The sequence below is a fragment of the Rhipicephalus sanguineus genome, chromosome 11, assembly GCF_013339695.2.
Source record: "Rhipicephalus sanguineus isolate Rsan-2018 chromosome 11, BIME_Rsan_1.4, whole genome shotgun sequence".
In the NCBI taxonomy this organism is placed as follows: Eukaryota; Metazoa; Arthropoda; class Arachnida; order Ixodida; family Ixodidae; genus Rhipicephalus; species Rhipicephalus sanguineus.
Window position 1 is genome coordinate 130,302,231 of NC_051186.1, and position 144,179 is coordinate 130,446,409.

At 47.2% G+C, this 144,179-nt stretch overlaps 2 protein-coding genes across 2 annotated transcripts; both read right to left on the bottom strand.

Annotated features, from left to right (window-relative positions):
- Window positions 1–16,298: 16,298 nt before the first annotated feature.
- Window positions 16,299–18,074, bottom strand: LOC125756452 (uncharacterized). Its single transcript, XM_049411258.1, has one exon. The coding sequence runs from the start codon at window positions 18,072–18,074 to the stop codon at window positions 16,299–16,301; it is 1,776 nt and encodes a 591-aa protein (XP_049267215.1).
- Window positions 18,075–18,824: 750 nt separating this feature from the next.
- On the bottom strand, window positions 18,825–106,423 carry LOC119375409 (uncharacterized). Its single transcript, XM_049411259.1, has 14 exons — window positions 106,240–106,423; window positions 73,743–74,001; window positions 64,043–64,282; window positions 63,164–63,271; window positions 58,411–58,609; window positions 57,338–57,471; window positions 56,021–56,184; window positions 48,131–48,267; window positions 44,810–45,144; window positions 37,657–43,138; window positions 35,339–35,529; window positions 29,931–29,989; window positions 23,233–23,350; window positions 18,825–18,853 (listed from the first exon to the last, which is right to left on the bottom strand). Exons 1-14 carry the CDS (start codon window positions 106,384–106,386, stop codon window positions 18,825–18,827), a joined length of 7,602 nt encoding a protein of 2,533 aa, XP_049267216.1. The 5' UTR covers window positions 106,387–106,423.
- Window positions 106,424–144,179: the final 37,756 nt, after the last annotated feature.

The following is a 144,179-nucleotide window of genomic DNA, read 5'->3' on the forward strand; positions in this document are numbered from 1 at the left end:
CCAGTGTGTCTGCCGCGGCTACGACGCCACTCCTCCCGAACGCGCAGACCAGCAGCGGCGAGTCGCGCGTGGCGGTGGCGGAGAGCGCGTGAGATGCCGGCTCCAGTGAGCCAGCTGTGTGACACCACTGATCCTCGCGCATCCACAGCACGGCTGATGAGGATCCACGCGAAATCGGCTCCGGCTAGGCATATGTAGCTAACGCTACAAAACCACTCAATCCTTGGCCAATTCCCCACAGTGGGTGTGAGCTTGATTGAAGGTGAACAGGATCTTCCTTAGAACCAAAAAGGTCATACCTTCACCCATAAACATTGAATCGGTGGTTTTAATGCCAAGTGAATTGTCTAGTTTTCTTGAAAATATTGCTGAAGGACTTCAAAGTTGTTTCACGCCTCCCTACTCATATTACTCACGGTATCCTGAGAAAAGTGACCACTTTGAAGAGAGAACCGCTTCGGAATTAGCACAAGTAGTAAAGACTTTGCCCCATTCTGCGCCAGGTCCTGATGGCATCACTACATCGATGAAAAAAATTATCCATAAGGTTCTACCCCTAGAACTACTGGCAGTCATTAACCATTCTATTAGAAATTCATGGATTCCACCTGATTGGAGAATTGCGAAAATAATTCATTTATTAAAAAAGCAAGGCGCTGGGTTTACGTTAGATAACATAGGGCCTATATCGCTCACATCTAATCTGGCAAAACTAATCGAGAGGATGTTACACAGTCGGATAGATAATTGATTGAATGAAAAAATGATCTTGAGCTCATGCCGAATGGGATTCAGGCGTGGATGCTCCATTTGGTGTGCCCATGTCGACTTTGAAAGTGGAATATAACTTGCTCGTGATAAGCAATTTACCGCTTTAGTAAACCTGGATATTACAAAAGCTTACGACAGCGTGGAACATGTCAAACTAATAATTTCGCTTAAGAACGTAGGCTTACCACATTACTTCGTCACATGGGTATATTCCTTTTTAAACGGCAGAGAATTTTATTGCTCACAATCTGCTTTGTCTTCTTTAAGGCATAAGCAAACTAGATGTCTCCCAAAGAAAAGTGTTGTCACCATTACTATTTAATATTTTAGTATGTACAATTCCTATATAAAAGGGCGTGCAGGTGTATGTATATGCCGACGACATCGCATTCTTTGCTACAGCTGTAGATATACATATGCTGGATCAAATACTACAGGCGTATATGAATACACTGGAAACATGGTTGAAAGATATTAATTTATCGCCGAATATCAGAAAAAGCCAATAGAAGTTTTCCCTCTAAGTGTTCCTGTTCAAATTTCATTGCTTTATCGGCAAGACGTTATTCCGCAGGTAGAATCGGTTAGACATTTAGGGGTCACTTATACCGAAAAACATAATTGGAGTCCGCATATAGAAAATATGGCAGCTGAAGGAGCACGTGCAGTAGGGATGCTTCGTAGAATCAGCAGCAAGCGTTCAGGTTTACATCGTGATGTGCTCATTATGATGTATTGCCTGTATATTCGCCCAATATCAGAGTTCGGCTGAGTCTTGTTCTGTGGTGAACCTGCCTACAAACTTCGACCACTGGTCCTTCTAGAACGCGAATCATTACGTTTATGTCTTGGACTTCCTAAATTTGTCGCAAATAATATTTTATACAAAGAAGCGCGCTTGCCTTCTCTTCTTACACGGTTTCACATCCTAACGGTACGACCTTTCCTAAAGATATATGCATCAGCACTGAGGAGGTCGCTGTATATTTTTATTAATCAACCGACGGTATTTTTTAACCATCAGTGGTGAAGATTACGGTGCCCACAAATCATTTTCGCACAGAAACTATTGGAAACATTACAAGTGCAGGTCTGTGAAGTACTTATCCTAAAGAGATCTGCACAAACAATTAGAATAGAATTTGACTATATATTTCCCAAGAATTGCAAACATTTTCCCAATAGATACTTAAACTGCATTTTGGAAGACCATTTGGCAAATTTAGAAACAACCATCGTGATAGGGACTGATGCTTCAGGTTTTGAAGAAAAGGCATAGGCGTAGGCTTAGGGGGGGGGGCGCAAAGTTTGCTCCATAGATTAACTTAATAGCGAAGAGAGGGCGCTGCGATGAACCTTCACCCACCTTCAACCCCCCTGAAGGGGAACCCTGCTCACGCCTATGAAGGTAGTGGTGGAAATTGCATCGTTATCTCAGGATTGGTCTTTTTCAATTGTTTACCGGACCTTACGCCTATTTATCACGCGAAATTACTTGCAATTGTTTTAGCTTTACGCGAATTACCCTTATCAATATCGGAAGCCATAATTCTGGCATACTCTCTGTTTGCTTCATTAACTGCATCAAAAATTTCTAATACTTTAGAAGTATTCTATTCTCTTATCCCAAGACATTTACGCCTTATTCGCTTGGTTTGGGTACCAGGTCACCATGTATTAAAGGGTACCAGGTCATAAAGGTTTAATTCTCAATGAATATGCGGATGCACTAGCAGCATCACACAATGGTTCTATAATTTCTACATTGCCGACGTTGGCGTTTATCTCTGCGGCGCGATTTGAAAAGTTTGCCACGTCGGATAACTTCGCTAAGTCTGATTTGTCAGCAACTGAGTTTCCTCATCTTAATTATCCTTGGAAAAATCGATGGTGCTCCGCTAGAAGGGCAGAAATATGAATTACAAGAATACGATGCCGAGTCCCCCCACTGAACGTTTACCCACACAGGTCTGGTCTTGTGCAGTCACCTTTATGTCTCCATTGCAATGAGAGTGAGTGTCTGCATCATTTCTTCTGAAGATGCAGATTGTTCACCAATCAAAGGAAAATACTTCTAGACAAACCCCTCCGAAGGATGGGCCTAAACTTATCACTTCCGGTGGTTCTTTCCTTTGGCGCTACTGTACTGGGTTTTAGCCAGAGGAACGTTTGCAATGCCGTATGTGATTTCCTACGTGAGACAAAGCGAATTGAATGTTAAGGTTATCTAAATTCAGTCTTTCCCTTTAATTTTTATGCCTTTTTTATTCTTTTCCTTCCCTTAATTAAGCTAATGAGTTATTTCTAAAGTTTTGTACCTTTAAACAATTTTAGAATATAAACAATCTTATTTATATAACAAGGCACCGCCCGTTTCATGGCCGATCCTTGGTGGGTTGCGCCAAGTAGCTGAGGATCAACCAACGAACCAACCCCGCGGAGGGTTGCGCCAGTTTACAAGAATCAACCAACCAACCAACAAACACCGTGGAACGGGTTTCAGTCGCCCCAGGACGAGAATGGTGATAGCTTTCGGTGCAACCCCCGACAAGCCTATCGTTCAAACTGGCGGCACGGCTTCTCCGCTCAGCATATTTCAGCGGTACAGCCAACAAAGAACGTTGGAACCCGACGTGCGGTCACCGGTAAGCCTTCCAGTCGAGGTGGTCAACCTCGAGGGCCTACAGGTAATCATCGCCGTATTGGACGTCTCCAATATGGGATGAGCCTGCGCCCTGGCCCGCTCGCTCGGCAACTACGGCAAGCTGAAGATGAACGCCGAAGAAGTCTGCAACTACATCGCGCACTGTGGGGACCGAGGCGCCAACCCTGCAGTGCAGACAGTGGCAAGTATTCTCGGCAGGAGCAATGGTTGCGAGGCCAGTCCAGGCGCAACTTTGGATCGTGTAGTCTCTATATGGGACCACGATGGCCACGTGCAGGTCGCTACAATTGGACCTGCTTCGAGTCCTGCTCAAAATGCCCGCCATACGAGTGCAGATGACGTATTCATAGCTTGAACCTGACGCCATGGACGCACAACATGGCTCCAACATGGTGGCTTAGATGACGCCAGGGCAGTAAAATCACGTGACGATTAACCTCCTTCAGCGTGATAACGACGTCACAGGAATGTGATTGGTCTTCTGTGCACGAATAGTGAAAGAACCAGCACGCGATGTACTGATAACACTAACGTGACATCACAAAGTTCGCGTCCCACCATGTCTGTGCTCCAACGTGGCTGATTCAGTAACTTCAGTGCAAGTCATCTATACTGTTCGGCAACGTGATAGGCCCTGCACCGCCTTAGGAACAGTCCGGTGACTGGAATGTTTAGACGTGGATACGACGCGGAACACGGGAGAAACAAACATATGACCCCATATCGACGACAGTGCCGACAACTGCACATTCAATGTGGTGGCTAGGAACTTCCGACATTGTGGTTACACCACTCGCGTTACTACAGTACTCTAGAATGTGCTGTCTCTTCTCCATCGTAGCCATTGTGAGCTGGGAAAGAAGAGAGTGCGGCTGATTTTCTGCTCGGTAAACCCTTCGGCGTTCACGGACCCCCGTCGAGTGTTTCCTTCCAGCGTTCTAATAGAACTTCCTCGCGCGTTCATGTCTTCCCTTTTCTCTCTTGTTGGGGTCATTGACGATTGCGGGGATACGGTCCCGTACGCCTAGCGCTCCCTGTGGTAACCGAAGAATGTTAGCGTCAATTTGTGCTTGCTTTTCTTTGTGTTTTTTGTCGTTCTTAGTGGACTCTGCGTATGGGCTCCCCTCATGCCTCAGCGTGAGCTGCAGCTGTGTTTCATTGGTACCTTAGTAAAAGAGAAATATTTGGCGATTTGTGTGCCGTGTCCACCATCGCGCTGTGCACTTCATTCTAGCAGGGTAGTTGATTCATCTGATGATTGCTTTCTTAGGGTCATCGATTCGTCACATATAGGACAAGTTACTTGAAGCTCCGCTGTGTGAAATGGCGAACGTTGGTTCTGCTCTGCTTTTTCAGCCAGAGGAACGCATTTGATGCACGTGCGTAATTACATTAAGTTTAAAAGGTAGTTACCATGCTAATCACCTACCTTTGCTGCTTACCTTGAGCAAATATTTCAAAATTTGGAGGAGGCCTGAGCTTCGCCTTCAAGAGTAGAACGCGATAGCTTAATCGGGCCCCGTGCGCATCGCCTTCTGAACTGCTAGCCCGGCTTTGGTCCTCTGTGCATGCCTCAACAGTGCCGTAAGGAAACGAACGACTGTGCGCGTAACATTGGCCGTTTCAAAGTATCCTAGAATGCCTACTGCAATTAAAGTTCTTAAATGCCCATTAGGCCATAATTATTCATTTTGCGTATCAGCGAAGGGGCCACTACGCGTCTAAGGCAAGACGCGAACCTACGCAGCTGCTCGCTTTATTGATGCTTTTGCGGCTGATGATGATAAAATATGTCTGAACGATTGGCAATGGGTGGGCCTTTAAAACAGCCGCTTGTTCCGTAATTCACATGTTTTGAAGCCTGGCGACGATATACGCTTCTGCCATTACATGCGTTAAGGAGGCTCCTTCCACTACATGACATTCATGTAGTGTTATTGCCATCGCAATTATATGGACACTCTCGGCGGATTTTTGCGGTCGCTGTCACCGTCATGTCCCGGATACGTATATGTATGTATATATAAATAAAAGCCTCAAATGAAAATAATTCAGAAGAAAAAATTCCGAAGCGCTCGAACGGGGTTTCGAACCTGAGACCCCCTCGCTTTACAGCTCGCTGCCTTAGACAATTACGCCATGCCTCATTCGTTCCCAGGACACTAACGCACAATACAAAAGCACGAGGCGTTGGGCGAAAAGCACGGGACTCCACACGTGGCAAAATTAAAATTATGCGAGATGCGGGTCATGTTGCATCGCTGCCCGCGCTGCGTTTGCGTCGTGTCCTTGGCTAGTTTTCCATTTTGGAGTTGTAGCGCCAGGCCACTCATGGCCAGTTGGCCAGCGAAAAAGAAGTGCGTCCTGTGGCTCGTGATGGCGCGAGCCATATAAACGAATCAAAAAGACTGCCATGCTAATATTTCTAGTACACACCGGTGATTTATTTATTTCATTTATCGTTCATTATTTATTTAATGCTTTTATTTAACTAACTCTTTCTCTTCCATTTTTTTTCTATCTCTTTAGCATTCAATTGGGAAACCGCGAACACAAATAACATTTTCGCTTACCTAAAATTATCTCTTTAGAATTATCCTTTTTTTTTTCTCCCCCCCCCCTTTTTTTTTCACTCACACATCCTACTGCCGCACGATTCGTGGCCGATCCCCCGTGATGGGTTGTGCCATTCCTCTAGGATCAACCAACCAACCAGTGTGAACGGTTTGGCTCTTGTAGACTTATGACACAGGAGGGAACAAACGAGACGGCTGAACCAGAATCACGGTATTATGTTGCACCGCGACCAGAATCCTGAGCCTATAATTACAGCGCAAACGCACAAGACACCCACGAAGAAAAGAAACGTACGACAAAAGCGCTGACTAACAAATGTTTTAAATGAGGAGCATTTCTTAGTCGCACCTACGGCGTCGGCGGCGTCGTCCACGCCACCACTGCGCATGCTCGGCTCGTCTCGTGCCGGAAGCAGGCCTCTCCTCTCCCTCCCTCTCCATCCCCCCTCCCCCCTCTGTGGTAGAACACCTGCTTGCCATGCCGACGGCCTGGGTTCAATTCTCCCACAAACCGAAGTTTTTTAAAATTATTTTTCTTATTTGCATCATTCTCAATTTTTCGGTCCTGGACAAGATGATGATTTTTAGCTCACAACCAATGACGCCGACACCAACGACTACACCAGAATTTCTGCGAAACGAGCTCTTTAACGCTGTCGCGTTAAAATGTTTTAGGGTATATAATGCCTGATATTCGTCGCCATCATCAACTCGTGAATTCCACGAAAAACCGGAATGAACTTGTGGGACGCCACCGTATACATCAGATTTAGTACCACTTTCTTTCATGTTTAGAAGTACAGACTTATTTTGAAGCCACACGTGCAGTTGAGAAGGCGATGCACACGGGGACCGATTACGCTATCGCCTTCTACTCTTGAAGGCGAAGCTCAAGCGTCCTCCAAGTGTTTCCTTTTAAATGCGAAGCATTTCTTAGCGAACTTCTGCGACTTTGAGCGTATCTATCTATCTATCTATCTATCTATCTATCTATCTATCTATCTATCTATCTATCTATCTATCTATCTATCTATCTATCTATCTATCTATCTATCTATCTATCTATCTATCTATCTATCTATCTATCTATCTATCTATCTATCTATCTATCTATCTATCTATCTATCTATCTATCTATCTATCTATCTATCTATCTAGCCGCCTACGACTTTGTGCTCCCCTGGTCGCTTGGTTAATCGAATGTGCACCAAAATTGGTATGGCGTAACATGACTGTATGACGAACATAAATGACAAGTCATAACATAAAAATCATGACACGCATGTCATGTACAGCATGATTTACATGTACGCTCATGGTGCGATGGCGGCCGTTTCGCTAGCTTGATATACACCAAAATTGGTATCTTGTGACGTGACCATGTGACGAACATAAATAACACGAGTTATCATGAAAATCATGACACGCATGTCATGTACAGCATGACTTACGTGCCACGCTCATGTTGCGCTGGCAGCCGTTTCGCTAGCTTGATCTACCCCGGAATTGGTATTGCGCGACGTGACTGTGTGACGAACATAAATAACAGGAGTTAACATGAACAATCATTCTAAAAAGAGACAGGGCGTGCAAACACGGACACAAGAAAGAGATCAGGACACCACAAACGCCGACTAACAACTGAAGAGACGCACAACGGCTGAAAAGAAAGAAGGCACGAAAACTTATCTGCGCATGCCCATGCAACCGGCGAACCTATCAATCCGGCACGCGTGGCGGTCTACGTAGAAGATAACTGTTAAGGCATTTGAGTTCATCTTTATGCAAGTTAATCGACGGTTGGCTCACGCATGCGCTACCACTATTCTCGATATACCACGATACCACTATTCCCGATCTTGTGTCCGTGTTTGCACGCCCTGTCTCTTTTTAGAATGAATACGTACCAACTAGCTCAGCTCTCTGTTATTCTAAGCTTCATTTCTAGTACTCTGAGCCCTTTTCCGTGTTCTCCTACGTATCTGAACAATCCTGCCTCTTTGGCTTCTTTAATTGCTATTTGCTTGGTCCGTGCTAGAACTTTTTCATGGTTTTCAAAGAATAGAGTTTGCCCAGTTGAAGTTCAGCTTTTGTGCGGCTTTCTGCAACCATCTACCGGACATGCCAGGAGGATATGTGCCATATTGACCGCGGAATCGTGGCGTCAAGTGAGATTTTACCAGGAATGCCTCAAGGTCCGTTGCTCGACTTCACGTGACGACCGCCGCCAGAAGCAGATATACGCCGACTGGATGAGGGTAGCTAACCAGCATGCGGAATTCATATGGAGGGTAAAACTTCGAGAACTTCAACCATGTAAGAGGAATATTATTTCTACTGTTTCACCGCAAAATAACTTGCTAGTCCTTGGAGGAGCTGCCTTAGATGATAGTCACTGCAAAACCCTAGCCTTAGGTCCTAAATACTGTTTTAATCCGAACCTAAAACCAATTGACGTTTTAAGGTTGCCGCGTACAATCTCTAGACTTGTTTCTGAAGAAGAGCGTTCCCACTGCATTTCAGACTGCGTTGCTAGCATCAAGGGTTCTAATATGCATCTCAAGTGTTATGATACTATCCGGCCTTTGGTTAATTACTGTGTCGAGAAGAAACTCAGGCCAGTAATTTCAGATAAGGAAGGGTATTTTGTAATTATGCCGGACAGTTTGTTCTCAGAAAAAGCATTAACAGCCATAGAAAAGAATTTTAGGACGGTAAAACTTAAGCCATCGGTAGTTAGGCAACGTGCTGTCGACCTTTTGTTAAGACATAATCTTGAGAGAATAGCTTGTAATGTCAAGAAGGCTAAATCACTTACTTTAGAATTGTTTTTTTCAGCCAAAACACATAAGAACGAGATTCCGTTTCGAGCAATCGTTTCAGAGCAAGGCACCTGGCAAGTCGCTGTATCTAGTTATTTGCAGAACTGCTTAACCTCTTTGAGTTTTTCAGACCCTTTTCGTATGCGTAATTCTCAGGCGCTAGTTCAGTTCCTCTCAGAGGAGAACCCCGGCTGTTGTAAAGCTTTTAGTATGGATATTGAAGACCTATATTATTCTTTGCCGCATAAGGACTTGTTAAAATGTGTTAATGAATGTATTAACGAACAAGGCGACCAGACGGTTTTCACCGATAAATGTGGTGTTTCTACCGGGGCATTTCTAGAAATCCTTTCCCTGTATTTAAAGTCGACGTTGGTAGGTTGGAAGGAAGGCGTTTATGTGCAGAAATCAGGGATATGTATTGGTTCTAAGGTTGCTTCGGTTCTTAGTGATTTATACCTTAGCAAGATTGACAATCTTTTGGAAGGCGCCTTAGGTAATTCGGTTATTAAGGTTTTTCGTTATGTGGACGACTACTTGATTTTTTGTAGTGATGAGGACTTTGAAAAGGTGGTAACTTCCGTAAGCGAAAAATTTGAATTAAATGGAGGAGGGCTGAGCTTTACTAAAGAGGTGCCTCAGAATAATGGAATACAATTTCTAGACATTTCCTTAACGTTCCAGAAGAACCACGTGTGCTGGCAGTATTCTCCTAGATCTTCCAAACCGCTGTTAAATTTTTCGTCGAAGCACTCGAAGGTTGTAAAAAACGGCATCGCCATGTCTTGCCTTAAGTCAGCCCTCACCAAGTCATGTGAGCACAAAATGAGTGACAGCTTTAGCGCACAGGTTACGCGTCTTTTAGATGTAGGGTATCTTCGTGATGCAGTGGCCACGGTCGCTGAGCGTTCAAAGAAGTCTATTGTGTTAAGTCCGAGCATGGTTGCAGAAAGCGATAGGAAGAAACGTGTCGTAGGTATTCCGTACATCCATTGCATATCTCACAGGCTAAAGAAAGTAGGAAGTAGATACGGCGTTAATGTTGTTTTCACGGCTGCCAATAAGCTAGGTAAGATTTGTGCCGCTGTGCAGAGGAAGAATGAGCGAGTAAAAGACAAGAAGCGGACCGATAATTGTTTCGTAAAACACACCAACAAATTCACTGATTGTCGTACGAGTGTGGTGTATAAGGTCCCTTTCAGCTGCGGCCGCTTCTACGTAGGACAGACGGGCAGATGCATTAACCAGAGATTGTTGGAACATAAGAGATCGCTAACAGGAGGCTCACCTTCTAATCTATCTTTACATTGTCGAGATTGTAAGTGCACGCCAAAATTCGATGAATGCGCAGTGTTGTACCGGCATAGAAATGAAGAAACGCGCCTGATGATTGAAGCATGGCATATCGAGAATAGTGGTAGCGCATGCGTGAGCCAACCGTCGATTAACTTGCATAAAGATGAACTCAAATGCCTTAACAGTTATCTTCTACGTAGACCGCCACGCGTGCCGGATTGATAGGTTCGCCGGTTGCATGGGCATGCGCAGATAAGTTTTCGTGCCTTCTTTCTTTTCAGCCGTTGTGCGTCTCTTCAGTTGTTAGTCGGCGTTTGTGGTGTCCTGATCTCTTTCTTGTGTCCGTGTTTGCACGCCCTGTCTCTTTTTAGAATGAATACGTACCAACTAGCTCAGCTCTCTGTTATTCTAAAAATGAACAATCATGACACGCATGTCATGTACAGCATGATTTACGTGCCACGCTCATGTGGCGCTAGCGGCCGTTTCGCTACCTTGATATACACCAAAATTGGTATCTTGTGACGTGACCATGTGACGAACATAAATAACACGAGTTATCATGAAAATCATGACAGGCATGTCATGTACAGCATGACTTACGTGCCACGCTCATGGTGCGCTGGCGGCCGTTTCGCTACCTTGATATACACCAAAATTGGTATCTTGCGACGTAACTCTGTGATGAACATAAATAACAGGAGTTAACATGAACAATCATGGCACGCATGTCATGTACAGCATGATTTACGTGCCACGCTCATGGTGCGCTGGCGGCCGTTTCGCTAGCTTGATATACACCAAAATTGGTATCTTGCGACGTAACTCTGTGATGAACATAAATAACAGGAGTTGACATGAACAATCATGACACGCATGTCATGTACAGCATGACTTACGTGCCACGCTCATGTTGCGCTGGCGGCCGTTTCGCTGCCTTGATATACACCAAAATTGGTATCTTGTGACGTGACCATGTGACGAACATAAATAACACGAGTTAACATGAAAATCATGACACGCATGTCATGTACAGCATGATTTACGTGCCACGCTCATGGTGCGCTGGCGGCCGTTTCGCTAGCTTGATATACACCAAAATTGGTATCTTGTGACGTAACTCTGTGACGAACATAAATAACAGGAGTTAACATGAAAATCATGACACGCATGTCATGTACAGCATGACTTACGTGCCACGCTCATGTTGCGCTGGCGGCCGTTTCGCTACCTTGATATACACCAAAATTGGTATCTTGTGACGTGACCATGTGACGAACATAAATAACACGAGTTATCATGAAAATCATGACAGGCATGTCATGTACAGCATGACTTACGTGCCACGCTCATGGTGCGCTGGCGGCCGTTTCGCTAGCTTGATATACACCAAAATTGGTATCTTGCGACGTAACTCTGTGACGAACATAAATAACAGGAGTTAACATGAAAATCATGACACGCATGTCATGTACAGCATGACTTACGTGCCACGCTCATGTTGCGCTGGCGGCCGTTTCGCTACCTTGATATACACCAAAATTGGTATCTTGTGACGTGACCATGTGACGAACATAAATAACACGAGTTAACATGAATATCATGACACGCATGTCATGTACAGCATGACTTACGTGCCACGCTCATGTTGCGCTGGCGGCCGTTTCGCTAGCTTGATCTACCCCGGAATTGGTATTGCGCGACGTGACTGTGTGACGAACATAAATAACACGAGTTAACATGAAAGTCATGACACACATGTCATGTACAGCATGACAAGTGCCACGCTCATGGTGCGCTGGCGGCCGTTTCTCTAGCTTGATCGACCCCGAAGTTGGTATTGCGCGACGTTGCTGTGTGACGAACATAAATAATAGGAGTTAACATGAAAACCATGACACGCATTTTCCTCAATGACATACAAGACGATGTATGCAGCTCTTTGCTGGCTGCTTCGCATTACATCGATTCCCACAATGCGTGGGATCTGCCGGCTTTTTTTTTTCTGCATTTATTACTATTGCTATTTCTCAAAAAATATCACCCGGTTCCTGGCCGAACCTGCACAGCGGCTTCATACCATTGTAAAAGGTATCATCATCAAGTTGGCGTTCCAAGACAACGTATCCGGCGTTCTGCTTGCAGAAAACTAGTTATCCTTTGATTTTTGTTTATACCCTAGGCGACCGAGTTATTCCTCATCCTTCAACTCAATGAAAAAGAAATTCCTCTTGTATTAACCGCCGAGTTCATGGCCAATCCCCCGTAGTGGGTAGGAGGCAAGAATTAAGGTTCAAGCGAGCAGGCAAGGTCCACTGCGCAGTACTGAGCACCCTCGGACGTTGCAGTTCCTCAAATCGGGAGCTGTCGCTCACAATGTGGCGCGGCGTGCACCGTAGCGGCGAGCCTCGTCTCACAGGCAGCGCCGAAGCCTGCATTCGAACGATCGCTCAGCCCGAGCCCGAAGTGGACGTCACGGTGGTGCTGATTAGCCGCACGGGACTGCACGTCATCGTTGCTGTCCTGGGCGTCACCATCCTGGGTTGCGCATGCGCCCTGGCCTACTCGTTCGGCAACTACAGCAAGCTGAAGAAGAACGTCGAGGACGTACGCAACTACATCGCGTCCCGCAGGGTCTCGCAGGTGGGTGCCGACCGTCTTCTTCCTGGTGAAGTCGGTGTGGACAAGAGTCGCTCGGTCGTGTCGAAGAACCCCGTGACTGCGGTCCCGGGAAACGGGTCCAGGGTCGTTTCAAGAAGAAACCGGGATTGACCACAACGGGGCGGGACTGTCGCATCCTGGTTAGGCCAAGTGGGCTGACAGTGAAGAGCGACACGGAAACACGATAGGCTCATCCGAGTCACGGACAACGATCACCTTTACTTTCACACTAGGACGCACATACCAGTATGCACGATAGGTGGGAGGTTCTTTAGTGTACCTCTACAGGCGCGGGTGTTGTACTCGAGCCACAGAATGGCCAGCAAGCACGGACGGGAGGCGCATGGGACGATTTAGACCCCACGCTGCTCATGGTGACAAGGGCAACAAAGGAAAATCGTCGGCTGCTGTGGTATAACTGGTGCACCAGCAAGAGTAGTGACATGAACTACACAGGGCTGAGTGACGCGTGTGGATGGACCTCAACTACAGAGGACCATCCACACATAAAGAAAAATCATTAATCAGGGCTATAGAACATTGCCCCCCCCCCCCCATGTTGTGGGAAACACGTCCTCGCTCAGCAGCACGAAGGCATGGGTGCTTAGAATCTCGTATCGCGTCCGTCAATTGCGTCAGATTATCAACAAGTGCAACGACGTCTTTCAAAACTATGGTTTAAGTAAACAATATGATTAAAAAAATTCAATAGTGTATTGCAGATATTTTTCCAATTGTGAATTCTCACAACGCGTACCCAATATTGAGCTATCAACTGCTGTCGCAGTAAACATGTTGTTGGGTCAAAAATACACCTGCCATATGGATTTCCAGTTTTCTGAAGGGTTGTTTTTCCCGGCTGTACAAGCTTTGTAAGGATGTATCTCTCTCTCTCTTTCGCTCACGCACGCACGCACGCACGCACGCACGCACACACACACACACACACACACACGCGCGCGCACACACACACACACACACACACACACACACACACACACACACACACACACACACACACACACACACACACACACACACACACACACACACACACACACACACACACACACCAGAATAACAAGAAAACACAAGGAGCCATAGAGAGCAGCCTACGGATGTATTTGTCACAACACGACAGCTCATACAACAGGTCTTCTTAAATCTATTGCTATGTGCGCACACGAAACTGTGTGAGAAGCTTTATATAAACAATGAGAATAATTATATGAACATACAATCCTATGCTAACGTTATTACTTGGCAGTATATCGTATACTAGCTAAGAGAGATACAAGAATGATTGACCTAAATTTACAACAAACAATATTTATTTATCTAACACCGCGACATACGCAGGCACCGAGAAGTTCTTTAGACCGGAAGGACGAGCAGAGAAGCCATAAATAGTATATCAAACACTGCACACAATGTAACAATAGAAAGACAAATTGAAGTTGCTTCCTCACACCTTTATCTCAACAGCCATGCGGCAGCTGTTGGTCCAGGGAAAATGTTGCGGTGGTTTCATTAAGCACATTGGCATGCTGAATATTCGACATTAACTGCAATATACTATTTCATAAGCTTGCAAGCTTAAGTTAGACCGTGGCCTCCGCGATTAGCTCCGGCAGCGCTGCCGCAGCTAATCGCGGAGGCCAAGCTTTGACAATGGCGAACAAATAGAGACGAGGACGTTGTGGAGAAGGGAAGCTCGCCATATGACACTTTGAAAAGTGCGCGACAATAAAGTAATCATTAAGCAATCATGTCTTCACGGGAAGTCTTCTCTATTTAGGTATAAGTTGTTGATTCGGCGTTGCACAGAGACGCAGGGTGCCAAGCGCATATATTCGACACTTGGATGTTGACTGTTAAATGTGGTGACACAGTTTTCATTTAGTGTTCTTGGTTCACTATGGACTAGAATTTAATAAGCATGCCTGCGATCCGCTCGCATACGCATCAGACACTGAACAGGATACACCAATGTGAATGTACTTATAAATGAAACACTCGCTTGTAACAGATCAGTAAAACTTTGGTATGCATAATGTTAGTGGGAGCATCACAGCAGCGGCGATAGGATGTGAACTGTATAAAAACAAAAATGCTCCTTTAGAGATGTGCGCCACGCGTGCACATATGATGATGAATTTCGCCACGGCAAAAGCGCGTCATGTTCCCTTGATAATGATAAATTGCAGCAAGCAAGTTCACAAAAGATGTTTTCAAGAAATTGCGCTACCTGTCAGAGATGCCGGTGAACATATGATGTGAAAGACAACATGTGAAGAGTTTCTCTGTACACCGTCTGAATGACATTATTGTATAGTAATGACCCTGATGATGAAGCCGCCTGTAATCGTAACAAGTCGGACCAACTAATCGCATCGCTCGGTTGCGATGCACTTGTACCCTGGTGGTCGACATTCCTTGGGAAACTGGCAACACTTGTAGCTGTTAATGCTGTGAATAACAAGCTGATGCTAAAATCGAAGAATGCCCAACTGCGCTCGCGTAGTATTTTCGTGACGTACAAGTGACACACCGAAGTTCTCTGCTTCTTCGTATTTTTTTGCAATCTTTTGAAACTGTTGAGCTCAAAAGAAACGGCACAATTACTCATAATCGTTATTCCGCAGGTTTATCAGATTGAGCGCGTTTTGAGAACATCCGCAACGTGATGTACTGTGTCTAAGATGGCTGTGAAGGTTCTCTGTTTGAACACTTGTGAATCAATGCTCGCCGTTGGCGAATATTCAGTAAGTTTATGAGGCGAGCACATAGTTGTTATAGTTGGTAATGCAACTGTATATTATAACACATAGCTACAACCATCACAAGAGTTCCGAAATGAATGGTCGCAATGAACTAGCATTCGATAGTATTCGATAGTTTTGTAGACCGTCGCAGTAAGCGAGTCATATTGCCTGCCACGTTTTTCTAAGTGTATTCGACAATTCACGCTGCCGCTTTTTGATTTATTTTGTTTTCCGGTAGATTATGATGTCTTACTAAGCTTAGTCGATCTGAAATGGCCGGTATTTTGTTCTTTTTCAAACCTTTACAACACCATTGCACTTTTGCACGTTCTTACCAGAAGCTGATATTCAAAAGGTGGTAGGGACGTTTGGGAAAAGCACTAGCAGAGTACAGTGCTGATCCGTGTATGCTGCGGAGATACGGCAAATATTACATAATGGATCTTACGCTGCCGTGACCAGAGCTCTCACACGAATATCAAATAGAGTCGTTCTGGCAATCGTAGTGCAGCGATGCTCTAGACACGAATGCTAATTGGTATGAGTGAATAAAGTCTTCAGACCCCCGGTACCGGCATGTTTACTGTACCAGTCCACCCACACGGCTTCTAGGTAGATCTGCGATGAGCGAAATGGCCTTTATGGCTTAGACCAATCCTGCGCTGTCATTCACTACCTATCACCCCTAGCAAGATTGCGAAGAAAGCAAATTGGTTGCTCAACGTAAGCGGACTGGACACTTCTACTCGGCGTCAGTCCTGGCGACGATGAATGTCACCTGCCACTTCTTGTTGTCCCTGATCTTGTTCGTGGGTAGCCAGAAGACGTTCTTCTCGCGACCGTGGCGTATTTCGAACTCGAGCACCCCATCGTCGTCGTCGACGCCATCGCTCACGCTGCCGCCGTCACCGCTGCTCGCCGCCGGGCTCGGGGCAACTTCTTCCTGCGAGGAAGAGCCCTCGGACACGTTGTCCGGTCTGAGCTGGACGCAGTTGACCACGATGTCCCTCCGGGCGGCCTCAAGGAACTCGCTCATGCGCACGGTGCGAGTGATGGCCTCGATCTGGTCTGCCGTGGCGGCCGCGACGGCAGCGGGCGGCGAGGGCTTGAGTCGCATGGTGACCACATCTTGCGGGAGCACATTCTTCCGTAGGCTCCGGCTCACTCGCTCCAGAAGAACCACCTCGTCAACCCTCCGGTCGTCCGGCAGGATGCCGTCGCCCTCGTGACCCGAGTCCGTCTCGCTCGAGTCGCCCTCGCGTAGCCGCACTTCTCGGGCTAGGGCCTCCGTGGCCGCATCCGCCGTGACGATAGTGCGACGCTCGGCCAACGGCGTGCCGTTGCTTCCCTGTTGGCGAGCCTTGATCCAGTCCTTGAACCGCACGGCCTGTTGCTCGCCCAGCGATTCGCGTACGCTCGAACGGATCTGCTGCTTCTCGTGCTCGTCGATGGCCACCGCGTCGGTGCGCTTCGTGTCGTGAGGCACCCAGAACGGCAACAGCGCCGAGCTTCGCTTGGGTGTCGTGGCCTCCGCGCCTCTCGCCTTCGAGAATGGTTGCCGCCTTGGAGTCATGGGTTCTTCCGGTCTCCTCCCTGCGGGTGAGAAATCCCGTAGTTCTTCCGGTACTTCCGTCGTCTTCTGGCCCACGCGAGGCACGGCTCTCCTTTCTTGCGACCATGTAGCCTGCCGAGCCCTCGTAGGACTGGGCATTTCCGGTTCCTTCGATTCATCCGCTCTACTCACACTGAGGCGCCCTTCGTGTTTCTTCAAGTAAGGAAACACCTGCTTGCCGGCATCGTCGGCTGCTGCTTGAGAAGATTCCCGGGCTTTCGTGTAGGCCTTGCCCACAGAGTCAACTTTCCTTTCCGGAGCTGGACCTCGAACCGCGGGGACTTCTTTAACTGCCCTTGTCGTCGTCTTCCCCGCTCGAACTTCGCGTTCCGTTCGTCTTGTGACTTCCCTCGTGAGAGACGTCGAGCGATACTTCTTCCTAGCGGTGGTTCCTTCCTGCTCCGACAGAGCCCCATCGGTCGCGGCCGCCCTTTCCAGAGATTCTTCTTCCGAGATCCTGCGCAGGTTCTGTACTGAACCGTGATGCCTCGATGTCGCTTCCGTTACCATAACCCTGGACGCGATCTCTTCTCTCCTCCTCCTAAGACGCTCCTCTTCCTCCCTTTGCTTCCGAATCCTTTCCACCCTCAGTCTGGACGCCTGATTGCTCGCCACTTCCGTCGTGTTTGTGGATGCCTCCTTCTTCACCCTGGCGGTCTTCTTCGGCGACCTTTCTGCCGATGGCTCGGAGAGCTGCACCTTCTGGGCGGGCCTCTGAGGGAACACTCTCGACCGGACGTGGCCGTAGCCCGTGCTGCGGGTGGCGGAGGGCAGCGGCGGAGCGCCCCTGACTACGGTGAACACGCTCGTCAGCGGGCTGGGCAAGATGGCCGGCAGTAGGTTCTTACGGCCCACGGGGTGGGAAGGCTGAACGTGCCGGGCTTTCTGGGAGATTGTGGCCTCCATGACAGCGGTACCGGTCCCACCTTCTTCTGTTGCCGTTGCCGTGAGCACGTCTGCCCTCCCGCTGTCTCCGGTTTGGTCGCTGCGTCCACCGACTACCGTTGCGCCGGCTCCTGAAAAGTCATTGAAAAATGATCGAAACACCGGTACAGAACGGCACCTGCAAGCAGACACTGCGCACATATGAAGATAAAGAATGCACTACAGACAGAAACTAATCAAGACAAATATGGGCCCGTATATCCCCACCGACCATCCATAGAGTTCAATGCATTTGCCCCCTCTCAACAGCGAAGAAATTTAAAAGAGCACTCCCGCAATAACGAAAGTTTCAGGTAGTGATCCACAGCATTTATTTTTCAACCCATGAGCTAGTTGGGAAACCAGAAGTCGGGAAATTGCAGCATCGCTCATTCGACAAGTTGGGCACATACGTTTGCGCCAACAAGCATCGGTGCGACCATTGCTGTTTACATTCGGTCGGATGTTGACGATAGCAACAAGACTTTTTTTTTGGTGAGAACAGTTTTTTTGCTAACACCTCTTTTGGCAACTACGTCGGCATATGGTGTTCTAAGTGAGAACACCCATGAAAGTGACGTCATGCCAACAGACATTCTCTAGAGTGCCTAACTGCTTGCTGCCGCACGTCTCTGCTGCCGGCGAGATCTCCCGCGCTTTGCTTACGTGCGGTGTTGTTTGGCCTTTCGGAAGGATGTCGCCTTCTATTAAAAAGCGTTAGTTTTTGACGCTTCAGGAGAAATCTAGTAGCACCGCCGAAGCTGCGAAAGGCAGAAAAAAGGCGAATATAGCAGAGGAGTTCGACACAGCAAGATCAGCGACTTTTTCAAAATAAATTTTGGGTGCGCGATGCCATTGGCGTGCGTATTTTTCTATTTTCGCGACAACAAAATTATCACGATAGCGAACAAAAATTGCTTCCCCGGCGATTTCGGTACTGAGGCGTTCGACTGTATTTCAGCCATCACTATGCGGCACATCTCATTGGCCAAACTGGTTGACCAATGGGAAAGCGCACTTAAAAATGAGGATTTTTGCGTATTCGGCCCCAGCTCGTTAGCGTTATAAATTGGCGAATGCAACACGCCTCCTCAAGTCGGCCCTTTTATAAACACTTAAAAAGTCCGGAGAGGCCCCGCCCAGATGATTGAAGCATGGCAGCCGAACGCCTCTGCAACTAAAGAAGTAGTCCCTTTCCTCCACTGGGCAATGTTCTCTTACGTCACCGGCCGCCCGGCCCATGACGTCAGTCTGGAGTGCGTGCCCATTGGTGCAGGCTTGTGTGCGTCCGCCTTTGAGGAGGAAATTCTGCGAACTTCTAAAGGTTTATCCAACTGTAGTACGATGTCTTCGCTTAACAGCCCCAGCTGAGTTACAACAGTCACAGGGAGAAATGTAAGCGGAAATAAACGGCTTAATTTCTGTCAGAAACACAATATGAAACCGCCATTTCTTAAAGGGGCCCTGCAACACTTTTCGAGCATGCTCAAAAAGCGCTGCCGATCGGTAGTCGAGGCTCCCGAGAACACGCCAGCCAAATATTATAGCGATGCGCACGGGCTGGAATTTACAATAAATTCTCAAAGTCAGCTGAAAATCGCTCCCTCTTCTCTCGACAAATGATGTATTAGTCCGCAAAATATGACGCGATTGTCGGCAGTTCCACCATTGGCTGATGTTATAATCACGATAACACCCTCATTATTACTTTCGTTGTTAATTTTGAGTTCAATAAGTAGATAATATGTACGTTTATATTATGTTATCGCGTTAAAAACACCGAACAAACATTAATATTAGCACTTCCGGTCTCACCGACAGCTCGTCTGCTCGTAGTTGCGTGGTTCCGTTTTCTTCGCCATGCGCAGTGCCGAAAACGTGAATATTTCTGTGCTTTTGACCATCGCCGGTTGCCGTTGAGAGTGGCAGCCGTTCGAGTGTTGCCTCGTCAGCTGAGAACTGCATCGTCGGCACGTTCTCACGACCGACCGAGGCACGGGCGCAGCGTGTCTCCGATAACAATGCTGGCGTCCGGTAATGGCGGCGCTTCGGGGTCGTCTGCCAGTGCCGTCTTACGAGGCGGTGTATCGGAGTATGGGCCGAAACCGATCTCAGCTGTCATTCGTTCCAGACGAGCGCGCACGTTTGCTTCCATGGTTGGCAGAGCGATGAAAACACTACGGCGTTCGAGGTGCACACCCAACATTACCAAACCGACGCGCAGTTTTCAAGCACGCGCGATACACAGCGCGATCGACTCCGCTCGACGAGAACGACGCAAGCCGACCGGAAGTGGCGGCACAGATCACGTGGTTGCGCCGAGACGCCAGAGAGAAAAAAATGAAAAAAATGCCGCCGGCGCTGACGTCGCCTCCTCGCACCTCCGCCCTCCCTCCCTCCCCTCACGCCGCGCGCAGCTTTCCGCGCGCTCGCTGCGTTGAGTTGAGAGAGAAAGCTGCGGAACGTGATCTCTATAATTTGGTAACACCACTTAGACTTGACGGATTCGAAAAATTTTTGCGGCATATGGCTCGTGAAGAGTCATACGTCAATAATGGGACTATTCCAATATAACAAAGAAAGGTGTTGCAGGGCCCCTTTAAAGGGACACTAAAAAAACAGCGGTTTTTCTCGTTTAGTAAATTATGCTTTTTCACAATATCAAAAGCACGGTTCTTGACGCTAGAACGCGCTCATAAGCGAGAAAAAGAGTAAAAAGAAAACGCAGGTGGCGACCTGTCTTGAGCTTTCCGGACCCAATCGCTGTGACGTCACAGATTTTGACGGCATCTACTAGGGCCTACATAATTCTTAATCAGTAAAAAAAGAGAGTACGTTGTCCTATGAGGGGGGCCAGAGACAACGTACCGAGTTCAAGGAAATTTGGTTTAGTGAATGTGACCACAATACGAAAAAAAAAACCACTTTGAAATCTCTGATGTCACGCTGACATTGAGGCGCGGAGATTTAGGCGCAAAATTTTAAAATGAAACTTCGACCGTCATTTAATGTTCTGTTAATAAACCCACGATGGTGCAATTTACGAAAGCAGAGCTTTCAAGGAATAATTTATTAATCCAATTTAGGTCATTGTTTAACTCTAGGGTCACTTTAATGCACGACGTCATGCCGATCACATTTTCTCATATACCAAGGGAACGAAATGACCGCCATGACACGGCACGATGTCATGACATGCGTATCATGTAACTTATGTTAGATGTAATTCATCTTTTCCAATCACCCTTGTCATGCCATGCACAGTCTGATATAAACAAAGTTAATAAAGCGACTAGGACATCACCAAGGCGCAGGAGGTTCCTTTCGTTCGCCAAGAAATGCCTCGCATTTAAAACATTGCCGCGCTGACATATTGGCGATAGTGTTTAGGTGGGGGAAAATGAAATATTGACTTTCGTTTTCTGTTCCAATAATCAAGTTATCGCGTCGAATTGAACTAAACTAAACTATTGAACGAATACTGCATCAGTGTAATGGGATTTAGAGTTTCTCTTTAGTGCTTTTTTATAGGCGTTGCAGTTGTGCGTATGTGAAGGTACAGGAGCAAGAAAAATTAGAACCTCAGGGTAAGCAGCAACAGCGTAAGCCTTCATCGCAAGCACTTTCTCAGTGCCGGCCCTTAGGCAGTCAGGCTCTAACAATATTTACCGTCTGTACAAAACGTAAGCACATTATACACACTGTTTCAGTGTAAGAGCTCAGGCTTCAATATTTCTACCGTCCGCATCATCAGATAGAGGCATCAGCACAGGACATAATGAATTCATTGTTGTATAGCGCTGCTTGTATTTTTTAGGGGCGTGCAAATTTTCGAAACTTTGAACATTCAATTCGAATAATTTGGTATTCGATTCGATTCGCAAGACATTTTTACGATTAAAAATATTCTAACACCACTGAACTTCATAACAAGTATTGAAGTGAGCACAAAGAATTACACACCTGCGCTAAATTTCGCCAAATTTTAGGCACAAATGGACAAACTAGTTTCAGTTACCACATTTCCTTCCGCTCCTTATTGCGCTTTTGCAAATTTTTTACCCCGTGAGGAGTAGCAGGCTAGAAACCCGCTTTCCAGGCCGACCTCTCCTCCTTTCTCTTCATTGAACATCTTCTTCTTCTTGTGCCAGTGTGCAAAGGTTGTGGCCAGAGTATGACATTGTGTACTAGGCCGAGCACGTTGTTGCAATAGAGTGCCTAAATTATACTGAACAAAATCACCGAAACATGCGGGGAGCCATTGCAAAATTAAGAACAAATGTCTAAAAATAAGGAAATCCAGGATTATTCTGTGTTATCTGAAGATGAAGAAACTGCAATGAACATTGTGCCAATCAGTTGTCGTCACTCCTCTCAACTGAGAAAGCATGCTTTGAGGATGAAACTACGACGACAAGATTAGGAAATCGGCACTAATATCTCTAGAGACCGGCTGTTTGCGTTGTCTGGAGCAGTGGTGACATGCACAACAGTGTCGTTGCTTCCATAGTACGCAGCTTGTAATCCTTCATGACAATATATAATAGCTGCATATGTGGTACTGTGAAGCAATAGTGTTCTACAATGCATAAATTTCCAGTATATTATTTGCTGTGCAATAAATTTAACTTTTTCATGTCTGGGAAGTGGTGAAAAAAAAAGGTTTTTTTTTTTTGCAAAAGTCACTAGTTGAAAGCCAGCAGATGAAGAAGCCAAGGAACGTATAGGGGACGTTAATTGTGCAGTTTTTGCTATTAAGTGTATTGTAGTAATTGTGTATATATAATAATTACCGTAATACGCTTAAAAACAGTACAATTAACGTCCCCTATATCTCCCTTGGCTTCATTATCTGCTGGTTTTCAAAAAGGTTGTGCCAGACAAAGAAACGAACCCTCAAAAGTCCTTTATTTACTTGCACTATTCGCAACCGAAAACATTAAAAAAAAAATATTCGATTCGATTCGCCCTTGGTTTTCATTATTCGAATTCGCTTCGAAGTTGAAAACTTGATATTCGCGCACACCTAACATTTTTCTCCGCCTGCCGCAAGTATCCTCAACGCTCTGGTCTCTCTGGTTCCCTAGTAAAAGCTGTGGCGGCGATGCAGTTTTGCGCTCATGTCGGTAGGTGGCGGTACCTGTTCCGATGCCAGGATCCTCCGCGGTCGGCTGGCTGCGCCCGTACGCCCGGCTGACGCATTCCAGCGGGCCATCCGAGACGGCTCCCGACTCGTGGTACTCGTGCTCCTCGTCCTCCTCCCTCTGCGCATGCGTAACAGACAAAGCAAAAGTTCGAGAAAGCCGCTTGGCAAGACGGGTGACGTGATGAACCATCCTCGTCTGCTGCGCTAGGGTCTGGATCAGAGAAAGGAAAATTACTCCGATTAAATTACATTACTAATTACTTTTCAAAATTTCTGAAATGTAATTAAATTACATTACAAACTACTGCTGGCTAAAAGCAATCACATTACATTTATACTTTGTACTATTACTTTTGAAGAGTGACATGGGCGTCGGCAGGATTTTGCCTTGGGGGGTGGAAAACCCGTGTTACATCGCGGCTGGGGGAGGGGGGGGGGGAGAGAGAGAGGGCTGGCATAGTTTAGGTGGGGGGCAAGTGCCGGTGTGGCTTGAGGGGGGCAAGTGCCCCTTTTGCACCCCTCTGCCTACGCCCATGAAGAGTGATGAAATTACCGTGGAATTAGCAAATGTTCATCATTCATACAGTGAAATCTCATAGATATTTGTTCAAATTTTCACGCTTGAGGTGTGCCACTCGGATTAACTTGTCTTCGTTAATTTTTTATACGCGAAGCATTTCTTAGCGAACCCAAGGCACTTTGAGTTTTTCTACTATCTATCTATCTATCTATCTATCTATCTATCTATCTATCTATCTATCTATCTATCTATCTATCTATCTATCTATCTATCTATCTATCTATCTATCTATCTATCTATCTATCTATCTATCTATCTATCTATCTATCTATCTATCTATCTATCTATCTATCTATCTATCTATCTATCTATCTATCTATCTATCTATCTATCTATCTATCTATCTATCTATCTATCTATCTATCTACGTCTGGGTGCTCTCGTAATCAACTTGGTGATGGGAGGGTAAGAGGCTTTGACGATTATGACTCTCTGGTCATGACAAGAATAACGTGAAAATTCTGTCGCGTACGTCGACAAACCTTTTCCTGCAGACACGTGTGGTATATACCCGTTTACCACGGGTCGCCGTATACGGGTATACGCCACAGGTGATTGAAAGTTTATATCTACCCAGGAATGGCCAGAACAGACACTGGTAATTTAGACGAGAGAGCGTTCAAAGAAAGGCCAACATCGGCAGCGTTGACCCAACGAACACAAAGAATAAAAATTAGGATTCTACTACAGAGCCACAACAGGTCTAGAAACTGATTTGGAAAAACACCCTATGCAGCCGTAATATCGGTGCAACGTCAATTGTGGTTGTAGTGCTGGCTATCTAATTTTATAGCAAAGCAATAAACACTATATATATGTACTCCTACGATACAGACGTCATGTCAGGTTAACGTCTGTGGTTCCAGTGTTGGCTCCGCTTTTATAGCCGTCTATATAATAAACATTGCATTTGTATTCCTATGATTCAGCAAGCTATAATCAAGCGTTGCTCGACCCCGAATGCATACCTTAACGAAAGTTACAATGATATTCACACCGTCAGAGCGCAAAATGCACATCGATTCGATAACACTGACGTATGTGCTCTAACGTGATTGCTGACGTTACTTCAGACCATAAGTTACTCTTTGTTTAAACGCTAGTAGTGTCGACGTGCCTGGAAAGCTCACGATTTGCACGCAACTACTACACTTACAAAAAAACACATTGATCCATCTCGTAACGCTTGGCTCAAAGCCAAAAAATGCAGCATAGGACTACTCGCTTACTGCTTCGCATGGAACCGATACGCTCAATGTGTGGGATCTGCCGATTTGCTTTATTACGAAATTCCCAGCCCGAAAAAGTAATTCATTACATTAGTCATTACAACAAAAAGTAATTTAATTACTGTAATTGCATTATTACCAAGTCTGGTTTGGATGTTGCACTTGACACCAAAGGCCATTTCTGAAGCCGACATTCACTTGTCTAGAGCTTACAGGGATAGTTTCTCATTTCTTCGTTGCTTCCAGCGTGCATTTATTAATTCACTCAGGTATAAGTCACACAAATTTCCGCAAGTGTGGTTCTTCATGAAGAAAATATAGCCGTTCAAGACGTTTTGGTATGGAGGTAGGGAAAAAAGAAAATAGCGTAGAATTATTGTCTTAAATTTGAAAACATTATGGTGCGTAGCATGAAAGCAGTGTAGTTTTGGAGTAGTTGCGTGTAATTTACAATAATGTTGTTGAAAACCTGAAGTTTCTCTAATTATTATTTCCACATCGGTCCGTATTTGTCTGCGTAAACATTTCGCCTTCATTGCTAGTAGCAGGTATCGAGGTTAAGAAATTGGAAACTCCGCAGTAGCGGAGTCTGTGGCCAGGAAAAAAATGTAAAAAGAATTCCAAAGACGGTACGAAGGTACATGAGTGGCTTACGAAGGTGTTCGAGCTTTTGTGTATACGCAAAGCTACTTGGAGCAGAGTAAAAACAACGTGGCCGTTGGAAAATCAACAGGTAAGAGAGCAAGCGTACTTTCAATGCAGGTGGGATTACTTTAGGGCTTTGATATCCTGGAACACAGAGATAGAATAAGGAAGCGCGTATTTTTGCCCGTATTAACGTTTTATGTACATGTAAGAGCTAGGTGATGATCAAAAATAATGCATTACTTTATTTGAAAACAGATTCCTGGGGTTCTATACGTGCCAAAACCTCCATCTTATTATAAGACACAGAGTAGGAAGGGATGGTAGATTAATTGGAACATCTTGAGGGGCTATTTGGCGCATTCTTGTAAGCGACTGTGAACCGTTCAACGAAGACGCACAAAACAGATCGAGCGCTAAATTTGTTTAGTTCGTCCGTCTTGCGCGTTGTCCTTTTCCTAATAGTGCGCGATCCACAATCGTTTACTGGAACGGTAGACCAGTTTATCACCAGCTGGAGTATTTTCAACAAAGAACGAAGTAGACGAGCGTTACTGAATTTCAATACCATGAAAATGCAGAGTTCCCAGCCGGGATTGAATCCACGATATCAAGCTTAGCAGGTAAACGCAGTAGCTGCTAGATCAACGTGGCATGACAAGATGAAAAAGATTGTGGTAAAGTACGTAGCCGTAGCCCCTTGAAGATGCACGTGCTGCTTCTACGTTAATGATGATGAGACAGCCCACTGGGCCGCGCATCAATAGATAAAAAACTGGGCGAAAACAACAACAACAACAACAACAACTACGACGATATGGACAGCAACAGACATTTTATGGTCGCCATTTTATATCGGCGGAAAGCAGCGTTATATGTTATCTGCTTTGGAATTTATCCATGCTGACGAAAGAGCGGTCACATCACCTGATGGTTGTAGAAACAAATTGCTTTGTATTTGATGTAGAAATAATGAGAATATGTCTCTTTGCGGCAGGCAATCTCGAAATTCCGAATGTACAACTACGTTATAATAAACAATGAAGAAAACACAAATAGGAAAAATGTATGGACACACACTAAGACACAAGCACAGAGGAAATATTCAAGTGCCACATTAATTTCCAACTCGTATTAGAAAAAAAGAATGCCTAGGCCGTTACCGGTTCAAATATTTTTTTCTGTCTACGTGGCAATCGGTGCCCTTTTCTGTTTCAGAAAGAAGTCGATGAAGAACACAACTTCGCTTTTTGTGCACTGAACCGAGAAAACACGAACCACCTATTTTCGGGTCGTCTCGAATTTAATGTCTTTTAGATGATTTTTTTTTTCGAATCTTTTTACCGTTCCCGCTCGCCTATTTTAATTAGCCGTTGTTATTCTCACCCGTACTTCTTTAAACAATGTTCGCATCATGCTTCTTCACGCACATAAGGACACAAGTTAGTTGATAGTTAACTTGAGTCTAGTGGCGCAAAGGTGACTAAGAATATAAGCTGCGCATGTAACAAGGTAGGAAGATTTCGCTAGCGAACGCATCGTACACTGCAAGTATACTAAATGTTATGTAAAAAGCTAGTCTTGTCTAAAAAGCAGATCACTTCAGCTAGTAGGGCACTGTCAGAAACGAAATATCACCTGTTACGGCTTAAAGTTACAGGTGAACTCCCTTTTGGAGAGTCGCGCATGCTACGACTCTCCGAAGAGAGTACAATGATGTCCAAAAGAGAATTAAGGAGTATCTTCAAATAGAGTTATATAAGTGGCATGCCAGGACTCGCCAAAGAGGTTAACAGGTAATCTTTTTTTCTTCTTCTTAGTGACGTACCAGTGAATCCTCTTCTAACATAAACATTGGGCGAAGTGCTTAAGCAGCACATCAACCATAGCTTGCGTATACAAAACACGGACGATTTGTCTCGCCCACACCGAAAGCCGCGGAGCCATCCCACAAACGAGAACCATTTGACTCCGTGATCAATGACTTTAGCACGCCATTGGCGTAACCGACCCCGCGTGCCACCCTGGACCACGCGGAAACATAATACACCTCCCGGACGACCGCACACCGCGACCCTCCTCCTGTTTACCCTCGACACCGACCGACGACATTACGCGCACTAGCCTCGCGCACACGGTAAATTGTGGTCGGACAACTTATGTAACCGGCGCGTCGGTCAGCTGGCGCTGCACAAGGCGGAAACACATCGAGCATTCGCAATATATCCGCTTCCGCGCTCGCCCTTGACTCGGAAGTGGGTACGGAACTAACGCAAAGGCTTGGACGAAGCCAATGGAAGGGGGGGGGGGGGGTGAGAGATAAAGAGAGAAAAGCCACGTTTACGAACCTGCGACCGCGCACGACTCGGGCCACTCCTATGAGGATGTGCACGCGCTTGCATATAAGTTGCACGGTAGGCGTATGTATATAAGTTCGTTCCGCCGTCCAACGCAATGCCGCCAGTACCACCCTTCTTTCTCGTGAGTGAAGTGCACAGGAAGAAAACGAAGAAAAACATAAGGTCCGCGTCCGGACAACAGCGAGCTAGGTGGGAAGAAATGCGAGTGGGTAAGGGAAGAGGATGAAGAGAGAGCTTCGGTGTGTAAGCGGCGGCGAGATCTGTCTGGGCCACGAACGTACAGACACGTACGTACACACACGTACACACATGCATAGACACGTACGCACATGTACACCTCAATACGCACGTTCATAGACTTACGCTTGCATACGAACAGATACACGCGGCAAAGACGGAGGTGCCGGCGTTCACGCGGAAACCACGAAACTTTGCCCCATGACCCATCTCTCGGGCACGCGCGGTACTGAGCCACCGAGATCCTCGGCAATTTGGCGAAACGCGAAACGCTAGCTTGCGCACCAAAGTGCGAGCGCTGCCACGGCAGTTCTTCTTCGCAAACATCGCGCGCTTTCTTAACGGTCGGTCACCCAGCGCAGCGCAAAGACCTCGTGTCGTAGACGGGTAAAACCCCGGTGTTGCGGTCACACGTTTGTTTTTGCGGGGCGAGCATAAGCAGCGCGGCGGTTCAACGCCGTTGCGCGCGATACAGCGCGGACTTCGTACATTCGAAGAGTCTATGCGGAAGGCTATGTGGAAACGAACGACGGTGTCTCGCAATAGGGGGCCACCTGGCGAGTGTATACATATGTGGCGAACAGAGTATCGTTCGCCTCTGCGATACACCGTACGTTTTACAACCACTGCGTGACGGCCTTCGCCTGCATCGGTGATGGTACAGTGAGTGTTCACGTCTTCGCGGCTGTAGAAGGCGACTTCGCCATAAATCTCTGTGTAGATAGACCACTGGATTATGCTAAAAAGTAAAGAGAAACAATAATACGTATCACGCGAATCGCGCTCGCTGTTTGCGCAGTGTTCGAGACCGGTTTCATCGTTGGACAGATCGTACAGGGACCGGACGAATGGTGGTCAGCCTATTCGCGACTTGTAAGAGCCCTGAACTATGAGCACATATTGCAAAATGCAATCTTAATAGTCTACACCAACACAAGTTTTACGAGGCAACGAGCAGCCAACACCCAGATACTGTTTAGGTGTCGGATTTACGTGTGTAGAGTATGCAAAGCGTGGTCTATGATGCCGCATTACCGAGATATGCATTAGGGATCTTCATTCGTCAACATATGTGATTGGCAGGCTGGAATTGAAAACGTCGTACGCATATATCTGCAAGCACACAGGGAAGCATATCTCAGTCACCATTCCCTCATTTCTGGGACGTTTCGTGAAAATATCGCAGAATTCGTACTCTAAAAGAAGACGAAGACCCGATGTTGTAACACAGCACCATATGTTGACACATCGTTGCCGCCACATAGAGAAAGTTGCTTCAACATTGTGGTAACATTGCGTGCTACTAGGGGTATAGCATGTGCGATGCCGCGAGCACGTTTGGTAACTTTCGGTAAACAAAAGTATGTTTGCACAGCCTGGCTTTTAAAACAAAATATGATGACCACCACGGTATTTGAAAAAAATGAATGCATTTCGATCAGTTAGAAGCGATAACTACAGAGTCTGAAAATGCGCACTGAAGTGGCGATGAAATGCTCAATTATTTGCATATTTAAATAAGTCTGACCGAAGATAATCAGCCAGAAGAAAACTAACACGCCATCTGATCATACAGCTACTGCACGCATTCACCAGAAAAGTGAAGAGACTCTAAAAGTGCACGTGTGAAAAAGAACTGACCCTCCTGTACTTGGGTGGTATCTTGCCGTCGTTCGACATTGACAGGTCCCTCAGTTGTCCTGCAAGAGAAATGGAAAATGACTTGGTATAGTGTTCCGACTCCGAGTATATCAGAGAACATTGCATTGTATTTTTTTATGGTACCATTGCTAGTACAGCGATGACTGGGGCTAGTTGGTTCCTGTCAGAGTTTTGATTGTGCTCTGATTGAAAGAATGACAACGAGGAAGACACTCAGACAGACAGAAGTTAACGGGACAAAGTGCAATTTTCCACAGTTTTAATCTTCCGCAGAAATTAATTTAAACGCAATAGCCTGATGTTGTATAGGCGAGGGTATTGTTTTCTTATCGCTCTGATGTGTACATTGTACTTGATATATATCTGAACAACGAATGTAAATAGAACTCTTGAAAGTTGCGCTTTGTCCCGTTATTTTCCTCTGTTGAGTGTCTCCTTCGTTGTGATTCTTCTAAACAGCACATAATCAAAACTTTGGCAGCATTGTTGTTTGCGGCAGAAGTGTTGCCTTGGAGGGTCACCCAAGTTTATTCGAAATTGTCCACTAAGCAATGCGATATAAGTTTATGCCGCATAAAATATGCCACGCTTATCACACTAAGAATGAAAGGGATAATATCACTAGAGACCGAATTTTAGGCAAATGCCTATTTTGTTCCTTGCGCTCCTATCGCGCTATTTTGATATATGAGCATGAATTAGAGGTTAAGAAGGGATCTTATAGCGTTTTTACAGTGCCTATATATGCCTACTTCTGACGTTCGTGCTTAAATGCTTACAAATGCCTATAAATGCCCATTTTCAAGATTAGTGCTTATAAGAAGGCTATTTAGCCTCAATTTTCGCTCCCAGGGTCATTTTGAGACCGATATTCATGTTACCGCGCAAAATTGACTGTTCGGAACTAAGAAGGTCAGCCTAGTCCTCCAGTTCAACCAACTCCCGGAAACAACCGCTAGCAGCAGTGAAATGGGACATAGCGCGAGCTGTTGGCAAATGCGAAACCGCGGAGAGTCGTCAGCGGGAACGAGAGTGAAGAGCAAAAAAAAGAAAGACAGATGTGATGAGGACGCCGCTTTTGTTTTGTTTGTAATTTACTTTTTAATGTGTTCACTGCAGTAGCGTAGCGAGAACGTTTTTCAAGGGGGGGAGGGGGGGTCAACCATATTTATTTATTTTTATGTATGTTCGTGCGTGTGTTTTTATGTGTTCCTGTATATCTACACATGACAAACTGTAAAGTTTCTGGGGGGGGGGGGGTTGAACCTCCCAAACCCACCCCCGCTCCTCCCAGCTGTCTATGCCAGTGGTTCACTGCTAGGGGAGCAATTGGCTCTACGCGATTCGACCTGGCGAATAGACAGAAGCCCTCCCTTCTGGTCTTTTAGCGAATGGCTATCTGCTCCTGCTCTGCCCTTCTCAGCCATGCCGAAAAGAGACCCAGGAGTGTGTTGATTCGACAGTGGACACTTGACTCACCGTGCAGAACACAGGAGACACCGTGTTCTGCGAACCATGCCGGACAAAGTACAATTGTACGGCTATGTTCAACTTTTGGCGCCTTTGTGCCACCTTAAGCAATAACATGTTTGTTTTCCTGTCGTAGAGGTCGCGCACGACTTCGTTTGAAGTTTTTTGCATTTATGCGAAAATTTATCGTGCCTATATTTACGATATTGGAGGCCTAAAACGTTGTTTTGCCTGCCTATTTTTGGCGCCTAAAACGAGCTTTTTTAATACCTAAAAATCCGGCTTCTAAGTATCACACGCTTTAGGGTAAACGGTTATCGCTCAGCGGGTGGTCCAGCTAGTTTAGAATTTGGAGCAATTTTTCTAGAAGGAAATAGGCTGTTTTTGGAACAGGATTGGAGCAGAAGGAACTGTGTTTTGGCGCAGGTTTGGAGCAGACAAAATTGAGTTTGGGGTTACTTGGAGCACTACAGTGTAACTTTTAGTGCATATTCTTATTAGTATGGAAATTGTGCGTGCTGCTGTGATGTAAACAAGGGCACAAGAGACCAACAATCAGAGAGCCGCCATCAATAAGGCTCTTCACACGAAAGAATGTCATATGCTCGCTTCACCGCAATATACAAGATGTGTATTGCAGGCGAGTGTGGCCCATGTGGTCTGTGCCAGTGATAGAAAACATTATTGCAAATAGAGATGCCAACCTAACAAGAAAATGAGGAGCAGAACCATTTAAACAAGGAAAGAAAATAGTTCATTGCGAACGAAAACTTTCGCTTTCCGATTCCCTGCTTGTACCCCACATTCTATCATCGCACCGACACACTATGGCTGATGCTCCGCCGTACTCAATAATTATTAGCTATCAGAGGCGCAAACGATCGCATAACGCGTATCTCTAGCGCAGTAGCAACTGTACGCGCTAGCACTGATCGCTGACCATGTATCGCGACCCCGCAAGCGCTATCCGAACGCTTCAACCAGGGCCGTACCCAGGAATTTCTTTCGGGGGTGTTTGTGTGTAGAACCGCTAACTTCGGCAACTGGTGGTCGATGTGAAGGCGTGCAAGTATTTTAGTGTCACCGGAAAAGTTAAAGCATGAAAAAAATTGGCGGGGGTTGTCAGAACCCCGTGACCTCCCCCCCCCCCTTTTAGTTGCGGCCCTGGCTTCACCGCAATACATACACTAGCATTAGGGCTTAGCGTTGCAATCGGCATACCGAAGAAAGAATCTTGCGCACTGCATCTGACATGCATAATTTACAAAAACCTTTTTTTAAAATATCAGACGTCTGAATCTTCATTTGCGGGAGGACGTTATTTACAGCGTGTGGAGCCTAAAGCGGCAGCCGTGTGACCGACGTGGCTACATTACGACACGCATAGTGATTAGTGAAATAAAAGCACTTTTCTACGTATTATCGCCAGTTCCTCATTAAGAGACATGAGCTTTCAAAAAAAAAGTGCCGAACTGTCAACATCACAACACGGGTTAAACGAACACGTGGCGGCGCCGATACTTTGGTTAGGCCGAACGTAATAAGAAAAAGTGCGTCGGTGAAAAGAGCGAGAAGGGAGGGCGTCGACGGCAATATGGAAAAACTATTGACATGTTTGGTGCCAGAGCTAGAATATTTTAGACCAGAGACGCTCCACTGCCCTGTAAGTAGGCGGGATAGTGAACATTGGCGCAGTTGACGCAAGCTGCACAGGAATGGGCGCAGAGAAATAGGATTGCAGCATAATGGCGCAAATGGTGCAATTGAACCACCACTGGGTTATTATACACATGAAAGAAACGTCCACCCACTTTCAATGCACCACTTCACAGGACTTTTGTGCAAAGGTGTGCTGAAAAGGCGTTCGTGAAGCCGTCGTAAGAATGGCAGACTGGGCTTGTTGGTTTAACATATTTGAAGTTATCTTCAAATATGTTAATCTTCAATCTTCAAATATGAAGCCGTCGGTAACACGGTATTCGCTATTTGCACTATTTGCTCTAATGTATTCACGAAGTATCACCTGGTCATCCACATCTGCAAACAATTGAAAGGTTAGGCAAGTTGCGCTGAGCATGTTTTTAAATAACGTGAAGTCGCCCTGGTGATCCGATTGTTAAGGAAGATAACTTCGTTCTTTTCGTTAGATCTTTGTAAAACATGCCTTAACAACAAAAGATTTTTCACAGAAATTCACTTGGGTCAATATTTCTTTCTTATAACCACTGCATTTGTGAAATGATCGGTTTATTGCTGTAAGTAGTGCTATACGGGCGTGAAGAAGCAAGGACAGACCCGAAGTCATCACGAACGCGGATAAATAATTCATCAGGTTTCGATGCGTTATCAACGATGCGGGCGTTGAAGCATTCACAATAATATCTGGGGTTTAACGTCCCAAAACCACGATATGATTATGAGAGAGGCCGTAGTGGAGGGCTCCGGAAATATCGACCACCTGGGGTTCTTTAACGTGCACCTAAATCGAAGTACACGGGCCTCTTGATGCATGCATGAACCATAGGGGAGATGAACTCTGAAGTTTATGTACTGGGCGTCCGAAAAGTAACCGTGCTGTGAGAAAAAGAAAAACAGAAATATGATAATAATACGGATTGACGTCGCAGTTTATCGTGTGATATGATATACGATAACACAAGATTCTTATAGTTCGTATGCGAACCTCTGTGGGGCGTTAGCACGGTATACGAGAACAATCCAAGCACACCGGTGGCACTCACGACAGCTTTGCCTATAGCACATGGCACTCCAGTGATCCACCAATGAATGCGTAGCAGTGTGCAGCGTCGTGTCGAGACAAGTCATGAAGCCAGTGATGAGCATTTTTTGGCATCTCCTGTAGTGATTACTTCACCTCCGTCAAGTAAAACATTAATTTATAAACCACCATTTCTCGCGGCGGGAGCATACAGTGGCACCTTTGCTATCTTCCAGACCACCCTGTCTAGCGCCGCTCCGGGTAATCTGAAAACCTTGACAGGAATAAAAACGTATATAAAAGGGGTGGAACGGGTTAATCTAAGTGTTGTATATGATAGAGTTGACATTAAAGGGGCCATGGCACCCAATTTTCGATAACAATATGTGTTTTGTGGGTTAATTCTAGTGCGTTGACAAACAAGCTTGCGAAATTTTCGCGCATTTGGTCGAGCACTCTAATTTATGATCGAATATTTTATAAATAAGCGAGCGGCCCGAGAGCAGGGCAACACTGGCGCACTCACGCGTCGTGGCGTACTAAGGTGCTTGCTGTGCGATTGTCTGCATTCCGACGAGCGATTTTGTTCCGTCGTCGACTGCGTGTGCAATCGAGCCATTTCAGCTTTTGTTCAGCTTGGCACTGTAATTTAACAATTTACAGAGGCTGAAAATTTGGTAGAAGATGAGAGCCCCGCTCCATGCAGCACATGACGTCACACACGACATCGCAAAATGGCGGTCGCCAGCGGTGGGCGGGGTTTATAGCCGGCGACTTCCAGGGCTCAATTTGAACCGGAATATTCTTTTGCAGTCTATGTCTCATATATGTATAGCCACAATAGAACCTCTACTTCTATTTTTCGCTGAAAACCGCAAATTGTTGAGTGACCGTGTCATGGCCCCTTTAAGGCATGTCATATGTTAATGTTGGAGTCATATGATTAGTAGAAATGAGTGTGAACAACAATTACATCTCATAAATATATGGGACGGGGGTTCGTTGCAGCACCCCAAGGATCAGATAACAACCGCGCAAATATTTCTACGTGGCTTCTTCAGCGCGCAAACAAAACGTCAGAAACCTATATGAAAGGAATGAAACCGGTGCGAGTGCCACTCACAGACCCCTAAGCCTTACGTTAAGGTCGCTTTAGGCTTAATCGTTTTCATGTCCACCGCAGCTCGTGCCGCCTTACCATATAGGTACCGCTCGTAGTTGCGAAACGTGTACGGTCCCGTGAAATCACGCATGCCCGGAGCGAGGACCAGCTCCCTGAAGCGGTCCACGAGCCGTTTCACCAGCACGTTCTCGTGCGTGCGGCCGCTGCGGATCTGGTGTCGTTTCAGCTCCTGCAACTCGCTGAACAGTTGTCGTTCCACCCGGTACCTGAGAAGAAAGGAGAGATGACGTACTATGATGCGCCACGAAAGCCAATAGGCATGTAGCTTCGGCAATGATGCATAGGTTACGTGAGCCGATTTCTAGTTGCTTGCTGTAGCTGAAGTGGTTGCTTGGGAGAGTTGGTACGACATATTGGAGGGAAACAGCTCGAAAGACGAAGGACAAGGAGGTTGTTTTTCTGTCAGAATGACTGCATGCGCAATGAGCTTGCTTTTGGTGATGCTTCTGTTAGTTTTTGTATCTCCGACTTGTCATGTTTTGTTTCTTGTTTTCGTTTTCAACTGCGCAGGTATATAATGCGTGGTTTGACGAATAAAATTTTGTTGCAAGTCAGCGCTCTTGTTTGTGTCCTTCTCTGCCTAGTCCTTCGTCTTTCGCGCTCTTTCTCTCCAATATGCTTACTGTAATTTGTGATTGTCTCGTACAGATTGAACTGCAAGTCGAACCGGACACTCACTTCCTGTGAATAGGACCGTACTGTTAAACCTCGATTTAACGAAGGAGTAAAATCGGCGATTTACTTCCTTATATCGAAACTTTGTTAAATTGCAATTCGACGTCTCAAGAAGATAAGAGCTCGTCGCGTTTAGTGTTGCTGCCTCTACGTCTGATCATGCTTGCCTCTTGCGTTCAACTCAACCATTCGACAACTGGCACCAGCAGAAGTTTCGATTTAGCGTCTCCTTCTTCCTCTGTGGCAGCAAAGAAACATCGTTATATTGAAATCGCGGATAACATGCTTCGTCATAGTGAGGTTCAAAATACACAGTGCTCGATGCACATGAAGTTGTGAAAAGTGAAATACTTCGTTGTATCGAGAATTTCATTAAATTGAAGTTCGTTGTATCGAAGTTTAACTATTTTTGTGAGCCCCAAAAATAGACGATTTGAATTACATTTTAGAAGGAGGCGTATGCGTGCGCATATGTGCGTCGAAAACCTCTTCCACGCAGTTTGTTTCCTGAGCTGAGCCCCTTATATAAGGGAGGCATGCCAAAGCCATGACGGCGACTGGTAACGCTGAGCTTGCAACCAGTGCCACTCCTATGTAGAGATTGGGTTTGGATGTTTCAGTTCTGTGAATGATTAGACCAATAGAAAACTTATAAACGTACAGTATGAACCTTGGTCCCGACGAGGAAAAGTCAAGTAAAAAATTCGCATCATTTGATACCTTGAGCTTCATTCGGAGAGCTTGCTAAGAGCACCGTATTCGCAAAATAAGCGACAAACACTCTAGGTGGGACTAGAAAATATACGCCAATATGCTGACTAAGACGTGCTAATGGCTGTCACCACTTGACGATTTAGGCTGCCGGAATTAAAGGGACACTAAAGGCAAATATTAAGTCGACATTGATTGTTGAGATAACGGTCCAGAAACATCGTAGTGCTACTTTTGTGCCAAAGAAGTGCTTATTTTGAAGCAAAATCACGTTTTAGTGGTCCGCATCGCGTTAGCGCACTTCAAATGAGCCTCCTGGAAGTGGTGTTTCTCACGTCACTGCTGCCGTGCCCAACGTTGCCTGCCTTTACTGCGTGGCGACGTGCACTGGCGGCGTGCGCCATTCGGGCATCCGGCAACATCACATTCAGGCGGCATTTTGTCGAACTTTCTGTCAGAGCGACTTTCACGAGCGCGCAAAACACACGCGGCAGTACGCGATACCGAAACTACCACTGAGACGCGACAGCGAGAGCGAAGCAGGGTGCCGGGCGAAGCGCAGTTCGGTGAAAACGAAACCTTTGAACCACGCGCGCCGTTCCCCATGGCAACGCCAAAGAGGTTCTTTTTTCCATGACTCAAACAGAAACGAACAAACAACATTTTATTACTTCTTTTGATGCACGGAAGGTACTTTTTTATTGCACCTAGTTTGATTGCGAGGGATTAATTGCAATCGAACTCTCTCACGCCATTGGGATCATTTCCAAAATGTGCCACTCGTGTCGCTCTTCGTGTGATACATTTAGCTTAATTTATCGGTAAATATGGGACTGCTGTTGATAATATCGCCGTTTTAGACGTTGTCATACATTGAGCTTTCACTCTGACATAAATTGTTAATTGCCTTTAGAGTCCCTTTAAAGTTCGACATGGATCCCACTTACTTTCTCAGACTTTCCTGGACTGTCGTTGTCAGGTCTTCCGGAACTTTCTTGCCCTCCGAGAGAGGTCGCAGTTCGGGCTGGCCGCGTCGCCTACGCTGTCCTTTCCCGCTCTCACTTCGGCCGTTCACCTTCGTTTTCGCCTTCTTTAAAGGACTTCCCGCCCGCCTTTCGGTCGTAGGTCGTCTCTTATCAAGAGCGGGATGTCCTAAGCCCACGCCGTCTTCGGCCGCACTTCCGTCGGTGTCGTCCCGTCCAGGTGAAACATCGGCGTCGTCTTCCCTGTCACCCATCTTGCGCCTGGAGTGCAGAAGTCGCCGCCGCTGCGACTCGAGCTCGTGGGCTGCCGAATCGGACAAGACACCCTGGCGGTCGGTCGGCCTGTCGTCATCCTCAGCGGAAGATCCTCCGGAGACGTGCTTTTCGACGTCGCTGAAGCCCGAGTCCTTGAGAGTGGTAGCCGTGTAGTCGGAGCTTCGCACGCTCGACTCCGGTGATCGGTCGTAATCGGACTGTGTCAAGCTGTGGCGCTTGACACCCAGGGGTTGCAGGGACCGGCTCTTCTTGTCCCTACCCTCGGAGACGCTACTGGGACTCTCGCCATCTCTGACTGAAGGCTGTTGTCCAGCCGCTGCAGTAGCGGCCGTGTCCGGTGGAGTGCTGGCCGTCTTGACGATGGATGGCAGCTTTTGGAGGTGACGACTCGCTTCGTCCCCGCCTCGCTTCTCCAGATTGACGCCGTTCGTAATCGGTGCGGCGAGTCCCGCCACCGCTGGCATTCGTTGTTCGACCCCCGAAGGCAGCCTAATTTCAGGAAACAGCAGCTCTTTGGGTCTGATGTCATCGAAATTTCCGTAACCCATTGTGTCCCACGATTTTGTCTTTCGCAAGGGTCCCGGTTTCTTCAGCAGGAGGACGTCTTTCAGGGTCTTCCTGCCTGCTGCAACTGCGTCGGTGGTCTCAATCGGACTGCATGAGGCGTCTCTTGTGGCTGCCGATCTCGAGAGCGCCAACCTTTCCGAGGGACTGGTGAAACTATCACTCAGACCAGGCTGGGCTTCTCTATCTTCTGTTGACGTGCCCTTTGTTTGTCTCAGCGGTATCAAAGGACTCGTTCCGTTGTCGGTAACAGACGGCTGCGCCTGCACACCGGCAGAATCGCTTTCTGTAGCAGTGCGAGCTTCATTGATCGGACTTGTGCCCGTTTCAACTAGAGCTCGTATAGCCACAATGTCCGTCATAGGAGTCTTGGTGGCTTCCTCTAGCGACGATGACCTTACGGCTATGTCCACTTCTGTAGAATCGCTGCTGCTACGGGACAGACGAGAGTACTCAAAGGCAACAGGGCTACACGCTGCGTCAGCGAATTCAGCCCTGACTCCCTTTTCATCTTCCGGTGAAGTGCCAAGACATACGTCAACTGTTCGGGGCTTTTCGCCGTCGGCATCGGGCACACCTTCGATAAAGGGTCCAGCCGACTCGGGAAAGGGGCTACTAGATGTGTCCTTGGTATATGCCTTGTGAGGACTGCTCGCCTGCTCAATGCCAACAGTCTGAGCGAATGGACTCACCCCAGCGCTCACTGCAGGAAATATTTCTGGTGGGCTTGTAGCTTTGTCGAACGTTCCATCAGTTGTCCTTATAGGGCTAACGGCAACACTAGCCATTTCTCGGTCAGATAACGCGGCACGGCCAAAATCGGGCGGACTACACGAGACGTCCCTGGTCGCCCCTTCTGAGTCAACGGCGATCGGACTGCACTCCTCGTCTCTCATCATTTGGAGGTTCACCGGAGAGGTCGCGGTTTCCTGTTTCGTAACGGCTGCTGATTCTGCCCCAGAAAACATGGGAGTACACGAAGCGTCCGCAGTATGGTCTTCGGGTGACCCAGTCCACGTCTCTTTGTCGCATACTTCTACTATCATCGGACTGATCAACTCATCCTTACGGAACAGACCGATCAGGGGACTCGAGGTGCTGTCCTTCTGGTCGACGGTGATATCCATTGGACTGGACTGTGCGTCCACCGTGGTGTCAGCTGGGCTGGAAGCCGCGTCGGCCTTTTCAGCTTGAACACCTTCTGTGACGGGGCTACACGTCGCGTCCTTCATCTCTGGTACGTCCTCGGAAAGCTCTGGTATCGGGCTACAGGTAGCGTCCGTTTTCTCACGATTCTTCCCAGCATCTATCGGGCTGCACGTGGCGTCTTCCATAGGTTGGTCGATGGACTCTGAAGGGCTGCACGACGCGTCTACTTTCTGCACAGCGGGGCTGCATGCTACGCTTTTTGTGTCCTCCGCAACGGTGCTGCAAGCAGCCTCTGCTGTGTATTCTTCTTCTTCAGGGCTCACAGCTTTTTCAGCTACTTCGATTGAAGACTGCCTAGTACTGCAGGCGGTGTCAACAACACCGACGTCGTCGGGGCCACAGGCTGTTTCTACAGTAGTGGGTCCTAAAACTGGGCTGGTTGCAGAGTCTCGCATTGGTACTGCCTTTCCGTTAGGACTCGTGCCCACTGAAGCAAGTTGCTTTACGTGAGCGTACAGGTCACTCACAGCCTCGGCTACTACTGGCGAGATAGGTGATTTTTTCAGTAGAGACTCGTGTTCGTGATCTGGATCCTTGAGATATGCACTAGCTTCAACAGTATCACCTGAACCCGCGCCTTCTTTCCGAGCGCCTTCTGACAGGACGTGCTCAACACTTTGTTGTGGTTGTTGCTGAGATGCAAGTCGCTGTTTACTGCTGGGAGACATACGCTGAACACGACCGTAGAGGTCCATAACTGCTTCGGCAACGGCATTGGAAACCTCGGTTTTCTCTGCTGCCTTCTCTTGTTCGATCAAGGCAACTTTATCAATCTTTTCTTTCCCAGCAACGCCTGCGGTGGAAATGGGTGACTCAGTCTCTGCAATGGTGGTTTCTGATGCGTGTTCTGCCATTTCCCGTTCAGTGGTTTCTTTGATTATTTCTTGAGAGGTGACAACTTCTTCGAAGTGAACACTCGATTCTTTCGTTATGCTCACCGTCTCTTTAGAAGACTCGAAGCTTTCTTCTGCAACCTCCGGCTCTTCACTGGAGCTAACAGAAGCTCGTGTACTTCTACGCCTATCGGACTTATCCCTACCAATGGTAGGGTGTCCACTATCCGTCTCTTTCTTACCTTTGGCCTTGTCACCGGTGCCACCTGCGCCATCGTGCCCGTCGACTGTTTCGTGCTTGACCTGCCGTTTCTCCTTTTGATGTGTTTTCGAGGAAATTTTAGCTCTTATATCAGCGGGTGTCGTAGCCTCACCAGGAGCCTTTGTTTCTTGAACTTCGACGACGCTAAGTTCCGTCGCGTGCTTCTCAATGATCTCCTCCTCACAAACTTCTGCAGACACTATTTCCTCATCCGAGCCGCTACTTTCTTCGACATGACGTTCTTTAGGAAAGCTTCTCGGCATGGATGTTGATTTCTTCGTAGGAGAAGGCACTTTCTGCCAGGTCTTTCGATCCTCGGTGTCGCGATCGCTTGTGACAGTCGACTTTTTCGACTGGGCTTTCTTTGTTCCCAGCTTCTTCTCAGTTACCGTGCGCTTGGTGACAGATGTATCGTTCCGTTCGATGCGTTCACTCGTACTCTCGGCAACAGACTCACTGGACGACGCTTCTTGCACGACCCTCTCCTCGATCTTAGTGCGCAGTCGCCTGGTTTTGCCGGCTTCCTCCGACGCAGTGGCCCCCTCTTGTACGCCTGTAGCAGTACCGGCTCTCTCACTGGCTTGGCTATCGGAACCCTCTCCGAAATCCGTGTCCTTCTCGCGAGACGTGTCTCTCTTCGCTCCTTTTGCCGTTTTCTGTTCCCGTGACTGCTTCGATGACCTTTCATTGCCTTTGGCTTCGTGCATGCTCCTGCGTCCCTCTGCGTGTCTGACCTTCTGGTCAATTTCCGAAGCGCGCTGTTTTCCGGCTCCCCTCTCCCTCCTCGAGGCTTTCTCTTCCTTGGATGCCTCTTCTGTGGTGCCCTCCTCTTGTCTAACGAGCAGTCTATCAGTGCGTTGCTCCAAAGCGCTATCAGACATGCTAGTCTCGCTGAAAAACTCCGCCATGGTCGCGTGACTTTCGATTTCTTCGTACTCGCGGTGCATTGTGGTACGAGTCGCACCCTCTTGTCGTTCCTCTAAGTTGTCTCGCTTTATCCTGTTGAGATCCATGCTTGCTGCTTCTCGAGCAGTCCTGGCATCGGAGCGTTTCGATTCCCTTTTGCCACCGTCATCTCCGGCGCTGTCGGACCCTTCGGCTGATGATGATCGCTCTTCGCCCCTTGCTTGCTGTCTTCCGTCACGATCCTTAGCCGGCCTACGAAGGTCTTTCGTCGTGGAAACGCTGTCTTTCGGTTGGACATCCTTGCCGCGCTTTATTGATACCGATGCGTCCTTGTGCTTCGCCTTTTTCGGTTTTGAGCTGCCGCTAGACGAGCTGCTCTGGCCTCGATCCGAAGCAGCTTCTGTGGCAGCTTCCGCGCTCCTCCCACTTTTACCAGACCATTGCGGAGTCTTTTCCGGTTTTCGTTTCTTCTGTGCTTCTTCGTCCACTGCTCGTCTTCGCTGTTGGCTTCCAGACGGTTCCCTGGAAAGACTTCGGACGGCTCCCTTAGTCCTGGAACTTTTTTCTTTCTTCGTACTACTTGCAGGCTCGCTTTCGGAACTGCTACGTCCTGACGAGGAACTTCTCCTTTTGGGACTTTGCACAACTTGCTTCACAGTCTGCTTCACTTTGTCTTGGAAGCGCGCAATCTTCTTCTCCTTCTTCAATATCTCATCGATCGTCATTTCTGCCGCTTCCGATTCTTCACGAATCACTGTCTCTCCTATAGTGACAATTTCCCCGGCCTCTTTCAAACGTGCCTCACGAGAAGTCTGTTCCGCTCGAGTCCTCCTCTTCCGGCGCGCTGACAGAAGATCCAGAAACCTTTCCGCCGCCCTGATCACTGCGGGGGATCTCAATGAGTGCTGCTGCGTCGACGTCCTTCTCTCGGGCACGTCTTGGAGCGTGCGACTGGCCTCCCTGCTCAGCAACCTCGCCCTGGCGTCGTCTTCGGACGACGCTCGCCCGCCGGTCTCGCTGCTCTTGTGCTCGCTGAAAGTGACCGACGTGAAACCTTCGGGCGTCGTCTCAACGTTGTCCCGCACTTCGCCGGTGACCCTGACCACCTCGTCACCCCCGCCGCCGGAAGGTCTGCGCGTTATCCTCTTGACGACGTGTCCGTCGGCACCGTCCTGCTTACTGACGATGACCTCTTCGACGACCCGACGCGTCGTCGACGAATCGAGAGCTGTGTGCGTCTTCTTCGATTCTCTCAGTTCAGCGTCGTGTTGCTCCTGATAACCTGTCTTCCGGCGTGAGCTTTCGCGCACACCACCGCTCACCTCTTCGCCCGATGAGGTGTACTCTTCGGTTCCTTCGCTGCCTTCCGCAAAACCATCACCTCTCCCCTTGGAAGCTGCAACGAACAAATCGCAGAAGCACGGTTAAAGGGAGTACTGACACGACCTTGAGACATCGCAAAAGGGGCATTTTTCGTTTCCTTGGTAAGCAGTGTAAACGCTCTCCACACACCGGAGTCGGAGAACACGTATAAAAATTTCAATTTGACTTAGAAGTTCTCGTCGCTGAGCATCTGCAAGCAAGTCCCACTGCAATGGACATTATCCCGACGAGTCAACATAGTTCCCCCTATTTTGCAAGCTCTGCGTCCTGCATGCAGCCTAAATCGCACAAATCACTGTCAGGATCACTGGACGACAATTCACTCATCGTTGTTTACGTGCACCACGAACAGATGACAGCTTTGCCGCTAGTGCTTCGCGAATTTCTGTATCCCCATGACGTCACACTGCTATGAAACGTCACTAGGAAGCCACCCCCTCGATATCGAAACCGAAAGTGTCTATTTAAGGTAGCGGTAATTAAACTATATTCGATGCATTTCCAGACACCTCAATACTCGTTTTATGGTGTATCCAGACGACGGACCGAACCGCGGGCGGCTGAGTCACGTGACAGTAAAAACGCGAGTGGCCCGTCCGCTTGCGCCATACACACGCTCAGTCTGAAACGGGAGGAATAAAGCCCGGACCGATTGCAGTTCCAACTGCAAACGATGCTGCGCGCGCATCTTGAAAGACAGACCGCATGTTCGAAGAGCCGCCGGTGCACTCGGCTACCGAAAAAAAAGGGAAAAAGCCCGTCTTGTTGACACCCCACCCATCCGAGCACGAGGCCCGCAGGCGAGGAGGGGGACGGACGGTTCGTGAAAATGTTTTCGGCATTGTTGGCCCTCCCGATCCGCGGCCCAGCTGCCCAGCTACGGACTCCCTCAGCCGGAAGTGGAGGGTCACGTGACGGCGAGGCCGCGGGCAAAAAGAGCGGTTTGGCCTGTCGTCTGCATGCACCATTATGTTTCTCGATTGATTGACTAGTCTTGTCTTCTTCAAGGCAGCGACTTCCTACTGTTAGGTAGGCGGCTGTTGCCTTGAAGTTGCTAGGTAAGTCCTCCGCATTTGTTTGTGTTTTGTTTCTCCGTTATCATAAAGCAGCGATCGCCATTTGGCAAGCCAACTTATCTCAATAGCCCTTTTCCTCCCCTTTTTCTCCTTTGCGCACGCGCTTTATCTTCTCTTCCTCCACCTATGAGGTTGGGTGAGAGTGAGCAAAGCGTACCTAAACACGCTGCTAAAGAAGGCCGTTGCTACCTTGACGATGACCAGTCAAAACGTTGGCTCCAGCGACATTCCGTGTTCAACAATATTTTCCATCACTATATATAGGATGTTTCACATTGGTGCGAACCTGCTTGACTAAAGGCGTTTCGACATACAGCAACGACCACGACTATAGATAGATAAGATGGCAATTTTTTAATGGTAACCTCGGGAGTTGTTTGCCTAGTCTATCGCCTGGCTTGCTACTCCATTCGACGGGTGATGACTGTTGCATATACAGCCATCACATATACACACAAACAATATCTACAGTCAAAAACACAGACGTATACTATGTAAACACAGAAGAGTCGTTGATTGTGTCTCAATCAAGATCCAACTGAAGAAGAAGCCCACAGGAGACCGCCAGTCGTGAACGCAACGTGAGAGAGAGAGAAAGAAAGACGCACCTCCAGCCCGTTTCCGCTTGGGTTGATGTACCCTCGCACCCCCGGAAGTCCTCACGTACACGTTGGTGATGATGGCCTGCTTGAGCGTGCGTCCACCTTCGATGAAGGTACCCTGTTTGGTCACCGTCTCTTCGACGTCACCGCCCGGCTTCCCGGACGTCCCGTACTGGCGCCGCGACTCGAAGTAGCCGGAGTCGGTCTGCACCGATGACTCCAGCGTCTGCACGTGCTTGGCGTCGAGCAGGTGCATCTCGTCGGGCGCCAATGCCGAGGCCGCCGGCGGTGCCTCGGAGTCGCACAGCTGCTCGGTCTTGTGCAGCTTGTTGATGCTGAAGCTGCACGAATACAACGCATGCAAGGCGTTTGTGTCTCTTTGTGAATAATAATAATAATAATAATAATAATAATAATAATAACAATAATAATAATAATAATAATAATAATAATAATAATAATAATAATAATATAAATTCACTTACAACACGCAAATACATGATGATGGAGGCTTGCAGAAAAAGCTATCCTGACCGTTTGACAAGACCGCAGGCCCCCACACTGACAACCACACAGTGGTCAGCAAACCATAGCCAATTAACAGACGTTCACACACAGTGACTCTTATGCATAAAAAGAAACACTATTATTCTAGGGTATCGCGTTGAGGTGTACAGAAACGCACTGCATACATTCACAATTCAAGATACTATTGGAAAGCTTGAAGTCACAACGCACAAGCGGAAGGTATGTCGCATTAACATTGCTAACATAACATTACCATAATTCACGCAAAGGCTCGACTTTAAATAGAAAGCATACATAGAGCATTATAATGAAAATAATGTGCCATGAATATACCAAGACACCTTTTCTAATAAAGCAGGAGGTGCTAGTAAGGCTACTACGGGGGCTAGTTGGTACCGCTTCATCTGATAAAGCTTTGCCAGGTATTGACACACACACACACACACACACACACACACACACACACACACACACACACACACACACACACACACACACACACACACACACAGCGTGATCTGCGAACCAGGGTCGTAGCCTGAAATTTTTCGTCAGCGGGGGGGGGGGGGGGTGGAGATTGGAGTGTTCAACCACCCTTTATGTATGTTCGTGCGTGCGTTTGTACGTGTGCGTACACACATGGAAAATTAAACAAATTCGGGAGTTTCGACCCCGCCCCCCCTGGCTATGACGGTAGTTGAGCCTGGAATGTTTATGTAGAAGCTTGAGAAAGAAAGAAGAAAGAGGCAAAACGGCGCACAAAAAGGAGAGATAAAAATCAATACAGTAGACAAAATTCGAAGAGGCAATATTAATTACCAAAGCCATTTTATTGCGATAGCAATTATATATAGCAATTATAGTCTCGACGGGTTTCTGCCGTCGCCATCGCCGTCATGTCCTTCCGGTATGAAGTCCAAATTGATAAAAAAACCCCGCACAACGTATGTTCTACCGCGGCTAAAAGCGCGCGAGCGGGGGCGACGAACGCAGCCGAAGCAGAGATCAAACGAGCCGTCCCGTTTCCGCCGCTCAAAGGGTGCATGCGATAACATCACCCCGCTCGAGAGGCCTGCCGTTGAAGCAGACAGGAAACGCCCCACCCATCTTTAACGAGCATGAAAAAAGACTCGAAGACGCGAGCGGGGGGGGGGGGGGGGGTGTGGCGCGAGGAGCAACTTTGAACTTTGAATCTGTCGCGAATTACATGTTAAGCCGTGCACTAGATGCGTGTATGGCATGGCTTGCCGCTCACCGATGGTGGTGTAGATAGCACTCTGAATACTCAACCATTCCATTAAGGCGAAAATCTTAAGTGGCTCTGTGGGCGCTCCCCTCCGCGAGACTTAGCGATGCCGTCACATGTTACCTTTACCACACACACACACACACACACACACACACACACACACACACACACACACACACACACACACACACACACACACACACACACACACACACACACACACACACACACACACACACACACACACACACACACACACACACACACACACACATTCTAGGAAACGAAGGAACACACAAAAACCACATGTTTTTACTCATTGCAACATGCAATTTTCGTAAGTGTGCTCCTTCATTTCTAGACCACATGTGCACCGGACCTTCAGAACTTTGTTTTGAAATATATATATATATATATATATATATATATATATATATATATATATATATGCATGCGGCCGTCGTGCGCCGAAGCTGTTCAACTGTTCCAAACAGTTGCAATAAAGAGGTTTCTTTTGCCTGCTCTAGAGTTAGATTAAACTTTAAAGATAGCGCTCGCTTATTGGAGATAACGTATGATATTTTAACTTGGCCGGTGATAGCGTAGGGTTGGCGCTACGTCATTGTGCCGTGCGAAATGCACCAGACACCGGCGCAGCCAGGGTGTGGGCGTGGCGGTTCAAAACCGCCCCGATATATTTCAACTTTGCAAGTGTGTATATACACGCACACATGCAAACGCACGCACGAACATACATAAAGTACGGTTGAACCCACCTTGAAAAAAAAAAATGTCTGGCTACGCTACTGGTAGCGTTTTAGCGGCGCGAGGCGCTCGATGCACGCGGTAACACGTGACGAGGTGATGAGAGCGGCTAATGCAGGTCTTGCGGAATAAGATAGCTACGTGCCGACCACGACGATGCGGTATTGCCGTACTCCCCTAATCGGCTGCTGACACAAACGCCGCGAATTCCATTCCGGCCGCGGCGGCCACGCTTCGACGGCAGCGAAATGCTAGAGGCCCGTGTACTGCGCGATGTCAGTGTATGTTAAAGAGTACCAGATAGCCAGAATTTTCGGCGCCTCCAGTACAGCGTGCCTCACAATCATGTCGTAGTTTTGACACGTAAGACCCTATATGGTAGTATTATTATCGTTATTAAAACTCCTAATATGGCAATTTCGACGACATTTATTCTATACGGGTTCCTAAACGGGACAATTTCGACAAGACGTTGAGTTCACTTCTCTTTCGAAAGCTTTGCAAAAGATTAAGCTTTTTATTATCTATCAACGAGGCGGAAGGTAACTTTTACAAAAACACCGTAATAGAAACGACCTTGATTAACTGAATTTAAGTGAACTAGGCGAGCTGGTATAGATTCGTGGCGAGGCTTATAGCGTGCAAAACTGGACAGAGAGAAGAGCGCCTGCGCTGTGTTTCTTCTCTGCGTCTAGTTTCCCACGCGCTAAGCCTCGCCGTGACCTTTATTATATTAACACATGCTATAACAACTAGCTCGATTATTATGCCTTTACCAGCCGCACCTGTGCTCCAGCCATCGGTCGATATCGTGCCTGTCGGTCATCTTGCAGAAGGGCAGGGCGCCGTGCAGGCGCAGGTACTTGGCGCAGCCGCGATTGCCACGCTGGAGGGACGCGTCCAACGGCGTCAGCAGCTGGCCCTGAAGTTGAACAAAGAGTTGGAATAAAAAAGAGAGAGGCACGCAGAACGTCAAGCAAATTCGCGATGTCACCTGTGGCGACAAATTACAGATGTCATGTCTTGGACAACTGCGCATGCGTCAGTGTCCCTCCTGTCGAGTAAAAACCCGAGTTCATTGTGTCTTATCACGGAATGAGCCTGGCGTATCAAAAGCGAAGAACGTCGAAGCTAATAAGCGTTTCAATCATCTGTCCACTTTTGTGTCGCGTATGACTGTAAGATCAGCATATCTTGCAAAGGATATAAGCAGACGCAATCGACGTGTTTGAACCCACGCGTCGCAAATGCAAATAGGTATGGTGAAATCGATGAACGATTAGTCGATTAATCTATTAAAGGTCCGCAATTAATCGATTAATCGTCATCGATTTCTGTCGCTCGATTAATCGAGTTAATCGATTAAAACTATACGATTAATCGATTGCAGCACCCCCCCCCCCAATCCCGCCCCCCAACCTCGCCCCTTGGCCGGAGCGCATGACGCAAATGCCGTGCACATCATCTCTCTCTCACTGATTTCACTACAGCGCATATTCCTGCGCTAGCAGAACGAGCCCGGAGACGGCGGCGGCCATACCCCATAGAGAAAGATATGATGTCGCTCTGATCTCCGTCGCGTACGGCGTCCCACTCCAAGCACTCCCCAATACTTCAAGCCCGGGCCATGGGCGTCCGGAGGGGGGTGCAAGGGGGGGCAGCTGCCCCCCCTTGGAATTTCGGATAATAGTTTTCTATGCAGTAGCAGTAAGCTACACAGCTTGATTAGCACGCTCCAGTCCCGCATATCCGCGTGAAACATCACTCAGGATTACCAGCCAACTTTGCACGTTACATACTGCTATGGACTAATCTTGCCGGTCGTGTCACAGCAATGAAACAAAAGCTACGTATGCTGTATGCCCCCCTCCCCCTCCCCCACCCTCTGCTGATGCACCCCCCCTGGAAAAAGTTCTGCGGACGCCCTTGGCCCGGGCAGGAGGCGGCTTCACCCCATCGAGGCAGAAATGAACTTACCCGCCTCTCTCCGGCTCACAGTCTAGTCTACTGCTGCTCGCACTACGCGCACTTCTACGCAACTGCGTTGCACCAGTTGCACTGGAGGACGATCCGATGAACCAAATGCCTTCTCAGTTCAAGACATACTATAGTAACCCTGTAGTCGATCGCCGCACCAATTCACTTGAGACTTGGCACAGCATGCGAACTGGCCTAGATCATGTGTTTGAGGTTGCAATGGAGTATTTGCCAATTCCTGCTACGTCAGTAGCATCCGAGCGCCTTTTTTCGCATGCTGGATGTGTGGCGACCCAAAGGAGGTGTCGGTTGTCGCCCGAGCATCTCGGGCAACTGACATTTCTTCGCTCAGTAGAAAAATGCATGTGGTTCGGAGCAGCAAGACCCATGAAACAAAACAAAAGGGGACTGTTGAGAAAGTTAGCAGCACGGCGATTCGCCAACTTTCAACACAGAAGTTTATTCTTTTCTGTAAATTTCACACGTGCCAGCGCATCGTCTTGTTGCTTATTTTGTTCGTGTTCGTTTTTCGCCGCGCTGTTTCATCGTGTTGCCGCATAAACGCATCTCTCCTTACATTTGATAAACGAGTAGTTTTCGTCGCCTGTAGTGTCAATTGCAACTTTCTTTGTATGTTATTCAACCCTCAGATTTTACTCGTTTCTTGTGTAAGTCCGGCATTGTAATATGCGCTGCTTATTTACTCACTTACTCACTGATTCTTAGTGCCGTTCTGTTTTACTCTTTAGCAAATAAAATATTGTTTACCAATGAAACAGAGAGAGAAAATGTATTATGAGGCAGAGAGGGTGGCCTGCGCTCGTACGCCCCTGCCTGCTACTCTGCACCGGGGAAAGCGCAACGGGGGAAAAAGAGTGATGAAGTACGATGATGGGGAGAGGACTAGGTAATCCGTATATACATATTAAGACACGTTTGCTAGCGTAAAGAAGACAAGGACGCTAGTAACCATCTTTTATTACGCTGTATACCAACTAGCCCAACTGACCGTCTTATAGGGTTTATTCGCAATGCCCACGAACTATAGGTGGCGCGCCGTGCTTTTCAAGATGGCGCCAGGAGGAGGGTCAACCCGTTTGTTAGCATAGGAACAGATAGTACGTGCGGACGTACGCCCGTGCCACTTTCACCGGATGAAGTCATGAGCTGTGCTGAATTGAATATGAGACTAAAATACTTTCCCAAACCATGGAAAGTGCTAAGTACTCGCCACCTAAATATTTGCTGCTGTGTGAAAGGTTATATTTCAGCTCCGTTACCGTGCATAACGATGCTTTGCGAAATCCTGTGCGTGTTACATAAAACTGCATGAACTAAAATTGACGTATGAGCAGAACGGCACTCCGAGGTAGTACGTACCGAGCCAACGTTTATAGATACGTTGTACCGAGCCTGCCTTACGGATTTGCCGCAGTAGTAGGCCGCCAGCGAGTAGCGCCATCGCTGGTGCACGGAACCGCACGTTTAACGTGGTGATGGTTTGCAAACATAATACGCCGTCGTCATTACTTGTGCAGTCGGGAACGCGGAGTTACGTCTTCAACGGAACACAAGCATTTAACTTCCCATTCAGTAGCGCTTGTGTCACAGCCATGCTGAGACTCTAGCCGTGTGCAATTCACTTCACTCGCAGGTTGCAGGCTCGATCAGCACGATCGAAACACAAATATCGAAAAGAATGCACACGTATCCTTTTCGCAACGTCGAAGAAGTTAGCCGAGAGGCGTGGATTGTGGCCGTGACTGCACGTTCCATCGCTCTAACCATTTCGCTTCTCTGGTCGAGCTCGAGCGTGTTGGCGGCATACGGCGCTCCATAATATCCACAATAATTGATACATGCAATGCACAAGAGGAACTATGCTTTTATTTTGATCTCGCTCAAGGATATTATATATTAAATACAATCAAAGTGACTTACGAGCGTGAAAGAACATTAACGAACGAGGGGACGTGAAGTGCAACTCGCTCCTCGTGAGTTAGCAGCTGATCGTTCACCGTCGCTGTCACTCTCGGTGCCTTCACAGTCTTCTACGTCCAGTGAAAAATCCTCGTCGTCAAGATGGTTTCTTTCAACATCACTGCTGAAAGCAATCTGAAGAATTTCCTCCGCCGAACAACTTCGACCAATCCGCGTCACCACGTTACACTGTAACCACGTTTGCAATTACAGAGATGTCTGGGCGCGGACATTCCGCTCTCAGATCGGTCAACGAGCAAATCGCTTACAGTGTGCTGCCACCTATCAACAAACGTACAAAAACAAGCGGCGCAGCGCTGGCTATGGAACCAACACACTGGCGAAGGACGGCGTGGAAAGCGTTCGCTCCACGAAAGTAACGAAAGGCGGGGAGCAGACGCGTCCTCGAATGATTGACACGTCGCTCGCACGATTAGTAACAGCGCTTTGCTGACAAAGGATAGAGGCACATTTTAATGTATCGACAACTTGAGATCGCTCAGTTTTGCAAGAGCACATTGCGAGCCGGCGCGAACTCCCGCGTACAGTGTTATGGGATTCGTGCATTACAAGAAACACTGACCAATGCTATATACAAGTAATACAGGGCGAGCTTCAACTGAATATGTCAGACGATAAAATTTACCTAACCTACGTGGCTACAGAAAGCCTCGCGAAGCTGATAGTATGCGTACGCTAGGGCTAGCATTGAAAGCGCGAGTTGCCACGTATTTTCACGAAAACTTCGCGCCTCGCAAGAACGAATCATATTTCTCGTGTCACGGAGGGCCCAGTTTGTTCACTGATGCAGGGAACATGCCAAGTCGTAGTGTTCCTTCATTGCCAACGCGTTAACACTGAGGTTAGCACAGCCGAACAAGGGAGCGACTGCGTAGTGCTGCCATTTTGTCGTCTACTAACCCTCCTCGAGAGGACGCTCCTGAATTCCGCTTGGCGGCGCGACAGTCTATGGGCATTGCGAATACCATTTTCATAATTATTCAGCTAGCTTTCCTGCGATGCAGTTAGCCCAATTAATGGCAGCTAACCACTTCTTCAGAGTGTTCAAGCGCGGTTTGCTTGCGCAGGGACGCGGAAAGTGTAGACTCGGCTCTCTTGACACGAACACGCAAAATAGACAAACGCCAGCACGTGCAACTATGACCTCGTCTCCACTTGAAGCACGAAAGTTGCTGCCATTAGTTGAAAGAAAATGTAGCGCAGGAATGCGCACTCGCGAAGTGTGAAATGGGGCTTACAGACCCTTTATGTAATCCGCAACTTTACGCGTCGGTTTACCGAACGTCTAGCGTCCAGTGGCTTACTATTGAAGAAGTGACCTTGTAGCACTTAGTAATACTGTATGGTCGCATATTTAGGGAGAAATACAGCTTTCAGCTAGAGGCCCCCTTCTTCTGCTGTGACAAGAAAGGACCGTCGCGAAATTTATGTTGTAATGTCTGAAACATGAGATAGAGCTCACAGTTCAGGCTGTAGGCACGATTGCAAAGGTGCGAGTGGCGCCGTGTTAAAGCAACGATCAGATGAAACCTGTGCAGCATACTGGCGCAGCAGCTGTTTATTCTAGCCAGGAGGCAGAAACTCATGTCACTCTATTTGCCGCAGTTGCCTGTACCGATGGTCTGTTTGAGACCAGTGTGTTTCTGTGTAATCTCTGCATGGGTGACCTCAAGGAAAAGATCACGTCAGTCCGCAATTATAGTATTATGTAGGGCTTTCACAATATCTAACCGACAAACCGAGAAAAGATGCCGTGCTCACGAGAGCGAGCGTCTTATTTAATTCCTGTTCCTCCTCGTCTCTCTTTTACTTTTCTCGGGGTTTCCTCACCCTCCGCCACACTGCATGTTTCAGCTGCGACTTTCCAACCAGTGTGGTCCCCGAACGCGCCTCCGGTTTCGATGAGCTCGAGTAGGCAGGCTTCGAAAAAATACGACCTGCTGGCAAATAGTCCAAGGATGATGGCCACAGATGCTTGAATCCGCGACATCAACCAAAGACGACGGGCCCCTTGTGTCCAGTGTGCGAAAGTGGGAATTTTCGTACACTGTACACAAGGGGCCCGTCGTCGACACTTTCGAAAGTGGGAATTTTCGATCGTCAGCGCGTATGATAAAAAGATTTGGGTCCATATCGAACACGAACGATGCCTTTCAAACAAAGATATATCGGTTTTAAAACACCGATAAAAAATGTCGATTAATCAATTAATCGAATAAAACATTCCACCGAAAGCAATTAATCGATTAAAGGCTAAATCGATTAACGATTAATCGATTAAAAATTTTAATCGACCATCCCTAAATGCAAAGGGACGGGGCTACAGAAATGAAAGATACAAATAAGCTGTGGAAGGTCTCGAGGTTCGCAGGAAAGCGAAAACTTGCAGGGTGCTTCAGCTTCGCCTTCGAGAGTAAAACGCGACAGCTTAATCGGGCCCCGTGTGCATCGCCTTCTGAACTGCTAGCCTGGCTTCCGTTCTCGGTGCACGACTCAACCATGCTGTAAGGAAACGAACGACTGTGTGCGTAACATTGGCCGTTTCAATCTATCATAGAATACCTACTGCAAGTACAGTTCTTAATGTCCACTAGGCCATAATTATTCCTTTTGCGTATCAGCGAAGGCCCACTACGTGTCTAAGGCAACACGCGAACCAACGCAGCTGCTTGCTTTGTCGATGGTTTGCAGCTGATGATGATTAAATATGTCTGAGTGATTGGTAATGCGTGCGCCTTTAAAACAGCCGCTCGTTGCGCTATCCACATGTTTTGACGCCTGCAGGTGCGATTCTACGCTTCTGCCACGCAATATTACATTCGTTAAGGAGACTCCTTCTACTACATGACATTCATATAGTGTTTCTTCCGAAGCAGTTGCAAGCAATAGCATTGCTCTGTGGTAGAACATCTGCTTGTCACGCGGACGGCCTGGGTTCGTTTCTCACGCGAACCTAAGAATTTTTGGTAATTTATTTTACTTGCATCTTTCTGGATTTTAACGTGATAGCGTTAAAGCGCTCGTTTTGCAGAAATTCCGGTGTCGGCGTCCGTGACGGCGTCCTCGGTTATGATCGAAAAATCCTCATCTTGTCCGTGACCGAAAAATCAAGAAAGATGCAAATAGCCCCGCCACGGTGGCCTAGTGGTTATGGCGCTCGACTGCTGACCCGAACGTCGCGGGATCGAATCCCGGCCGCGGCGGCTGCATTTTCGATGGAGGCGAAAATGTTTGAGGCCCGTGTACCCAGTTATATGTGCACGTTAAAGAACCCCAGGTGGTCGAAATTTCCGGAGCCCTCCACTACGGCGTCTCTCATAATCATATCGTGGTTTTGGGACGTTAAGCCCCAGATATTATTATTAAAGGTGCAAATAAAATAAATAATAAAAATACTCAGGTTCGAGTGAAAATTGAACCCAGGCCGCCTGCGTGGGAAGCAATTGTCCTACCACAGAGCCGCGCTAATTCTTCAAAAGCCTCCGGAACAATAACAATATATATAAATGTCATGTAGTGGAAGGAGTCTCCTTAACGCATGTAATATTGCGTGGGAGAAGCGAAAAATCACGGCAGGAGTCAAAACATGTTTATTGCGCGATGACTGGGTGTTTCAGAGGCCCACCCATTACAACGCGCTCAGACATATTTATTCATCATCAGCAGCAAAAGCATCAACAAAGTTAACAGCTGGGTATGTTCGCGTGGTGCCTTACGGACGCGCAGTGGGTCCTTCGCTGATTCGCAAAAGGAACAATTATGGCGTAAGAATACTTTGAAACGGCCAATGTAACGCACACAGTCGGTCGTTGCCTTACGGCGCGGCTGAGGCATGCACCGAGAACCGAAGCTAGGCTAGCAATTGAGAAGGCGATGCTCAAGGGGCGCGATTACGTTGTTGCATTCTACTCTTCAAGGTGAAGCTCAAGCGTCCTCCAAGTTTTTCGGTCACGGACAAGATGATGATTTTTCGCTCACAACCACTGACGCCGGCACCGACGCCGACACCGGAATTTCTGCGAAACGAGTTTTTTAACGGTATCGCTTTAATATCCACTTTACTATCCTGCGCGCTGGCGCCAGAAGGCAATAAAGAAACGAAGCTATAGTGAGTGGAAGACTTTGTCAAAAGTTTAAATAAATGCTGCAAAACACTTTCTTTGCTTGAAGGTTGGGGAAGAGCTGTTTCACATATATGGGATTCTGGCATCACTGCTTGGTCAAAGGTCACATTTTAGGTCGCAACAACAAACCTTTAGTTCTTGAAATAATGCACTTACGGCAGATAATGCACTTACGGTTTACAAGGAATCCAGCTTGCATGACTATCCTACACAGGTGACTGACAAGCGCGCCGCGGTTTTGCGTGCTAAGTTTGTATTTTTTCCATAGGCCCCTTGTTCTACTCAGAAATTAGGGGTGGGGAGGGGGGGGTTGAAATTGGGAACACCGAGGCACACCATTTTAGCAAGCCTGCGAGCATTCCCACCTCATGTGCTGAGTCTTTAAATTTGTTCACGGCGCTTGTGCTCGTAATCACTGCCACCGACAGTGCCCAACTTACGCTTCTCAACGCTTCTCTAAACGACACCGGCCACTGGCTGAAGCCTTCGCGAAGGAAGTGCTCCTACACGATGCACGGTCTCAAGTTCGTGCTATAAAGGGATATAAACGCCTGTATATAGTATACCGCTCACCTTCGAGTTGCGCATGACCGGGTTGACCTCGGCGCCTCGGTCCATGAGCACTTTGCACATCTCGACGCTGTTAGCCATGGCGGCAACGTGCAGAGCGCAGCGGCCATTGTTATTCGGTGAATTGACTGCCGACGGCTGCAGCTCCAGGAGCCACTGTACGAGATCTGCGTTACACCAAAGCCACCAGCCACATCGTCAGGATAATATCTGCTCACTTTTAGAAGATGAACCATACGCTATAATTCTTAAAGTGCGACAATCACTTGAATAAATCATCGAGTTGTTCTTCAAACCACCCCATAACTAGGTTACTTTGTGATGTTCAGTCCGTCAACGCGACGTACTAAGGAGGTTTTTTCCGCACGTCTTGACTTTACATAAACTCTAATATCTCGTAGGTCCGTCGTAGTAGCTCGATAGCTGTACTACTAAAGACAAATCAGTGCAAATGACACCTTATTTGCGTCCCAGGAGAGCATCTATTACCAAGAGGAAAAAAAGTTATCTAGACAATCTGTGGACAGGAAATATATAATATGTACAAAAAATGTGAACGTGGCCAATGTCATAGGCTTGCGCAGGGTTCCCCTTCAGGGGGGGGGGGGTCGAAGGTTCATAGCGGTGCCGCCTCCCTATTAGGTCAATGTATGGGGCAGGCTTTGCGCCCCCTCTTCTTAGGTGACTAGGGGGGGGGGGGGCGGCCCCCACCCCCCCTCTGCGCACGTCTATGGCCAATGTGTATCGGTATCTGTGGAATGTATCAGTGGGATGCGTGCCGACCCTCTGCCTAACAAATGTGGGTTATTGTCCACAGAATTTGGGACAACACGCTCTGAAGTCGATAAAGCACATCACCACAATGGTCATCACCTCTATATTCTATATATTTCCGCCGCTGGACGAAGGCCTCTTCTAATGATCTTTAATTAACACTGTCCTTTGCGAGCTGATTCCATTTTGCGCTTGCAAAGATGTTAATATTGCTCACCCCACCTAACTTCAAAGTCCTAATTGAGACTACTAGCGGCTCTTGTTAAGGTCCGCAGGCTCATGGCAGGCAAAACGAGAAGTGTGTGAGGAGAAGTCTCCATAGAAGGAAAAAGTTGATATTTTACACATATTTATTTGTATAAACCGACTCGTCATTTCCCATCATAGTAATACTTGTTGCCGGGCTAGTTGGTAAATGATTACTGCAATACAAAAAAGACGCGTAACCACCAAAGAAGGAAGAAGATACAGAAAAGTGACAGTTTCCCATCAGTGACGTCGCCTTTTCTTGAACACAAGGTTTTCGTCACATCGGTATTCACGCACCTTTCCGGCCCGACTGCACGGCTTCGTGGAGAGGCAGGTCGCCACGCTGGTTACGCATATACAGGTTGGCACCATGTTGCCAGAGTATCTTGAGCGTCTCCATCTGGCCTTTGGCCGCACCACAGTGCGCGGGTCTGCGAGCAAGACACGGCAGGACACGATGACTTGATATCTGCGAGGCACGCTTTGATGGACACAGTAGCACGGCTAACTATGTTCACTGGCGCGATATCACGCAGCTTTTGCTCAGTATCTTCTTTCCAGGGCACATAGGAAACACGGAACCACCGTACTCTGCGTTTAATGTACACGTCTAGCGAGAGACAAAAATACAATAAAGTGGCGTTGTGGCCTAACATGTTTGATGAGCATCAAAGCCAGGGGCGTAGTCCCAGGATGCCTGTGTTATGCATGTTTCTTGTGCGTGTATAGACATATAAAATCATACTATAGCTTGAAAGTGAAATAAATTGAAGACTTCTGGGCACCAAGGCACGACCACTGCCGCGGCATCCCGCTGGGATCTGAGAGGAAGAGGTTCTGGAGATGATCTTTATCCTTAACTTAAGTGTCTGGTAGTGACATTTGCTCATCGGCGTTCGTGTGCCCCTTGAGCCAAATCTTTATGTGTCGCGCGCTACTGAAGCTGATCTCAGAGGACACGCAAAAAAAAAAAAAAACGTGTAGTTGAGGTCTGTTCCGCCAGGTGCCGCAACAATCCCAGCTGCTTAGTCTCCCCCATTTCCACTCCCATTTGATTTCAATGAAGTTTATTCCACCCGGCCTTTCAATGAACTTAATCAATTATTGTTTATTGATTATCCTGCCAGAAAAATTAGCCTTATCTTAAGTTATGCTCCGACATCACATGTATCCAATATAACTCTTCAAATGAACCAGAACCACCCGTTTCCTTATGTATATTCGGAAACTCGAAGAAAATGCTCGACCGGACATGCTTGGAAGAGAAGGAAGGGCGTCGTTCGTTGCCATTGCCAATAAAAATCCTAGCTAAACTCTGGCTTTGTGCACCATGCTCTGCGCTACGACGTGTGCGCTATATGACAACTCACGTCCTGCCCTTGTGGTCTTGACGATTGGGTGCGGCGCCGTACTTGAGCAGCAACTGCGTGCAGTCGGCGTGGCCCAGAGTGACAGCGTAGAAGAGCGCCGAGCATCCGTTGCTGTCCGCCGCGTCCACGTCGGCGCCACAAAGAGAGACCAGCGTCTCCAGGCAGTCGACATGGCCGCGGCTGGCCGCGCAGTGCAGAGCTGAAATGCGGAAAAGCGCTTGTGTAAAGGCTCCTAATCCGCCTCCGATAATTTTTTAACATTTCAAGTAAACGCGCGCGTCGAGTTCAGACATATAGAGGAGGCTATGGTTCAGAATGCTGTCGCGATTAACCATGCCAGACACTGCAGCTCTACGAGCCGCGCGCGCGCCATGAATTCTAAGAAACAAACCCTTCTGCTCTCCGAGCCTTTCAGTAATTCCCAGCGTTCGCCGTGACGTCACCATTCACGCTTGGTTATGTGATCCACAAATAGAACCTGTTTGTCTGCTCGCAGGTACGCTCGCTTGTCGTTCTTCCTCCTCGCAGGGCGAGGAGGAGCGCTCGGCCAGGAGGAGAGACGAGCCCATGAACGGAGCGTAGCGAAGGAAAGAGCGAAACGAGAGAGGGCCTCTTTGGATCAGCAAATGCGTGTAACTCCGCCATTACGGTACCGTTTCGAAAAATCTCACGGCTACGGGTTTGTTGAAGACTCGAGCTCAACTGCAACACCACAACTAAATACCAACCCCTAGGTGACTTAGGGGCCCCTTAAGCAAAAAAAGAAAAACACTCAACATAAAAACATCGGCCCAAGAAAATAATGACAACGCAATGTGCCCATTTTTCTCGCAGACAGCGAGAGAGAGAGAGAGAGAGAGAGAGACTATTTCTTAGAAAACGCAGATTTTTGCCGCAACGTGTATAACCGCTGGTGTATGATGCTCTGTATAGGGATGGAGAATGGTTTTAAGATTCCAGAAGAGAGAGAAAGGATTTAAAAAAAAAAAGAAAGAACGTAAACAAATATGAAATGCGCAACTGAACCTGATACTAATATTTACAAGTGGGATGTTCGGTAAGTTTAGGCTTTTCTTTATGAAATAGTGAATCACTAAAGCTTTTCGACTGCACCGATTTCCGATAGGTAATTGATTATTAACCATAAAACCCCTCGCTCTAGGTAAATCAAGGTACTAATGCGTCGCCATAATGAAAACGAATTGTGGTTAAATCATACATGAACTAGACGTCAAGCACAGCATCAAATATTGCTAGGCCCTGGTAAAACCCTTTAGTGGTCCAAGGAGTGACTCTCAGGATAGCTTGATAAAGTATTTAACCAATGTAAAGAAGCAATAAGCTATATCACCATTTGCCGATGATAATAATAATAAGTGGGGTTTTACGTGCGAAAACCATGATATGAGTACGAAGCACGGCGCAGTGGAAGACTCCGGAAATTTTGACCATCCGGTGTTCTTTAACGTGCATGTGACGCTATGAATGAGAGACGTGCCGTAGCTCAGACGCCATACTTTTATTCCATCGCACGCGCACTTCTTCATCGTCGACTTCTCCTACCATGGGTTCATGTGTCACACGATTCCCCCTTCCCCCGAAAGAATGCGCGAGTTACAATTAAGAACAAAGAAATGAACGAAGAGAAGCTGTCAAGCGAAGAATCTCAAAGTGTGCAGTTAATTTCATGTCACAAGGGAGTTCCGTAAAACCACTAAAACTTTCAGAGTCCAGCAGTCCGGTGATATTAAACACAGCTCTGTTCCACATTGGATGACATAAGCGTGCCCGGCGCGTGGACACTGATGATGACACGGCTCTTGGGAGGAAAGAATAAGGTTGAGAGCCCTTGCAGTAGATGGCCGGATACCGCACTAGTCGGATTCTGTTTCGTGGCTGGCACAGACACTTTGCTTCCAGTTTGCGTGTGCGATGAGCGAGGCTGATAGGGCGATTTCGGTGTTCTTGCGTTATAGCTTCTGGCCTCCTTCGTGGTTTTCTGTGGTTCTGTCTCAGGTGGTTCATTCGTAGGCACAGTCTTGATACCTGACATTGAAGGCGTCTCTGGCGACGTTCCTTTCGGCGAAGTTGTCTTGAATTTGATGTCCCCTGTGTCTTGAGCGAGGCGTCTCGAATTTGTCTTAACTTCAGTTGACTTGCTATCAAACGCTTTTCTTTAAGCTTCGATGTTTGTAGTTGTCCTTGTCGGAGAACCTTTTGTTGCTAAAGTCGATCGATTTGCTTGTGCTGGCCTTGCTGATGTTTCTGCGGAAATTACTGAGGTGGCAGCACTTTTGGAACATGACACTGATCTTCTTGGCAATTTGATGTGGTGTCCAGGAGGCAGCAGTTGCACTGTGGGCTGCTGTGATGCCTGCCGGGCAGTGAAGATAGGGCCAGAATTGCTGAAACGCTCTTGAAGAGCCTCTGCGATGTCATTTGCGGACGCTTCTGGTACCCGACAACATGCAAGGTTTGTTGCATTGGAAACTTCTATATTAATACGAGGTTCTTGATACCTAGTTTTCTGAAGGGATCTTCTGTCATCAGAAGTAACAGGTGGCCTTTCGTTTTCGTTGTTGGAGTTTGTGCTGAATATTGAGTCTGTAACGCTTCGATATTCAGGTAGTTGAGCACTGGAAATTACCGCAACAGGCATGCCTTGATCAGGTTCCAGCTGCGAATTTCGGCAAGGATGCGGAACTACTGAAATAGAACCTTGCGGTAAAAAGCACCTCTTGGACTCGTCCTGGCGTCGTTGGATATTCTCCCGATGCTTCAGCTCGCTTAACGTTAACGCAGCGACCTTATGAGGCAGGCGGTGAGCATTAGGAACAACTGAAGAGCCGCGTGAAGGAAAACCCGGTGGTGGGCCGCGTACGCTAGGCGAAGAATCAGGTGCATAGGGTGGGTCAGTAACACCTCGAGTCCTACACTGCTTTGAAGAGGTAGAAAATCCCGATTTTTGTGCCGAAGCAAAGCCTGGTGGAAGGTCGGTTGTTGTGGGAAAACGCCTTGGGTGACTTTCACTCCGCTTATGCTTCGCTTTGTCTTGTGGGAATGGCCGATTCATGCTCGGTGTTCGAATGCATGAAGATTGCTTGCGAAAATGACGACTGAGTACAATTGTCCGCAGATGGCTATAAGGAAATCTTCATTGTAGTGTTTAAATTGGGTGACATTTTTTATTTTTGTCCACGACTCATCATTTTCGAAGATGCGCGTGAGATAAAATCGGAAGGCCTCACCGCTGACGTATTCGTTGAAATTGGTGACCATCTCCCTTTCCGACCATGATGCAACAATAGCGTGGAGCTCGAAAAGGTGGAAACAGTCCTGCACGGGTCCATCGTCCGCTGATCCGGTGTACTTGGGGATGTCAAGGCCCACCGATGGTTCTGTCATGATGCTAGTCACAATTGGGTATCCGCTTCTGTAGTCCGCATGCAGTCAAGGTATCTTGCTGAGGGCTTTGTTGATGATGTGCGGCTGATGAAGCGGCTGCCAGGTCTCCATCCTGTCGACTTGTGTGACGCTATGAATGAGAGACGTGCCGTGGCTCAGACGCCATACTTTTATTCCATCGCACGCGCACTTCTTCATCGTCGACTTCTCCTACCGTGGGTTCATGTGTCACATGCACTATAACATCGCACAGTACACCGGCCTCTAGCATTTCAGCTACATCGAACCCGCGACCTTCGGGTCGTCAGCCGAGCACCGAAAGCATTGTATATATGCTACCGCGGCGGACATTTTGTCGAAGAATTCATGCGATATTGTAGAACAGTCCACTGCGATTATTACAGGGCTATGCTAGCTCTCTGAATCCGAGACCGGATACATTTGTTATGGTACAGTCGACTGATTAAACTTTACGTAAGTATATAACCATCTACGACACGCATTATAATAGACTGTCTATGAATGCGTGAAACTTACATAATTTGACGTCAGGGTTATGGACACCAACTTTAAAGCAAGTGGTAGATGTAAAATAAATTCCAGTGTAGTTTAAATCAATTAATTTTATTTATTGTAATTTTTTTCAGTACTGACATTCTTAGCTGACAGCATAGCAGATACATATATAAAACCAAGTGATACAGCATGTTACATGTGTTGCTGGGTCATTTAGCGTTCAAACACAGCCTCCAAGATGTTGTAAATAAACATTAAAACAGGAAGATAACTTGCAAGAAACAAGAAAAGGCGACGTCTTGAATAAAATATTGGCGCCGTAATTGTAATAATTGTAATTACAACGTGAATATTTAGATAATTATCGTACAGTCTGCAGTGCTATATTTCTGCATAAACGAAATTCAACTACCTACTCAAATTACATGCGATAGCTACCGCATTCCTAAAAAGGTATATATATATATATATATATATATATATATATATATATATATATATATATATATATATATATATATATATATATATCTTTTTTTTTTCTTTGAAATGCTTGTCGATACGTGCACGCCGAACGCTTCGTTAAACACGCTGTTACCTTCGCCAAAGCGATCGCCTCAATGAAAACACTTCAGCCAGAAGTGACATAAAGGAAATTTAGGCAACAACAAGGCTTAATTTACCGTGAGGTCGTGGTCTTTTTGCCGATAATGCACAGAAATGACAAAGTCGCGTCTCCACATAAGGACGCCGGGTCGCAAACGCATAAAGCTGGGACCACCAGTGCTGCCCAAGGAAAAGAGTATGGCGAGACCTTCACAGAGACACTAACCTGTGAGACCATCTTTGTCGGTCGCAGCGACGTCTGCTCCCGCGTTGACCAAGGCCAGGATGGCGTCGCTGCTTCCGGACGGGCAGTAAGTTTTGCTGGGACGTGTCTCTGCATACAATGCGAGTAGGTTAAAGGTGTACCAACAACACAGTCTCTTTTTTTTGTTTTTTTTTAATCTCTAGCGCAACGCTGTTCCCCAACTCATCGTTGAAACACACCATCGCCAAGCTCATGACGCACAATTCACACCGTGAGACATCCGCATTCCCAATTCGTGTCGTGAAACTAACTAACTAACTAACTAACTAACTAACTAACTAACTAACTAACTAACTAACTAACTAACTAACTAACTAACTAACTAACTAACTAACTAACTAACTAACTAACTAACTAACTAACTAACTAACTAACTAACTAACTAACTAACTAACTAACTAACTAACTAACTAACTAACTAACTAACTAACTAACTAACTAACTAACTAACTAACTAACTAACTAACTAACTAACTAAATAAATAAATAAATAAATAAATCAGTAAATAAAAACTCATAGGGTCCCTTACGCATTCACCTCAGACGACTCGAATGCGAAATTGCTTCAAAAGTTAGCTAACTAAGGGGGCCTAATTAAGCAAATAATCAGAACACAAAAAGTTATTTGATTTACTCCAGGTAATAGTCAGCAACATGCACTTGGTCGCGTCCTGATAAAGTGCGTTGGCATATTTTTAAACTCTGTCTAAAGATAGCTGGGGAACCCCGTATTTCTCCTCTTCATCCATGTGTAGTGTTGCGCAGTGAATGGTGAACCGGTACCAACTCGCTCGCCTGTCAGTTCTTTTGCCTTGTTAATAGCGTTTTACACACACTCACCGACACTGGCGGCCCACAGGAGCGGCGGCCTCCCGTCCTGGTCCCTGACGCTCACGTCCACGCCCAGCTCGATGAGCCTCCGCAGCGCGGCGAGGCCCACTCGGACGTCGTTGCCCATCTCGCTGTTGGGTCCGCACATCTGGGCGGCGTAGTGGATCGGGTACGCACCGTGGATGTCTGCCGTCGATGGGTTGGCGCCGGCCGACACCAGGATGTCCATGCACTCCAGCTCGCCGCACACTGCGGTGAAATTTAAGGTGTTGGGACTGATTTAAAACAAGTTTCAAAAAGTGTTATGGAGGCGACCACAGTCCTTGACTTGGGTCTCTGTTAGTGGCACTCGCACGTTCCTCGGGTTAACGTTGCGGTTCGTCGCACTGCCGAAGCGGATCTCAGAGGCCACGTAGAAAGAAGCGCGTTGTTCAGATCTGCTCCGCCAGGTGCCGCAACGATCCCAGCTGCTCACAAGAAAACCGTCTGCTCTTTCAATGAACTCATTCAAATATTTTTATTAATTATGCTGACAGTCAATCGACCTTTTTCTTAACAAACACGCTCCTGTATCATATGCATCCAGCATAACTCTTAACTTGAACCAGTACCATCGATTTCATACCAGTTTTATTTTATAAAACAGATTTTATGAATATTCGGCAAACCGGAAGTAAGTTATCGACCCGAAGTGCTTGGAAGAGAAACAAAAGTGTAACTCGTTGCCTGGGCCACTGAAATGTTTGACGATACAGAGCCCTGTGTAATCTACTATGGGAGAGCGGTAAATGGTCTCCAACGAAACTTCAAGGCTCTTGAAGGTTTCGAAGAATAGGCACCGTACTGTCGAGTTTTCCAGTGCGACTGCAGCGCCAGAACGCAAAACCTAGCGGACAAAAAACGCAATAATGAGACGGGGTTGCTCAAAATGGAACGCGATGTGCGCGTCTCCCTCTCTGAATGAGTGGGCGGACTGCGGCCGGGATACACGGGGGACGCGTTCGTGCGTCTGTTTTCTGCGTGCCCCTAACGGCCAATGCCTGCGAACTTGGGACAGGCCAGTGCGACCAACGCAGCTCCCTCTGGTCAGTGTACGGTGCCTATACCAGCCCACTAAGACCTCGTCGCATCCAGGTAATAGGAAGCTCACTTAGAATTCAAGAACCTCACTTGACATCTGCATGGTCTTACGCAGAAGAGCTGGGCCTGATCCAAGAAACATGGCCAATGAGCACGCGCAGTATTCGCTTTGTTAGTGAATTAGTGTTAGTGAATATACCTCATTCATGCCAAATATGGCCACACGGAAGCCCATATGCACTTCCACGGTCACTGTTGGAACCCGCGGACCCTAAACACTCAAAGAAAAGTTATCAAACGCCGTCTCTGTGCACATCAGACAACATGGCACAATGATGCATTGCCGCAAGAGACGCGCTACGAATTTCTGTTCCATACAGGAACGTGACCCGTCCCTAACCGTCATGGTTGATCACGTAGTGAAACAGCCATTGTAAGCTATTAAAGCGAAAGCCTTAGATGCCTCATCGATCGCAAAAATAGACTGTCGGTGTTGACCGTCGTCCGGCGGAGTCGGCGTCAACACGAGTGATGAAAATAATCATCAGCACGTGATGACGTCACTGTATGATTTCACACACCGTTAAAATTTGTGACGTCACATAAGGTGACGTCACATGATGCCGTCATCACAAGACATCTTTACTTATTCAAAGGTGGGCCGATCACGGTGACAGTGGAAAACCATTTGAGCAGCAGAAAGCTTGCAATGCCACCGATCCTGAAGGCAGTGCTTAAACCACGTTACGTAAGAAAGCTTTCGGACGGGGACAGAGGAGAAGACGGGGGAGGGGGGGGGGGGGGGCAAAAAGATGGCTTTCGCATTCGAGTCAACATAGGCGAATGCGTAAGGGACCCTGTGAGTTTTTGCAGCCGAGCAAATGCTAGCGTTTTTACGAGAAAGCTTTGAGTGACGAAGTGCCCGTGTGACATTTGAGGAAGACAAGTTTTGTTGTTCTCTGCAGTGGCATTCTCTCTTTCTAGCTCTCTATTTTGGCACACGTTTTTAAGCGTTTGAGCCGGGGATCTATGTTCCTGAACATGTTGTTTGAAACAATAACAAAAAAGTTGCATGCATTATTAGAAATCTTTTTTTCACATTACGGGAGGAGCCGCTAGGGGGCTGAGCCGATCGGACGCCTCTCGTACGGGCTCTGACAATTTCTCATTCTTGCGGCGGAATAAGGACAATCACAGGATTCAAGACCATCACAGCTGTCGCCAGACGATCACCCGATTCGTCAGACGCCAGGATATACCAGGTGGGCCTAGTTTTTCGAGCCGTGACACTGCTTAAAGTTCTCACAACGACGCCGGCCAAGCTATGCCATCGCTCGGCCATCGACGCGCCGGCAACTAGGCGACAAGTCGGGCCCCCGGCTTGTTCGAAGCCTACGAAATGGAAGTTGTGGAGATTGAGGGGGAGACGCTAACTCCCGAAGAGTACAACAGCACTCAAGGATGGGTTGTGGCCCATGAACGACGCAGAAAGGCGAAATGCAAGGCAAACGCGGAACTTGCCACGAACGCGGGCGAGGCGTCCAAGGAGACGCCTCGGAAGCTCAAGGATTTTCTGCATCGCCGGCCGGTGCCGAAAGAACCGCAATTGCCGGAAGATGATTACAAGGTTGTAATACGTCCAGGAGGTGGCTTGGACTTGACGAGACAGAGTGTAGCGCTCATCAGAGACGGCGTTCTACGAGCGGCAAAAATAGAGCCGGACGTTGCTGGGGAAGATACTCTGAGAATCAACATGCGACAGAATACCATAATCATGAGCACGCCCAGTCTGGCAAATGCGAAGAACTACAGCAACATCAAGGAAATCCAAGTCAATGGAAAGAGCTACGCCACAGCCGCTTATATAACAGCGCCAGAAAATACATCCAAGGGAGTTATACACGGAATATGACAATCAAGAAGACATAAAGAAGAGCTTGGTCAACCAGAGAAACATGACCATTCTACATGCGCGACGTATTGGACTCACGGACTCAGTGGTTATTGTTTTTGAAGGGTATTTTGTGCCGTACTTTGTCTATTACCGTGGTGCCGAATATAGGTGTCTCCTCTAAGAAACAATACGAAACATGCACTACACGCGGAAGAGTTGGACATCGGGCGGATGTTTGCCCACAGCCCGACAGCAAGAAATGTCGTGGTTGTGGAGTACTTGATCCAACCGACGACCACCAGTGTGACCCACAGTGCTACTCTGCGGTAAAGGTCATCTTACAGGTGATAAGAAATGCAAAGAACGGTTCAAGACCCCATATCTTTTGAAGAAGAGAAGGTGGGAGAAACAACAACGACAACGCGACGAACAACAAGAAATGAACGTTTCGACGAACACCAGTACAACACAGAATTGGAAGGAACAACACACAGAAGAAAATCCAGCGGAGGAAAATGGCAATGCCACCCAAGGCAAAGGAGGACGACTCAGGGATCGTTCTAGCTCATTCTCGCGACTCGCCGAAGGGGAAAGAGAAACTACCCAACGCAGACTCAGATCAAGATCCAGATTAAGGTCCGCACCTCAAAGATCCAGGTCACGGGCCAGATCCAAGTCAAGCACAAAGACGTCACCTCAGGCAGAGTCCGGAGTGGGTCCTGATGGCGGTCGGGGCAACCGCACAACTGTGAGCTGGGCGGGCAAGCTTTGCGGGGAATCTCTCCCGTCTGGGAGTTCGTCTGAGGCAGTGGTAGAAGAGTCCGCCCTAGGGCAAGAACTAAATCAAATTAAGAAAATGCTAGAGCAACTCACCCGAGAAAACGCAAAACAGAGGGACGAAATAAAACAGCTAAAGGAGGAAAACGCTAAGCTTAGGCGAAATCAGCTACGCGAGTCACCTAGCCCCATACAATCGTCTACCCAAATTATAACTCATGTTTCTGCACAAGCGTCAGGAGCGCATGCAGCAAAACGACGTGCAGAGGAAACATCTCACGTAGGAAGTGAAGACATATCAAAACTCCTAGAAAAGAAAGTAGAGAATATGTTCGGAGAACTAACCAAGGCAATGCAACAGCAATTCGCGGGATTACAAGTGCAGCTTGGAGAAATACAACAAAGAATAGATAGCATAGAAAATCGACTAACGGCGGTGGAGAACACGCAAACAGATTTGAGGCCTATTGGAGCAGGCCCGGTTAAAACTAATACTAAACCATACAACCGGCCGCTAACGACCGAAGTAATCAGTCACAGGGGAAGGGCCAGTTACCAAACATGGCTCGACGTAGTCAGTATACAATTCGGCAGTGGAACTGTCGTGGGTATCGCCGGAAACGGGGAAACTTACAACAGTTCCTAAACGGAAAGGAGGCGCCGGATGTCATCGCCTTACAGGAAACTGGAGGAACGGCTAAATTATCGAATTACAAATCTTATGAATCCCGTGACGAAAAAACGTCCGTAACAACCCTCGTGCGAAGAAATCTCACGGTGATAGAACATGATACGTAAATTTGCGACGTCGATCATGTTCTAGTTGAGTTAGTTCCATCGCAGAAGAGTGGCGAAAGTCTATTTATATTAAACGTATATAGCAGCCCTAGACAAAAGACCAAATTTAGGTCGCTTTTCAGAAAAACGATAAACATTACAAAAAACCGAGCACTTGTTATAGTAGGAGATTTCAATGCATCGCATGCGGCCTGGGGTTATGATAAGGAAAATATCAAAGGTAGAAATCTCTGGATTGACGCCCAACAGGAGGGACTTACGTTAGTAACCGACCCCCACTTCCCAACTAGGATCGGAAACAGCGTATCCAAGGACACCTCCCCTGACCTTACATTTACTAAGAATATAATCGAAACATATTGGCTCAACACACACGAAAATATTGGCAGCGATCATTATATTATTGAGACTACCTTTAAAGCGGGCCCACGTAAAAGGGAAGGCAGAGCATTAAAAATGGTTGAATGGGATAGTTTCAGAAAAATCAGGGAGAGGGAAGCAAGTGATGCCATCGAAGACTTAGATGAATGGCTCGGAAAGCTTAAGCAAAATATTCACATGGCAACTAAGACCATATAAAAGACAGAAGGACTAGAAAACAAAGACAGTAAGCGCCTACATATGTGGGAAGCAAAGAAGAGCCTAGAAAAAAGGTGGAAAAAACAAAAGCACAACAAAAGCCTTAGAAAAAAGATTGTCACCCTCAGTAAAGATATTGAGAAATACGCCGAGCAACTGTGCAGGCAACAATGGAAGGCGAAGTGTGATGCGATGGAAAAACAAATAGGTTTCTCCAAAACGTGGAACCTCCTAAGATGTCTGATAGACTCGGACGCGAGCAAGACAGCACAACGACAAAACTTAAGTATACTTCTACACAAATACAAAGGTACCGAAGAAGAACTAATACAAGAACTGAAGCAGAAATACATTGGGGATACAACCAAAGAGCAATTAAGTTCGTACAAAGGCAAAGAAAATGATTCTCTAGACCGACCCATAAGAGAGGCCGAGGTACGATCGGAACTCATGAAACTGAATACGACATCTGCCCCGGGTCCCGATGGAATCACGAACAAAACGCTTAGGAATTTAGATGGTAAGTCCATCGAAGCCCTCACCGAATATACGAACGAGTGCTGGGAAAAAGGTCAGATACCAAAACAATGGAAAACGGCAAAAATAATAATGATTCCCAAGCCAGGCAAGAAATTAAATCTTGATAACCTTAGACCTATTTCCCTGACATCATGTATAGGAAAGTTATTAGAGCATGTCATTCTAACTCGCCTGACAAATTATATGGAAGACAATGAGCTCTTTCCCCATACGATGGTGGGCTTCAGGGCAAAACTGTCCACACAGGACATTATGCTGAAGATTAAACATCAAATAATCGATGCGGGCTTCGCAACACAGGATACTAAGGTTATAGTCGGCTTAGATCTTAAGGCCTTCGATAATACATCACATAAAGCTATACTTGAAAATCTTCAAGAGTTAGGGGTAGGCAAAAGAGTCTACGATTATATAAAAGACTTTCTTACTGACCGGACTGCAAGAATAATACTAGGTGAGAGAATCCCAAGAGTTTAGTCTAGGCAGCAAAGGAACGCCGCAAGGTTCAGTCCTATCGCCCTTCCTTTTTAACGTGGCCATGATAGGTCTCCCTACAAGACTGAAGGAAATTACGGGACTCCACCATAGCCTCTACGCGGATGACATTACCTTATGGATAGCAGGAGGTAGTGACGGATACATAGAGGAAACTTTACAAACAGCAGTAAACATTGTAGAAGAATTTGTCGCTCATAAGGGATTAGAATGCTCACCAGAAAAATCCAAACTCCTTTTCTACAACCCGACATGTAGAGGTCGGAAAAGCAGCAAGGATAAACCTAATATTAAAATCTATATTGGAGACAAGGAAATACCTACGGTCGAAAGCATAAGAATTTTGGGGCTCCGAATCAGCTCGAACGGGTATAACGGAGAAACGATAAGGTTACTTGAATCCAGTGCGCAGCAAATTATGCGCCTAATCAAAAGAATTGCAAACCAGCACTATGGCATGAAGGAAAATAATATGATAAGACTGGTACAGGCTTTTGTCATCAGTCGTATTGCATATGTGATTCCGTACCTCAGACTGGGTGGCCGAGAGAGAAAAGATCTAAAGAATCATTAGACGAGTTTTCAAACAGGCGATTGGACTTCCGATAACTACCTCTAATGAGAAATTACTTGAATTAGGGCTCCACAACACGTCAGAAGAGCTTATAGAAGCTCAGAGAATCGCACAATACGAAATACTAACTCAAAGTAAAACAGTCAGAAATATACTAGAGGAACTGGGCATAAACTACACAAATCAATTTGGCTTCAAAGAGGATATCCCTTACAAGATAAGGAAATGCTTAGTAATCTTACCACTACCAAAAAACATGCATCCCGACTATCATCAGGCAAGGAGAGCAGAAAGAGCGAAAAATATACATAACAACTTTAAAGATTTTCCGGAAACAACGTACGTCGACGCGGCCAAATACAAAAGAAATGACAACATGACTATAGCAGTAGTGGACTACAAAGGACATCATAAGGTTAGCGGTTCGGTAAGAACGAGCTTCGCAGAAGAGGCGGAGGAAGCAGCCATTGCACTGGCCATTGCAGCCACATCAACTACAGTAGTCATCAGCGATTCGCAGACGGCAGTAAGAAACTTTGCACGAGGGCGGATATCAAAAATCGCACTAAGAATATTGGCTGAACACAAAGACCAGCGAACAATTGATATTATCTGGGCGCCAGCTCACTCCTCCTTGCCCGGCAATGAGGCTGCACACCAGACAGCTCGAGGACTCACAGACCGAGCCTCTGGATTGCCGTGTTCGAGCTGGGAGGAAGATGAGCGATTTGAAAGGATGACCAGTTACAGAGAAATAACGCAGCATTATCGGCTCCGCATGAAAATTTATCCTCCAACACACGCGTCATTGAACAAAGGACAGGCGGTGGCGTGGCGCCTACTTCAGACACATACGTTCCCTAGTCCGGTAACGATGAACCGCTGCGCGCCGGAACTTTATTCGGACAAGTGTAAATTTTGCAATAATAGGGCGGACTTGAGCCACATGCTCTGGGCGTGCCCGGAGGCTCCCATGAGGGCCGAATTCCCAGACGGGCGTGGGTGGAAGGCCGCGCTCCTCAGCTGCGACTCACAATTACAAGCAGGCTTAGTGCGGCAGGCCGAAGACGCTGCCAGGACCCACGGGATCATGGCCGACGTCTAGGCTGGGTCCACCCTTCTGAAAGGGGGAGGGGGATCTTTCTGCCAATTAAATAAAGTTCGTTCATCATCATCACATTACACCGTTATTGATTCGGAAATCGTTCAAGATATATAAATGCCTGAAATAGGGTTAAAAGTCAACTTATGGTGACCAGAACACTACTTGTTTAACCGTGGTTCCTTTCTTTCTGCCAGAGGAGAAGGTGAGGTTAGAGGTAACAAAAATTCGGCAGCTCCCACGCCTTGTGGGAATCGGTTTCTTGTGAAGCAGGCAGCCAGTATACTTCTATATGTGCTATATATTATTAAGCGCTACGAGGTGGACCGACGTGTTTTTGTAAGAGTAGTAGTTGTGTGCGCATCGTGGGCTTACCAGGCACGTCGACTAGACTGGCGTGTAAAGTGTAACATGTGGTAGCTTTAATAATTGTTGGGATTTTACGTCACAAAACCCTAACATGTGGTAGCTTTAATAATTTTCGGGATTTTACGTCCCAAAACCACGATATGATTGTGAGGGGCGTAAGCTCCGAAAATTTTAACCGCCTGGGGTTCTTTAACGTGCGCCTGAATCTGAACACACGGGCCTCTACCATTTTTCCTCCATCGAAATGCCGCCGCCGCGGCAGGGATTCAACACCGCAACGTTTTGTTAGTTTTCAAAGAAGCTAATTATACGATTAAAATGTGGTTGAAGTTTAGCGTGCGACCCGTGTGTTTCTTCCCCATCTTCCCGACTGGCGCTAACTGTTGCAATGAATCCTAAGAAAGTGACCCGATTTTTCGTTCTGTTGCTATCATTGTGCTGTCTGCGTTTTGTCTTGCTGGGCGCAGGTTCACCCCACAAATAGGTCAATTATTATGGCTTTGACTGCTGCGTTCTTTACCGTCACAAAAAGCGACAAAAAGTTACACGATCCGTTATGCATTTGCATAAGACGACTGGTAGGCGAAAGCTGTTTTATCATTTTTTTTGTTTCTCGGTCGATTGTACTGAACCAGCCCAAATTTTCCGCACAAAACGTGGTTTTGCACTGCCTCCGGGATCGGCCCAGGGATGACGTTACGCGATGACGTTATAAAGCGACGTCACTTGATACGGCGTCATAGTGACGTCACAAATTTTGGTGGCATGTGATGTCATTACACGATGATGATTTTTCGCATAACTCGTTTTGACGCCGCCGACGCCGCTTGTCAATTTTCGCGTTTGGGGAGCCATCTAAGGCCTTCGTTTTAATATTGTAACAAACTCTACGTCGAGCTGTACCAATGGTCTGTTGAGTCAAGGACCTGCCGAAACATATATGTATAACAGTACCTATGTATAGCAAAGTATAAGTTACAATAATTTTTAAGTTACAATAAGCAGGTATGTATTACAAGAGCAAATGTCTACGTGTACATGTTTGTATTCATATCAACGTTTTTTTCCTTTTCCTCTTAGCTGCCCCGCCACGGTGGTCTAGTGCTTATGGCGCTCGACTGCTGACCCGATGGTCGCGGGATCGAATCGCGGCCGCGGCGGCTGCATTTTCGATGGAGGCGAAAATGTTTGAGGCCCGTGTACCCAGTTATATGTGCACGTTAAAGAACCCCAGTTGGTCGAAACTTCCGGAGCCCTCCACTACCGCGTCTCTCATAATCATATCGTGGTTTTGGGACATTAAACCCCAAATATTATTAATATTACTTTTCCGCTTAGCTGTCCTGTATTTCTGTGTTGCACATTGTATTGGACCGGCCCCTAGCCACTTTAGGCTATCAGTCCAAATATTCGTTGTATATGCAGTTTTCTGCTCATGAAAATAGAGTTCTATTTATTTATTTATTTATTTATTTATTTATATATCCCTCGTGTCCCTCACCTGTGGCCCAGTGTACGCAGGAGTGCTTCTCGTTGTCGACGCAGTTGACGTCAGCGCCTCGCTCGACCAGGAAGCGAACCATGGTGCGGTTGCCGGAGATGACGGCGAAGTGCAGGGTCGTGTAGCCTTCTTCGTCCTGCACCGACGTCAGGCCCGGCTCGTACAGCAGCAGCAGCTCGGCGCAGCCCGTCGTCAGGTTCTCGGCGCAGTAGTGCAGCGCCGTCTTGCCCGACCGGTCGCGGGCGGCCGTCAACGAGGGCTGCGAGAAGGCGTCAAAAGAAATGAAAACTCGTTGCTTCTGGTCGAACTTGGGAGTAATGAAATTACGCCAACTACAGTAGGTTTTTGCTGTAATGGGTAATGTAATGAATTACTTGAACCGGGTAATTTCACGAAAATGACTCATTACTTTCTCTATTACTTTGGACTCAAATACAGCATGTCAGAGTCCCCTTATGACTTCAAAAATTGACCAATAAAAGGAGGAAAGAAACTCCCATGCTCCCTTATGCATTCGTCTAAGACGACTCGAAGGCGAAAGCCATCTTTATTTTCTCAGTCGATTGCACTGATCACCCCCTCCCCTCTACCCGCGCAGGCTTTCTGCACTCAAAGCACTGCCTCCGGGATCGGCGGCATTGGAAGCTTTCTGCACTTCATGGGACTTTGCAGTACCTCCAGGATCGGTCCACCTTTGACCAAGCGACGATTTCATGTGTTGACGTCACGGTGCGTGACTTCATAGTGGCGTCATTTGGCGACGTCATGTTGTGATGATTATTTTTTGCCTCGCGCGTGTTCACGACGCCGATGGTCACTTTTGGCACTTGATGGCCGATCTATGGCTTTCGGTCGCATTAATAAAAGGATATATGACAGGCGAGTTAGAATAATAAACAGAATTATGCGCGATACTTAAATATATCAGATTAATCAGATTACCACATCGTCCTTCCCCTTCCTCCGCGGTTTCTGTGAACTAATTTTCAAGTGAAATAAATCAGTTTGAAATGTGTACTTGTCCTTGTTGCCCTTGTTTGTTTTTATCTACGCCGCAACTTTAGTAAAAAAAAAATCACAGCATATCCACGGAGTGAATTATGATGAGTGGGCGAAGCTGCGGAGGTTCATCGGTAAACCGTGAATCTTCCGTGAATTCTGCCCAGTACATCATCACCGACGTGAGATCGGGCGCGTTTATACTAAAGGTTCGATGAGTTATGACGACTTGCAGCTCACTTTAATTTTACATGTACGCTGTGAATTTTCATTGTTTAGAAAACCATTGCTTTAGAAAACATCTGGCGTCTTTCGTTAAGCAGCTGGCGTCTTTTCGTTTTGCTTTAGAAACATCTAGCGTTCTTTCGTTTTGCTTTTACAAAACATCTGGCGTCTTTCGTTGGTTTATTTCATCAATAAAACGGCGTTTTGAACAAAATTTTCATTGTTTAATCACGCACAGGAGAAATCTCACCAGGCACTACCTTGGAGGTAAACTATGGCTGCTAATGGGAATGAGAGACAGAAGTCGGCTTTTAGCTAACACTTACACTTCTACTTCTACTAACGTTTCCTACTGGAACATGCCAATGGCTGCTAATGGGGAATGAGAGACAGAAGAATTCGGCTTTAGTTAACGCGCACGCTGCGAATTTTTATTGTTCAACAACGCACAGGAAAAATCTCCCACCGGCACCACCTTGGAGGTCAAAGCGTAAGGCTGGTTACGCACTACGACTACTACGACTACGACTACGAGGGACGAACGGGTGCCGCCTTAAGGAGCTTCGCCCCTAAAAAAATCACAGCATATCCACGGAGTGAATGATGATGAGTGGGCGAAGCTGCGGAGGTTCATCGGTAAACCGTGAATCTTCTGTGAATTCTGCCCAGTACATCATCACCGACGTGAGATAGGGCGCGTTTATACTAAAGGTTCGATGAGTTATGACGACTTGCAGCTCAGTTTAATTTTACATGTACGCTGTGAATTTTCATTGTTTAGAAAACCATTGCTTCAGAAAACATCTGGCGTCTTTCGTTAAGCAGCTGGCGTCTTTTCGTTTTGCTTTAGAAACATCTGGCGTTCTTTCGTTTTGCTTTTACAAAACATCTGGCGTCTTTCGTTGGTTTATTTCATCAATCAACGGCGTTTTGAACAAAATTTTTATTGTTTGATCACGCACAGGAGAAATCTCACCAGGCACTACCTTGGAGGTAAACAATGGCTGCTAATGGGAATGAGAGACAGAAGAATTCATTGTAAAAAGACAGGGCGTGCAAACACGGACACAAGAAGGAAGTCAGGACACCACAAACGCCGACTAACAACTGAAGAGACGCACAACGGCTGAAAAGAAAGAAGGCACGAAAACTTATCTGCGCATGCCCATCCAACAGGCGAACCTATCAATCCGGCACGCGTGGCGGTCTACGTGGAAGATAACTGTTAAGGCATTTGATTTCATCTTTATGCAAGTTAATCGACGGTTGGCTCACGCATGCGCTACTACTATTCTCGATATGCCATGCTTCAATCATCAGGCGCGTTTCTTCATTTCTATGCCGGTACAACACTGCGCATTCATCAAATTTTGGCGTGCACTTACAATCTCGACAATGTAAGGATAGATTAGAAGGTGAGCCTCCTGTTAGCGATCTCTTATGTTCTAATAATCTCTGGTTGATGCATCGGCCCGTCTGTCCTACGTAGAAGCGGCCGCAGCTGAAAGGGATCTTATACACCACACTCGTACGGCAATCAATGAATTTGTTGGTGTGTTTCACGAAACAAATATCGGTCCGCTTCTTGTCTTTTACTCCCTCATTCTTCCTCTGCACAGCGGCACAAATCTTAACTAGCTTATTGGCAGCCGTGAAAACAACATTAACGCCGTATCTAGTTCCTACTTTCTTTAGCCTGTGAGATACGCGATGAATGTACGGTATACCTACGACACGTTTCTTCCTATCGCTTTCTGCAACCATGCTCGGACTTAACACAATAGACTTCTTTAAACGTTCAGCGACCGTGGTCACTGCATCACGAGGATACCCTACATCTAAAAGACGTGTAACCTGTGCGTTAAAGCTATCACTCATTTTGTGCTCACACGACTTGGTGAGGGCTGACTTAAGGCAAGACATGGCGATGCCGTTTTTTACAACCTTCGAGTGCTTCGACGAAAAATTTAACAGCGGTTTCGAAGATCTAGGAGAATACTGCCAGCGCACGTGGTTCTTCTGGAACGTTAAGGAAATGTCTAGAAATTGTATTCCATTATTCTGAGGCACCTCTTTAGTGAAGCTCGAGCCAAGTCTCCAAGTTGCACCTTTCAAAGTCTTAGGTAATTCGGTTATTAAGGTTTTTCGTTATGTGGACGATTACTTGATTTTTTGTAGTGGTGAGGACTTTGAAAAGGTGGTAACTTCCGTGAGCGAAAAATTTGAATTAAATGGAGGAGGGCTGAGCTTCACTAAAGAGGTGCCTCAGAATAATGGAATACAATTTCTAGACATTTCGTTAACGTTCCAGAAGAACCACGTGTGCTGGCAGTATTCTCCTAGATCTTCGAAACCGCTGTTAAATTTTTCGTCGAAGCACTCGAAGGTTGTAAAAAAACGGCATCGCCATGTCTTGCCTTAAGTCAGCCCTCACCAAGTCGTGTGAGCACAAAATGAGTGATAGCTTTAACGCACAGGTTACACGTCTTTTAGATGTAGGGTATCCTCGTGATGCAGTGGCCACGGTCGCTGAACGTTTAAAGAAGTCTATTGTGTTAAGTCCGAGCATGGTTGCAGAAAGCGATAGGAAGAAACGTGTCGTAGGTATACCGTACATTCATCGCGTATCTCACAGGCTAAAGAAAGTAGGAACTAGATACGGCGTTAATGTTGTTTTCACGGCTGCCAATAAGCTAGGTAAGATTTGGAGGAAGAATGAGGGAGTAAAAGACAAGAAGCGGACCGATATTTGTTTCGGGAAACACACCAACAAATTCATTGATTGCCGTACGAGTGTGGTGTATAAGATCCCTTTCAGCTGCGGCCGCTTCTACGTAGGACAGATGGGCCGATGCATCAACCAGAGATTATTAGAACATAAGAGATCGCTAACAGGAGGCTCACCTTCTAATCTATCCTTACATTGTCGAGATTGTAAGTGCACGCCAAAATTTGATGAATGCGCAGTGTTGTACCGGCATAGAAATGAAGAAACGCGCCTGATGATTGAAGCATGGCATATCGAGAATAGTAGTAGCGCATGCGTGAGCCAACCGTCGATTAACTTGCATAAAGATGAAATCAAATACCTTAACAGTTATCTTCCACGTAGACCGCCACGCGTGCCGGATTGATAGGTTCGCCTGTTGGATGGGCATGCGCAGATAAGTTTTCGTGCCTTCTTTCTTTTCAGCCGTTGTGCGTCTCTTCAGTTGTTAGTCGGCGTTTGTGGTGTCCTGACTTCCTTCTTGTGTCCGTGTTTGCACGCCCTGTCTTTTTACAATGAATACTTACCAACTAGCTCAGCTCTCTGTTATTCAAAGACAGAAGAAGTCGGCTTTTAGCTAACACTTACACTTCTACTTCTACTAACGTTTCCTACTGGAACATGCCAATGGCTGCTAATGGGGAATGAGAGACAGAAGAATTCGGCTTTTAGTTAACGCGCACGCTGCGAATTTTTTATTGTTCAACAACGCACAGGAAAAATCTCCCACCGGCACCACCTTGGAGGTCAAAGCGTAAGACTGGTTACGCACTACGACTACTACGACTACGACTACGAGGGACGAAATGGTGCCGCCTTAAGGAGCTTCGCCCCTAAAAAAATTGGGGAGGAGAGAAGCATGTAGGGCAGGGCGTTTCAGCTCCGCTAACTTGAAACCTGTGGAGGGGAGAAGCATGCCCTAGTAGAACTCGCTGTCGGGCTAGTTTGTACATGTCTGAATTAAATAGTCAACTTCGCGCCAAATTCACATTCACACAGAAGAAGAAACACAAGAAAGGAGAGCGCTAGTCCTGTCTTGTGTTTCTTCTTCTGTGTGAATGTGAATTTGGCGTGAAGTTGACTGTTTAATTCAGAGAAGCATGCTGTGTGCGCCGGTGTTTCCCACAACAAAATCACTACTATTGGGCAATGAGAGACAGAAGAAAGATTAGTCACAGAGACCCGCAGTCTGATTTTAGTTAACGTGCACGCTGCGTATCTTTATTGTTCGACTACGCGCACGAGAAATCTCCTACGGCAATACATTGCAGGTCACGATTCAGTGAACGGTTGTGCTGAGCGAGCAGTCGGTTTTTTCAATCAAGAATCTCGCTAGCAGATGCTACCTCTGTCGGCGTTGTCTCCCGCGGGCGATGACGCGTTCTCATTCCTCGCGAGCTGGTAGTTCAGCGATCTTCGCTGAAAGAGCGTTTCAATAGTCAACGCGCGCCGTTCGCCCTCTCTCGCCACACGGCGAGCGCTGAGGCGGTGGCGCCCTCTCTTGCAGTCAAGCAAATGGACAGACGATGCATGCAAGCAAATGGGTCAACACGATGCACGCGGCGACAGCTGACGACGATGCACCGCCTACAAGCCGAGACCATAATCCCGCCCTGCGAACGTGAATGTCCCGCGAAGCTGTATCAACTCCACACATGCCGATGGTGGGAGGAGGGAGGGGGTATGTGTTATTAATACTTTAGAGTAGTTGTAGAGATAATCGCTTTGTGGTCGTTGTGGTAGACCGTCATTGGTCCCGCGACCATTTTCAGCAAGACAAACTATTCGTTCCTTTCGTACAGCATTGTATTCACGCTGTTCTTCTGCTGTCATTAGTTTCCCTGGTGCACTCATGGCAGTCATAGAATGAACTGATTGAGTTGCTAGACGGGTCTCGCTTTTTGAGTACATTCTTGGTCTATTCGATTCAGCCTAGGTTCTCTGCACCTTCTGCACCTTTTCACGGTGCGCTGCACCTCGCTCCTCGATTCCCCAAGGTACAGCGGCGCCCCCTGCACCACAGTCCTCGATTGTGCAGGGTGTAGGTAAGGTGCTGCCGCGGTACCGCGAACCCTTGCACCTTCCAGCGAGAGGGTGCAGCATTTTGGTGCAGGTACAAATCCCCTCGCGCGCCTGGCAGATAGCACTTGCAGACGACCAAAATGTCGGTGGTTGCAGAAATCGATGGTGTCTCCACAGAACTCTACCCGATTGTGGACGAGCTTGGGGTCATAATGCTAGACGGCGACGCCGAACTCTACGCAACAGCAGGTAAATTTATAGAAGTGATAGCATGCTTGAGAAGTTGTCCGCTCACATGCACGACCGCGACATTTCGTCGTTACCCTTTGTCTTTTTTTTTTCAGATGGGAGAACATTGCGGGTGGTGTGTGCGTCGGGTCGCCTTACCGGCCTTACCACCGCTGACCCGACAAACGGGCGTGCTACGCCCGCTACTGCCGCTACGCCTACAACGCCGCAAAAATGCGCCATGCAGTCGTCCACTCCAACAGCTGCCGTGCTCCCTCAGACTCGCGCACGTTGCGACGACTCCGAAGAAGCGCTATGGAGCGGCCGACGGACGAGGTTTTTGATACAAAAATACAAACAGAATTTCGGCAATATCGGCAAGAAGGGAGGACTGAGGTAAGGCAGCGACGTGCACGTTGGTGACGAGTACATGTGGATTAATTTGTGTACTTTTTTTTTGCACACAGGAACAAAAAGCAGCTCTTTTTGTACCTAACAGATGCCGTAAATGAGGAATTTGAGTGCGCATTGAGTGTTGTACAGGTGACAAATAAATGGAAATCTCTCGCGAGAGCATACAAGAGAGCCCGCGAAAACAACAAAAAGTCCGGCAGCGGAACTGCGGAGTGCAGGTTCGAAGAGTAAGTTTTCACTGTGCTGATTTTATTTTCTTTCTCGGTGCATAGTTCTGATAACGCCTAACTTATATCGTGTGATACTAGTACATCGAAAAAAAAAAAAACACTTGCCCAGTGCATCGCACTTCCCACAAGTGGCTTTTTTTTTCTTTTCACTCCAGTCAGCATTTCCTCTTCATCGAGTTAATCTTCTCCCTTGCTGAAAAAATTTATGCACCACAAAAATGTCCTAAGGTTAACCCCAATGTGCCCCGATAAAAGTTATCTTGTGAGACAACCTATACATTACAAAATAGCTTGAGTTCTAAAAGTTTTTTAGAAAGCCCAAATTTCTGACCATAAAATGGCAGAGCGAGTGCAAATTAAATTCCGTTAGCCAGTACTCATGCACCTCTCTGTCTCTCATTTCTTTCTACTGCATGTAACCAGTCACCTAAATGCACACTATGCTAAAGCATTAGAAAAGTCTGAGCACACACAACTAGCAAGTCTGGAGCTTCAGGCTCCAGTTATCTTTGTCATTCATGTTACGGGAACTGTAAATAGGTCATTGTACCGCTGTAGGATGCGGTTACGGTTTCATCATCATCTTCATTTATTAACCCTTAAAGGCCCCTGCTGGGGTATTACATAAGGGGGGAGCATACACAACAGAAAAGGAGCGTTCAAACAGTCATTAAAAATACAATAAAAGTAACATATACAAAGGAACGAGGTGAAACTACAATACAGTCAAAATACACAGGTAGAATAATGCGCTACAAAAAAAAAAAGAACTCAGAATACGTTACGCAGAAGCACAAGTCATGTGGATTGGGCATAATTTGTTCGTATGTAGCACTGCTTCATTTGCATATATCAGCCTAGGGATCCTCTTGCACCGTTTGCCTGTTATGGATAGAATAAACTCAACTATCTGATTTCTCGTCTTTCTACTGCCTTTTTCTTCTTGTCGTAACTTCGGCTCAAGCGACATTCCTTGTTCAACAGTTCTCATCCTCGCAAGCATCCATTTTCTCCTACACTTCATTTCCTTCACATAGCGCGAGCGGCAGTGGAGGCAGAAGGGGCCTTGCCAAACACATACTAATGTTGTGATGCCATTCGCATTTAATTTTTAGGGAGATGTCGGACCTCATGGAAAAGCAACACCATGTCAGTCCGATTGTGACATACACGCAGGGACGTAAAATGGTTCGAGAAGACAGGCTGGAAAAGTAAGTGTGATCATCAAAGGAAGGCTAAAGCTCCACTACAATACATCTGTCGCAGGGAACCAGAGGCTACAGTCGAAGTCTCCACTGCCCCAGTCAGCCAGGAATCAAGTGCTGAGGGCACACCTGAAGTGCAAGAAGTGCAACAGCGTAGGTCAAAAGACCCGCCTTTGGTCCAGCTGCTGCGGAAGCTGGATGAAATTGAAAAAAACAGGGCTGCTCGTCATGCGGAGAAAATGGCCCTGTTTGAGCGCTTTGTGAGTGCATACGAGGCAAAAAAATAAATGTCTTGTTCTCATGCAATCTCGTTTCATAGCATTCATACAAATTGCATAGAAATGTGAAAGTGAGAGGTGCAACGTATGCGAAACACCAGATTTCAAGTCTCAACACTGCGTGTTTACAATGTTCTTGTGTAGGAGTTTACACAAACATACAAAACACTCAATCCGAGGTAATCAGCTCTGTGCGTCGGCAACATTCTTGCATAGCAGCTCACATAAGCATGCGAAACAGTCGATTAGAAGTCTCAACACTGCGTTTCAGCAATGTTCTTGCGTCGGAGTTCACACATACTTCTAATAGCTGCAGTGCTTGTGATGGCTCCATCGTTTTAATTTTCAATGTCGTCTTCCTTGGGTAAATCCTCGCAGTTGGCCAACGTGTCACGGCTGCTGCTACATAGGTTGTGTAGCACACATGCTCCTGTGACAATGAGGCAACACTGATCGACAGTGTCTGCATCCACAAGATATAACCGTCTGAAGCGCTGCTTCAGAATACCAAAGGCATGTTCTATGGCTACACGCTGCTGGCTGAGCCTCTTATTGAACTTTCGCTTGTAGCGCTCAAACGTAGCCCTGTTGTCCTTGTAGGGAGGCATTAGCCATGGAAGGAGCGGGTACGCTGCGTCCCCTAGCAAGTAATCGCCAGCGCACTTCAGTTCTGCAGCACTGTAGAAGGGGCTCTCTTTCAGCACACGTGCGTCGTGTACGCTGCCAGGATAACCAACAAAAATGTCAGTGAAGCGGCAGTTAGCATCGCAGATTCCTTGAAGGATGATTGAAGGAAACTTTTTTCTGTTGTAATAGGATGCCGGAGATTCATTTTGGTGAGGAATCTCTATGTGGCAACCATCAACACACCCAATGGTGTTCATCGGTCCTTTACGGTCCTTTACCGTCGCTCCTAGCAGCAAAGCCTGCTTTGACATTCGCCCGCTCTTGATCGCTGGGCCAAGCAATGACTTCCTCACTTATGCTGAATAGAAACTCGAGAACCCTTTTCAGACACAATGACACAGATGACTCGGAGACATCAAACGTGTCGGCGATTCGGTACATGCTGTTCTGCGTACCCAAGTAGCTGAGAGCAATCAGGCATGTTTTCTCCGCTGCGATTTGAGGGCGTCCTCCCCGCGGCCTTGGAAAAAAGGACGACGACTTGAAGCGCCCGACGAGTGTTTCAAACGTGTCTCTGGACAGCCGAAACAGGCGCTTGAACTCGTAATCAAAATAACGGGCCACAACTTCCTCGTAGTACCTAGGTATTCGGTTACGATCGCTGCGGACCAGTTGATGATGATGATGATGATGCTCCTTGGATGATGGCACCTACCCACTCAGGGGGATCGGCCAAGAGTCGGGCGGATCATAAAGTCTGAAAATTTTAAGAGCTAAAAGACGTTACTGTATCAGTTAGAATGAAGCGTCTTTTTCTTTTTTAATGATTTTTAGTTTTTGATTAGACCGTGTTGCATAACCTCCCAAATGGCCAAATTGTTTATGTCATTATGAAAATTTTAAAAATTATTAGCGGTTGATGTGTCGAATAAGACGATTTGATTCGCATATGAATTTCTCAATAGCACTGCATATATTCCCGTCCGAGTGCCCCAGCACAGAAGCCCCAAATGATAACAGTATAGTTGAAGTAACTGGCAGATCAAGGTGCCGCATTACAATTTCAATTGTTCGTTTTCTGAGAGAGGAAAAACGTCGGCATTCCAGCAAGAAATGTTCGATTGTTTCTGCCTCATTGCAAAAGGAGCATGTAGGAGAGATCGCCAGACCAGCTCTGTGCATGTATAAATTAAGAGTTGGGATCCTACAGCGCAATCTTGTCATTGCTACTTCTATCTGCCTTGTTTTGCACCATTTTCTGCTCCAAGGGTACTGAAGGTGTTGAAAATCTGGTGATGAAGCGAGACTAGGTGTAAGCAATGATAAAGCGTACTTTCTAAATCTGGCCGCAGCGACGAACGCCGTAACTGGAAGTAGATCAAGGACTGGGCCTGCAAGGGAAGCCTTTGCCAAAGTGTCCGCAACTTCATTCAATACTATTCCTTTATGCCCCGGAACCCAAACTAACCGCAGGTTTCGCAAATGCTGTGGACCCAGTGCGCGCAATAATCTCAGAGTATGTGATTCAGCTGGTGTTGTTAAAGCAGAACACAATGATAATGAATCGGTTACTATAGCCACTGAAGTTATGGAGACGGGAAGTTTACGCAGGGCCAAAATGACAGCTAAGAATTCAGCCAAAAATATTGGTGTATGATCAGGGAGTCTTACAGAAAAGGACCAGTCTAGGTGTGTGGAAAAAATTCCAACACCGGCCTTTTCCTCACACTGCGAAGCATCAGTTGCTATCACAACAGTCGTACTAATCTGATTTAAGTGATCTTGAAAAAGTCCATTCAGTACATTCCAAGGAAGTAACTTCGCGTTGTTAGGGAATATATCATCATATGATATCGCCAATGAACTCAATCTATTATTCATTACCATTATATCATTAAGGTTTATCTTTAATGGGTCCAATAGCCGCTGTGTAAGAATCACCTGTGGGGTGTGGAACCGATTCCACGAGACATTAAAAAACAGTTCTGGCTGGCTTATAAATACATATTGGTCTCGTCTTATCGGGGATTCATAGAGCCTTAAGAATGTTTGAACTGTTAATATTTTGAATCGAGTGTGCAAAGATGGGATTCGGGATTCCTTATATAGAACTGCATTTGCTACAAATTTTGGTAACCCAAGGCACCAGCGAAGTGCTTGGCGTTCAAGCAAAACTAGCGGATTTAACTTCCACGCTGGTGCGCCGGAGAATAAGGCGCATCCAAACTCCAGTATAGGGCGTATATACATACGGTAGATCATTATCAATGTGTCTCTGCGCATGCCCCATCGATGATTGCTAATCCTTCTGAGTATTCCCATCGCACGTGATGCTTTAGTCGCCGTATGTTCAATATGCATACGCCAGTTAAGCTTTCCATCATAAATAATTCCGAGGTACTTGACTGTTTGCACTTGGGGAATGTCTGCTTGATGAAATGAAAGGGATATATTTATGTTGTCTAGCGGAGAGAATGACAGAACTGCACACTTCTGTACATTAATGGTCAAACGAATACTGTCGAGCCAATATTCCAAGGCGGACAAGTATCCTTGTAAAAGGTCGTACAGTGACTGAATGTCATCCGCCGAGGCAAAGAATGCTATATCATCAGCATAAACATACGTGTTTACGTTTCGATGACAAGGAATGGAGCTGAGCAATATATTAAACAATAGCGGTGACAACACTGCTCCTTGAGGAACACCGCGTGTTTGTCTGAATTTACCAGTTGAAATACCACTCTGTATGCAGTAAAACTACCTGTCCAGCAAGAATTCAGTCGTCCACGCAATAAAATAGTCAGGCAAGCCAATCTCTTTCATTCTTTCAAGTAAAATCGGGTACTCTACGCTATCGTACGCTTTAGAGATATCTAAAGTAACTAGTGCTGCGTACTGTTTCTGACGCCGTGCTAGCTGGATTCTACTCTCCAGATCAACGTGTGCACACCATATTGACATCCCTGGTCTAAATCCAATTTGACAGGGACTCAATAATCCTTTAGCGGTCACAAATTTGGTTATCCGTGCGTGTAATAATCTCTCAATTAATTTGACAAAATTGGATGTTAACGAAATCGGTCGAATGTTGTCAAGAGCATACCCTTTATTTTTATCTTTAAGCAGGGGAATCACCTTCGCTACTTTCCACACTGAAGGAATCCAAGTGTTTCTAATCGAATAATTTATGGTATCCAATAATACATTAGGAGCGACATCGAAGAAAATTTTCAGCATCTTTGTAGTGATGCCATCAGGACCTGGGGCTGCCGCTGGTAAACCTGATACCACTGAGGATAACTCAGTCAATGACAACTCTTCACCATACTCGAGACTGTTTTGTCGCACAAAAGTTGAAGGAATGCAGGAAGAAAATCTAACCTCCAAACCTCTGGCTATTACATCTAGAGAGTCTTCTATTTCTCGGGTAGTTAGCACAATTGATTCTATATTTAAGGAACGCGGAATTAATTTGATTGTTCTTAAATACCGGAACAGCGCGCTCTTATTTTTAGATTTTGACAGAAATTCAAAATGGCGAACATTGTATTCGTCCTTTGCTCTCGCTACTGTTCGTTTGAATGTCCCTGCAATAAACTTGTAGTTTTTCCAGTTTCTAGGAGACTGATTGTGCATGAGCTGCTTCCACGCTGCTTTCCGTCGCTTATAATCCCTCGAGCAGTCGTCATTCCACCAATTTCTAGAAGTAGGGTCTTTCTTTCCCTGTATTTCGAACTCCGATTTCTTTCGAGAGGAGTCGAGAATAGCGCAAATATTACGCACGCTGCACGGATTCTCAGCTAAAGGAATAAAAGATTTCTGCAAATGCATTTTAAATCTTTTATAATCAATAAACGAACGAACGTTAACCTGCGTAGAGTACTGTGAGCAATTGATCTCGAATACCACTGGAATGTGATCGCTGCTGGTCCCAGCCTCAAATGTCTCCCAAGATACTACCGAAAGACCTGGACCCGAAAACGTAAGATCCAATACCGATCTAAACTGACCCCGCAGAAACGTTAAGGATCCCGTGTTATGACAACTGAACTGATTAGATGCCGCCCAGTCCCATAGACGCTTTCCACATTGGTCAGTTTTGAATCCCCATGATATATGATGAGAGTTGAAATCTCCAGCTAGTACGATCTTTTTTCCACAACTTAGAAGAATTGAATCTAATGTCCGTGTATCCAGCACACCCAAAGGAAAATAAGCATTAACCAATGAAAATTTGAAACCTCCTGGAAGAGTTAATTCTACCGCCAAAATTTCACTTTCTGTAGACATTAGCTGAAATGATATTTGTGCTCTGTGACAAAATCTATTCGATACAAAGGTAAGCAAACCACCACCTCTGGATGGACGATCTAATCGAAATGATCGGTAATTACATAAACTGTAGAATTTGTCAGGAGATAACCAAGTTTCTTGTAGTAGGATTACATCCGGATAAACCTGGGAAACTAAAACGTTTAAATCTGTAGAAGCAGCAAATACTGATCGGTAGTTCCACTGCAGCACTTTCATCTACCTTCCGGTGGTGAAAGCACCGCAGAGGCTACTGCCTCTTCCAAAATATTAGCTGTTGCCTTGATCTGCGGGAAAATTTTCTTTGATTTCGAGCTCGGAATAGTATCAGTCGCATTTAGGGGAGAAGCCCTTCGTTTCTGTACGCGCGAGTCAACATCCATGCTTGCGTTTTCCTGTGAATCTGCTGGGGAGGCCTGCGAGCCCAGACAGCTACCGCTTTTTGTAGGAAAGCTTGAAATCGGGCCTTCATTAGATGGAGTCTCATTTAAACCATCAACTTGCGAGGGAAGAGCGTTTCGGTTGAGCCCCGCTGACTGAATAGTCCCCGCTTGAGCCATTAGTCCCATTTGAGATGCTAATAATCCACTAAGGCATTCCGTCACACTTTCTACGACTCTTTCCATCATTTTGGCCATAGCTTTTTCTACAGCTTCTGCTATCACTTGCGAAATATTTGCATCAGTCATCGCCTGGTGTCGTGCAGTTACGCTAGCATATCCATGTTCTCTTTCCTTTACAGCTGAAATAGCCTCCCTTCGCGAGCACCGCCTTTTATCCATAATCTCTAAGACTTGGATTTCCTGCGCTCTAGCTGGGCAGGTGGGTTCATCAGCTTTGTGAGCACCTCCACACAGGCAACACTTGTGCGACTGAGCAGTGCAGTCGTTCGGGGAGTGACTCTCTCCACACATACAGCATCGCATGCCAGATTTGCAACCTCCCAAACTGTGTCCATATCGCCAGCAGTTGCGACATTGTAATGGACGCGAGGCAAGCGGATCTACTCTAAAAATCAGTGGCCACACTTTGATTTCCGAAGGGCATGATGTACCTGCAAACGTGGCAATCACCGACTCTGTTGGCACTCGTTTGTTTTCGACCATTCTGTTGCACCGGTAAATTGCTATCGCACCAGCTGCGGAAAGCTTCTCAAGTGTCTCTGCTGGGCTTAAAGTAGCGTCTACTCCGCGAACAATTCCCTTGGTGCAGGCAAGGTGCGGTGGGATGAAAGCACTCACTTGCATTGCTCCAAATGACGAGCATTTTAGAAGATCATACACACAAGCCTGGTCCGGCGATCGGCAGACAATCCCACCTTTGCCAAACTGCCGGACATCAGTAATGTGAAGATAGTGGCGCGTGGCCGCCTGTAGTTCCGCCTGCACCGCTTTCGGGTTGGTAAGTCGAATGGATCCTCCGTGCAGGGGCACTAGCGCTACAGGAATACTGCTCACACCACTGCGAAAAAACGCTTCAAGCGGCATTTGATCAGGTGAGAGAGTGGCTGACCAAGGCGGAGACCGCCCTGGGCCATCACCAGGAGAAGTTGTCGACATCAGTTGTGCTAGCAGCCGATAAAACAGCAAATCACCTTCCAATCACTACTATTTAGATCCGCCCGACCCTTAGGCAAAAACCTTGAGTGCTCACTCAGCTGTCTTGAGGGCTTGATGAACCGGAGCAAGAACGCAGCCGCTCTGGAACACAGGAACACAGTTCCTCGTCTTCGCTGTCGGATTCAGCTAATTCCATGGCAATGTGGAGTTCCTCCATGCTGACAAATCGGGTGCAAATTCGTGGACGCACAATACTCACGACCACTGCGCGTGCTATCCGTGACTAGCCCAACAGCAGACGACAGGCCTGCACCTCAACATTCGATTGAGACTTAAGCGGTGACGCCAAGGTCAATCTAAATAGGTCGCAAAAGTCGGAACGAAAGGTGGTCGGAAACCTATTGCGACAAACATCAACACCCGCGTGACGATTAAAGCGCTACTAGGTGAGGGGGGGACAAATAATGAAAACAAAAAATTAATTAAGCATTTATTTTCATTAGTTTTAAATTTATTTGTCACGAATTAAATTAGTAGATCACTTTAATCAAACTTTAGTCTTGGGTATGTGTCTGAGTGGCCAATTTTTTTCGTTTATTTTCAGAAACAGCGGGCACATGCAGGCAGTCTGGTAACATGGGCCAACGGTTTTGCGCATTTTGAGATGCAAATGGCGTCGCTCGTTTTTGCGCAGTAGGTTTGTTGCCTGTCGTCCGTAGATATTTCCTCGCATAACCGTTGTTTTCTGGTCGTGGTACTTGGCAGAAGGTAATATAGCCCATCGCAGCCATCGGGAACCGTTTCAGTGACTGTGTTTTGCCAGCGCACGGCCGGCGTGCTGTCGCCTTTCGGGACGATGAGTCCGCCACTCTACGCGAAGAAACGCTGCGCTGTCTACGGATGCAAGAGCAACACGTGTGCAAGGTTTGTGTGTGTGATGTGGATTGTGTGGCCCGTGACGGGGCGAAGAGGGAACGACAGTTCTGCTCTGCTGTACGCCTTGGAGGGGAAGACGACGAAAAGGAAGCGCGAGCGGGGCGTGCGGCTTGAGGAGTTGGATTGCGACACGGTTGGAACGGCAGCCGCTTGTCGGCGGTTCGGGTCGCGACATCGCTTAACCAGGCGTCCGGTAGCCATGTGGACCTGGTGAGCCTGATTCCCGCTCTGTGCCCGTTGCTGACACGGAGACCGGCAGCCTAGTCTGTTCCTGGCCTGAAGTCCTGGGGCCCGAGTGGTGTCACGAGGTGGCCGCGGCTCATGTTGGCGACGGGCAGCTAACCTGCGCTGCAGTGGCCTGGTGATCTACCGGCCTGCAGTGCCATCATCACCACCACTACCACCTCGCCACGGTCAAGGCAGCGTGACTGTTGACTGCCCAAGGAGTACCGGTGACGACCGACCTCGCCGCAGCGGCAACAGTTCATAACGGCGAGTAGGACAGTTTGTGTGCGAGGCGCGTAGGACGTTTAGGATGTAAATAAGGAATGCTGTAGTGTGTTGTGTGTGAATCGTCAGAGTTATCGGTTGTGTTAAAGTCTGTGTTGTGTGTACAGAATCACCTGACTGCCGGTTGAATTATTTCGGATCCTGGGCCCACATTACACCAATCACAGTGTGCACGTTGAATTGTTATGCTACTTCTGATTTCTGTGTTATATATTTTGGGGTAATATCCTGTTCAACTGCAATATTTCGCCAATAAAATGCACCTTATTTATCAAATCTGTCTTTTTCGTCTTCCCGTTATCTTGCAGGCTTCCATTATGGAGCCGTCATAGTGATAAGAAAAAGAACATGCAGCTATAAAAAAAGTAAGAAGCGGCGCCCTGTCAAAAAATTTCATAATTTCGCGCCCATCGCGTTAAAACGTGACGTCATTTCCGCTTCCGGTCGTGACGTCATCTTTTTCTTTTTTTTAATTCTGTTTGTCCCCTCCTCACATAGATGGCGACTGTTGCAACAACTAGCCACCGGCTTGACACGGGGGCTTCTACGGAAGTTACGCTACCAGTTTACATATACCTTGGTGACGCTGCTGATGCGTTGCATTTGCACCCCGAAACGGGTGCCGAGACACCTACGACACCTGCTGCACCAAGTATCAGCACCGGCTGCACCTTTTACAGCGAAAGCTGTTATGAGATCATTTCACCGGCCGTTTTTGGCGCCGTAGTTGTCCGCCGCCGCCGCCGCCGGTGTCCGTAACCAGTATCGCTCGAAATAAGAAAAAAAAAAACTAAATAAGAAAAAAATTCCAGGATGGAACGAGGTTCGAACCTGGGCCCTCTGCGTGGGAGCCCAGTATTCAACCTCTGAGCCATGCCGGTGCTTGAAACTGCTTTGCAAAAAGGTCCTATACAGGTTTCATGTCGGGAAGGAACCACATTAGCATATGCAATATAGCGTAGTAGAAGAGTAAAATAAGCACCAAGCGTCGCACAACGCGAATTCTGTAACCAGGCGTCACACAATGCGAATTGCGCGACGAGTAGGTTGTGAAATGCTTCCAACCCATTACAAAGGGATCTGCCATAATTCTTCGTCGTCATCAGGCAGAGCATCAACAAAGTGCGCATAATGCCTTACATGCGTTTAGCAGGTACGAACGCTCTCCGTAGAATGACGAAAAATGGCACAGTGCCTACTGCCCTACTTCTAAAAAATTACAATGATTTATAGCGTAGTGGGTTCCTCGCAAGTGCACTTGTATTGGTTGCCAAGGAAGCCCATAAGCGCATGATCCATTTCCTCGGGGTCTCAGTAAAGTTATTCGCCCCCCCCCCCCGTCTCTCTCCCACGTCAACGTATGTTATACAGCATGACGGGAGAGGGAAATAGCGAGCGGGCGTCACCCAATGCAAAAACATTACTGGTGGGCCGTTTAAAGCTTCCAACCCATTACAAAGGGATGAGCCATAATTCTTCATCGTCATCAGTCGTCGCGTCAACAAAGTGCACATAATGCCTTACAGACGTGTAGCTGGTGCTTCGCTTCTCCGCAGAATGACGAATAATGGCTTAGTAGGTGCTTCCCAACTTCACAAAAATTGTGATTTATGGCGTAGTGGGTACCTTTCTAGTGTACTTGTATTGTAGCCCCAAGTGAGCTTACAACGCCGCTCTTCCAGCTTTCGCTGTGACTGTGCTGCGGTTTCAGCGCAGGCCTGGCGTTTTTGTATGTGGTGCCGTGCACTTTTCTTGAATCGAATAGACCTTTAATTTCGGAGAAGACGTAGCCCTTGAGCGAGGAAACGACCGTCATTGGCCCCTCGTCAGATTAGGCATTCCACGAGTTGGCATAAGAACAGCAGTATGATCTGTAGCATGCGCCAAATGAAATCTCCCCTCCTAGAATACTTCAATCAATCAATCAATCAATCAATCAATCAATCAATCAATCAATCAATCAATCAATCAATCAATCAATCAATCAATCAATCAATCAATCAATCAATCAATCAATCAATCAATCAATCAATCAATGGCATGCATCATTGTCAACATGTTCGTGCGGCCACGAGGACGAGAATGTATGTACGTCATCTGTTGCTCGACTCTCCCTAACGTGACACACATATACGGTGTTATGCCAGGGCTCCCAACCCAAACTTCCTTGCTTCGGCAAGATATTCAAGCTGGTAGAACGTCTGACGCAAGTGTTGTCAACATCGATCGACTGTCGGATGCAACCAACGTCAACACCAGCGAGGTGCCATGCAACCCCCGGTAACTCCTGCGATGCGTCTGACGCAACTGACGGCAATTTCTCACGGAACGTGCGGCAAGCCCCCTCATCCACGGATCCGATTCCACCCAGCGACCAACGGCGGTTCCTCATTGGAGGCTTCGAACTACTGGCTGATGCAAGGAATCGGCCAGGGCTAAAAAAGAACCGAGCTGCGCGGAGAGGGAGACAGCGAATGAAGAAATCCCGGGTCGTCGTCGCACCTCAGTGCGAACCTCATAAGCTGCCGGCCCCAGTGCCGATTATGTAATGCCTCTGTATATATTTATATAAATTTGCCTTAACTCACCGTCGCCTTGTCCGCTCCGTCTATCAGCACTGCGCAGAAGCAGCCGCAAGCTGAGACACCCGATACCCAACAACGGCGACTCGAACAGGAACTCTACACGCTGGACTCGGAGCAAACGTTTTCGCTAGCGAAAACACTAGGCTCATAGCCCTCTACGATAAACCGCAAAGCAATGAAAAGTGTTCCAACATTCTTTTTTTTATTGCAGACACCAATATTTGTGATGAATATTGAGCGGACTAAATCGAAAGTGTGCACCGCGACTGTATGTGTGCTCTGTTCAAACAAGAGCTTTTGAACTTACCAAATGTAGTACTGTATATATGTATCTATACATTGTTCTTGTTTCTTAATTTCTTTTTCTATTCTAACAACCAAGTGGAAAGGGGTAGCCGTCGCTAAGCAATGGTGACAGCAACTCCTTCATTTATTTTTATTTCATTTAAAAAAGGCATCATTCATCTAAAATATCACTACGACAACGATCTAACTAATTCATTCTTCAATATAAACTAGTCATTGTAACTTTGGCGAGGTTTCGTTCATCATAACCAATAAGCACCCTCTTTTATTGCGGATACATTGACCCAATATTGCTACACGTTCACTCAAGGAGCGGCAGTTCACAGTTGATTTTCACTATGCCGCGCTTTTATTGGTCAAGGAGCACGTTGACGTCCGACCACATCATCAGAGACCTACAAGGACACTTCACTGAACTATAAATTACGAAGATGAAAGCCGAGCGTAATAAATTACTTTAGTCTGCGATATTACAAGAAGTAGAAATGGGCATGGACAGGACATGTAGAGAAAAACTAACCGCTGGAAAGAACTTGCGCATGTTGCTGTAGCATAGCGAAACACACAGCGCGAAACTACGACGGGGACACAGGAAGGAAACACACACAACGCTGAACTTACAACAGTTTATTTGATGAATTTTCCTAGCATATGTACAGAAAACAGCCACACCAATTCGCATGTCACAACAGATACACTTCCTATCATCTTGGAAAATCCGATCGAAGAAATGCTCTTTCTTTATTTGATAACATGATTGACGGTGAACTGACACGTTCATCGCCCAACCTTTGAATCATCTCAGCTTCGATAATCTCACGCACATGCTTCTTACTATGTTTGCTTACGACATCAGCTTCATTGAAAATTGGCACACACGTGCAGTCTTTACAGTGCAAAGCAAGAAGACTCCCATGATCTTTCGTTACGTTGCTAGCATGCTCTCTGAATCTCTCATTTATACATCGGCCAGTTTGGCCGATGTACTGCTTCCTACAATTCAGCGGAATAGAACCAACTGCGCAATCTTGAAAAGGAGCACGGTGTTTCTTTGTGCAAGAATTTGCTTCACTACTTCTGTTGGGCTGCGTTAGCCTACACAAAGAGGCTAGCTTTAGCGGGGCCGAAAATACAGTTGACACCTCTGATTTGTCAGCGATTCGTTTAAGATTATGTGCCAGTTTGTGAAACATACACATTCGTACTCGTCAATTGCCGCCTAAACAATTTTGAAAATGACACTGGGATTCATGTCAGTGGATTTTTAGAGATTCTGTCTTTATATTTAAAGTCTACCTACATAATTGGGGATGGACAAGCGCACTTGCAAAAGCAAGGCGTGTGTATCGGGTCGGCTATAGCACCTGTGCTAGTGACCTATTCTTAGCCAATGTTGTCAATGACCTGTTCGGAAGGATTGAACAGAGTTGTGTTAAAAAATTTTTAGGTTTGTTGACGATTACTTGATTTTCTTTTAGTCTAACTGTGCCTTACTTGAATCGGATGTTGATTGCATACTTAACATGACTCGGGATCGTTTCGATCCTTTAACGGTAACACACGAAGTTCCAGTTGACGGAAAATTACGTTTTCTTGACTTGCTGCTAAATTTTAGTGCTGAACACGTGTGCTGGATGTATGATCCTAGGGCTGTTAAACCGGTGCTCCCTTTTCGGTCTGCACATTCGAAGTTGGTGAAAAGAAGTGTTGCTTGTTTTTGTTTTAGAAATGCCATGTACAAGTCATGTCCTCATCTAATGATGGAGGCAGTGCAGCTTCAGTCACCACGCTTATCTCAGGCGGGCTATCCGATGCATGTGCAGGTTTCAGTAGCTGAAGTACTACTCAAAAACCACAACCAAGCAACAAAAAGAAGAGAGCGGTCATTCGATATATTCACAAACTGGCACATAATCTTAAACGAATCGCTGACAAATCAGAGGTGTCAACTGTATTTTCGGCCCCGCTAAAGCTAGCCTCTTTGTGTAGGCTAACGCAGCCCAACAGAAGTAGTGAAGAGGCAAATTCTTGCACAAAGAAACACCGTGCTCCTTTTCAAGATTGCGCAGTTGATTCTATTCTGCTGAATTGTAGGAAGCAGTACATCGGCCAAACTGGCCGATGTATAAATGAGAGATTCAGAGAGCATGCTAGCAACGTAACGAAAGGTCAGGGGAGTCTTCTTGCTTTGCACTGTAAGACTGCACGTGTGTGCCAATTTTTAATGAAGCTGATGTCGTAAGCAAACATAGTAAGAAGCATGTGCGTGAGACTATCGAAGCTGAGATGATTCAAAGGTTGGGCGATGAATGTGTCAGTTCACCGTCAGTCATGTTATCAAATAAAGAGAGAGCATTTCTTCGATCGGATTTTCCAAGATGATAGGAAGTGTATCTGTTCTGACATGCGAATTGGTGTGGCTGTTTTCTGTATATATGCTAGGAAAATTCATCAAATAAACTGTTGTAAGTTTCGCGCTGTGTGTGTTTCCTTCCTGTGTCCCCGTCGTAGTTTCGCGCTGTGTGTTTCACATTAACCGCTGGTCATTAAGACTAAGAGGCTGGATTCCTAGAGAAGGCAGGCGCGCGAGGGGAATGCTGAAAGTTGGCCGGGAGGATGAGATTAAGAAGATCGCGGGCATAACGTGGCTGCAGCAACCACAGGACCGGGCTAATTGGGAAAAAAAATATGGGAGAGGCCTTTGCCCTGCAGTGGGCGTAGCCGAGCTCATGATGATTACAGTGAAGATCTACCAAGAATAGAGCAGCAAAACAAAAGAAGAACAGTGACTTACGCTTTTCTTTCTGGAAAGTCTGTTCCATTTTGTTAGCGCGAGGTTCTCGGGAACATTGAAGAACAGCGAGTAGAATCCACTGCTTCCCAAGTTTGGCGACATTGTTCAAAGAACAAGCAAGGGAACAAGCAGGACCCACTGTTCCACACAACCTCGAGATCGCGTGGGCGCGAGATCACTCTCCGCGAACGCCCTCGTTTTCACATTATCACAAGATCAAAACATCCGGCTTTGTCTTCTAACGACGGCTTGTAACGTGCGTTTCACAGTCTTCGATAACATCGAAAAACTGCTTTCTTCGTTGCGCTCCCCACTGCGCTCCGGCGTATTCTAGAGGATAGTGTGCGCCGGATGTGAGCTTCGACACGAACGCACACGGCAGAGCTCACACGTTGTAGTGCTTCCGGAACCACAACACCGAGATGGCAGGTAACGGGCCTTCAGACAACCGTCAGAATATATCAGAGGGTCTTGTTGAACCATGCGCAAACGTTGAACAACATTCCCTTCGTCTCGATGTGTGCCCCCGTTGAAACGAAGCGCACAGAAGAGTTTCCTTTTTTTTTCCGCACCAGGGATCAATTACATAGACGTGGAGCTCACAGGTCTCGAATGCGAAACTTTCGGCCAAGAAACGATTAGTCCTCAGTGAAGCCAGGGCGCAGTATACAAATAGGCCTATGAATGTGAGAACACAGCGTCTTATCGGCTTCCCGAGAGAGCATGACAGGCTAGCGGTAACGTGCGAGAACTTCTGTTCGCTGGCAACCAAGCCACCGAAATGCTGCTCGCCGCGCCCTCTATACCGTGTCAGTGTTCGCAAGTTACCTAACACAACATATTACGTAGCAGTCGACCGACAAGGGCGGAGGGTACTGCGGCTAAAAGCCACCGGCTGCTTTGGAAAGAAGGATGCGACGAAGTGTGGGTGAAACAGTAGCTAAAGCAATCAGCGCTCGGGAGAGAAGGACGTGATCAAGTGGGTGAGAGAGAACGTATGCTAATCGCGCCGGCAGCCATAGGCTTTTAATTTATGACGGCCAACGCGAGGCGTCGTTCGGTTCTCCTTCATTTGCGCATGGGTTCATCGTGCATGCTTCCGGGAAGCATGTTTTCTGCATGGACACTGTCATTAGCGCGCGCGCCCGCTCGGATAGAGAGTAGATGGCGCATAAAAACGGCGGTGCGCCACGTCAGCGGCGTCCGGCATTTTCAATGAAAGCCTCCCTGGCACTGTCCGAGCGATGACATGAATAGGAGAGCGCGCGCAATAACGGATGATCGGTGACCGGTTTATGCGATACACGCCCACGGCCCCAGATGAGGACGTATGAGCACCGCCCCTGCCCCATCAAGAAGCGCGAGAGACAGATGTCATCCTGACTACGCCATTGGTTGACTGCTCACGCGCCGTAGACCGCGAACGTTATTGTAGTGTAGTTGACGATGAAATCAGAGTGGTCATTGCGCTGTCAGTTCAGGGGCGGCGCGGCTGTCGTTATTTTCATGATGACACGTTAAAACAGCAGTTTTCACACATCTTTCACTTCTGGACCGCCATACAACTTTAATTGATGTCAGGTCGAATGGTCCACCTCATCCTTTGTGGTCAGCTTCTTGTATGCACCACATTCCACGAAAGCCGTGGTTTATCTGTCGGGTGACGCAATCAGATTGGTCGGTCTGCGGGCATTTGTCATCGACGATAGCTGTTATATTTCGCAAGCTGACGTGTAATCTTGCTGTTCACATATTCTTCACTTTTGAGCAGTCCTCGAACTTCACTCGGTGTTGTCTGTTAGAACCGACGAACCTCGTTGTTGGGCGATGATAGTTGTTACGGTCTTTTGACAGACAAACAAGGCGTCAACACCAGCGTACATATGTCGGCGACTGTATCACCGGCGTTCGTGCACGGTGAATGAGGCACATTTAAGTAGGTGCCTCGTGAGTCGAAAACAGCTGATCGCTCCATTGACCGTGTGCTTAAGAGTCGGATACCTCATGCGTTCTTCAGTCAATGAACAAGTGCGACGTCGGGTTTGCAGGAAACGGGACACGCGAGAATGCGGCACTTCCGCAATGTCCAGGCACATAGCCTCAAAGTTTTAATCTCCAGTATAGTTCTCGCTGCGCGCAGTGTGATTCGTCATATTTATACACGGGCGTGGGCAAAGGGCCGCAAAAAAGCACTTGCCCTCCTCAAGAAACACCAAGACTTGACCCCCACCCAAGCCACACCAGCAAGTCCACGTATTTAGAATTACATGCACTTAGACACACACGTGTATTTAGATTTAGACGCACATTACATAACCCCAGGTGGCCGAAATTTATCCAAAATCCCATGCCTACGGCGTGCCTAAAAATCGCGTCATGTTTTTTGCACGTAAAAACCAAGCAAATATTACTTTTTGTGTAACAAGACACGGCGTCTATTATTTATGGCGCAGATAGCACATACTGAACAAACATTGGGGAGTGCAGCAGTGACCGAGAGCCTGCTACAGTTCTTGCGTATATCCCGGTAGTAGCCCTTCTGTTGATTTCCATTTATCTCTCATACTTTACAAGCCACGTGACACAACCGCGTCGACTTCAATATTAACAAGCTTGAACAGTAACAATTCGCTATAGAATCTTCGTTCTATATAAAAATGGGGATCGGCATTCTTAGACGACAATAAATTAGATGCTTTCAACTCTTTGCTTCAGGCCGGTTATGCGCTAAACGCAAATCGACTGTGGCGGAACGCTGCTTCATTGCTTTGCGCTAAGCGCAGAGTACTTCCGCGTGCACCGTATAATTATTTTTCACAATCTTTGGAGGCCAACGACATCAACTCAGAACTTGGTCATATTCACGAGAAGCTTGGTTCGCTATCACAAACGATTATGTCGTGGTGCCGCCCATTTGAATGCGTGCATGCCACGCACGTGCGTCGAGCGGTAGTTAATAGGCTGCTACATATTAGTAATTTTTCTCCCGCGGCGAGCTTCACATAACAAGTGGATGGGCCGCTTTTGAATGAACGACATCGCAAGCCAATAAAACACAAAGAACAAACACACTCTTTACATGTTGTTCCTGCTAACGCTAGCCAATGTGCTGCTTGTTTTAAATTTAGTTATTTTTTTAATAAGCCGAGTCACTGATGCCCGAACGTAGTATTGTTATCTAAAGGGGACAGATGACTGAAAAGCTCGTATGTCTAATGAACGTATAGTGTGCAAATTTTCACTTGGCTTTCCTTTAGGCCCATGTACTTAGGTTTAGGTGCACGTTAAAGAACCCCAGGTGGTCGAAATTTTCGGAACCCTCCGCTACGGCGTCCCTCATAATCATATCGTGGTTTTGGCACGTTGAACCCCAACAATTATTATTACTGCTTTTCCTCGCATCATCAGCCTGACCACGCCCACTGGAAGGCACTTGCCTTTCCCAAGTTTCTTCAATTAACCCGGTCCTGTGCATGCCGCGACCACGTTAACCCCGCAAACTTATTAATCTCATCGGCCCACCTAACTTTCTGCCACCCTTTCGCGTGCTTGCGGTCTAGTGGTATCCACTCTGCCTCTTTTAATGACCAGCTGCTGTCTTGCTTTCTTACCACATGTCCGGCCCATGTCCTTTCTTCTTGAATTCGACAAAGATATCCTGAACGCGTTCATTCCTTGACCCTCTCTGCTTTCTTCAAGTCCCTTAAGGTTTCACCTATCTTTTTTTCCTCTTTCCTTGGCTCGCTGCGCCACCCTCAATTTAAGTTGAAGCCTTTTCGTCAAGCTTGCTAAACTTAGCTGGGAGTACCCAGTATACACGTGAGCGTTGAGAATACCCTTCAAGGAGTTCTTCAACAGCGAAGTGGCCGCGGAATGACCTTACTATTGTACTTGGTTGCCCACCGAACTTTCTGCCTTCTCAGCTGCTGAACTAAAAGACGCATGCTCAATACCAGCCGCGGCGGTCGCATTTATGAGGGAGGCGAAATGCTAGAGGCCAGTGCGATGTCAATGCAGCACGTTGCCTTGGCTATAGCGTTGCTTTAGCCAAGCTAAGGCAGCGCTTGCTGACATTTGCCTACAGTTACAAAACGCTAGCCGAAATTACTAATCATATAGCTATGTTTAGCCAATAGTCGGCCTGCGGTAGACAACCTAAGCCAATGTTAATTAGCCCGTGTATACAGTGTAATCTCGTTGATACCATTATGTGCAATATGTTTCCCGGCCTAATACATTTGTTTTTTATTCCCGGCCAACGTCTCTTGAAAATAATGTATTTTTATGCGTTTAATCCTTTAAAGGCTTATGACGAGCTGAGCTCGTTATGAGAAATTGTCACTTTTCCTGGCTGCGGGCCTGGGTATTACATCACGGTGCGAAGTATGATGAATAAAGCGTTTTTATAAGCTGTAAAAAATTTTCGCAAGTTCTTTTCTGTTTTGAACATGTTACTGAAGCATTTCATGTCGTAAAAATTTGGCAATTCTGGGACACTTTTTTGTAATTCAATCGGCACTTAAGGGGTTAATACGATCACATTTTTGCCCAAGATTGGATAATACGACCTCAAAAGGGGACCTTGATCGATATATCTAGAAATACTACGTTTATTCTTCAGTATACTAGCTCAAACCGTGTTCCAACAAGTCCCGATCTGCAAGTTGCACAGCCGCTGAGGCCGTAGCAGCACTGGTTTTGCGGCGAAACATCGCTGCAAGGCGATCTCTTTGTAGCAAGAAGAAGAAAGTGCACCGCAAATTGACCAGCTACTTCAATGTTGCTCACTAAAGATGAGTTGCTGAAGGAGTATGCATATTTTCCTCCCTTATTTAACTTCTATGGTTAATACGATTTTCGCACAATACGTTTTATTTTCCGGTTCCCGTGAAACACGTATCAACGATATTCCACTGTAGGGTGCGAGTAAGTACGGTAGTCCAGGACACACTGTGACCGCTGGCCTTTCACAGTTCAAAGATCGCGAGGGATGTACACTAACGTATGCTTTCGCATAAAAAGCCACAAAGTAGCACGACGACACCACATATCACCAATCTGTCATCTCTGATAATTAAGGACACCTACTTTCACGGTCTACCTACTTTGACAATCATATTCACAATTCACAAAAAGCTCACATGGTCCCTTTTGAATAGACTTAAGACGACTCGAATGCGCAATACACGTTCCTCTTAGTTTTTCTTCTCATTCGATTGTGTTAATTCCCCCGCCCTCCTCACGAAAGCTTTCTGCACCTCACGTGGTTTTGCACTGCCCCCAGGATTGGTCCACCTTTGACCAAGCGGCGATGTCTTGTGATGACGTCATCGTACGACGACACCTTATGTGACGTCATAGTGACGGTACAATAAGTTCATAGTGACATCACGGTGACATCGCTTTTCCTACAGTCGCTTTTTCGCGCGTTTGATGATGCATCTAAAGCTCTCGCCTTAATATATACGGCATCATTTGAGAAAGCGAAAGATTACTGCGTTAGCATGAGGAGAAGCCACGCGCACTGGAGTTCGTTTTCCTTTTTAAATAAAGCTGTTCTTTCTCTCTCTCTCTCTCTCATATGAGAATCACGATTCACGAATGTAGTTGGCACTCTACCTTGGCGAAATTGCTGCATGTACCGTCTGTAGCGTCGCGGTAAGCTGCGTAAACGTTGTGGTACCGGTGCTGCATGCGTCAAATAAACAAGTCAAGTTAAAGGGATAGGGTGATTTGGGCGGCGCAATACACATTACTTCTCTATAGACTGGTCTTACTCTTTGCGAAAGCAACGCCCTTGGAAAATATGACACAGAAGCTAGAGCGGGTTTGCTGGTTAGTTTAGAGTATAATCTACGATTCAACTAAAATTGAGGACGACGCAGCGAGCGATGGAAAGGAAAATGATAGGTGTAACCTTAAGAGACAGGAAGAGAGCAGAGTGGGTCAGGGAACAAACGGGGGTTAAGGATATCATAGTTGAAATTAAGAAGAAGAAATGGATATGGGCCGGCCACGTAGCACGTCGGCAGGATAACCGGTGGTCATTAAGGGTAACTGACTGGATTCCAAGAGAGGGCAAACGCGTGAGGGGAAGACAGAAAATTAGGTGGGTAGATGAGATTAAGAAGTTTGCAGGTATAACGTGGCAACAGAAAGCACAGGACCGGGTTGATTGGCGGAACATGGGAGAGGCCTTTGCCCTGCAGTGGGCGTAGACAGGCTGATGATGATGATGATGATGATAATCTACGATTGTGCGGCAGCGTCCGCGACAAAGGAACGATGTTGACAGGTCGATGCCTCCATGGCCTGCCCACTTGGATGGTTCGGGAGTTCCATGTGGCGTATAAATCGGAGGTCAAGGTATCGGTACCTTGCATCCTCATAGGGTCGAGGGTTGGAGCACCGATGCACTTTGTAACTCGTCGGTTCAGTTCGTTATTTGCTTTCTATAGCTACATCTTTACCATGAGAGAGAGAACTCTTTACTGGAATACAGATAATCGTTAACCCGTATTGATCAGAAAGGCCTTCGTAACATTACCCCGTATTTCCCAGACAGCCCACGTTACTCCAACAGGTAAATGAATCACGTTAAAGACGCACAGATGGACAGATTTCCTACGTAAGTAGCCTAAGAATAGATGGTTTGCACTGCCGTCACTGGAACCACCATGTTGCAGTGCGTCATGGTGGGAGGCGAAGTTTGCCATGTCGCCCTAATGTTATCAGTACATCACATGCATGCTCTTTCGTTATTCGTGCAATATGCATTCGCCTAATACGACTCGAAGGCGAAAGCCATCTTCTTTTTCTTCTCAGCCGATGTATTGATTCGTTAGCTTCATTCGCTTATTGCTCACTCTCGATCGACGTCTGCACAATTCAGAGAAAAATAACGTATTAAGAACGTCGGAATCGTAGAGGCATGCAGTCCTGATCATTGGACGTGCATAAAAAGTTTTATTTCTGCTCTCAGATATAAACGTCGTTTGCAGTACCATACCGCGGGCAAGTACACTTCAACGAACGAGTAGGAAGCTACAGTGTCCGTTAGGGAAGCTGCGTTTAAGTGCTTTAAGTGAAGCGATCCAGTGTCCACGTTCCATTGATTGCATCAAGCACTCGGCATGCCAAAGGTGGGTACAGCTATCGAAATGTCGGCCAGACGGTCTTAGTCACCCTACCACTGCTCATACAACGTTTATTTTACGTCATGTGTCATATACTGATATGCCGTGTAAAAAATGCATATAAAAGGGCTACACATGTTCCACTATAACTTTGTTTAATACCAGATTTCAGATAAATAAGCGCTGCTTATAAGGTGCTTCTGGTGCACATACTGTATGCACATATGAGTCTTCTATACGCATATGTGCGACGTCACCGAGCCGAAGACGCAGTGTTGCGAGCTCGCGACGCTGGGTCCATGCGCCAGCGGCGAGCTGAAGACTCCGAAATGCGAACTCGCGAAGCCGAGGCAACGCGGCAACGGAGAGTTGCCGCTACTACTGAGGGCAACAAGGGCCACTGAGAGGAATGCCGCAAGGGGGATCATCGCACAGAGACATCTTCGTTTTACGACCATCTTCAAGGAGTGAATGGGCCGTATTTTTTTTAAAGCCCGAGGTAAAACGGATGACCACAAGAGAACTATCATCATCATGGACGGATATGTGCCGCAGAAATTGGGCAAATCCGACTTCTCACCGCCGGTCCATCAAAAATAAACAAGGTGACAGACGGGCGCCAAACACCAACTAAGATTTCTAGACAGACGTAACAAGTAATTGAGAAATGCTTTAATAAACCGTCGGGATAGCGTCGTCACCACTCCGCTATCCAGACACGCTGGCAGGGCATAGCATAGAGTTGTATAGTATAGCATAGCAAGTGGGCGGGAAAGGGAAGTGAGGGTGAAGAAGAGGGAAAGGAGGAGGGGAGAGAGTAAAGCGTAGAAAGAAAAAGAAAGAAATATAAGGAAAGAGAGAGAAAGGGAAGAGCGACAGAAAGAGAAACAAAGAGAGAATAACAGAGAATCGAAGAAAGAAACATATAGCATAAAAAGACAGAGAAAGAAAGAAATCGACCGAAAGAAAGGGTGGAAAAACAGAAAGCTAAAGAAAGAGAGAAAGATAGAGAATCAAAGAAAGAGAGAGTATGAACTAAAGAGAGAGGGAGAGAAAGAGGTAGAAAAAAGTAACAAGCGTTAGCCTGAAGACTTTAGGATCGACCAGCTTCGCTGCGCCAAGCTTTGGGCGACCTAGTGCGAACTTCCCGTATTTTCTTTCTTTTTTTTGTGCGAACACCAAACATTCAACAGTGCGTAAAGCTTATAACTTTGATGATCGCGCATGTGAGCACGCCGACAGAAATGCTTTGGAAGCAGACAAACGGGGTTTTAGAAGAAGCAAGCACATTCACTGGAACTTTGAAGACGTGATCCAATGCTTGCTTAATGATTTACTGGCGGCACTTAATAGTCTAACGCCAAAAACTGAGAGAAGCGTTACTATGAATGCAGTGTAGCGGGTGCTTTTTGCTTGGCTTCCGCCAACCTAGAGTTTCTTAATATACAGTTCAGTCGTTCGTTAAAGGGGCAATTGGATGTGCATCTCCCGGGTTTCTGGTGGTGTTCAGCTGCATGTATACAGTTAAAAAAACATTGCTTTGAACACTCTTTGTGAGCCGCCCTGACTTGCCACGTATACGACTCTCTTTAAAGAGACGATTGAACTCTCTTTGAAGATCATTATACTCTCTTCTGAGAGTCGTGTGATGTACAAGAGAGTTAGCGTGTCTCTTTAAAGAGAGTCATATACCTGGCAAGTCAGGACTCGCAAAAAATGTTCAAAGGAATGTTCCCCCCCCCCCTAGAATACACCACTACAGTTAGGCCATTGCACTTCACTACGCCAGGTGATTTCAGCACCACCAATTGATATTTATCAGCTGCAAAGGCAGCGTGGCTACACAGCGCACGTGAAAAATTGTCGCACGCTCTACCCTTCCACTAACACCTCATTTGTTCCAGCTAACAGTAGAATACGCTGCACAAACAAAGCTAGGCACGTGAGCGTATCCGCACTACAACACCCTCCGCAACTAAACGTAGTCACCTCGCGATCGGTTATCGAACCTCTGACATTGCGCTCAGAAGCCTTATCGACTAAATCCACAGTGGTTTTTCCATCCGAAATATAGGCAATGCGTACGCGAGTAATCCAGGATAACATTACAGGCGCCGCTGCGCCCACAGCTTGGCGCAAAATGTCGCGAGTGTCGCTTCACCGGAAACCTATTGCGCCGCTGTCACGCACGAGACCGTACATTCGCTACGTATTCTTCGAGCAACTCCGGCTTTCCTGTGATCACGGCCCGCCCTATATGAAAGCGAAGCACAACAAAAAAGATGACAGAATAAAACAGGTACAATTGCGGTTCTTTTTTGTGTTCGTTCCCTTTCCTTCGAACTTGACGACGTCCCCTACATTGCGACACTCTCGGCTGGAGCAGTAAGCACCACGTGGTACAGAATGAAGCGATCGGTGAGAAATAGAGCTCCGTGAACGGAATAGGAACTTGCGTGTCCGCAATAGGACCAGAGGGCGTGGCAGGGTTATTCCACCTGCGCAGAACTGCCCTACACAGTGAACGCGCAGAGTGATTCGGGTATAGGAGGCATAACTACGTTCGGTATGATGCGTGGCTTATGCTGTCATTGACGCTAGGACGCGGTGGTCTAGTGATTATGGTGCTCGACTGCTGATCCGGCGGTCGTATGATCGAATCCCGGCCGCAGCGGCCACATTTTCGATGAAGGCGAAATGCTAGACGCGCATGTACTTAGGTTTAGGTGCACGTTAATGATCCCCAGATGGTCAAAATTTCCGGAGCCCTCCACTACGGCGTCCCTTAATATCATGTCGTAATTTTGGGACGTAAAACCCGGGCACGTATTACAGGTATAGCGTTGCTTTCCTCAAGCAGCAAGTGCTCCCCTACCCACCACCCTGAAAAAAATTTGTCGCTAAGAGCCTGCCGATGATATACTCATAACTACTCAAAATGCACAAAGAAGTCGGCACAACTCGCAACGCTTCACTGAAAAGAACAAAAAAATTCGGTAGAAGCCACTACTCGCCTAATGCTTCGCATGGCATCGACTGCCAGAATGAGTGGGATCAGCCGAATTTTCCCGAAGTTTATTAATTTAGCTTTCTTACTAAATTCTGTCCCAAATGATGTCTTTAACCATCTTAAGATGCCTGCCTCTACAGAAAAGGTAATTGTGAAGGCAGCAAGCAAATATTACATTTTCCTGATTTTTGAGGATTTTGGACACATTTCTTGAAACACCCGTTATATAATAATCATCACCCATCACGTCGAGTAGAAATGTCAGGCGAATAGCCAGGCTCACATCTCCAGCATTTCAGTACAGCATTTTTTTCCTCTCTCTCTCGATAATGTATCGTATAGGTTGCTGTACCTTCCTCTGGAGCAGCGCCTTGACCTCCAGCTCGTTGTTCAGCTGGCAGGAGGACATGAGCGCCGTGAGGCCCAGGGACGTCGTCCGCGCATGCTGCTGCTGCTGCTGAAGATGCTGCGGCGGCTGCTGCCTGCCGCCCAGGGTCATGGCGGCGTGGTCCTGGATCAGAGGGTTCTCGGTGCTGGCCATAGGGGCCGCCCCACTCACCCGCAATCACTCCTCACATGGCCACTGGTCGCGAGGGCTATAGTGGTGAGGCAGCGCTGAACACACTGCTTCGGTCACGTGGTGCTGGATGGCGAACAGTCTGTACCTAGGTCACGGATGACGCTCATGTTGAGGCACCTGCGGGAAAGCATGAACGTATCAGCACTCCAGTCACACGCTTCCGCTGCGCGTTGCCCAGAACATAGCGGATAGTTTAGCTTCGAAAGGCTAACGCATGGCACTGTGAGCACTAGACTTGGTTTTCTAAGCATGCATAAGACCTGGATGCACTACTCCAAACAAGGCGGATGTTTAGGGAAAGAGGGAGGCTTAATTAAAATTTAGAGAAATCGTTGAACAGGGAGCATCGCCGGAGCCGACGTTTCTTACTCTACTGCAGCATTAAAGGTGATAGAAGGCTAGAAAGGCGCACACAAAAATGCTACCAAGGAAAGCAATTGTTGCCCAGCATCCAGTTAATTATGTCAGTTGTGTTCGCGGCGCTTCGGTTGTGCGTTGGAAGCCCAAGCTTTCTGGCTGTGCTTATGCTATCTGTTTTTCTTCTTCGGCAGCTCATATAAGCGATACAAAAGCACCGCACAGATGACATAAGTATTGAATACCGGTGAAGCAGATTAGTTAAAATTTCTGCGCCCAAAAATACGAACTTTCTTCTTGTATTTTGTTATTCTCATTAGCGAGCCGCACTTTCTAATAAAAAATATGGACGGCATCAGGGTCCTATAAACTCCTATAAACAATGCTTTAACGTAAGTACATTACAGGATGCTTTTACACTACCGAATGGTTTTGAATTCAAGAGGGCACTACATGCAAACGGAGAGCAGGAGCTACAAATTTAACTTAGCAACAGCAACACGTCCCAAGCATCCACTCTAATCGAATGATGTCTTTTGTAAATACAAGGCCTCAGAACATTTGATTGTCAGCTACAGTAAAGTTGAACTAAACAGATACAATGAAAATTAAATGCGTTGCATCGTAGACGTGTGCAGGGATCTGCTCAAACCACAAGTTATAAGTACACCATCAACGAACTGAAGCTCTAAAAACCGAGTATCTATCTATCTATCTATCTATCTATCTATCTATCTATCTATCTATCTATCTATCTATCTATCTATCTATCTATCTATCTATCTATCTATCTATCTATCTATCTATCTATCTATCTATCTATCTATCTATCTATCTATCTATCTATCTATCTATCTATCTATCTATCTATCTATCTATCTATCTATCTATCTATCTATCTATCTATCTATCTATCTATCTATCTATCTATCTATCTATCTATCTATCTATCTTTTTGACAGAAAATCTTCGTATTTGTGCGTTCACAAACTTACTTCACAGAAGAATTAACTCCAATGCACTTGCTATTGAGTTGCGAGAATATCGGTCAGACATGTTAAAGTAAAAACACTCGTTCAGCTCTTACGCTTTCAAGGTTGACGAGCCAAGGCGGACGTGATGTCGTTGCATAGCCCAAACATTGTTACTCCGTGCAGCAGAAGTCACGCCTCACAGCACGTAAATATGCTCCACCGGAAGAGCTGTAAAGCGGAACCGAAAGTTTGTTTTATTTCGTATTGAGTTCCTGTCCTGCCACATTTTCTTTCACCTTTCGCACATCGCCATGCATAACACGAAGGTTAAAAAAAATGCAAGACCACAGGCTTGTTTCATCTGTTACAAGATCAAAGGCGTCGTTATCATCGACAACGTGTTATAGGTAACGCTCACGTAAGCGTGCGGCCTTCCTGGTGCCTAATGTACGGCCTTGCGACTCGGCAGCTGCCACCACACGGCGATCGTCACCAGTGAAATACAGTGCGACTGATAATGAAAGTGCACTCAGCGTGCACACGGCGCCCATAGCCCGACGCGGTTCGTCCCGCCGAATCGTGTCGTTAACGTCGCGAACGTCGCACCGAGCCTGAGGGCGACAGTGCGGTTGACGTGGTCGATAAGCACAACCACGACAAAAAGAAAAGAAGAATAAATAGACAAAGCGAACGTCGTTAGATTTCGCGCCCTGTTCCGAAGTGTGCCCGATGGTCGGTTATTTAGGGAATAGCGCCGCCGTGGACGGCGTGATTACGTCCCATCCCACTCGGCCTGAATCCTTCTTCGCGCTACTGCGTAAACACGATTACCAGGATGACCCGATTAGATTTTGTCCGGTTGACCTGTCGCACTGGATCGATTGATGCTTAGGGAATGTTGGCCACGCTTATAGATGTTCTCGAGAGGTCTCTACTAGTTTGTTCTCCACTAATTTAAGAAACAAGGGAAAAGTAGTATACAGATCCAATGCCAGCGTTGAAGACAGACAGACAGACAGACAGACAGACAGACAGACAGACAGACAGACAGACAGACAGACAGACAGACAGACAGACAGACAGACAGACAGACAGACAGATAGATAGATAGATAGATAGATAGATAGATAGATAGATAGATAGATAGATAGATAGATAGATAGATAGATAGATAGATAGATAGATAGATAGATAGATAGATAGATAGATAGATAGATAGATAGATAGATAGATAGATAGATAGATAGATACTGCGTTTCCTGTACTCATGCATCGCTGAATATTCTGCGCAGGGCGGGTACTGACTGAGATAGGGAAATGATGGTTAAATCATCGACTATTTTTAATATTCAAAGTGCGATGTATTACTCTTCCATTAAAGAGCTAGCTTACACAAAATGCAGGGATCTTATGTTTTCTTAGGGTAGTCATCCAGCGTACTATCCATAGGCAATTACATATAGTAATTGAATAAACATATATTAATTTACTTGAAAATTGGTAAGTAATTTCTTGCATGACTGGACAGGTTCTCATGTCTGCACAACGTTATCCTGGCGAATTGGTCCAAAAAAGGTTTGTGTAAGAACCGAAAACTCCTTTGGCCCAAACATGCATCCAACAAGCACATGAGGATACGCAGCTTCCGTCTGAAAAAAAGAAAAGAAAAGATAGTTTGGAGAAGCTTGATGTAAGGTTCAAATAAAAACGTAAAGCTTATGTTTCTTTATATTTCTTGTAACTACCAAATCGAGAAACAATCGCGGCAAGCGAGAAAGAGGAAGGAAGGAAACAGAAAAAGGAGAAGGCAGGGAGGTTAACCAGAAACACTTCCGGTTGGCTACCCTACACTGGGGGGTCGGGGAAGGGGAATAGAAAGACGAGAAATAGAAGGGAGGAAAGAGAAAAAAAATAAGAGAGAGAGAGAGAGAAGAGATGCAGTGCATTCACTACAGCGTGCGGGATTGCACCACAAGTCAGAGGCGTTCGCATAAGCCCGTCGTTCTCAAAAAACACAAGAGTGCTTTCACTGCCTTGTGGGCCGCCGAGAGATGTGGACGGTGCTGTAGTAGCACCTGCACGGAAATTGGCCTATCATCCAGTCGCCGCAGTGCGTTGGACAGTACTTGTCGCTCCGAGGAAAAACGAGGACAGTGGCACAGCAGGTGTTCGATGTCTTCTTCGGTGCCGCAAACATCACACGCCGCGCTGTCCGTCATTCCGATTAACGTTGTATATGCCTTCGTAAAAGCAACTCCCAACCAAAGGCGATAGAGAAGCGAAGCTTCGCGTCGATGAAGGCCGGATGGAGGTTGGAGTTGCAGTGAAGGGTTCAGTTGATGTAGTCTGGTATGTCTGATGCTTGGTGCGTTCCACTCCGTAAGTGTGAGACTGCGGGCCAGTTGTCGAATCTGCCTTGCAGCGTCTGTCCTTGAAAGCGGAATTGGGACAATGTTTGCTTCCTGGTGTGATGCGCGAGCAGCGTGATCGGCGGAATCATTTCCACTGATTCCACAGTGGCCAGGTAACCACTGGAAGTCAATATCATGGCCTTTTTGAATTACGTGGTGGTGAAGTTTTACGGTTTCATACGTCAACTGTTCGTGGCATCCTCGTCGGAGAACTGACCGCAGGCACTGTAACGCCGGTTTTGAATCAGAAAACACAGCCCATTTACTTGGTCTTTCAGTATCAATAAATTCTAGTGCGCTGCGCAGAGCCGCGAGTTCTGCCGCCGTAGACGTCGTCGCATGTGAAGTTTTAAGACGCAGAGTTATCCCTTGTGATGGTATAACCACCGCACCACCAGAACTGGACGACGTAGTCGAGCCATCCGTATAGATGTGGACGTGGTTACCGTAGTTTTCGTAGAGTAGGAGTAGGCTCAATTGTTTCAGTGCATGTGTCGGTAGGTCTGACTTCTTCCGCACTCCCGGAACCGTTAGGTGAACTCGTGGGCGGCTCAAGCACCACGGAGGGAACACTGGCTTTGACGCAGGTGCGTACCCCGCAGTAAATGACGAGCGATGTTTGCCGACAGTGGCACTATATGTCGTGCGGGGCCTTTCAGCAGCGAGGCTCGCCAGATGGTGGGAAGGGGTCCTGGCATAATGCCTGAGGTACGTACGCATTGTCTCGGTGATAATGTGTGTCGTGATTGAGTAGTCTTGCGCGATGGCAATGGTTTCAGCCGTTGACGCGCTGCGGGGTAACCCAAGGCATATCTTAAGAGCTTGGGCTTGAATGCTCTGAATCGCGCGCAGGTTAGTCTTGCCGGTGTTCGATATTGCAGGCAAACTGTACCGTAGGAATCCAATAAACAGAACCCTGTACAGTTGTAACATAGATGGTATCGGCACTCCCCATTTTTTTCCTGCAAGGAATCTGAACATGTGACATATAGCAGTCAGCCGCTTCTTCAAGTAGTTCACGTGTGGAGTCCAAGACAGGTTTCTGTCAATTATGACTCCCAAGAACCTGTGGCTTCTGCTGAATGATATCAGGTCTCCGTTAATTGATATACCATAGGCAGACATTGGCTTCCTCGTGAATGCTACCACTGCACATTTCCCGCAAGACACTTCCAGGCCTTGTTTACGAAGGTAGCAGGACGTCATTGTGGCTGCCTTCTGAAGGCGTGCGCGAAGCTGAAGCCGTGTCACACCTGAAGTCCAAATACAGATGTCGTCAGCGTAGATAGAAAGCTTTACGGTGCTTGGTAGGCTTTCGACCAGTCCAATGAGGGTTAGATTGAAAAGCGTAGGGCTTAGAACTCCTCCTTGAGGGACTCCTCGGCTACTGTAATACTCAGTTGTCGGGCCATTCTCCGTGGTGACGTAGAACGACCTTTTCTGCAAGTAGCTGCACACCCACATATATACCTTGCCACCAAGACCTACTGTTTCTAATGCACTCAGGATGGCTTCATGGGAGACATTATCATAAGCCCCCTTGACGTCTAGAAACAGAGCAGCACACAGTCTCTTACAGGTCTTCTGGTGTTCGACATATGTCACCAGATCAACAACGTTGTCTGTTGCCGATCGGCCGCGCCTGAATCCGGCCATGGCATCTGGATAGATTTCATAGTGCTCCAAGTACCATTCCAGTCGTGTTAGAATCATTCTTTCCATTGTTTTTCCCACGCAACTGGCAAGCGCGATAGGACGGTATGAGGAAATGTCCAGCGGCGACTTGCCAGCTTTGAGAAGCGGAATGAGGCGACTTGACTTCCATGCTTGGGGAACTGTACCAGTCTGCCAGGAGTCGTTGTATAGGTGCAGGAGTGCCTTCCGAGCTTCGTCTCCAAGGTTACAAAGAGCACGATATGTAATGCCGTCAGGTCCTGGCGCCGAAGAACGTCTGCACAATGCCAGTGCAGCTTCTAGCTCATCCATAGAAAACGGGCACTCCATGCGGTGATCACGTGAGAGAAATGGGAGGCCGAGCTCCACCGTCCTTGTATCTGTGAAATTTGAGTCGCCGGCAATCCTTCTACAGAAGGATTCTGCGACGTCAATCTCGTTACACTGCAAGTGAAGTGCCAGAGATTTAAACGGGTGTCGCTGACTAAAGGTTGTGCGAAGACCACGGACAGTTCTCCATATAAGCGATAAAGGCTTTCGCGGATCCAACGACTCGCAGAAGGATGCCCATCGTCGCGAAGCCAGTTTATCCATGTGACGCTGTATTTTCTTCTGAGTGCGTCGAGCCAGTCTCAAATCATCCTTGCACTTTGTGCGTCTATATCTTCGTTCTGCGCGACGGCGCATTGCACGAAGCTTCTCAAGTTCGATGTCGAAATCGGTGCGTGTGGAACTCGTCAAAAGCGAATGCGTGGAGTTCTGCAGGGCATCCTTTATCGCGGCCTCTAGGTTATAGGATGAGCCGTCGCTACAACAGTCTTCCATTATCGTCTCGAATTTCGGCCAATCGGTGCATTGGAGGGCTCTGGAGGACTTGGAGCTGGTCAAACCTTCTATCCTCAGATAAGTTGGAATGTGGTCACTACCCCGCGTTTCCAAATCTGAAAACCAGTGCACTCTTCTCGTGAACGAGCGTGAAACAAGAGTGAGGTCCAGGCAGCTGCTGTAGGCTGATCCACGTAGATATGTAGGGCTTCCATCATTAGAAACACTGAGTTCGTGTTCCGAGGCAAATGACACCAACTTTCTTCCTCTAGAGTTGACCTTTGAGCTTCCCCATAGAGTATGGTGGGCATTAAAATCACCAGTGATCACCCACGGGTGTGGAGTCGATGTCAAAATATCGCGTAAGCGCTCGCAATCTAGGCGGCTTGATGGGGATACATAAGCTCCGAGAATTGTGAAAGTGACCTTATTCTTCTTCACAGTAAGGCAAACATATTGATTCTCTTCGTCAGGTGGGACAGGGTGATGAATATAAGTCAGGTCACGGCGCATGAACACAACAACTTTGCTGCACTCTCCTTGGGTGGAGGACATAAAGCACTCGTAGCCTGACAATCTGACGGAAGCAGACAGATTGGGCTCGCATATCACAATGATGGGGAATCGGTTCGTAAATACAAACTGTCTAAAGTCGGACATGCGCGACTTAAGACCTCTGGCGTTCCACTGAAAGACAGATGCATTCTTGACTTCCTCTCGAAACGATGGTACCTCGAGGGCCGTGGTTTTACCCTAAAGCTGCAAGCACCGGACTCAGGGTGTCCAGCACCTGCAGTGCGCTCTGCGCAGACGGGGTCTTCATGTTGCTCAGTAGAACGCGCATGGCGCTAATCAACGACTGCAGCAAGTTTACGACCTGTCGATCTTCAGTCGTCGCATCAGTGGTTCGTTGGGTCGTTGAGGGTGGTGGGATTCGATGTGACGCCGTAGCAGGTTGAGCTTGTGGAAGCGAGGGCCACTCTTCGGAAGGTGCGACTGCTGTCTCTGCCTTTGAAGTGTCCGTCTTCGAGGAGTTCGGTGTTCGTAAGGCAGCCGCTTTGATGGAGGATGACATCTCGCTATCGGCAGAGCAGTCTTTTCGTGATGTTCCTCGGTGTCGACGCCGTCGTCGCCGAAGTGTAGCGGCCGCCTCTCTGTGCGTTGAATTGTCCCGCACCATACGCTTGAGTACCGCGTGCTCGTTCCTCAAGCGCGGGCAATCTTTGGATGAGGCTTCATGAGCGCCGTGGCAGTTGGGACACCTTAACACAGTTGCACCGCAGGCGTCTTTTGAATGAGATTCAGCGCACCGCGGGCACACAACATTGTTCCCACAGACACCTCTGACGTGTCCTATCTTGAAGCATTTGTAGCATTGCAGTGGCTTCGGCACGTATGGACGGACTGAGTGGCGAACGTGGCCTACTTTGACGTGTGAGGGAAGGCTGTCTCCCTCAAACACAAGCCTCAAGCAACGTGAGTTGCCAAGTCTTGTGATGTGCGTGATGAGAGTGCCTTCTGTAGTTGGCTTTATTAATACTGGCAGGTCATCAGGTGGAATGGAAAGATCGACGTCATAAATGACGCCAACAGTGCCGTTACAACCTGTAGAGATCATTGATCGAACTTTCACTTTGTCGATTACCGTTATGTTCCGCAGGCTTTGCAGCGCACTACGGTGCAGAACGTCTACGGCAAGGACATTCTTCCGTGCATTTATCCTCACGTCTTTGATCTGATTCGGCGCGGTTTCCTCGAGAAGCACAGAGAGAACTTGCCTATTGATGAGTCGTAAGTTGGACGTAGGGTCTTCGGGCATGAATAGCATGGTGTGCGGCCAACGTTGTGCTGCAGTCTTCACGGTAGAAACACTCGCCGACGATGTCGTCCGCAGGAGTCTTCTTTTTGCCGTTCGACTCATGACGACCTTGAAGTCATCGTCCGATGACTCGAAGCCCTCCGAGTACAAATCGGTTGCCTCGCTGTCCGTGTCGCTTGACGCGTTTCCACGTTTCCTGGACGTGGCCTGACGGGACGGTTGCGCGCCAGGCAGATCCTCAGGCGTGTCTTGAAGCATTGCCGCAAGGATGGAGCGGCAGCTCCCAGGATTTGCAGGGAAACAATTGAAAAAACTGGGACAAGGGTACAAGCGTTCTGCGAAAGAGAAAGAGAAGATCCACAAAAGACGCGAAGACCAATTAGAGTAATGCAAACGAATCGGGATGTAAAATGCAGGCAAGAGTAAAGGGCGTGTTCTTTCGGAAAATGTTAATTAAAGCTATAGCCTATCAAGGAAGACTAGAGAAAATATATCACTGAGGTTTCGCGCTGGGAATACGGCTGATTTTCCACGTCGATTAACAACGTGAGACTACTGCTTTTCGTAGCTATAGCACACGCAGCCTTTCAAATCAGGTCATCGACTCCGTTTCCATTGGCAACCGCGGTGGCGCATTCTACGTACTAGTTTGGCGCTGTTGTCAGCCGTCAGGTTTATCTTTATCGAATAAATGAAAAAGAAGAATCTGAGCGTACTTTTTTTCTTTTTATTGCTACGTAGGGGCCAAAGCCGCACCGCAGCGGTAACCAGCATTCGCGTTACCTCAATCGGCAGAGCGGCCGCTCCGGAGCGGCGAGGGCGGGGGGGGGGGGGGAAGGGGGAGAGGGGGGGAGGTTGGTCCCGTGTTCGGTCCCTGGACCTACGCGCCACGTTGTCTAGTGGTTATGGTGAGTGTGGCATATAAATGATATCGTTCATGACACGCACGTCATCTGTCATTTATGTACGTCATACAGTCAGGTCGCGCAATACTGAATTTGGTACATGTCCAGCTAGCGAAACGGCCGCGAGCGCACCATAAACGTGGTATGTAAGTCGCCGACCCCTCCTCTACAGGATTTCTTGTCTATGTCGCTGCCGTCTATGCCGCTGCTACTGTTATTTATCCGAATAGGTAGCATTTTAAGATTAAAAAAGTCACAGTTTCGCCGCAAGGGCGAAGCAATGAATGGGATAGCAAGAAATTAATGCTATACGAAGTGAGGCTCGCCAATGGATACTTTCCGTTTGAACAGCGTTCCTGTTGCAAAGGCGGCCGAAGCAGCGAAGGAAACTAGCGTGCTTCAACTGTCGATCTGTGACACTTGATAGTTCGCGCTCATCTTCTGTTTGTTCGTTTAGCGGCGTCCCTTCAGCTCGAGTGACTTTCGTACGCTCGGTAACATGAGCGCGGACATCACGGTGAAAGCGTGAAACATTCCTCTTCCCCTCGCCGCGAGAAAACCGCGCGAGCAGACAACAGAAGGGCAATGCTCTCGCTGCGCAAATATAAGAAGCGAGCGAGCTCGACGACGACTTTTAAATGCGCCCGTCGCGCTGCTAGCGCCATCTCGCTGATAATGAAGAAACGCTTATTATCGCCTGCCGTCTCTGAGTCCGTCCAGCGGTAAAGGGTATGTATATAACGCTCGCCGTTAGCCACGTGGAGGATCTGCGTTTCGTGGCGTAGTGGATAGCGCCACTCGCTGCGGAGCAAGAAGTCCCTGGTTCGATTCCGCGCTTCGGAAGCATTTTTCTGAATTATTTTTCTTTGGGGCTTTTATATATATATACATACTTATACATATACGGTGCATGACGGCGACGGCGACGGCAAAATCCAGCCGAGACTGTCCATATAATTGCTGAAAAACTAAGATATCGCACATAAATTCTCACCATTTATTAAACGGCTTTACTAATACATGCCACTTGAATTATGCGTCACTAAAAAAACTTACTTATTATCCTTGCTGTACTCTAGCTGACACAATATTACGGACCGCACTAGACAAGGCAGTAGAAATAATTAAATAAAATTGGGAAAAGCATGAGGTTTATAAGAAATTGCGGTAACTTCTACAATTTTTCTTTTCGTGTTATGTGTGCACTTTTATGACCGAACAACATGATTGTCAGGTGAAAAAGCGAGCGCTCATGTTCTTGTAATAAACTTTCCATCCTAACGAAGATATCCTAAAAATCCTAGTATTTATTCTAATGATTTATCGTAACGAATTTAATTAATAATAATTGTTGGGGCTTTAGGTTCCAAAACCACGATGCGATTATGACAGACGCTGTAGTGGAGGGCTCCGGAAATTGTGATAATTTGGTGCTCTTTAACGTGCACCTAAACCTAAGTACACGGGTCTCTAGCATTTCGCCTACATCGAAATGCGGCCGCCGCGGCCGGGATTCGATCCCGCGACCTTAGGGTAAGCAGTCGAACACCATAACCATCAAACCACTGCGGCGCTTTTTTTTTTGTAAATTGAAGATCAACGTGTTGCGAATGGGTAGTTCAGAGGATTTGCCCCGATAAGTCTTTGCTCACTTTTTATTGCAATGCAAATTACTCTTTATCGGTATTAAATAAATGGTGGACAAAGTTCGAACAGGCGTTGTCAAAAAATGTAATGTCATGTCCCACTAGTGCAGCAAATTAATCGTTGCGCCTACACTCACCATTCGCGTTCACATGCTCTATGGATCCCGGGTCTTCCGCTTAGAGCGAGGTCGTCTTATGTATGGTGCCAAAAGACCCCAAAGTAGTTTTCCTCTTTCTAGACGGTGTCATTCATTGCCTACATTCATTTTACAGCAGGTAAACATCATCATTCTTCTCCCGCATTTGCCCCGCATTTTCAAAGAAAAAGCACCTCACCTATCACATTTGATCGAGCGCTAGCATATTGTGGAAAGCATTACCTGTGTTGTATGATGAAGCTGTAAGATATCTACGCGGGTGATTTGGTTAAGACATGGAGAGAAAAAGTTTCGCTCAGCAATTACTCTATAAATAGGTATAATCGAGGGAGGGGAAGGGTTAAATCCCTCCTTACTGTCTCTGATTAAGGAAAGGAATATGGACATAGAATTTTTAGATGATTCATTAGATGTGAATTCCTGTGATGTGGTGAACATAATGAATATGAGATATTAGGAGATAATATTGCCACGTGCGTTTCTTGTTATTACTTTTGCTGTATTCGGTTTTCGCCCACAAAGACTGTTAGCAACGCTCAGCGCGAACCGCGCCTCATTGTTCGAGAAGCTTCGCGATTATTGTAGATCATTTTGTAAAGATTGCGCGCAAGACGCGAGCACTCGAGCTTGTTCTAGAGATTGCACGACAACCAGCGGTAACGCTGGAATATTCTATGACACATGCATAAATGCCGACGCGCTTCACCGCTTGTCAGTTGATCGACGGTCGACGTTCTGTTCGCCGCTATCAGTGTATTGCTGTAGTTGACGTTCAGTTTCCCGGCCACAAGTTCGACCAAATGAAGAGTTTCATCCCGGACCTGCTGACTGCTGCCTTCTTCGACGTTACGACCACGTTACAATATGATAGGCAAAGATAGTGAATCATACTATATTATCAATAATTCATATTAATGTAGTAGCTTCCAAGTTTTTTTACAAGTTTGTGTTCTTACAAGCACAATACAAGCAATCAAACACATATATATGAAGAAGTAGCGCCCCCCCCACTCCCTCTCTCACGCAATACATAACATAATGATTGCTGGGGGTTTCACGTGCCAAAACAACGAAGTGATACATGAGGCATGCCTTAGTGGTAAACTACAGATTAATTTCGACCACTTGGGGTTCTTTAACGTGCACCTAAATCTGAGCACACGGGTGTGCTTCACACCTCGCCCCACCGAAATGCGGCAGCCATCGCCGGGAATCGCACCCGCACCCTCGAGCGTAGCAGCGCGGCAGCTTTACTTGCTTAGTTACCACGACGGGTCACGCAAATTAATCTTGCGCCCTTGTGATCTTATGCGTGTATTCTGCACTTGAATTCCCATTACGACCGCTACAGAATAATCATGAAATTATGGCTTCTATTGAGTTTGTCTATGAAAACATCACGACTCGACAGAAAATTCTCACTAAGCTGGTTGTTGTCGGCCATGACACAGAATGTAGCATGCGTGTTTTTCACGAATAATACATACCCGCGCCACCCACGCACGTTGGTTATCACAATGTGAAACATCTCGCCGTGTGGGGTGTCATTACGTAGCCTTTCCGTGATCGCTATGTCCTATGGCACCAATCAGGACTGAGATTGGTGCGCGGAGTCAGCAGCCAAAGTTCGACGAAACAAGTAGAGGCCGAAGTTCGCAGACACGCGCGTAAATAAGAATAAAAGGAGTACAGGTAATAGTAATTCACAAGAGTCTTACGGCACAAGCGAATCAGCATCTCCCGAAACCAGGTCAGGTAAATAACACGCATTATCTGAGAGCGAGAGCCGTTGTGCAGCAAGCCTACGGAACAAATCTTCCGCTGGCAATTCGGATGGGCTAGGTAAAAAAATTACTCGCGGCGATCTTTTCGCCCGTTCGTTGTATACAAACATTACTCAAAGAAAGCGAGAAATGCTTGATTGTCACGACTACGTGTGCCGAGGAGGCGAGCCTGCAGTTATCGAAGTGTTGCATAACGTTGAATAACCATGCAGCAGATATATTTGCGAACAGGTCTTCATGATCATATAATTTTGCACACCCGAAAAGATAGAAGCTTCAATGTATATACCTTTGATTGGGAGGTGAAAACAATTTGCGCACGCAATCTGGTTGCTGCAGTTGCCTCAGATCGACCACGCGCGGCATTATCTGCGACCTGAAGAAGCGGCGGCAGCAATTTCGGTGGAATTTACGTCACCACCAGCAATACTCTTTTTTTGTGTGTGTTACAGCACACAGAAGATAAGCGCCGCTGTTTTCAAGCCAAGGCTTCACCTTTCACCGAGAGCGCATATCCAACAACGTACAGCTCATCAATTGCTTTCGCAGACAGATTTTGCAAATTCGTGTGCGAATTCTCGAAAGCACACGCATGAAACGAGCCTTATTCGCAATTACAAAGGGGAGAACAATTGCGTTTCCTGTTTTCCGTATTCAAGTCTCGAGGTCGCCACGACGTATTACCGCGACTTCTTTTCGGTCATGGTCTTCTTTACTTTTTTTTCTCTCGTCTGGAAAACGCCGTCTGCTAGCCATCTTCCAGACGCATATGTGGGTGTGTGATCCATCTTCTCTTGAATGCTGTTTTATATAGGTTTTGCGGCTTTAAGCCGGCATCGAGAGGTCTCCGCGCGTGTGTTTTGTTTGAAACTACGAGTTGACATCACTCTCGAAGCATTTCGCCCTCTCTTAGTGCATCATCTCTATTATAGACTGCGCGAAAGCCGCGATACAAATAGTCTGGAGCCTGTACACTCACTGGACGCTGATGAATATGTAACGGCACCAAATTCTCGCTGGGAGGTGAACCTTAGTGGTGACCCTCGCCATACCGTCACCCATTATTTCTTGAATTCCTAAAGTGTGTGTCAGATTTTAAGAGATCCTCTTTTCCTGCAGCCATATGCTTCTTTTTATCATCTTGGACTAAAGTGGCTTTTGAAAAAGTAATGTTTTGTTTTTTGTTGCTCTCTATTTTTCCGCTTACCGGTACAGCTAAGTCGTTATGTAAAATAATCGCTTAGGTGCGCCAGAAGTGTTCGATCTTAGAACTCCTAAAGGCGCGAATTACTTCCCAGTTTATATTGCCGCGTGTCTTATGTTTCATGAGTTGAAGCTACACTCCCCAAGACTGTCAGCAACGCTCAGCGCAAACCGCGCCACATTGTTCGCGAAGCTTCCCGATCATTGTAGATCGTTTTGTTAAGATTGCGCGCCGCACGCGAATGTTCCAGCTTTGTTAAGAGATAACGCCGCCACCAGCGATATCGCTGGAAAGTTCGATAGCGCCTGTATAAAAGCCGACACGCCTGACCGCTTGTCAGTTGATCGACGGTCGACGCTCTGTTCGACGCTATCAGTGTATTGCTGTAGTTTGACCTTCAGTTTCCCGGCCACAAGTTCGGCCAAATAAACAGTTTCATCTCGGAAGTGAAGAAGAAGGATGGAACTCTACGTTTTTGCGTCGATTATCGTCGCCTGAACAAAGTGACGAAGAAGGACGTGTATCCCCTTCCCCGGATAGACGACGCCCTGGATCGATTACACAACGCAAGGTACTTTTCGTCGATGGACCTGAAGACCGGTTACTGGCAAATCGAAGTCGACGAGAGAGACCGAGAAAAGACTGCCTTTATAACACCAGACGGCCTGTTCGAGTTCAAGGTCATGCCCTTTGGTCTTTGCTCTGCACCTGCGACATTTCAACGCGTTATGGATACAGTACTGGCCGGCTTGAAGTGGCAGACGTGTCTCGTATCCTTGGACGACGTCGTTGTGTTTTCCTCAAACTTCGACGAACACCTTCGGCGCCTTGAAGCTGTACTTCAAGCAGTCAGGACCTCCGGACTCACCTTGAAGCCTGAAAAGTGCCGCTTCGCGAACGAGGAGCTCTTGTTTTTGGGTCACGTGATCTGCAAAGATGGTGTTCACCCGGACCCGCGCAAAACAGCTGCCATCGCTGCCTTCCCGCCACCCACCGATAAGAAGGCCGTACGCCGTTTTCTCGGCTTGTGCGCCTACTACAGACGCTTCGTCAAGGAATTTTCACGAATAGCCGAGCCACTAACGCACCTCACGAAGACCGACGTGCCATTCAAGTGGGAAACGGCGCAAATCGAAGCATTTCAAGAACTTAAACGACGCCTTCAGATGCCTCCGATACTAGCGCATTTCGACGAAGACGCCGATACGGAATTCCACACCGACGCAAGCTGCGTAAGACTCGGCGCCGTCCTCGTGCAGAAGACTGACGGGCTGGAAAGGGTCATCAGTTATGCTAGCCGGTCGCTATCAAAGGCAGAAATCAACTATTCCACAACAGAAAAGGAGTGCCTGGCCATCATCTGGGCTACATCGAAGTTTCGCCCCTATCTCTACGGCCGGCCCTTCAAAGTTGTGAGCGACCACCACGCCTTGTGTTGGCTAGCTAACTTGAAAGACCCTTCAGGTCGCCTCGCACGGTGGAGCCTACGACTGCAAGAATTCGACATTACCGTCGTGTACAAGTCCGGACGAAAACACTCTGACGCCGACTGCTTGTCTCGTGCCCCCGTCGACGCGCCGCCGCAAGACGACGACGATGACTGCTTCCTCGGAACTATAAGTGCCGATGACTTCGCTGAAAGGCAACGAGCCGACGCGGAACTTGGGGGCCTTATGGAGTACCTCGAGTGCAAAACCGCCGATGTTCCGAAGGTATTCAAGCGAGGACTGCCGTCGTTTTTCTTGCGGAACGGCGTTCTCCTCAAGAAGAACTTCTCGCCACTTCGAGCCCACTCCCTTCTTGTAGTGCCCTCATCATTGCGACCAGAAGTCCTCCAGGCCCTACACGACGACCCGACGGCTGGACACCTCGGTGTTTCCCGCACGCTCGCCAGAATACAGGAAAAATACTACTGGCCACGCCTTGCTGCAGACGTCACCCACTACGTTAAGACTTGCCGAGATTGCCAGCGACGGAAGACACCACCGACTACGCCAGCGGGACTTCTGCAGCCAATCGAACCACCTCACCGGCCGTTCCAGCTAATCGGGATGGACCTACTGGGGCCGTTCCCGACGTCGACTTCCGGCAACAAGTGGATCGTCGTAGCAACTGACTACCTCACCAGCTACGCCGAGACAAAGGCCTTGCCCAAAGGCAGTGCGGTCGAGGTAGCCAAGTTCTTCGTGGAGAACATCGTATTGCGTCATGGCGCCCCAGAGGTCCTCATCACAGACAGAGGTACCGCCTTTACTGCGGATCTCACTCAGGCGATCTTCAATACAGCGAGACGAGCCACCGTCGCACCACCGCCTACCACCCGCAGACCAATGGCCTCACCGAGCGTCTAAATAAGACCATCGCCGACATGCTGGCCATGTACGTCGACGTTGAGCACAAGACGTGGGACGCCGTCCTTCCGTACGTGAACTTCGCTTACAACACGGCCGTCCAAGAAACGACGCGGATGACGCCGTACAAGTTGGTCTACGGAAGGAGCCCGGCGACGACACTCGACGCCATGCTACCCAACGTCACCGACGAAGAAAATTTCGACGTCGCCGCTTACTTACAGCGCGCCGAAGAAGCACGACAGCTCGCCCGCCTGCGCATCAAGACCAGCAGCACACCGACAGCCGTCGCTACAATCTTCGACGACGCTTCGTGGAGTACCAGCCCGGCGACCGTGTCTGGGTCTGGACACCAATACGACGACGCGGACTGAGCGAGAAGCTTCTGCGACGATACTTCGGACCGTACAGGGTACTTCGACGTCTCGGCGCACTTGACTACGAGGTCGTCCCGGACGGAATCACGAACTCTCAGAGGCGCCGAGCTCGACCCGAGGTCGTGCATGTGGTGCGCCTTAAACCGTACTATGCACGTTAACGCACCAGAGGACTCTAATGTTTGCTTTCTTTATTAGTTTTCTTTAGTATTGCATGTATTCATGTTCTGTTTTTAAGCATCGGGACGATGCTTTTTCAGAGGGGGGCATTGCCGCGTGTCTTATGTTTCATGAGTTGAAGCTACACTCCCCAAGACTGTCAGCAACGCTCAGCGCATACCGCGCCACATTGTTCGCGAAGCTTTCCGATCATTGTAGATCGTTTTGTTAAGATTGCGCGCCGCACGCGAATGTTCCAGCTTTGTTGAGAGATAACGCCGCCACCAGCGATATCGCTGGAAATTTCGATAGCGCCTGTATAAAAGACGCCTGACCGCTTGTCAATTGATCGACGGTCGACGCTCTGTTCGACGCTATCAGTGTATTGCTGTAGTTTGACCTTCAGTTTCCCGGCCACAAGTTCGGCCAAATAAACAGTTTCATCTCGGACGTGCTGACTGCTGTCTTCGTCGACGTCACGACCACGTGACAATATTTTATCTCGTCTAATTTCATTCCCGTGCCAAACTTCCCTTCCAACTGAAGCGCTGATGATGCGTCTCTTCGGTATTTGAGATCGCCACAATCTCCTAATTGATTGCTTTATCTTGTCCCCGTTATTCTACACAGCTTGTTGACGTGATGCGCTGAAAGTTGACACGACATTCCTGCATTTGTTGGCATTCACAAACAGACGGACTAGAAGATACGATGATGCAGGCCCTTTCCTCTTGTTTGAATAGATTATTTTTGTAGCGAAGCTTTCATAACCAACAGATTTCGACGTCGTCCGCGCAAAACCCTGCGCCGGCGAATGTACAGAAATGCAGGTGTACACAAATGAGGCCTTCGAAGGTGCGCCGGTCACACGAGTATTTGTATTCGCCGTTTTGCAATAACTGTTGCTCTGTCGATCGTGGCCTAGTCGGCTATCAGCCGTTTCTGAAATAGCAATCTGATATTTTATTGCGGTGACTTGTGATTTCGTATTGCCACATTTCACTGTTGCCTGGACATGAACGCATGACCGTCATTGTTGCCTGTAGCAAATAAAGTGCTGTTATGCTAAGCACGTGGATGACGGTCCAATTTCCGGCATGAAGGAAAGAAAAATTCAGGAGTGAGCATTGGGAAATGCGCAAGAAAGAAAGAAAGAAAGAAAGAAAGAAAGAAAGAAAGAAAGAAAGAAAGAAAGGTATTACGTCAGGCACGTACACGCCAAGGTTCTCTTGCCCCCATTTTCGCGATAGGGCAAGGACGCCTGAACTCTTTAATTAGGAACAGCCTTCACTAGTCCTTTTTTTCGCAAGCAATGTTTATAAAACCCCGCTTGCGCGTAGCATGGCGACTTGATCAGCATTACAACAACAACAAAAAAAGAAACACCCGATGCCTATTTTTACGAACAGTTTGCTAGTGATGAAGATCGTCGCCAATGAGACCTCTGATTGCTTATAGGGTTAAGCGCATGGAGGAAGGAATACTAAGGAGAGGCCCTGACGTCACATTCGTGAAGCCCCCCCATCGCAAACACCCGCATCGCCTCCTAGCGAAGGCGCAGCGAAACATTTCGCGATTTCCGTTGCGACGTTTGCAAGCGCATGCGCGCATCGCGAAACTTTGCAGCCTTTTTTGTTTGTTTTTCGCCGTGCAAGCGGTGTAGTCGATTCACGCATGCTGCTCTTTGTGTGTGTTCTTTAGGAAAGCTGCGCAATGCCCAGCTGTTGCGTATACCGGTGCAAATCGCGTGCACTGCGTACAGTACCGGGTGTCACTTTTCATGTGTATTATACGTTCGCTTCATTGCTGATCACTAAGGCACGGTATTTGCGTGCAAAGCTCTCGGATGTGCGCTCTGTTGCTTGTTACTCATTCTGTAAACTCAGAACTCATGTGAACTTTTGTTTTTGGCGTCTGACGCGCCGTACATAACATGCGATGAATGCATCGTACGTTTTAGAGGCTGTGTCATTCAACGAAAGGGCAATAAACGTTTGTTATTATCAGACTACGTGATGTATGTATTGTGCGGTGTGCGCTCGCTGCGTGCTTGTGTTGTGTGCGCACTGGAATTACAAACTTTACGTGCACGATCGCCTATACAACACAGCGGGGTCCTCTTTTCGACGTGAAGTTACGTCAACTATAGGTTGGCGTTGCGCCGAATAGCCACTGCGCTCATTCCATATACACGAGCAAAGAACCGCTAATCGAGCAATAGATCGGGAAATCGGGCTACGAGAAAGGAAAAGAAAGATCTAACGCCCAGCAGAACGCGTAAGTGACTGCTAGGTGAGTTCGCATACGGTGATGTAGGGGCTGAATGTTTTTGATTACGGCACGTACCGGTACTTTCTGTACTGCTGCACAAAAACGCTCCACGAAGAATTTCAGCACGCAGTGCTCGGGCCTGTCACGCACGAACAGCCTGGTAAACGTCTGCTTGCAACGTTTTACTACGTGGGAACCGCACAATACGCGCTAAGTTTACGCCGGGACTACAAATCTGAGCAGAAGCGAACCACCGCGGACAGCACGCCGCGGGGCGTCTGCTGTTTTGTTTGCCCCATACGGTTTGTTTGCCCCATAAATCTGACGTCACTTCCGCCACACTTTTCGCAATGCATTGGGATACGATAGGGCCTCTCCTTAGTTTTTCCTTCCTCCATGGTTAAGCGTGTTTAGATGAGACGGGAGAGGAAAATTGTCCACAAACTTGGCCGTTACGACTCAGACACGAAAGCAAACGTTGCCTGACTTCAGGTTCAATTTTATGCGACATAGATGCCCTCGACGAATCGTGAGAGCTCTAATCCGATTACCCTTTTTGCCTTTCTTCTAGGTTTATCAATTCCTCTATGTTGTTTTCAAAGTGACTTGACCAACCAGCGAGCGAAGAAATTACAAAATGAGAAAAGATTATGCCGAATCGGCGCGTCGTTTAAGCAAAGCTTTCAGAGGTGTTCGACAGTGAACGGTGTTCTTATTTAGCGATGATTTGCGAAGTACGAATCACTGGCTATAGTTGGATGCAATTACACAAGGAAACACCTCGGTCAATCAAGATCCATGTTTGCTTGTTTGCTTGCTCGTTTGTTTTTTGGGTTCAATAGCAAGTAAACAACTTAGGCTATGATCCGCCAATCGCAGGATCTAAATTGTGCAAAAAGAAAGCCAACTCAATAAAGGACACACTTTAAAGGGGATCAATACAGTTCTGAGGGGACTAGCGTTTGTCCCCTTTAACTGTGTCTTCTTTTGTGGCGCTGCAAAAATGAACCTTAACAGATATCAACTATCCCAACCTATTACCCTTATGGTTACGACGGGTTCATCATGCCCATTTTGTGACGCCCCAATCTCCGATGTGACTGCCACAGAGTTGTTGTGAACTTGCACAGGTCTACAATTAAGCCGTCTTCGCCACTTCCGTGCAACGGACCTCAAGCGTGGCCGACCACTCGATCTCGACTGCTGGATCTGTGAACCTTACCACCGTTCGCTAGTAGACTTTACACGAAGCAAATTTGCATGTGTATTTTTGATACCGCCAATTATTATGCCTAAGGCCAGGCTTTCGAAATAAAAAAAAATTAACGTCAACTGGAGGTGTTCTGACAACGCCAGACATGAGGGACAGAAACCACAATCTAACACGCAACTTATAGGGAACGGAATTCGTATTGCACGAAGAGCGTCACCACGTACATATTTTGCATCCGTAAACTAAGTGGCGTGTTTCCGCTGCTCTATCGCCAGAACCTGCCGAAGCTTCCAAGCTTCTCGTGTATCAACACTTCAAAGCAACCTGCTGCGTATCGACTGCGTTCTGCTTCGCATTTCTGAGCGAAATGTACGCCGCCCTTCTCGGCAGCCATCGCTGCCGCACGCAGGAACCTGCCCCACTTCGAGCGTTTGTTAATCGGCATGCAGTCGAGTTTCAGAGGCCTTGCTGTTCCGCGCGACACCTGAGCCTTTGTCTACTCCATATACTGGCGTAGCCAGGGGAAAGGGGGAGGGGAGGACATGCAAACGCACGCACGGACATACATAAAGTATGGTTGAACTTTCCCTCCACCGAAAAAAATTTCTGGCTACGCTCTTGTCTCCGTTCATACAGCATATGTCAGGACCTTAATGCGCTTGAGCCTGCGCTGGCCCCCCTCGATTCTGTTGGTCACATCATCTGCAGGCCATCGCGGGTTATAGTATGTACTAGAGCACTGCACGGGCTCGGGCCTACCCGAAAACCCGGGCCCGTGGGCCGAGCCAGGCCGGGTAAAGTAGTTTTGACGACGGGCCCGGGCCGGGCTCGGGCCTAAAGCTCCAGGCTTAAAATCGGTCCTGGATTTGACTCAGTTGTTAAGATTGTTCCACATACGTTGTGCATACATATATGTTGCACATATTTTATCTCGAAAAACGCTTTTAAAAGCGAAGCTGTCTAGCAAATCGTTCTTTGTGAGCCGATCGCAGAAAACTATCATCATCTCAATGGGTATGTGCCACTGTGCGCCTACCTGAGAATGGGTACAGAGAAATAGGAAGAAAGAAAGAAAGGAAGAAAGAGTTGGACAAACAGAGAGACGGAAAGACAGATATAAAGAAACAGAAAGATAAAAATTGTCGCCGAAGAAAATTCATCAGGAGGCGGGATTCGAACCCGCGTACCCCCGATTCGAAAGCGAGCGTTCTAACGACTCCGATATTCAGGCACGTTAGCAGTGCATAGCATAGCCTTGTATAGTATAGTGTAGCAAGGGGGTTGGATAGGGAAGTGATCGTAAGGAGGAGGGAAAGGCGGAGGCCAGAGAGTAAAGCGTAACACAGAAAGAATAAGAAATAGAGAGAAAAAAAATGTAGAAAGAAAAAGAACGAGAGACAGAGAGAGCATCAACGAGAGAGAGACAAAGAAATAGACAGAGAGAAAAAATATAGAAAGAAAGAGGAAGCAAGCATCGCGTCGTCTAGCGACCAGATACCGCACCACCTGGCCGAGCCGCGCATGTTCAGTAGCTAAGCCACAACTACCAACGGAGACAGCGCGCGCAACGTCCGCTCTATAGTGCATAGCCTGGCTGCGTACTCCCGAAGAGGAAGCCGCACATCTCGAAGCTACACGTGTCGGTCGGCGGGGAGTACGAGCGGCGACGGGTCCGTGCTTCGCTGTGCCAAGCTTTGCGCGACTTAGTGCATACTGCCCGCGATGCTTTTTTTTTTATATTGGGCAAGCTATTTAAAGAAGTTTTATTGGGGACAACAGTGAACTTCTTTTGCTTCTTGCATATGGGGCTACTTGATTTATCTGAAACGGGCGAGCTGAAAGTAAATAGGGCAGGAGCTTAAATCGTTAACATCTCACTATTCTGTGCTTTTTTCAACTGCATTGGCAATTATTTCTATCCCGAATGTTATTTTGTAATTGCAGTAATAAATGTACTATAATAAATGTATATCTACCGATTATCTAAATGGTGATCTAAATGAACTTATCATCGGAAGAGCGATCACAGAGCTCCAAAGTCGGGCAACATTCTTGAATGTTCATCAGTCCACTAAATGAAAGGACGGCGCGGAGACTCGTTACATATAATCACTATACAGACCCTTCTTCCTCCGTGGCTCTTTCACGGCTCCCAGTGGTCATGTGACGCGACATGGACATGCACAGCCTGCTTTGTGTGCCCAAATTTTTAATCTCTGAGCTTTCGTCGTGCCTCTATATGGTGCATGAGCTACATGATACTGCCGCAACAGTGTTCGGATGTGCAGGAATGGCATAAATTCATTAAACAAGGTTCGGGGCGAAGCATATTCACTTGACGATATGTGTGGCTTGAAAAAAGACAGTTATGAATGCCGTGCCGGCTGATGTCCGCTTACCTCGAACCATATGCATGCAATGAGTAATAATCGGGAAGCTTATTCGCGCCTTTATTACCAAACTGGAAGGAACCCCGAAAAAAAAAAATCACAGCATATTCACGGAGTGAATGATGATGAGTGGGCGAAGCTGCGGAGGTTCATCGGTAAACCGTGAATCTTCCGTGAATTCTGCCCAGTACATCATCACCGACGTGAGATCGGGCGCGTTTATACTGAAGGTTGGATGAGTTATGACGACTTGCAGCTCACTTTAATTTTACATGTACGCTGTGAATTTTCATTGTTTAGAAAACCATCGCTTTAGAAAACATCTGGCGTCTTTCGTTAAGCAGCTGGCGTCTTTTCGTTTTGCTTTAGAAACATCTGGCGTTCTTTCGTTTTGCTTTTAGAAAACATCTGGCGTCTTTCGTTGGTTTATTTCATCAATCAACGGCGTTTTGAACAAAATTTTTATTGTTTAATCACGCACAGGAGAAATCTCACCAGGCACTACCTTGGAGGTAAACAATGGCTGCTAATGGGAATGCGAGACAGAAGAAGTCGGCTTTTAGCTAACACTTACACGTCTACTTCTACTAACGTTTCCTACTGGGGACATGCCAATGGCTGCTAATGGGGAATGAGAGACAGAAGAATTCGGCTTTTAGTTAACGCGCACGCTGCGAATTTTTTATTGTTCAACAATGCACAGGAAAAATCTCCCACCGTCACCACCTTGGAGGTCAAGATCTGGTACTAGCGTTACTACTGGTTACGCACTACTACGACTACGAGGGACAAATGGGTGCCGCCTTAAGGAGCTTCGCCCCTAATAGATCGAAATCTATTCGTGCACCTCCTGCCAGTCCTACCCGTGTAGTCCACTCGCCACCTTATACCGGTACAGCATCGTTAGCAAGGCATACGCCATCATAATATGAAAAAAAGATGGTTGCTTGATCCCTCCGTCATAGGAATCGGTATAACATGAAAGTGAAACGTGTCGTCACAGAAGTAGTTTATTGTTTATGGTGCATTGGTATATGAGAGCTTGTGCAATATCTCCTGTTGTTTGGCAGATATAGCATCGCTTGATGTGGACGCATCGCACTCACGTGGACGCCTAGTGGCACATCTCCGTACCGACGACAAAACGCTAACGATCATGATTTAACCCTTGCGGTAGCTGAAGTTCAATCCGCATATGGTGAATCCCGCGCAAGGATGGCATCAACAAGCACATAATAAACACTAATGCTCGCTATGCACTTCTTCAAAGCGTCGTGAAATACGAAGAGAAACGCAACGCGCGTCGTGTCTTCCCTCTAGCCTGGCCGTTACTTCTCACAGGGCGAGCAGGGAACGTGCCGCGACACCCAGGCGGCGTCGGAGAGCTATTTGTCGACATGGATGGATGCTATGAGCGAGGCTTGCGCTAAAACCGCCACCTCATGGTGTGTTAAAGCGTTGACGAAATTAGACTTGTATTGGAAACGCGCCGAATGGGACGGTCGTTGCAACGGCGCGTTTTTTTTTTTTCGAGCCTGGTGGCACAGATGTCACCACCCCGTTATAAAGGGGACGCTCATGGCATCAATGCATGCAAGATCGCTGCGAGAGGCAAGTGTGAAAGATAAAAGGCGCGTTCATGTCGCCTCCGTAGTGTGTTTGGCGGTAGCTCAGTGGGCTAAACGCCCGCCAGCCATCGTCGCGGACCGAGAGGTCCTGGGTTCGATTCCCGTAAACGGAACCTTTTCTTATAGTTTTTTTTCTTTGTCATTTGATGACATTTAATTTGCTGACGTACTTCCGTGACGGAAATACCTCATGAAAGTCTTGGTGGACCCCGACATTCGTGTTAAAAAAAGAGCACAGTACAAACAGTGCATAACATACACTGCTGAAACCTGCAAGGAGAAGCCCTCAAAGAGGAGTTTTACAGATGATACTGAATAGTGGCACGACGTTCGGGAACGAGAGATGTGAAGCGATGAGCTGGACAGCTATGTTCATTCTGCAGAGATCCGCAGAGACGTCCGCAATTTGCTCCAGTGGTGGAAGTCTGCGAACAACTACTGCCGGCGCGTTCACAATTCGCAAGGCAGATTTTGTGGACCCGTGCGGCTAGCGCAAGCAGTTCGAGAAACTATAGCGCTGCAGGATATCTGATGCAACAGCGCATGGCGTGCTTACAGCCGGAATCTCTTGATAATTTGACTTTTCGCACAATGACATGTGAAGAAATGAAATGTAAACTATACCACAAAAAACTTATAGTCTGGATATACTAGCAGCGCCGGTGATACATGAAAAAAAATGGTATAACAAATAGTTAATTTCTTCCTTTTGGCAGTTTATACGTATTTTGAAAAGTACACGTGATGCATGGAATTCGTTACAGTTTTGATCTAGGTTAGCGTATTTACAACAAAGGTAATAAATTTGGCTTTTTTTCCTGTATTTCTTTTGCTGTGGCGAAATCTTACTATGCTGAAGGGAGGTGCTACATATGCAGAATGGTGCACGATTTGTTCTGTTGGTAGAAGATGCTTTTAAATTTCAACAGAGAGCGCAATAAAAACTAAGTGAAGAGAGCGTTGTGTTCTCTATCTCCTGTTTTTATTGTGCTCTCTGTTGAAACTGAACTCCAGCTACAAATAACTTTCCTTGCTGCAATATCTGCTACCAAACGCTCTTGATGATTCTCATTGCATTTGCACAAAAAAATCGGTACAGTATGCCGCCGCCAAATCACAGTGCATCGTACCCAGTATGTCCAACAAAGTGTTACCACAGTGAGGCCCTTTCGTACAAGGAATTACCGTAGATTAAAGCATGCTTGTTAGCGTTGCATGCGCCGACAAAACATAGACATTTGCTACTTGAAACGCCTTGATGTCGATTCCATCTTCGGGCAACACGACCTAAATTATTGGCTCGGGCCCCTTGTCGGGCCCGATCTGCGGTCGGGCCGGGTTCTCGTGCAATTTTCTCGGGTTCGGGATTGGACCGGGTCTCGCTTTGAGTCACCGGGCCGGGTTCGGGCAAACAAACTTCAAAGAGTGCCGGGCCCTGCCCTGTCCTGCGCCGAGAATCACGGCTCGTGCAGTGCTCTAGTATGTGTAGCCAACAGCAAAAGCTTGCGGAGCGCGAAATGTTCGAGAAAGCTATATTCTCGCGTGGTCTGGGAAAACAACCTCCAAATAAATGTTCCAGCCTGTAGTTGGCATTGCAACCTATACAGTCACCAGCGAGATTAGAAACATTACACACTAATATAGCATAAATACGTCTTCGTGTGGAGCCAACGTCCCGTAAACTTTTCCTGTTGGGTGTATCTCCGGGAACAACCCAACCTGCGATATACTGAAGCATATATGCGCTGTCTACACGATTTAGGGTAACAGGTAAAGACAACTTTCACGTTAGAATTTGGAGAAAGCGTCGCATTATGAATCATTTCTACGACGGCTGGGTGCTGTTATAAAGCTGCTGAGGTGCCTTATCGTGCATAATGCGAGAGTGTGACGTGAACGGCAACACGACTGCGACAGCGATAGATAAAATGGCAACGAACGACCTGTCTACAAAAGGATGGCGACGGGGGAGAAATGAGCTGGTATAAGGTCGAAGAGCTTTGTATAACAACAAAGTCGAATAAAAATTTAAAAAAAGAAAGAGACTGACGACGCTGGAAGGACCACGACTGTCTAACCGTGTCCTATTGGTGGCGAGAGTGCCAGCGCTGGAATGAAGATGAAGGACCGAGTGCAATGGTATTCAAGCAAAGTAACGCGGATGAAAGTGTGACTTCCCGTTCTTCTTCCTCCGAGCGAATGACACACGTCCGTCCAACATCGAGTCCAAAGGGCAACTGCTGACAACAGCGCTAACACAATCTCTACGTCACGACGATTACGGGAAGTGGCGCCGCCGAGTACTGCGACACTTGTGAAATAGGCATCGGCGGTGGCGAGTGGGGCGAAGGGCGCCGAAAATTCTTGTTCTACGCGTCGTTTTGTCCGCGGACCCGATCAGCCAGAACCTAACCACATACAGCTGCGCAATAACTACGCTTTTGCATCAAGGTTACGCGAGCATTGTAGAAAGGAGCTAGAAACGTTCAATGTAAGCGCGCGATTCATTTCTCTCCTCAAACAAATACACGCACACTCAGGCGTCCTCGTAACACGCAAAGATCAATCGAACAGATCAATAAGATTCCGGAGAAAAGTGTGAGTCACGACGACGCGCACTCTCGAATAATTCGTCGACCTCGTTCGACCTAGCAGAGACACTGCCGAGACACTAAAGCTTTCGACGGCGGCACGCATTGCTATGCAGTAACGGCTTAGACCTTGAGAACCAGGTTCACTTCTGTAGCTATATTTTACTTCGCCGTGGCCGCGGAAAAGTGCCAACACTGAAACGAGGAATGGTTGTGGGTGCGGTTCACATCTCAGAGGGTATATATAAGGTATTGCTCGTCGCTTACACTGGACATACGCCTGTTATCGTAAGAGCTACGCGCGTGCACCACCCGTGCGTAGCAATGCGTGAGGCCAGCGTATATAAAGAGACGAGCCACGGGAGTGAGTATTGGAGTCGTCTGGGATGCGACGCACGTTCTATGCGTTGCATATATAAACTCGCAAGCGCTCGCCCTCCACTGCGAAAGGTCAAAGTGTCACACTGCTTCGAGAGACGGCGTTAACTACGGAGACACACTGCCCGTGTGACTTGCATACCGCATCGGCGCAGGCCAGATAATGCTTCTCGCGGTGCGTGTGTCCCTTATCTGTAGTACATAGCTGCCTCACTGTTGCCAGTATGAGATCATCAGTGAATTTCCGCTGGTGTTCCGGACATTTTTAGAGGGCACTATAAGCGAGTGGTTTTGCACGGCGCCGAAACTGCTTCGCTCAAGGACAGAAACAAAGCACCCCATGCTGTTAAAGGATGAATTAAGGGCAGTTTACCGAGGTGTCGTAAAACCTGCAGTGAGTTTTTATAACAGCCCGCGAGCTGAATAAGCCTGCAGGTGCGCGGACCCGAGCAACTAGTATGTTTAATTGGTATGCTATATGATGCTCAAGCTAGACTAATGATGCCGGGATGGACCCTCATAGCGATAATCGGTAAACGTTTCGTAGTAGTCAGTGGCTCACGATAAGTAAAAAAAAATATTAGGTTGACTTGCGGAAATGTTTGACTTTGTCCACTGTCAGATATATGACTTGCATGCATTTCGTTGACATGAGGCTGTATACTCACTGCATTCTTTTGTAGTAGTTGTCTATCATTGCGACCGCAATCATATGACATTCCAGGCGCATTTTGACGTCAACGTGAGACTCCGTATAAAGTTCAAGAGCGAGGCCAGGCCTGGACGTCACGACGTGGGTGACATGAGCCCGGGCCATCCCGGTGCAGGACACTCAATAAAATATTTCACCAACCAAGCAATAACATCGGCCCGTGCGTCGCGTACTCTATGTGCAAGCGAAAGCGTGCGAGTGCAGCGGACGATCGCGGCTCAAGAGGAGACGCGCCGACTCCAATCCATCGTGCGAAATGCTCAAGCGGCGTCTCGGAGGGGGTTCAGCGTGGCTCCGGTATGAACAGCCTGCCTTGAGTGGCCGGGCGCGCCATATCTTGACAGGGATCAACAGCGGCTCATACCTTTGTACTGTGTGTGCTCTGCTAGTACCGCTCAGTTTTTGTTGGGACAGCGAAGTGAGGGTGAGGAGGAGGGTGATGAGGAAGGGAGAGCGTGAAGCACAGCATAGTAATGTATAGTATAGCATAGAAAGAGGTGGGACAGGGAAGTTTGGGTGAGTAGGAGGGACATGAGAGTGAGGAGGAGGGAAAGGAGTAAGGGAGAGCGTGAAGCACAGCATAGTAATGTATAGTATAGCATAGAAAGAGGTGGGACAGGGAAGTTTGGGTGAGTAGGAGGGACATGAGAGTGAGGAGGAGGGAAAGGAGTAAGGGAGAGCGTGAAGCACAGCATAGTAATGTATAGTATAGCATAGAAAGAGGTGGGACAGGGAAGTTTGGGTGAGTAGGAGGGACATGAGAGTGAGGAGGAGGGAAAGGAGTAAGGGAGAGCGTGAAGCACAGCATAGTAATGTATAGTATAGCATAGAAAGAGGTGGGACAGGGAAGTTTGGGTGAGTAGGAGGGACATGAGAGTGAGGAGGAGGGAAAGGAGTAAGGGAGAGCGTGAAGCACAGCATAGTAATGTATAGTATAGCATAGAAAGAGGTGGGACAGGGAAGTTTGGGTGAGTAGGAGGGACATGAGAGTGAGGAGGAGGGAAAGGAGTAAGGGAGAGCGTGAAGCACAGCATAGTAATGTATAGTATAGCATAGAAAGAGGTGGGACAGGGAAGTTTGGGTGAGTAGGAGGGACATGAGAGTGAGGAGGAGGGAAAGGAGTAAGGGAGAGCGTGAAGCACAGCATAGTAATGTATAGTATAGCATAGAAAGAGGTGGGACAGGGAAGTTTGGGTGAGTAGGAGGGACATGAGAGTAAGGAGGAGGGAAAGGAGTAAGGGAGAGTTTGAAGCACAGCTAGTAATGTATAGTATAGCATAGAAAGAGGTGGGACAGGGAAGTTTGGGTGAGTAGGAGGGACATGAGAGTGAGGAGGAGGGAAAGGAGTAAGGGAGAGCGTGAAGCACAGCATAGTAATGTATAGTATAGCATAGAAAGAGGTGGGACGGGGAAGTTTGGGTGAGTAGGAGGGACATGAGAGTGAGGAGGAGGGAAAGGAGTAAGGGAGAGTTTGAAGCACAGCATAGTAATGTATAGTATAGCATAGAAAGAGGTGGGACAGGGAAGTTTGGGTGAGTAGGAGGGACATGAGAGTGAGGAGGAGGGAAAGGAGTAAGGGAGAGCGTGAAGCACAGCATAGTAATGTATAGTATAGCATAGAAAGAGGTGGGACGGGGAAGTTTGGGTGAGTAGGAGGGACATGAGAGTGAGGAGGAGGGAAAGGAGTAAGGGAGAGCGTGAAGCACAGCATAGTAATGTATAGTATAGCATAGAAAGAGGTGGGACAGGGAAGTTTGGGTGAGTAGGAGGGACATGAGAGTGAGGAGGAGGGAAAGGAGTAAGGGAGAGCGTGAAGCACAGCATAGTAATGTATAGTATAGCATAGAAAGAGGTGGGACAGGGAAGTTTGGGTGAGTAGGAGGGACATGAGAGTGAGGAGGAGGGAAAGGAGTAAGGGAGAGTTTGAAGCACAGCATAGTAATGTATAGTATAGCATAGAAAGAGGTGGGAGAGGGAAGTTTGGGTGAGTAGGAGGGACATGCGAGTGAGGAGGAGGGAAAGGAGTAAGGGAGAGCGTGAAGCACAGCATAGTAATGTATAGTATAGCATAGAAAGAGGTGGGACAGGGAAGTTTGGGTGAGTAGGAGGGACATGAGAGTAAGGAGGAGGGAAAGGAGTAAGGGAGAGTTTGAAGCACAGCATAGTAATGTATAGTATAGCATAGAAAGAGGTGGGACAGGGAAGTTTGGGTGAGTAGGAGGGACATGAGAGTGAGGAGGAGGGAAAGGAGTAAGGGAGAGCGTGAAGCACAGCATAGTAATGTATAGTATAGCATAGAAAGAGGTGGGACGGGGAAGTTTGGGTGAGTAGGAGGGACATGAGAGTGAGGAGGAGGGAAAGGAGTAAGGGAGAGCGTGAAGCACAGCATAGTAATGTATAGTATAGCATAGAAAGAGGTGGGACAGGGAAGTTTGGGTGAGTAGGAGGGACATGAGAGTGAGGAGGAGGGAAAGGAGTAAGGGAGAGCGTGAAGCACAGCATAGTAATGTATAGTATAGCATAGAAAGAGGTGGGACAGGGAAGTTTGGGTGAGTAGGAGGGACATGAGAGTGAGGAGGAGGGAAATGAGTAAGGGAGAGCGTGAAGCACAGCATAGTAATGTATAGTATAGCATAGAAAGAGGTGGGACAGGGAAGTTTGGGTGAGTAGGAGGGACATGAGAGTGAGGAGGAGGGAAAGGAGTAAGGGAGAGCGTGAAGCACAGCATAGTAATGTATAGTATAGCATAGAAAGAGGTGGGACAGGGAAGTTTGGGTGAGTAGGAGGGACATGAGAGTGAGGAGGAGGGAAAGGAGTAAGGGAGAGCGTGAAGCACAGCATAGTAATGTATAGTATAGCATAGAAAGAGGTGGGACAAGGAAGTTTGGGTGAGTAGGAGGGACATGAGAGTGAGGAGGAGGGAAAGGAGTAAGGGAGAGCGTGAAGCACAGCATAGTAATGTATAGTATAGCATAGAAAGAGGTGGGACAGGGAAGTTTGGGTGAGTAGGAGGGACATGAGAGTAAGGAGGAGGGAAAGGAGTAAGGGAGAGTTTGAAGCACAGCTAGTAATGTATAGTATAGCATAGAAAGAGGTGGGACAGGGAAGTTTGGGTGAGTAGGAGGGACATGAGAGTGAGGAGGAGGGAAAGGAGTAAGGGAGAGCGTGAAGCACAGCATAGTAATGTATAGTATAGCATAGAAAGAGGTGGGACAGGGAAGTTTGGGTGAGTAGGAGGGACATGAGAGTGAGGAGGAGGGAAAGGAGTAAGGGAGAGTTTGAAGCACAGCATAGTAATGTATAGTATAGCATAGAAAGAGGTGGGAGAGGGAAGTTTGGGTGAGTAGGAGGGACATGCGAGTGAGGAGGAGGGAAAGGAGTAAGGGAGAGCGTGAAGCACAGCATAGTAATGTATAGTATAGCATAGAAAGAGGTGGGACAGGGAAGTTTGGGTGAGTAGGAGGGACATGAGAGTAAGGAGGAGGGAAAGGAGTAAGGGAGAGTTTGAAGCACAGCATAGTAATGTATAGTATAGCATAGAAAGAGGTGGGACAGGGAAGTTTGGGTGAGTAGGAGGGACATGAGAGTGAGGAGGAGGGAAAGGAGTAAGGGAGAGCGTGAAGCACAGCATAGTAATGTATAGTATAGCATAGAAAGAGGTGGGACGGAGAAGTTTGGGTGAGTAGGAGGGACATGAGAGTGAGGAGGAGGGAAAGGAGTAAGGAGAGCGTGAAGCACAGCATAGTAATGTATAGTATAGCATAGAAAGAGGTGGGACAGGGAAGTTTGGGTGAGTAGGAGGGACATGAGAGTGAGGAGGAGGGAAAGGAGTAAGGGAGAGCGTGAAGCACAGCATAGTAATGTATAGTATAGCATAGAAAGAGGTGGGACAGGGAAGTTTGGGTGAGTAGGAGGGACATGAGAGTGAGGAGGAGGGAAATGAGTAAGGGAGAGCGTGAAGCACAGCATAGTAATGTATAGTATAGCATAGAAAGAGGTGGGACAGGGAAGTTTGGGTGAGTAGGAGGGACATGAGAGTGAGGAGGAGGGAAAGGAGTAAGGGAGAGCGTGAAGCATAGCATAGTCTTGTACAGTATATTATAGCAAGGGGTGGGAAAGGGAAGTGGGAGCGAGGAGGAGGGAAAGAGGGAGGGGAAAGCCACCAGTTCCGCAGTTTCCTCAGTCTCCGCATCACTAGTGCGTAGCGGCCCCAACTTGTCTAGCTATCATAGCAACAAGTAATGCTATGTCACGCATGCGATTCGTATGAATAAAAACCGTAGCGATAAAGAAAGAGAGTATGGTCTATCGAAGCACAAATGAATCGATATTATACGCAGCTGACTCCAACTTCTAGTACGAACTAGTCTTTCAGTTCCCACGATGCATCGACACTGATATGCATAGTCTCCGGCTCGGCACTGCTTACGCAAGTCACTTTGTATTGAGGCTTCAGCGTGTGTTATTTGCAACATGTTCGCGCCGCCACGGTGACGACGATGCCTATCGCCTGTTCCTCGCCTAAGTTAGGCTACAAGAAGTGGGTACGGCTACCACACTGCGCGTTTTCTAGCGCATTTTCGATCAAGCACCACAAAAAACCACCGCTACAACAAGGTGTGTCGATCGAGTCCTTGGAAGACCCGTTCATAACACTTGCGCTCTCGCTTAGATATTTCGTGTAGTTTACTTTAGAAATGTATGAAAATGATCCACCTAAAGAGCAGCTATGCTATCTCGCATGAAGGAACTGCTCTCAAACTTTCGTATCTACCACTCCGCTTAGGAGGAGTCAACTTTATTTACTTAAAACGGCGTGGTCCTCAGGGTGGCTCCACGTGGGTAGCGACCCTTTCTGCCCAGGTAGCAATAGCTAACTGCTGTTCCTTAATGCGAGTTTTTATGAGCTCCTCCCACGCTGGCCGTGAGCGAGCTGGCAGGAGTGTTTTGGAGGAAGAAAATTCTGCCCGGCCCCGCAATATGTCATTTTGTGTGGCTAATTCGGTTAAATTAACTCCAATTAGATAATTAAAAATCAGCTAAAGTTATAACCTTCGCAGTTTGCCATATCATCTTTCAAAGCGAGGCACTGTTGAAAGTGGGGGTCAATTTCACAAAGCTTTTCCCTCGTAAATGCTCCTTTGCCTGCCCACCATCGCTAATGATAGTGCGTAGCGCCAGAATTGGCTCGAAATTTCTCGAACGCAAATTTCTCGAATGCGTGAATATGGGCCCAGAATGCCGGATTGGAAGTCATACGCTGTATATTGATTGTCCCACTCCTAGGCCAGATCCCACCCGCCGCGGTGGCCTAGAGGTAATGGTGCTTGACGGCTGACCCGAAGGTCGCGGGATCGAATCCCGGCCGCGGCAGTCAGCATTTGCTATGAAGGCGGAAAGGCTTGAGGCCCGTGTACATATATTTAGGTGCACGTTAAAGAACCCCAGGTGGTCGAAATCTCCGGAGCCCTCCACTACGGCGTCCCTAATATCATATCGTGGTTTGGGGACGTTGAACCCCCAACGATTAATTAATAGGTCAGATACATTTACCCATTCACACTCAGAGTGTGCATATACAAAATCTTGAGCAGAGTCACCACCTGTCAGCCTAGCCAGCACATGGGATGTGGGTTCACTTACGTCACAGCTGATGGCGAGGGAACACTGGTGGCAAGCATGCGATAAAGGGCTGTCTGGACGATATGTCCTGGTCGCTTGTTGCACTTGACGCCCCTTGGTGGACCCGGCATCATATATTTTCGTGCTAAAATATGTTTGGTATGCAGTGATTGACCCAAATAAAAGCAAACGGACAGCCCGAACTCCAGCTATCATATTAAGGCCCACGTAGTGGCGCGAAAAAGTAATGTATACAGAAAACTTCACTGCGCGTGCTCAGGGATGGCACCGCCCACCTGCTAACCCTGAGCACGAGCGGGTCCAGTAAATTTTGTAGCGTTAGCTACACTTGCCTAGCCGGAACCGATTTCGCGTGGATCCTCATGAGCCGTGCTGCGCATGCCCGAGGATCAGTGATGTCACACAGCTGGCTCACCGGAGCCGGCATCTCACGCGCTCTCCGCCACCGCCGCACGCGGCTGGCCGCTGCTGGTCTGCGCGTTCGGGAGGAGTGGCGTCGTAGCCATGGCAGACACACTGGTGCCGGCGCGCGCGCAGCTATTCGCCTTCGCTGTGCAGTCGTGGTCTGACACTGCGCTGGAGCCGCTTGATAGCGCTTCTGACTGGAGTTTGCAGCTGGGTAACTCCATGGAGAAAGAGAGCGCAAATGCTGCTCAACGGCGCAGAAGAGCCGAGAAGCTTATCTCATCGGATCCCGAAGTAGTTGCCTGGCAATTAGCGGTTCAGCGTACGAAGAATGAACAGAAGAACGCTAATAATCCTAGACAATCTGGAAAGCTAAGCATATTCAGCTGAACCTTCGCTAACGCTACGTATATCCTGGCATAGCCGAGCTAAGCCACTGCAAATTTTTTTTCGAGGGGAGGGGGGAGGGGAGAGAGAATCAAACACACTTTATGTATGTTCGTGCGCGCGTTTAAATGTGTGCGTGCACATATACACGTTTGAAACTGAAAAACTTCGGGGGACGTTAACCCCCTGGCTACGCAAGAGAGTGGATCTACACGAAAGGTAAATCTGCAAGCCTAACTTATCTTCGAATCACAGATGTCAACAGCCAACCACTTCAAGGATTTGCATCGACCTTGGGCTACATATTTGCGCACGGCCGCATATACAGGGGCAAGGTGGTGTAGAAAACACGTGATGGCGGAAAGGTAATAACGGTGTATTCCGGAAAGAGGCCGGCGATTATTGGGCGACCTCATCGCGAAGACGTTTCGCCGTTACTGCGCTTTCGCATTAGGGATATCGAGGGCTATGGCCGTGCGGATCGTTGTTCGCTCTTACCGTCATTTGCCGCGCCACGCAGGTGGTCCTGGCTGATGACAGCTACTCACGCCGATCTCTTCTACGTCGGGGCCAACGTTACTGGTCGGGGCAGTGTTTATACCGTAGGATGGCCACTTTAGCGAGGGCAAGGCAAACACGCGTCTGTCTGACCCAGTATGGCTGGAATGCCCCTGGGACGTCCAGGTATCATTTCTGCAAACGCCACACAATTCTAGCAATTGGATATTACTTAGGTAATTTAAGTAGAACAATAATACAGTTTAAACTGATAAATTATTATGAGGATTGTATAGGTAATTTTCACACCCCATAACCACAAAACGCGTTACTGACCGAAAAAATTAAAGCAGCTTCGCACTAGTGGTGCCAAGCCTCAAAAGTGCGCAACTGGGCGGCCTCCTTTGTTTCCCTTTAGTTTTCTTTCTTTCTTTCTTTCTCTCTTTCTTTCTTTCTTTCTTTCTTTCTTTCTTTCTTTCTTTCTTTCTTTCTTTCTTTCTTTCTTTCTTTCTCTGTTTATTTCTACCTATTTCTTTCTTGCTCCGTCTATCTTTCCTCCTCTTCCTTTCCTTTCTTTGTCTCTCTATGGATTTCTCGCTAGCTTTCTCTTTCTTTCTATCTTTTGCTCTCTCTATATACTTCTTTCTCTGGTTCTCTCTCTTTCCCTTTGCCTTTCTGTTTCTGCGTTTCTTTCTCTATTTCTCTCTTTCTCATTCTTTCTATACTACGCTTTACTCTCCCGCCTCCTCCTTTCCCTCCTCCTCACCATCACATCTCTCCTCCTCACTCTCACTTCCCTTTCCCACCCCCTTGCTATACTACACTATACAAGGCTATGCTACGCTCTGCTAGCGTGTCTGGATAGCCGAGGCCCACAAGCATACTGCCACGCCCACTTGTCTTGTTTTGATGTAGTCGGGTTTGACCGGCAGGGACGGTTATCAACGCTCGACGCTGTCCACGAAGCAGTGTTTGAGAAGCTTCTCGATTGTAGTAGATCGTTTTGTTATGATTGCGCCCCGCACGCGAATGTTCCAGCTTTGTCTAGAGATAACGCCGCCACCGGCGATATTGCTCGAAAGTTCGATAGCGCCTGTATAAAAGCCGACGCGCTTGACCGCTTGTCAGTTGATCGACGGTCGACGCTCTGTTCGCCGCTATCAGTGTATTGCTGTAGTTTGACTTTCAGTTTCTCGGCCACAAGTTCGGCCAAATAAACAGTTTCATCTCGGACGTGCCGACTGTTGTCTTCGTCGACGTCACGACCACGTGACGTCGACGAAGACAACAGGCCGTAGGCCTCGGCTACTACATGTCGAGTACTGGCAATAAAAAAAAGAAAGCCTAGGTAGCCGGGTAGTTAAGGCGCTCGCCTTCGGATCCTGGGTACGCGGATTCAAATCCCGCGTCGTGAAGAATTTTTTTTTCGCCAAGAATTTCTCTGTCTCTCTCTCTTTCTTTCTATCCATTTTCTTTCTCGCTCTCTTTCTTTCTCTCTCTCTGTACTCGTTCTCTCACCCATCATAGTTATTGCATCCCACGCCAGAGAAAGGGGGCGCACGTGTTCTGGGAGCGAAGGAGGGAGAGGAGGGAGATGACGAAGAGAGCGTGTGCCGGTTCATGATGATGATCATTTGTGTTCACGCGTCACGGACCAATGCTCGGCTTATACTGCTCCGCTGTTAGAATGATAGGCGTAACATTAAGCGACTAGAAGACAGCAGAGTGGAAAGCAGAACAAACAGGGGCACCCGATATACTAGTTGTTGTTAAGAGAACAAAAAAAAAAAAAACTGGACCTTTTCAGGTCACGTCATGAGAAGTACCGATAACTAGGGGTGTGCGAATATCAAATTTTTCGAATACGAATCGAATACGAATATCCACCTTCGAATATCGAATCGAATATCGAATATCAAATAAAAGATGCCTCCACAGTAACGATATTTTATTTAACATGTAGCTATTTGAAAACAAAAAAATTAACAGCCTGACTGGCAGCACAACATACACTGCTATCTCCAGAACACAATGTCCAGGCTAGCACAATGCACATCACAACGCAAGCAAATATCACGGCACAATGAAAGTAATGACTAGATGTTATCATGAAGAAATATTAGTTGCTCCACATGATCAGGCAGCAGGCGCTCCCTTGTAACAGAGACAATCCCCCGCCCCCTGCCATTGAAAAGCCACGCTCGCTTGGAACAGAAGTGGCTGGTATAGGGAGGTACATGGGGCAAAGCTTTGCCAGACTGGGGTATCTGAAGGTGCCTACAGTCCGCCACCAGTCACGTGGGTCACTGTCTTTCTTCAGACGTGGTCCCGCATAGTGAACTAGTCGTAGTGCGGCACGTTACGGCCGCATAATATTGAAAATGTACGGTTACATGATCGCCAACAGCGCTGCACGTCGGAGATGCACCAGCAATAAATCATACGTATTGGGGCGCTCGTCGCAGGCAGATATCGTGCCTCCGCGTACTTACGATGTGTATCGCTCCTCTCGGCAACGTTCTTAGCTATACGAACGCAGCAGAAATGTGGAAGACGAGTTATTTTATGCATGATAATCGAATCGCATACTCGAATTTTTCGAATATTCGAAGTTATCGAATATTCGAAACTTTTCGAATACACGATTGTGGAATCGAATACGAATATTTAGAAGGTAATATTCGACGAATACTCGAAACTTTCGAATATTCGCACACCCCTACCGATAACCGATGCTCAGTTACAGCGATGGAATGGACACGAATAAATGGGAAGCGCGGCCGGGGACGGCAAAAGGTAAGGTGGAGCGACGAAATCAAGGAATTGACAGGCATGTAATGGAGTCAGCTCCCGCAGGAAAATGTGAGTTGGACATCACTGGGTAACAAAGCCTACACCCTGCAGTGGACATAAGATAGGCTAATAGTGATCGTGACGATGATTTCTATCCGC

Bases quoted from the DNA above. Each gene is read 5' to 3' on its own strand.
- LOC119375409 (XM_049411259.1), bottom strand. From the start codon at position 106,386: ATGACCCTGGGCGGCAGGCAGCAGCCGCCGCAGCATCTTCAGCAGCAG. The intron at 45,145-48,130 runs GTGCGGCTGGTA...GTATTCGTGCAG, and splicing joins GACCGATGGCTGGAGCACAG to CTTCAGCATCAACAAGCTGC. The intron at 29,990-35,338 runs GTAAGGCGGCAC...TTTCTCTTGCAG, and splicing joins CTACGAGCGGTACCTATATG to GACAACTGAGGGACCTGTCA.
- LOC125756452 (XM_049411258.1), bottom strand. From the start codon at position 18,074: ATGGAGGCCACAATCTCCCAGAAAGCCCGGCACGTTCAGCCTTCCCAC.